Below are 131330 nucleotides of genomic sequence, written 5' to 3' on the forward strand. Positions count from 1 at the left end.
CTGAATAAGGTGTAATGCCGGCTCTTGAATCACAGTGCAAGTACACTGTATTGTTACATGTGTAGGGGGATTTTACTAAATACGTATATACTAAAGTAAAACAATACTTGTTAAAGTTTGGTTGGGCAGGGACGTTACATCATCCCAGCTTGAACAAGGAAATGCCGGGACGAGTTGCATGTTGCTTGTGAGCGGTCTTCGCAGGGGTGCTTGGTGGAGGGACGCTGACAGAACTTGGTGCAGATGCCAGGCATTCTGTCGCAGACTGACAATTTGCCCTTTCCCGCACTGTCCACGTCAGAATTGAGATTTGCTGCCTGTAAGTTAGTGTGTTATCCAGTTACGAGAAAGTCGGAAAGTTGTGAAGGCCTTAAAGCTCCTGATACAGTTTTGAAAACACACATAAATCTTGAGGTATTTCCTAGTTAAATTTTTAACCTGTTCAATATATGTTCACAAGCATTATCTATTTTTTTTTTACAAGTTTTTCTAGTCACCAAATCAAAATTTCTAGTCCCTTCATAAATGTTGCAGAGCTATGTATACTGAACGTTACAGCACATACACCTGGTAGAGGATAAATCTGTAGTTTACTCTAAAATTCTAGTATTTAATTTTTTTTTTTTGCACTTGTAGTATGCTTTAGTGCTAATGCCATTGTCTAAAGGCAAGATTTCATGTTGTTATTTTCTAATTCCATATATGTTGGCAGTATACAATAATGTGAAAAGTCTTTAAGTTGGAATTTATTAACAAGTTTTATACCTTTATTCAAACCTGTTGACCTTAATGTAACCATTGTTATGCCCTCGTGTACTAAGCTGCTTTTTGCTTATTATGACATGTACAACATAAAAAGCTGAACCACACACCCATTCCGTCAAAAAATTTTGTTTGTATTCCTTGAATGTGTGTACAAATTTTACTATCAGAAAATGCTGTATTTGGCTATGTTGTGGGATGGCTGAAAGTTTGTGACGTGTGAGACATTTTGAAGGTTGTCATCTTACAGATGATCAGCAGTAAGGGTGTGCGTCTTGTCGCACATCGCTTGTCACCGATTGGTTTGGCTTCAATTGCAGGTTACGCTCTTGTTTGTAGGTCATGTGCTACCAGGCATAAGGAAGAAATATAATTTCTGAACATTGTGCTGTCTTGAAAAATTAAAGAGATTATAAAAAGTTTTTTTCAATATTAATTCATGTTAACAGGTGTTATCTACGTAGTCAAGTAACAGCCTGGGAGCGTATGTGCCCTGCAACTCTTCATTTTTTTGGAATGGAAATTGTGCCCACCCAAATTGAAATCCTGCAAAACCCAGTGTGAGTCGTGAATTTTTAAAAGCTCCAAGGAATGATCTAGCATCTAGAGAGATTGAACAGTTTAACTGAAAAACTTCTTGCTCTGCCCCCAAACTGAATCACTTATTCCATTTTTGTCTAGTGTTGGGTTAAAAATTTTATTCAAACAAGTGATCACAGGGTAAGACTTCAAAACCATTAACATCCATACCACATGTACTGGCTTTAGTGATATTGCCAAGAGCATGGCCACTCTTTATTGCAAATTCATAATGAAATGTGGTGTTTCTAGCACCAACATTTTTCCCCTCCCAATTAGTATTTCCCATAAGTATTAATGCAATTAATTAAATTTTACTTTGAATTAATTATTAATTTTGAAAATTGTGTGTAGTAATGTTAGTAGCAACTGTTTTCCGTCGTCATGCACTTATGCAGGATATTGAAAATACTGTACATTGATGGATCCATTTGGTTTTTGTGATTGAAGAGTTTTTTTTTATTGAACTTTGACCGAGTTTTTTTGTGCAAGTACGTCTGTAAGGCAATATTTCAGAGGAAGGTATGTACTTCTTGCGCCACAAGAACAAAGATAAGGGTGAAGATGACGAAAAGCTGTACCTCAGAACGATAACAATACAAGTCTAAATTTGGACACTTGTTTTATTGCAGGTATTGCCTTAAAAAGTTCATTTTCTATTGAACCATAACATTGTAACTCACTCTACAATCTTTTCTAAAGCATTTAGCAAGAGTTGTAAGAGTCCAAGTCCAGAGCTTTAGTTGAGCCAGATACCTTGTTTTTCAACTGTGGCTGTTGGAAAAAGTCTTCCATTGTGAAGAAATGAATCTCAAGTTCCAACTTCATGGCCAGACACACATGGGGGGGTTGATGAAAAAAACAGTATCATTGAAAGAGAAGTTTTTTCTACTGTCCTGTAAAGTTGCTTAACTTTGCATATGCTTGTTTGCTGCTGAGATACAGTTAGTAGATACATTACTACTAAAAGTTTTTATGTATCACTTGACAGAATTAATTTCTGCTACTTAGTTATCTATCCATTCTTTTATCTGTCTTGTCTGTTAACATGCTTGGTTCGGACTGTAATTAATACGATGAAAAAAATGCTGGTTGTGCATATTTTGTTTTGTAAATTCCTCACTGTAATTATTATTGAATTATGTTTGGTAATTTTGTATTTGGTTATTGTAAGAGAGATAGGAACTTGCCTTGAAAGCAAACTGGTTTTGTTATACACCTGTAAAGCTATTTATGTGTTGTGCGTGAATTTAAAAACATAAATGTTTGTTTTTGTTTTGGTTTTATGAAATGTTTATTAAGTTTTGAAGTTGTGTTTTTGGAGTGTCATGATAATCACTTACTATAACTTGTGGGAAAAACATTTTAATGTACAAATAATAAAGAATACTTATTGAATTGTGTTGTAACTATTTGTTTAAAAAAACATTTTTTTTTCATCAGGAGCTAACTATAAATTTAGTGAATAGTTTTTACATAGTTACCAAGACACCTAACAAGGGTAATTGTACAACCTAGTGAACTTGTCATGTTCGAAACCCTTTTTTAACCAACTATAAATAATATACCTTTACTCATGTCTAAATTAAAATAATTTACATTATTAATTTCACACAGGTTTCAAATTATGTGAAGACGCAAATTGCCCAAGATCTTGAATGCAAATTACTATGTGAAAGTACGAAGCAAAATTCATGCTAGCAAATTGTCATAGTTTAGTTTGCATTGTCATCTTACTTACAAAATTTTTACTTTAAAACTGTTAAAAACTTACCAAATTCAATTTCAATTCCAAAGTAACATGGTGTTTCATCAGACTTATTGTTAGTTTTAAACATGTAAAATAATATATATTTTTTTTAATGATAACTTCCGTATTATCTGTTCCCTGAAATGAAAATTTAGAAAATGTTGACCTGATTTTTATGTGAAAAGGTATTACACTTGCAAGAAATTTCAGAGAAGCTCTTGCAAGATATCTTGCGGGGTGCTTTAAGTCTATCTTTCATAGTGCAAAACCAGCTTTTAACGCATACTGATTTCCACAAAGTTATTTTGGCAGCGAAATGGAGAATTTAGTTTTATATGTTTTGTAATTTATCAAAACTCCACTGTTTCAAGTCATGGCCAATCAAATTACATACTTTTTAAATGTTTGTTATGCTCAGTTAAAATATATGTATTGATTTCATTTGGTTCCTGGAAAACAGCTTCTGCTTGTTACCAATATATGAATGTTATTGTCAATTGATAATGTAATTACTTTTACAAAATATGGTTTTATGTGTGTACACGGAGACAAGTTGTTAAGCATCACTGCTGCAATAGTATTTTTGATACGTGGGCCGGCAAAATGATCCACAGTTGGTGTAAAGGAAAAAGTTAACAAAAGCTCTGAAATTTTTACTTTTAATTGCTAAAGCTATTTTAGCCCCTCAGTAGAACCAATGCACTGTAAGAATACAGGAAAGCTCTATATCAAATAGCATTATAGCACATGAAAAAAGTTATAATGGTAGAATCTAGTGGATACGAAATACAACTGTGAAACTTAAAATGAGTGTGTAACTCCAGTGTTAAAATATTAATCATTATTGATTTTAAATGCCTATTTGTTTTGAAATGCCATTAACATTAGCATTTCTTTTGTCTTATTTTATTGACATTTTTTAGTACAGTGAAAATCTTTTATCTTGCATTCCCTGATTCGGCAAAGTCTGAAATCTGACAAGATTCTAGCCGCTTGCATTTGAAATCCTATCAGAAATGGGGGAAAAAAGCATAATAAAATCATTCAACTTATTTTCTGCCAGCTAATGATGATTACTTGCAGGAGTTGTGTTGTTGCTACCTGTAATTTGTACACCTCAGTTGGTTAAAATTTAATTTATTTAAAAAATTTGAGTCATGGTGGTTTTATAATGACTATGGTATCACTACTCGTTACGCCACCCGCCTAAAAGGCAAGTCCGCACACAAAAACGTGGCACAATGTGCCACTTTGTTCTACATGCACCTCTTTCTTCCCTTTGCAAATAGATGACTTGGCGGCAGTCTCGCAAGCTTAACTCGCTTATCTCGCCATTCCCTCACACGAGGTTACTCAAGTTGCAGATCATCTCGAAACAAAAATATTCAACCCACAGGAAGTTGGTTGGCTGCAGATCAGTTACGCTTATGTTTTACACCAGAGGTATATTGCATGCACACAACTTTGCCAATTTATATATATATAGAGACACACATGCACACAACACACACACAGATATATATACATATACATACGTACATATAATATTTTCATTAAAAGTATTTTGAAATTTGATACATATTTGATTGCAATTTGCTAATCCATCATGGCTGTGGCTTGAACATGACAGATTAAAGAGCATTTACTGTACTGATGTTAACACACCTTAAGTTACAAGTTGCAACCCATAAAGCTATCCAAAAACCATTCAATACTTACAACATTTTAATTTTCTCAGGTTTATCATACTTTGTGACATCTTTGACAAATTTTCTTTGCAACTGTGTAGACAAGGATGGTAGCTTAGTTCTCTTAAATTACACTACTAATTGTGTTTTTACTTATTCAATTTGGTGCTTTCTTTTAAAAATGAGGAATTCTTACATTACAAGTTAAATAATCTCTCATGGCAATAAAATGTTTCATAACACATCTAACTATGCTGAATTGTTACAACTCTTCAGAAAGGAAATGGATGGATTTTAGAAATGGCCTCAAACGTGTGCTTAAAGATATCATTCGGTTTCAAATGCATTATTTATATAAATATTTAGTGTGATAAAACAATTTTATGTATGTATCTAGCAATGTAGATAATGGTTTCTCTCTGCTCTATATAAATCCCAGAGGCCTGTGGAGTGCTATTCATGAACTTATGCTCATGGAAATGCTATTTAGGTGTGTGATGAATGGATACTTGGAACATGTCTCCCAAATTTAAGCGTATACAAGCTGTAATATCTTTGTCATCTTTGAATATAATATATACCAGTGGTTCTGTAGAGTACCTTGTTTTCATTTCTTCTTCGGGCTGGGATAAAATGCTTCCGTTTGTGGTCATCAGTACAAATTTAGTTTTGGTTCGCTATTTTATAATCCATTACGTAAATGGGTAGGAATACATTCACCGGGAAATGTTTCAGATATTTTTCACAAATGTAATGTTAATTCACGGAAAAATTGTAATATATTTAAAGCATTACAGAAATCTGAGACTGAAACTTATGTAGTGATTAGGTGGTTTTGAGTATGTTCATGCTTAACAAAACTACACATATGTTTGCATTGAAGTTAATTACCATATTAGATATTATGTTAACCCTTTATTTGGGTGCCATTCATATAAGCATATTTGTTGTGTAGGCCTACCATGTTTTTCATTAACTAATCTCAATCTTAACTCCAACATATGCTCACATATTAAATACACCTAAAATATTTAAGATGCTATGGCACATAAACTTAATTATGTATTAGTATATGAGATTTTATAATTGTATAAATCTTGTTAAAAGTATTAAATTTTTTTTAATTTCAAAGTTTGTAAAATGTTTTTAAAAAGTTGTTAACTATGTAACTAAGGCAATTATATCATGAGTTTATTCCACCTGCCAAATTTGATAAAGAAAACTTGTAAAATATTATTAAATGTAATTTTCAACAAATATCACTTGTTGAACATTCTGTTCACTGCAAGCAAGAGAACAACTAAGGTTGTAACACGCAGTGTGTTTAAGTTAACTAACCATTTTAATTCATATGTACGTTATTTTAATTTTTTTTTTTTTAGAGATGTATTCCTGTGATATTTTTTTTACATGATTTGAAAGTACTTTGATGTTCCAACAAAAATATGTGTTGTAACAAACCTCAATAACACAAACCTTGACGTGCTGCATGTCGCACACACCTTTTGACACTGAGCCTTCATCCTAGGTGACGGACCATATCGAATACGTGGCCCCAGGGAGTAAAGAATTGTCTGGAGGCAGCATTTGGTAACATAGGTGAAGTCACTTTTTTAAATACCCTATGTGTGTGTGTGTGTGGGGGGGGGGGGGGGGGTTTGTTCCATCCTAAAAAAATTGGTTGTCTGTAAAGTCGGTTTACGGACGATAGTTTAACGTGACAACGTCATAACAAAACATGGATGAAATTATTGATCCAGAAGAAAAGGAAATATCATATTCGGCCTAAGACTGAGTCGTAATAGGTTTTTGCAACCAAACCATTTAGGCTTACGTCGTTCCAAGTGCTCCCTTCGCTCGCACAGGTCGTTATGTTCCCTCGTCGCCTCACCTGGGTGGGGGGAGTAGTTCGCGGCTTGAGGAGTCCTGCTGCGCTTGGGACGTTTTTGCGGGAAGCGGGCTCCGGGTGACGCGCAGCGATGCGGAACGCGGCAGTCGAGCTTGAGACCTGGACCAGGCAAGTTGTGTGTCGCGCCTCGCAAGTGAACAGTTCTGCCGGGAACTGAGCAGCTCCGCCTGCACCGGGCCACCACCTCTACCGATCCAGCTCCCTGCCAGCCACGTGGCGACGTCACGACCCCGAGGATCTCCGCTCTACCTGTGAACTGGCCCACAGGGTCTAAACTTAGGCTACTTGGCGCCCTCAGCAACGGCAACATCGTAGCAGGGACCGGTAGGGCGACAAATGGCGCCCAGCTAGTGTGGCTACCAAATTTTAGGCAAATCAAAAAAAAAATTCAGCTTGCTAGAGAAGTACAGCGCAAACCAGTGAAAAACGCGGGCGAAAACGGCATAACTCGCAGGGTAGGGACAAAGGACTTCAGGCACGCAGTACTAGACAGACAGGCGCCGGGTAACGGGACCCGCCGGAGAAATAAGGTCACAGCACCCCCCACCCCAGCAGTGCGCAGTCTCCAGGACACCACCCCTCCACCCGCGCGCCAAGCGCGCGCGAGAACGCCCGAGGATCACCTAGGTAACACATTTCACCACCGACCGCGACCGCGCAAACATCCGCGGGGCGAGGACGTGCGGACAAGACCGCTCGGACGATAGCGAAGAGAGCGCCCTCCCGGATCTGTCCACGCCCACCACCGACTCCGCGACCCGTCGTCCGGGTCTGACAGCCGCGAACCACGCCATGTACGCGGGAGCTGACGTTACCATCGCCATGGAGGAGCCCTGCGACCGCTGCGGAAAACCATACACCAACAACAGCTCCGCTGGTGAGCACCCTCATATGTGCTGCACATGTCAGTTTCCGCACTTAAGGGCAGAGAGCAATCTCCGAGCCCCGACAGGCCCTCTGTGCGCCGCGAACAGGTGTCCGGGCCGCCATGACGAAGTAGCACATTGTCAACAGTGTGGGACTATCAGGCACCGCGCATACGCTGACGCACTCGAGTTTGTAAACTTCCGCGACTGACTTTACCTATGTGTCGAGTGCGAAGGACGCGCACGTAGGCGACAGAGTGGCTCCCTGGCCTTAGTGCACCGCCCCCCTAGCGGACCTGTCACACTCCCAGAATTTACAGGCCAAGCCCACGACGACCCGCGGTTATTCCTAAGTGCCTGTGAAGAGAAACTAACCCGGCACAACACAGCGCCCGAAGACTGGACAGAGCGGGTCAGCAGACAGCTGCGTGGGGAAGCGCGCACTTGGTGGTCTCAGGCGTGGGGATACGATGTGGGCTGGGAAGACTTCTCACACCGGTTGGAGGCTCGGTTCAACGATGCGCGCACCCAGAACAAATGTCGCAAGTAACTGTTCAGCCGCGCGCAAGAGAGAGGGGAGAGCGTGGAGGCGTTTGTTTATGGCAAACTCCGGCTTTACCGCCGCCTTTCACTCGGGGGCTGACGACGTGCTCCCTTTCATCGTAGAGTTGGTGTCTCCCGAACTACGCCCATTCTTGTGCGGGGTAGTTTCGCACGGACTAGAAAACTTCCTCGCCCGAGCCAGGAACATAGAATACGATCTGATGGCGCACCGACGTACCAAAAACATCGCGACGCCGCGCCCAACTCCGCAAACTCAGGAGGCGGTTTAACAAGAGGACGCGCAAGCAGTCGTTCCGTACGTAGAACAGCCGCCTCCGAGAGATAACAACCGGCCTTACACTCCGCCCCCGAGGGGGGGGGGGCGGGGGGGAGCATCACAAACCAGCCCGCCCAGCCGGGTTCCGCAACAACCGCGCCGCGAGGAGCGCCACGGTGGACCACAGGGTGCCCAAGACAGTCGCCCGCCTCGCTGTCGCTACTGCCCCACGGCGGAAAACCACTGGCGCAATGTGTGTCCGACACGCGAGGCCATCTGGCAGGCGCGAGGGGGGAAGGCTGTACCTCCGGGAAACTCCGTCTAAGGAGCAGTGACATCGCTGGCCACCGCCCCCCTACCCTTCGTCCAGCCCCGCACACGAGTGCGCCACCACGGCCACCAGGTCGCGGTGACGCCCCACCCAAGCGCACCAAGTTTCAGGACATCGGGGAGCAACGCCTCCCTCCAAGAAGCGACTCCGCTAATCGGGTGTTAGCATCGGCATCGGCGTCACCCCTGCCCGCGTCTGCAGCAGTCGTCCAGCCGCCGTCTCATCCCCCTAGCACTAGTGGGGTCAGCCCGCCTCATCCGTTTGCGGCCCGCCCCAGGTCGCCGGCGAGCGACGCCGCCCACCAGGCATCGCCACTGCCCCCGCCCGCATCTGCAGGGCCCGATGAGGCACCGCCCTGTTCATCAAGGACCACTGGTGACGGCCCGCCTCATCTGTTTGCAGCCCGCCCCAGGTCGCCGGCGAGCGACGTCGCCCACCAAGCATCGGCGCCGCCCCTGCCCGCAGCTGCAGGGCCGAGTCCAAAACCCGCCTGGGCCGAATGGGGCCAGATGCTGCGGAGCTGATACGGATCCCAGTGGAGCTGAATGGGCAGTCCATAGCCGCGCTAGTGGACACCGCAGCCACACACACTTATGTCGCGGCCCACCTCATTCCTGAGGGGGACCTGGTGCCGGAGGTCAACACCATCCAGCTGGCCACTACTGGGACTAGCACGCTAACGACTTGGCGTGCCTAGGTAAGGATTGGCATTAGAGACATTGTGAGTTGCACCAGTGCCCTGGTTGTGCGGGACCTTCACAATAACCTCATCCTGGGGCTACCCTGGCTGGTGCAAGAGGACGCCACTGTTGAGGTTCGCGCAGGGTGGATTCATGTGGGGACCAGGGGCCGCCGAACTGTATATGGGCTGAGACACACCCCACCCCCTTCCTGGGCCGAACCCCCACCTAGCTGATCTCCGCCACAATGTTACCCCTGAGTACCACAGATTGTTAGAGACAGTCCTGGAGCAGCAGACCAACTACGCCGAACCAATGTCACAGAGCATTGCATCCCCACCATCCCTCACATCCCGCCTTACGAGAAACCATTCGGGTTTGGGCCCCGTGAACTACTTGCCATCAGGGAGCAAATCACAGAGATGTTGTGCGATGGTGTCATAGGACCTAGCGAGTCCCCATAAAACTGTAGGATCGTAATGGCAGACAAAAAAGATGGCTCACTTAGGTTCTGTGTTAATTTCAAGCCAATCAATAACCTCACCATCCCTGCACCACCACCCCTCATCAACATCTCAGCGGCCTTCACGGGGTTAGGAGACGCCCGCATCTTTTCGACACTTGACCTGAAGTCGGGGTACTGGCAAGTCCCAGTAAGCCCCAAGGATCGCTTCAAGTCCGCGTTCACGGCGCCCGATGGGCGGCGCTTTCAGTTCTGAGCGATGCTGTTCGGGCTGCAGGATGCCCCCGCGACATTCCAGACCATGATGGTCCGCGTCCTAGACGGGTACATCGGCGAGTTTGCCACCGTGTACCTGGACGACGTGATCATCTGGTCACCGACGTGGGAGGACCATGCCCACCATCTCTCGCTGGTCCTCGAACGGCTCGCCACACACGGACTCACATGCGCGCCACACAAGTGTTACATCGGCGCCCGTGAGCTAGAGTTCTTGGGGCACATTGTCAGCGCCGAAGGCTGCCGCCCCATCCCCGAACAGATAAGCCTCATTGACAGGAAACAGGCGCCCCACACAAGGAAGCAGCTCCAGAAGCTAATGGGGCTGTTAAACTGGTTACGTTCATTCATTCCCAATTTTGCCACAATCACCGCACCCATGACGGACCTTGTCTCCCCGAAAACAAAGTTCCTGTGGACGGAAGCCGCGGATCAATCACTCATCCTAGTGAAGCAACAGTTCGGCGAGTGCCACAACCTGTCACGTCTGGCCCCAGACAAGCCCATCTTTGTCCAGGCGGATGCCAGCCAGGACGGTATGGGAGCGGTTCTCTACCAGGTGGGTGATGATGGGGAGCGGCGGGTAGCAGAGTATGCAAGTGCCAAGTTCGGCCCTGCAGAACGGTGCTATCATGTGAATATGCAGGAGTGTCTCGCGCTGGTGTGGGCCCTCAAATGCTACCGGCACCACCTTGAGGGGAAACCATTCACCCTGCGCACGGATAGTCAGTGTCTGCAGTGGCTGGACTCCGCCCAGGAACGAAAATTGAAGTTCACCCGCTGGGCACTCATGCTCCAGGGCTTCACATTCCATGTCGAACACGTCCCTGGGTGAGAGAACCAGCTGGCAGATGAGCTGTCCCATCACCCAGACCCCAATACCATCTTCCAAGACACTCAAGGGTGGGATGACCTGATGCCACCGTCCCACCAGCCAGCTACCAGTCTAGCAGCATCACCTCCAGCGGCACTCTACGTCATCGGACGAGCGGATCCCACGGTCCAAGCAGAGGCATCGCCCACCCTGGCCACTCTGGCAGATCACGTGAATCTGGCCCAGCAGGATGACCCAGACACGCAGCTCAACCTGGCAGCATGCGTTGAACGCGCCCTCCCACACCAGCTCAACCTGGACGGGGTCCTGCAGAGCAGGGTACCGGGTGACATGGACACCTGGCAGACCTATGTACCCCCCACTGCACGACAGCTGGTGCTGCAGTATTTCCACAACCATGATCTAGCAGGCTACCCGGGAGCAGATCAGACCCAACGGGAGATCAGGAAGCTGTTCCATTGGCCGGGCATAGCACGGGATGTCCGGGAATACGTTCGCAACTGCCAGCTCTGCCAGCAGCGCAAGGCCCGCCGGGCTGATGGGATTGAGCAACAGCGCCCCAGGCGACCGGAGGAACCATTCCACACAGTATCCCTCGATGTCATGGGCCCCTACCCTTCGCACGTCGCGGGGCAAGCGGTTCCTCGTCGTGGTCACGGATGTGTTCACACGTTGGTCGGAGGCATTCGCCGTATCCAACGTACGAACAGGGACAGTAGCAGCCCTACTGGACAATGAGGCCTTCCCCCGTTATGTTTATCCGAGAGTGTTACTGACAGACAACTGGACACAGTTCGCAGGACGGCGGTGGAAGGCTGACTGCCGCAGGTGGGACGTAGAGCACCACACTACACTGACTTACCACCCCAGGGCGAATCCGACAGAACGTCGCAACCAGGACATAAAAATCCAGTTGCGCCTCCATCTGGGGGAAGACCATTCCAAATGGGACCGCCACCTGCCGAAGCTGCTCTATTGCCTGCGGCGGCGGACCAATGTGGTCACGGGCCACACCCCTGCTGAACTGCTTCAAGGGCAGAATCTCGCCCTACCAGGGGAGCTCCGGGTCGCAGAAGCAGCAGGAGTTGTCACCTGTCCCCCTGTCACTGACTTTAGAGAAGAGGCACGGCAACACCAGGCTCGATTCCTAGCCACGCGCACTCCACAATCACCAAATCCACCGATGCCATTGGAGCCCGGGCAAATGGTGTATGCCCGGTGTCACCACTTGTCGTCTAGCAGCAAGCGCTACTGCCCAGGTCTGAGCCCCAAATGGGCCGCCCCTGGGAGGCACTGCGACGTCTAGGGCCAACTTATTACTTGATCCGACTCCCGAACGGTAGGTAGACAAAGATCCACCGGGATGATTTGCGTCTCGTCCCACCCACAGGCGCCCCAACTGTCCCAGCGGGGGACAGGGACAGTGGTAATGACTAGCATACATCCACTGCTCACCCCACGTCCCCAGCTGCTCAACAACCAAGCACTTCTTGTCCCACATCCCCATCAGACCAACACCCAACAACCATTCGTCCCACATCACCATCAGATCAACACTTAACCACTCCTTGTCCCACGTCCCCATCAGCTCAACACCTAACCACCACTCGTACCGCATCCCCATCAGACCAACACCCATCTACCGCTCACCCCGTGCTCCGTTCGAGCGGCGCAACTTTGCGCGAGCTCGAGAACCTAATTGATTGGCTGGACCCAGAGGGATTGTCCGTAGAACTTTACGATTGGGACGACCCAACCCTGCTCAACCCCGTGTCGCATCCGCAGATCACATTCCCTGATGGAATAGACGACGACTCCCGATCCAGTTCACCAGGATGGCCCGGATGGGATCAACCACGCTGGCCATTGGACGAGAGCCATGGCAGTTCAATGTTCAGGATGAACATGGAGGAGCCAGAGCAATCCGAAACCGGACCATCTCAGGAAGGACGTTCATGCAACACGCGGCAAGTCTTGGTGGAACAGGTCTGCGATAACAGCCCCAGGACAACGGCAGTTACACCCAGCGACCTAACGGGAGACAGGGATAAAGTCAAACTGCAACGGGAGAGTCAAGGGGAGTCCAGAATCCTGGGGGGAGCCCAACACGAGGGAAGAGGCGCTCTACCCGAGTCCGTGTAGCCCCACGACACCTGGGGGACTACGAGTAGGAAAACCCACATGAGAAGATCAACCGAGCGCCACACCCCGATGCACCACGCCTTCATGTAATGACCCTCCTCCCTTTGGCTGCCCGGTCCATTCTCCCCATCATTGCCAGCCAAACCCCGAGCACAGAACCCTCCAGATACATTCCGAACATTGGTGGGGAGCAGGCCCCGAGGCAATGCGTGTGACATGGGGCTTCGAGGGGCATAACGGCCTCAGTGAAGGGGGGGCATTTGACGTCGTTCCAAGTGCTTCCTTCGCTCGCACAGGTCGTTATGTTCCCTCGTCGCCTCACCAGGGTGGGGGAAGTAGTTCGCGGCTTGAGGAGTCCTGCTGCGCTTGGGACATTTTTGCGGGAAGCGGGCTCCGGGTGACGCGCAGCGAGGCGGAACGTGGCAGTCGAGCTTGAGACCTGGACCAGGCAAGTTGTGTGTCGCGCCTCGCAAGTGAACAGTTCCGCCGGAAACTGAGCAGCTCTGCCCGCACCGGGCCACCACCTCTACCTATCCAGCTCCTTGCCAGCCACGTGGCGACGTCACGACCCCGAGGATCTCCGCTCTACCTGTGAACTGGCCCACAGCGTCTAAACTTAGTCTAGTTGGCGCCCTCAGCAACAGCAACATCGTAGCAGGGACCGGTAGGGCGACAAGGCATTAAAAATATTATATTTTTTGAGGAAGAAATTTTCTTTAATTTTTCTATCTTTTGAATGATAAAATCTACCTCTGCATACTTTTATGAATAAAATTGAATCAATTTTATTGAATATTCATTATTTTGTATGGATAGAAAGGAGTGAAATGAAAGGTACAATTTAATTAATAAATTTACTTTTATTTGCATTCATTAATTCAAATATATTTATTACTTTTGAAATGTTGCGTGCGCAGTATTTATTTTTACAAATACAAAAAAAAAAAATAAGCAACTGCAGAGATTCGTTCTAATAACCTTTGAATTGGAAGTCAACCATGCTTACCACACGGCCATGAAACCATATTGAGAATAATTTTTTCAGATGGTATGAATTAATAATATTCCATGCACGATATTTGTTTGAATTTCTTTTAACTTGCATATTCTCTGTTGGACTCGAAATATTTACACGCTCGTGGGCTCATAACTATAATACGGTGTGTGATTTAGTTGATCAAATAATAACTCATGACAAATAATTACCAATGTCAAACTAAAGCGTGAAAAGTATCATACTAGCAATAAATATTTAGTTTGACGCCGTCCTCGCTACCTCTGACTATTTAGATGTGATTTTTGCTCGGGTTCGTGATCTCAGGGAAGGTCCGGCCTTGTGGCTAGAGGTAGCGGTTAACGCAGTAGGGCCCCCCGAGCTGTTATGGTCACTCGGGACGCCTGAAGCATAACACAACATTTCTGGAAGATAGTTGGTGAATTTAATACAGCACAGCCCAATACATGGTGCTGCCCGTTCTGGCCGTAACGGTTTGCCCGACGTGACTAGTCACACGCGCAGCTCACTTCCTCAGTGGCGGCTCACGATTTTAATGCGCGTGAGGGGCAGACTTGTACACGTGATGCGATAGTTACAAAAATACACTCTGACATGACGCACGATATCTTGACAAACAATACACTTCACTAATACATAACACTTAATAAACTGGGCTAGTGTCACGTAGGCCCGTGTCTCCGGCGACTCTATGTTGACGTCGTACCGACCATGGCCTTTAAGCCCGTGCTCCGCACCGCCAGTACCGTATCCCGTTTTCGGAGCGCGCCCCTTGCCCAGCCGGATTGAGTCAGGCGAGCGCCTCGGGCGTGACCCCAATAGACAACAAACCAAATTAACAGTCACCGCGGCCACTGGCCTTAATTAAAATGCCCGTGAATGTCGGAATAGGAGAAGTCCCTCTAAAACAATTCACAGTGGGACAACATGGTAGTAAATTTACAGTCGCCAACTTGATGTCACAATTTAAATAATTAAATACATTAAAACTATTGTTAAGCCTTAAGCACCCAATTACCAGGTGCTACATTTTAATTGGGCACCTGGAACATGTTTTAACTGGTAATATAGTAAATGAAATTAATATAAGTTTTTTGACGCCGACTCACAAAGAAGAGAAAGTTTCTCTTCCTTGCGAGGCGGCCATGTCCGGCAGTCTCGAACCACTCCGCGCCGGGAACAGACGTGTGTCCGTGGGCAGCATCCAAGTTTCTTTCATTTTATTACTTTTTATTCTGTACTAAATCTTTAAATTTAAAACCTTTTGTTAATTCACCGCTGCCCACGTCAACTCGGCGCGTATTTTGCGGAGCCGGGCCTATCCCGACCGTGATACCGCGATACGTATCATAGCACAAAACGTACGGTACTGGCCGACTCCAGCGAAAGTGTTTTTACTTAAGGACGCCGTGCATATGCCTGCCGGCTGCACACACGTAAGTGTTTCGCCGAATTTAGGAGCCCGCTCATAGAGCCCCCCCTGCACCCGTTAATGTTCGGCGCTGGCCGTCTCCAGCGAGCATCGACCCGCGTCCCGCGAGACTGCCGCGGTAACCATTAGTGTCGCGTAGTGTTATGTTTTTTTCTGTGTTAATTGTGTAACGGCTAGACGTCGCCAAGTGTTGGTGAGAGTGTTTTGTAGCGGGACTAGATTAAAGGTAATTCTCACCAACTCGTGTACACTAATTTTCCGGAGTCTCCCGTCCTCCCCACGGCCGAGCGGCCTTCACAATCAAGGGAGAGCCATTCAGGGTAGACTCAAGCCGTGTACCTGGCGGGGCACGCGGGGGCAGAGTACCCACGACCCAACACCAACGGCCTAGCATCCCGCTAGCCTGGCGCCTCTCCGGACAACAAGAGCACCACGACGCCCGTAGCGCCCGTCAGGTACCCCCCGGGCCTTTCACATAGGTCGGGTGACGGCAATGTGTCCCAGGGACTGAATCGTTATTATGTTCGACGGCACGCGTCGCCTGCTGGCTGCCCCGTGTGGGCCAAAACTAAGTAGCCTGTAGGCTAAGTTGGGGCCTGAAGCGCCGTCGTAAATTCACGTAAAATTCCCACAGTACTTACGTATGACATAGAACACTCATCTTGGAGCACTGATTTAATTAAGTTAAATACCTCATGGTAGATGGAGACCGACCGCGGAACTGTACGTAAAAGTTTGAAAAGATATTACACTATTGAAAACTACATGTCGGTGAAAGCAAAGGTTGATGGTTCCGCGTTGCGCGCAGGCTGCTGGCCTGTTGGTGCTCTTATCGGACACTCCCTCTGTCGCCGCGCGCGACCCCCCTCCCCTGCCAGCCCTCCCGTGGAAACGTGTGAATTTCGCGGGAAACTGAACCGGCCAGGTTCGGGACAAAACGCACAGTGAGACATAATTTTGACAGGACTGAATTATTAATTAATGAAAAATAATGTTTAATAAAAACCTGGGGAAAAATATAATTAAAATTAATTTGTTGTAGTGCGGCGGAGGGATATGCCACACCCGGCCGGATCCTTCCGCCGGCGCAGCACTCGTTGCATGGTGTTCGCCTCGTCGCACGAACTACACTTTGCTGCGCGCACGAGCGCGTTCGGTGCACACGCTTTTGCGAGATGTTGATGAGGCATAGCGGTCTATGCGACATAGAGGAGCATTGGCGGTCGGCATCAAGTTACACAGCTAAAACAATACTCATACAACACTGTTTAAATATACTGATTTACACTAGTAATTAAAATAATACGTACTTGTAAGAATGCCATTTCCTTGCGAATATACTCCCATGGCGCAGTGCACAACAATAACCTCGAACCAGTACGCCACCACGTGCCCGCCGAGTTCTCTGTACCGTCCACAACATACCAGAGAGATGCCACGCATGCGTAAACACATCCGTAGTGGGACAGCCAGCATTCATCGATTTATTAGACGTCACGTCTACAAGGCATCTGACCATTATGTTGCAACAGCTAACTGAAGGCAAGAACAGGTCCCTGCATCATATAATTGTGCAGACATGTACACCTCTTGTTGCTGCATCTCTCGTTACCAGCGCGACTACACCTGCATCTCCTGTTGCCTGGAGCAACCAGCAACTACCCCTGACACCCCCTCTCCCACCCGGCGGCTGAGTACGCACGGTACTATTCAGCCGCAGAGTTCCTGGAAATACCTGGTAGTTATCAGATTCCTTTCCATCCCCTTCCCTACCCTGGGCCATAAGGGAATGGTATAAAAGTTCTTCCGAAGTCTATTATCAGATAGTGACCAAATATTAGAGAGAGACAGTCGATCTAAAGCTGTGTAAATGAGAGAAGATGCAAATATACTCGCATTACCTATCGAATTTGAGTGTGCGTGTTCGAGCAATTGGGATCCCAGGGGTAAACCTACACACAAACATTTACTACGATATGCAGTTCTGCCCCCTCCAGGGAAGCACCAGATGCCCGTAAGTAAACATAAACTGATGCTGTTCTACTGAGGTGGGGGGAAAGAAGGCTCCTCAGTCGAAGCCTGCCACCTGTGCACACAATGTCACCAGATCATAACCTATTACAGTAGGCCCAATGGGGTCCCATAGGTCTTCGCCCAGGCTCGAAACCCCGCCGCAGCTGAGTGAAGGTGGAATGTGGCAACCCCTAGCTTGCCTGCTGTATTCTTCCCCCCCCCCCCCCAATTCCAGCTTATACCAGCCACAACTCCCTCAGCCATGAAATGACTAGGGGAGTACAAACTCCTAGCACTGGCATCACTATTCTCTCGAGGGCTACCAGAGACCTTCGACAACAAGGCATTCCCTGCTGGACATACCCTCCTCTCCTGAATGGTTAAGACCATTCCCCCAACCTCACCTAGGAATCTTCGCTAGGTCAAGCCGAATCCATCTTTAAACAAGTAATGTTGAGCAAGTTTGAGTATAAGGCACCTCTTTGCACCGAGCATCATGCGACAATTATAGGCGTCCAACCGAGGGAGAGCGGGCAACTGGAGGGATGCATCAATATATGGCTGCCCCCTGAGAAGAAATGTATTTGCTTTTCTTTTATCCAGTTATGAGACTATTCAAAAACTCAGTAGTAGTTCCCAACAAACTAACTAATAAAAGAAAACATTTAAGATGGTCACTGGCCCAGGTCTATCCAATCATACATAATTAACTCAAGTTATGAAAGCCACTCAGGAGTGCCAAGTAGTGGTAAGGAGCAATATTACTAAGAATGCAACATATACTCCAGGCAATTCCAAAGAATGTGCCTGAGGTTGACCTAGGAATCTCGCGAGTGGTACAGGATGGAGTTAGATGAAAGGAGTGTGAGCTACAATCTAGGAAATGCTTTATACCTTCATATGCTGGCCCAGAGAAGAAACTCGTCACTTGCATACTTTGTTTAAAATCATATATGATATGCCTCGAGTGAAAAGAACAGGTTTACATAGATAGGCTGGAGTACAAGTGTGTTCCGTTTAGGAGGCGAAAAGGAGGCGGTCGGACGGAGAGAGCCAGGTCTCCGTGAGGCTAACAACAGAAGGGCGGTGCTCATCAAGATAGCCGACCAACTCGGGCAAACGCGGGACCAGAGAACGGGCATTCCACGTGAGGATGGAGTCACTCATGGCCAGAAGAACGGCGTGAAGCAGGAGCTTTCCCCCCATCAGGCGAAGTGCAAATGTCAGCCACCGCAACAAGGAGAACATCCAACCTCGCCGACCAGGAAGGCGCACGGAGCAGCCGAAGCAGTTGGCCCAGAAGACGCTGGATCCAGGCACAAACATCGAGCCCACATAGAAACTCCAGGACCTCGTGCACGGTGTCAGCAACAGACGCCTCGGCCTCCGACGCAGCGCGCCGACCGGCAGTAGCAGCAGGAGTGCCAGACAGGGCAGCAGCAAAGGAGGTGCCATGGACGCGCAGACGGCTCGCAGAGGAGGCAGGCGGCAGGGCCACCGGGGCACGGCGAGTGGTCACCTCTCGACGCTTCTCCAAGTTGGCCAGCTTCTGGACACGATATGGACACTGCGAGAAGTTGGCAGGGTGGGCCCCCTGACAATTGCAGCAGGTGGCAGAGTCGGTGGTAGGCCAAGGGCAGTCAGGGGCATTGTGCACCCCACCACAGCGGACGCAGCGGGGGTCCTCGTCGCAATTGTGGGTGGTGTAGCTATACTCCTGACAACGGAAGCACCGAACAAGGCGACCGCCGCCGCGGAACGGCTCCACCACAATCCCGACACCGCATAGGTTGGTGAGTTGCAGCGCAGCGTGAAGAGACGAGGTGTTCTGAAGCACAACCTGAAACAACAGCAGCAGTTCCGGAAAAGCCTGACGGGTTTGGAGACGTACCACCGAGGAATGCAAAATCCCTTCTCCGTGAGAGTCTCCGAAATGTCCTTTGTGGGCGTGTCAATGTGGAGGCGGCGAATGATGGCCCTGGCATTGCGTTCATCAGCACAAGTCCTCGAATGGAAGCGGACATCCGTCGCACGGAGGTGCTGCGTTATCTGGAAGTGGTCCTCTCTGATAGGTGGACGTGTTGCTGAAGTGCATGGCTTTCAACTCCGCCGTGAACTTTGAGCGCAGAGCAGCCATGTCCTTGATCGCAGAGAGGGAGAGACCAGCCTTGCAGACAATCAGCGGAGGCTTCCTGGAACGGGCCGAAGAGGGCGCCGCCAACGTCGGAGGCTGATCCTGGGATGGCGTATCACGCGGAGGCACGTGCGAGGGGCCAGCAGCGGCAGCAAAAAGGCAGCTGCCACTACGAGAGGCCCGCAACCGGGGCTGGCGCGACGCGCCACGAGACTGTGCGGAGGCCGGACGCGCGATTTCGGCATCATCGCTGGGGTCCCTGTAGGAGGCACCAGAACGAACAGAAGAGGACAGGAAGGCCCCGGAAGACTTGACCCACTGTTTCGGGCTAGCCCCACGGGTCCACTCGTCGGAGTCTTCGCACCAGGCGGAGGCACCAGCTCACTTCCCTAGGCGTCCCTCGATGACGTCCATCTGGCCAGCAGGCGGCGCAAGCAGTGCGTTCGTGTAAGGGTAAGCCGACGCAGGCGGCGGCGCCGTGACAGCAACTGGCTCAGACAGTGGAGACGGCGGCGGCGGGGCCGAAAAAGACGGCGCCACCGAAGCAGAGCAGCATCGAGAAGTGCAGGCGGGACCACAGCTGGCTTGCGCGACGGCAGTGGCGAAAGAAAAGTCGGAATGGCAGAGGGCACCTTGACCACAGGAAGAGAAAGATCGGGACCAAATAGACCATGAGACTCGGCCAGGTCCGGAGAGGCAACAGAAATCGGGGCCGAAACAGGCAAGAGCTGAGAAACCGGCAGATCCGAATCAGTCGAGGCGGCTCCACTCGCAAAAGGCTGGGCCACACGGGAAGACACCGCAGTGGCGGACATCCACGACAAACACAACTGTCGTGGTGGTCGTGTTGGTGGTCAAGGTGACTGTGGGCGAAGACGCCGCCAGGAAGAATCCTGAGTCGCCATCCGGCACTGCTAAAGAAAGCGCGCCCTCAGACTCATCCAAAGAGGAAGAGGAACCAGCAAGATCGCGTTCAGGAGAATCGCCAGAATCCGGACTCAGTGCGTGATGCAGTGGCGGCACCAAACGAGGTCGAGTGGGGCAGCATCCGTGTCCCGCATCAGAGGCAGAAACAGGGAGAGAAGACACCTCCCGTGAGCGCGATAGTCCGCGGCTGCGGCGCGCGGTCTGGGAGCGCTGCGAGCTTGGCTGAGAGAGTGGTGAATCGTCATCGGAGAGCACCGCAAAGTGGTTGCTAGTGGGCAGCAGAAATGACATCTCCGAGTCAGGGATCGACACAGGTGATGGATCAGCAGGATGTCGTCAGTGGTGTCGATCAGCCATAACGAATTAGCAAAGCGACGGAGAACAGCATACAACAAAAAACAATAGCAGAGAACAGCAAAAAAGTCAAGACAAGAAATACACCACAAGGCAAAGCAGCAAACAACAAAAACACGTCCCACTAAAGGGCAGACAGCAACAAGAACAAAAAGAAAAAATTCAGTTTTACTCACAAAACATAAAACAGCAAAATCGCAAGAAGTACACAAAAACGCCACCAGGTGGCAGACAGAAAGAGAAAGAAACGAAAAAGTTCAGTATTACACACAAAATCGGCAAGTGTAAATAAAACCTCGAGCAGTTCTGAAAGTCGCCACCAGGTGGCAAGACAGCAACCAGAAAGAAGCGAAAATGTTCAGCTCCACAGTTTTACACACTAGAGCGGCAAGTGTACCTCGAGCTAGAGGTGGGTCGAAAATTATCAACCAGATACTTTGGTACTGATACGCGCCTGTATCAGGAACGGCAAACGAGTACACTTGAAAAGTATCAAGTACTTTAGTATCAGTTCAGAATTCGCCTGGAACAACACCACGGCTAATGTGCGCAGAACCCGATCGCAGATGACGGTCACTTGGGCGGAGCTTGTGAAAGGGGAGGGAGCAGGAACGACGAATAAGGGATAAAGAAGGGAAATAATGTAGGGGAGGAAGCGCAGGGGAAGGCGTTGAAGGAGAGGCGCAAAGCAAAATTGTTACGAGTCGTTTGGTTATTGTCCCACATCAAAGTACGCTCAGTGCGCAGTGCGTGCACAGTCTCGTTCAATAATAAAACTTATGAAATTTTAATATTAAAAAGTACATCAATACAAGATATAATATTTATATTTGTGCACCAAACAGCTATGAAAATGCAAATAAATTCTCAGTTGACACTAATAACAGATGTAATCAACATATGGACTTTTTTTTCCGAAAACAATTAGTAACTAGTGTTTTCATACATTAAAAGATTACGATTCTATCAAAAATAAAAAATAAAAAAAACAGATACGTACATTAGTGAGCATACTATATCAATGTTTACGTTTCAAATGTTTCTTCAGATTAGTCGATGATGATTTATAACTCAGTTTTTGTTTACACAAATTACAATTAGCAAACTCATTATTTTCCGTAAAAAAATTCCACACAAATGAAGTCTTTTTCCTGCACCTATCCATTCCTTATTTCACTATAAAGATACTAACTACAAAGCATGACAGCCCGCAACAATGTACATGGTGGTAATTAATACACGGCCAGGACGAACTGCAGTGAATGTTGAACTGATTGATACTGGCTGTATCAAGCGTGCATGAGAGTAACAGAAGTAGAGAATTACCGGGCGTGATAAATAATGTAGAGGTGGGTCGAAAAGTATCAACCTTATACTTTGGCACTGATATGCACCTGTATCAGGAACGGCAAACGAGTACACTTTTAAAGTATCAGGAACTTTAGTATCAGTTCAGAATTCGCCTGGAACAACACCACGGTCAATGTGCGCAGAACCCGATCGCAGATGACGGTCACTTGGGCGGAGCTTGTGAAATGGGAGGGAGCAGGAACGACGAATAAGGGATAAAGAAGGGAAATAATGTAGGGGAGGAAGCGCAGGGGAAGGTGTTGAAGGACAGGCGCAAAGCGAAATTGTTATGAGTCGTTTGGTTATTGTCCCACATTAGGGATGGGAAATATAGTTCTTTGGAAAGAACTAGTTCGTTCGGAACTAGTCACTTCAAAGACTAGTTCTTTAGGAACCGTTCTATTGAACTACATCGGTCGCGGACTGTATCGCGGTTTCCAATGTTTAAACAAAATATTCCATACATGACACCAACACAATCGTTACAGACTTTTTGTTTTATGGGCATTTCTTTTTCTATAAATAAAAGAGGCACACAGTAATCCGATGCTTGTAAACAATATCTCCCATTACAAATGAGCGACTATCATATTGTTTTTCTTTCACACACTTCTTACATTTTTGAATGTGTATTAATTTATTTTCTGCGAGTAAAGTGCTTATTTTCACACGTGTACAAAACAAAATAATAATGGTATAGTGTTTTCTCATCTGTGACAACCTAAGCTGATTTTTTTCGTATTAGGTAAGTTTTATTATGTTTCTTTTAATTTTAGTGTAGTTTTGTAATGTGTGGTCTATGTGTTATTAAAGTTTAATTTCAGATTGTATAGGCTATCTGAAATTTAACGTAATTACACTTATTTACGTGACACGTTTTTTAATGCCAATATGTAATGTAAATGTCTAAAGAATATTAGATAAAAATTTAGAGTTCACGATCGTCAAACGATACATCATTGCGCAAGAAAGAACGAAACGAAAATAATGACCGACAGCCTAACTTACTGTGTGAACTATCTATGTCTTTGAACTAGCTAGTTCATTCCAGTGTGTATATGTACTCCCTTTCTCTTCGGTCTTCGTAGTTCAGATGAGTACTTGGAACGTCTCTGCTTGGAACTGACGAAACGATGGGGAAATTATGGTAAGGGGGGAGATGAGACAAAATAAACAACAAATGTAAAAGAGGGAAGAAAGCAAGAAAGAAAGACGTGGCATATTAGGTGACAGTGGTTGGTGGGCTAGTGACGGGGGGGGGGGGGGGGGGGGTAATCTTTCGCGCATGCGCAGTAAGGACCAAACAGAGTAGGAGAAGAGAAACACGTAAAGAACGAAAGAACGATTGTTTTTGGTAACAGCGAACTAGTCACCTAGTTCGCTCGTCAGAACAGTTCCAAATGAACTGGTAGTTCGCGAACTACCCATCCCTATCCCACATCAAAGTACGCTCAGAGCGCAGTGCGTGCACAGACTCGTTCAATAATAAAACTAATGAAATTTTAATATTAAAAAGTACATTAATACAAGATATAATATTTATATTTGTGCACCTAACAGCTATGAAAATGCAAATAAATTCTCAGTTGACACTAATAACAGATGTAATCAACATTAGGACTTTTTTTTCCGAAAACAATTAGTAACTAGTGTTTTCATACATTAAAAGATTACGATTTTATAAAAAATTAAAAATTAAAAAAAAAAACAGATACGTACATTAGTGAGCATACTATATCAATGTTTACGTTTCAAATGTTTCTTCAGATTAGTCGATGATGATTTATAACTCAGATTTTGTTTAAGGCCCTGTCACACTGTCAAATTTTAGCTTCCAACAACTTCCAATATGTTGGATCCAATATCTTTGAGGGTTGTGACGTCACGTTAAACGTCACTATCGCAGCCATGTTTATTTGAGAGATTGAATGTCTAGAGTTTCCTTCAAATATTTTACGTATAGGACTGGTTCTAAAATATGTTGGATGTTGGATGGGATCAGCCAATCAGAGTTATCTAAAATAAAGCGGCCGCTTTTGTTTCCGTTTCCGAAGTGTAATAGTTTAAATATCAGCAATGGCGAATGGGAAATAAATGCAGTAATTGAATTAATACTATTTTATTTCCTGCTGGAATATGTAATTGTTATTGTATATTTTCCTCCAATTGAATCTGTATGTACGGAAGTGCAGGTTAATATATTTGACTAAAAGAAGTTACTGTAGTTTTGGAATATTATGGTCCTTAAACCAGAAAACATCTTCTATTCAACTTACGATCATTATTTGATTGCTATACCAGTTTTGCTTATGTTCAGGTATTGTTGATACACTAAATTAAAACAGCAAGCATTGCGTACAAAATGTGCCATCAGGAATGAGGTATCAAAACTAGGATATGCATTTCGGAACTTTTACCTACAGATCCAAATTAATAACACCTAAAATAAATTTTAAAATATTTCAATTCAGAGACTTAATGTAACTAACATTATTTTGGCTTACCCAATCAATCTTTCTTATAAGTCATTGTTCTCCTTATTTCACAATAGCTGCTACTCTGTAAGTACCTATTGTCTGGAATTTTCTGGAATGTAGACTCATAATTTCCTGACAATAGATGGTACTGACTCAGCATCTCTGAGTAAGCAAGTAGCTCTGGTGATTTGCAAGAAAGACCTAGAAATATTAAAATTCTGCCTACGTGTTCAATTATTATTATTTAAGTTTTGAAAGTAATACCATTTATCGTGAATGTAAATATTTGTGTAGCAGATCCTTGTCAGTAAGCCTATACTTCCCAGGCTGTACGAAACAAGCATACCTGGTCTAATATCTCGTTAAAAAATTATTTTAAAGAGATAATGTGACTGAGGTGAAGTTAGCTTAAAGGCTCAGGTTGAGGATTGTAACAGTAAATACACTTAATTCAAAATAAAACAAAATTGCCAATTTCTAAACACAGCAAAAATTAACACATTCACTTTAAAGTATAGGAACAATTTTGATGAAATACAAGTGAAAGTGACCATACAACAGCAGCTAGTTGGGTGAGAAAATAAGCGGGAATGAGAAGGGATATGCCTACTTGCAGATTTACATTTAATTATATGTTTTATTCTTACTAAACATACCTTTAAATATTGTTTTTGAAGAGCACTATAAATTGCACTACAAATTTCAGGTAAAATTTTTTAGATGGTGTTGTGTGGAATACTTGTAGAGAACATAAGGGACTTAAATTATTCCCCTGTCGCCAAAAATCTTAATGTAACTGCCAGCCTCTGCTTTGCTGGTATAGACTGGCACAAATGAGTATCCTTCTTTCCAATGCGAGACTCCACAATTGAAAGAAGATCAAAACTTTCAGAATCCATTATTACATAGTTCGGAAATGAATCGGCATCTTCGTATCGAAGTTCATGACAAAAAGGGGTAAAACACCATTTGTTTGCCGGGAAAGTATCCACTGTCTCGTCCACCATCTGCGTTTCCTTTTCTTAGATTTCTCTTCTAGTTTACTGAGACTTGCTACAATTGCAATTACAGCTACAGCTTTTGAAACACTTTGATACTCTTAATGCAGGCATTGCAAACACCTGGAAAACGTAAATTTTAAACTGTGTATGATCACAATATACCTAATTTGGAATATAACCTACTTAAAAAAGCCCGCGTTCCTTGACCCAAAATTTGTTTTTGATTCTAAATACAGTCATTTACAGTTCTCTACAGAATGTTTGGTAAAACGAGCTCACTCAAAGAAAATTGATAGTGTGAAATGACTTCAAATATATTTTACATTGCTCGTCAAATAATATTGAATACAATATATTTGAAGACTTATTTCATCCAAAATCACCCTTCAAATTTTGTTGTCCAATTTATTGGATACAATATATTTGACAGTGTGACAGGGCCTTTACACAAATTACAATTAGCAAACTCATTATTTTCCGTAAAAAAATTCCACACAAATGAAGTCTTTTTCGTGCACTTATCCATTCCTTATTTCACTATAAAGATACTAACTACAAAGCATTACAGCCCGCAACAATGTACATGGTGATACACGGCCAGGACGAACTGCAGTGAATGTTGAACTGATTGATACTGGCTGTATCAGGCGGGCATGAAAGTAACAGAGTTAGAGAATTACCGGGCGTGATAAATAATGTATCAGATTCTCCTTCCGGTCGCACGGTCTGCGTACGCGGAGCTTTGTTGCTTCCTGGGACAGTCTGATTCAGAAGTATCAGAAAGTTGTATCTAGATACATTACTGTATCAGTATCCGGTTGGAACAGATACCGAAAATTGCTGTAACAACCCACCTCTAAAATAATGTAACAGAGACACCGATACCAGTGGCGTAGCGTGGGTGGGGCGGAGGCGGCAGCCCGCGGGGGCGGGTCGCCGGTGAAGCGGGTTGAGATCTGATCTATGATTCATTCATTACATGTGTCAGACACACTATAATGTTACATTTTTATCAAAAATTTTGCGCACCAACTATTTTTTAATATTTATTTAAAAGAAAAACTGCGAAATCACTGACAGAGCTCTTTATAACGTTTGTTTGTTTACATACGAACAGCAACATCGCATCACGCCGCGCCGCCCGGCGCGCGCGAGCCGAGTTGAGCGGCACTCATTATGTTAATTACTCATACAAAATCATTTGTTTCACGCGTCGGCCCGTGTCGATGCCTCTCTTTCGCACTCATTGAATTTAGTACTACGCATTGTACTGTAAAGTTTGACCTTAACCCAGGGCAAACCAAACAACTTCCGCAAGCCGGGACACAGTAAAACTCCTATATTGCCCCGTACCGCGAGCGCAGGTAAACCCAAAAATATATTAAAACCCAAACTAATAGCAGGCTTAAAAAATACTAATAAGGTTGCGAACAGTGAGAGGAGGCAGCAAGTTAAAAAGACACAAAATTTATATGACATTTAATATATATATATATATATATATATATATATATATATATATATATATATATCATAAAATCGTTTCATCACAAATCGGTGCATCCATCATAAAATACATACCCTATTACTACTTATAAAAAATAGCTATATAATAATACTAAAAAAATACTTTAACAATTCCCCCGAAAAATTATAATTTGATCATATACTTCGGAGCTCCGAAAATTAAATATAATTACCAAAAAGGCGTTAAAAATATATAAGAACATAACTCCGATAGACTATCAAACTTGACTATATTGTCGATTGAACAAGAATTGGCTGCTAATATTGATTTTGACAAAGTTATTTCTGACTTCGCTGCTCATAAGGCCCGTAGAATCCGCTTGAAAAACCACTCATCCTATTTTAACTTCAATAAAAGGTACCTCATTGCATGTGAAATTTAATTTTAATTAAGCACCTATAGAATGGGGGCGGCAAAATGGGTTTCCCGCCCCAGGCGCCGAGATGGCACGCTACGCCACTGACCGATACCTTTTTACGCTGGTGATGACGGCACGGAGGATGTGTACCCTGTAACGAGAATGCTGATACGTTGTCGCTTCCTGGGACCACTACTGCTCTGATACCAAAGAATCAGATACTTGTAATTAGGTACATTACTGTATCAGGAAAAGGTTGGGACAGATACCGAAAATTGCTATAACAAACCACCTCTACCTTAAGCAATTCTGATATTCGCTACCAGGTGGCAGACAGCAAAAATACATGGGCGTCGTGAGTAAACAACGCGACCAACCAATCAGGTCAGCTAGTAATTCATTACTATCCTACTCTTTGACGATCATTCTCAATCGCTTACTTCTAGATATATAGCCTCGACTGGAGACAATATACCAAATTAGATTCGATTGATAATGTAGCATCCCATATCTTAATTGTGTACTTTCATTGCTACCAGTATTTGTAAATGGTTAGTAATCTAATTTATACAGTGCAAGCCAAGCTTATATACAAGTTCTTTATGTTATCATTACAGTTAATATTTACATATTTAGCCTTTGCAGCATATTTTATAATATTTCACTGACTGTTCTGATAATACGCTAATTTCTGAATTTTGGGATGCTCCGAACACAAACAGAAACTCACTTCTTCCCTGAGTAATGCTACAATGAATTCCAATTATTTATATTCTGCAGCAGATGCCATCTATTGGCGCCAGGTGCATCACCATCTTACAGAATAACTAGCTTGGGTATAGATATTAGGTAAGATTACCCTGTGGTTTCTGGGGCAGCCATGTTTGTTTCAGGGATGAGCATGCAGTACTCGCACAAGGGGGCCCAGGCCAAATGCAGGACACGACAACGTTTCGGGAGTCTGCTACAACCGGAATTCCAGAACTATCTCTTGTGTTTATAAATCAGTGTGAGGAACAAATCGCAGGATATGGTATTCCACGCATCCACTGGCTCCAACATGGTCAATGCTAGCTGAAGGGGAGCACAGCCACTCGGCGGAATACATATATAATTTTATAACGAATCGGGAGGAATTAAAAACTAGATTTACCTCGAAATATGCAGAAACTGAAATGTAAACAGACTTAAGTCAAACTTTTTATAGCCAGGAAAAGGTCCCACAGGGAGAGGCTGAGGACTTTATACATAGGAAGATGCAGATCTTCAGGATAAAAAATAACCTGAACAGCCACCAGAGGAAATTATTCCATATATATGTGCTTTAACTCATATAGTCGAGCGTACATTCTTACTTATAGCGAAGGATATCATAGAACGAGCAATAGCCTTAGACAGGTACGGGCCTAGTGGCCTCCTTCTGGGAACCTTCCCACCAAAGCAGTCGCTTCAAATGTTGGGCTGACCTCAAAGACCACGGAGCAAGTACGTAATCTGGGACTCACTTTGCAAAACAAGCCTAAGAGATCCTGGTATTGCTATCTTTCATCTCAGTAAAGATTCCCCAAATCATCAGAACACCCAGGGACAGAATCGTTATTACTTGGGGAAATCTAACCTTCAAGAGCCACCAAAGCATCCCTCAAAAGCAGGGAAATTAACAGGCGGGGAGGAGCAGGGGACCCACTAACCCAGTCCAGTAGTTAGAGTCTCCACCATTAGCAGTCAGTGAATAAGAGAAGCATCTTGTATTTTGCCAAGAATTATATTAAAAATTGTAGGGAAGAAGGTAATTGCCCTTCTCAAACCCACAACCACTGCCAACTTCATACAAACACCAACCAAGTACCGAAAAACCTTTAGAATAATCTTGTCGTCTCACTAGCCCTCCCTCGTAGTTCGACACCCAGTTGCTCAGTTGTCCTAGGTAGAGTGGGGTTCGGCCAGTGTGGCCCAGGAGGGTTAAGATAAGACATATAATTATCCACCACCAGTCTGTGACGAACACCCGGTTTATTAATACAGGACCCTGTACATGGGGCTATCCCAGCCCCGCCTGCGACAGTCTATTTTCATGCACTGCAACACGAGTGTTCTTCTCCTGACTGGATACTCGGCATTACTTTCAGGATTGTCTGCACCATATTATATACGCGTTTAGGCCTGTGTAAAACTGCGGATACTCCGATTCGGTACGCCCATACACACACTGAACAATCCTCACGCTACTGGTGCTTTCTAGCACTATGTCATATAGTTCGGAGACATCCGGAAGTGTGGTGCAACACTGACACACTATACTACAAGCTATTATGTACAGACATAAATGCCCCGCAAGATACTATATGTACAACGCAAAAGCAGTCTCGAGGCACAACTCCTCTCGTCATGCGACTGCTTCTCGTGCCCGCCCAGCGACGACTGACTCCTCCGCGCTCCACCGCGGCACGCGGCGGCTCATCCTTCTCCCTCCCTGCATCCCGCGTCGACCCAGCCGTGTCGCAGACGGGTGTGACGTAGTCGCCCAGTAAATAATGATAATAAAACAAAACATAAACACTTCAATGTTAAAATTAAATATGTACAATAAAATAAGGTTAATAAAGAATATTTACAATTTTTTGTCCCACTGTAAATACAGCGTCCATTCTTTCCTAAGAAAGTTCGTCTTCCGCCATTGGTTCTCCTGGCGCGCGAATCTCCCCCCACCCCCCTGCACAAGCCGCACCGCACTACACTGTTCTGCGCACTCGTGACACAGGGTAGGAGAAGGCGTTGGCTTGGCATAATGGGCTGTGAGAGCTGGGTAGACACTTGGGTCGAAGAAAATCTCCAGTCCATCACTGTTAGATTCTTTCTGGCAGATCCAGAAAAGGAAATACAAGTAGATGGAAGCCTTGAGCTACACCTTAGAACAAGAGTATGAGTGTGCCCGACACCCTCATAGTTACTAGAATGATAGAAGGAGGAAATTATGCTCTGCCAGCACTGGATGTTCGAGCAAGATTGTACTTATTTTGTTTATTTACGTACAGAGAAATCCCATTTCGGCAATGCAGCTAGAACGTCATAGCAATGGTTCGAGCAACGGCCACTCGCTAGCCATGGTAGATCCTAGCCGAAAGGCTTTAACATTAGCTAAAACCACTCTAGGCAAAACAACTAGTATAAACCATAAATCAACAATTAGAAAAAATATTCCTCCAACAAATGAAGATAATGGCCAATGATATTGTGCACAAGCCTGGGAAAACCATATCAAGAAAAAAATTAATTATTAACGAGCAGGTGGAAGAGATGAAACAATGGATCACCAAGTCGGCATATTTCTCTTTAAAAGCACGAATCGTGCTAGCCTCCAAAAATAATAATTGTGAGTAACAATTTTGTGTTGACTACCGACCCCTTCACAAATTATAGTTCGTCTCATGTTTAGATAGCAGTACAGAGTAAACAGCGTAAACATTTGCCAGATTGATACTACCTGGGTTGTTAACAGTAATTCTTATATGGTTTATCAGTGTTAATTAATATAAGAAATAAAATGTATTTAAATTTTACTATTTGTTGATTTTTCTAAGATCATGAAATAAAGTCTATTGAAAAAATTATTATAGCCCTTAGATAGTTTATCAGTTTAAAAACTCCATTGAATCTGTAACACATACAAAACACTTAAACTTAAACTTGTAAGAGCAATTAAATTGTCGTCCTGTCATTCTCTGCCATGGTGAAAGGAGTGGTAGGTGGTCAGCAAGGGCGTCAACTAGTCTATTAATGAAACCTGCGGGCCGAGTCGCAGTTACAGTGGGACTTTTCTCCGGGCTTGACATCGCCATGTGGCTGACAGAGAGTAGGGATGAATGGGCAGAAATACTCTGGCTTTTGTAGCCACCAGGTATACTTTGAAAACTACAGAAGTCAGAATGACTACATCTCTGGTATGTCATCTTTTATTGGCATATGTTCACTCCACACATGCTACCCGTGACATGGTCTGTCGTAGACATATGTCCGTAGTTTTAAAGAGCATGGGGCTAATCACGGGGCTGTAATAGAGGTGAATTAATGCGGTAATCAAGAATTTGTGGGTCTTCTGGCCCTAGAGTGGTGCTGATTACAAAGATTCAGTTCTAAAGTTAAGACGTTTTATTTTTTAAAGTAGTATGGTTATGGCCATTTTGTCACCATGTTTAAAGTTAGAGCATTTTTCAAGTTCATTAAGTGAATACGTTTTTTTTAGATGGCGAAAAATTATTTTGATTATGAATACACTGCCTTCATACATATGTATGGAGTATGAATTAATTTATTACTCTGTATTGATAATATTTCAAATGACAAGAGAAAATCGGTGCCGATATCGCTTATTGTGTGTTACAGTGAAATTTAAATTTCGCGGGCGTTCTTCTGGCCAAGCCGCTAGGATCGGTGCAGTTATTTTATTTTTATTTTTAATATAGCTGCAATTGGGTACAAAGTGCCCGGTGGCAAGCATTCTCCCTACTTCCCCCTCACTCGCCTTCTGAACTGGTCCACACTCCCAGCCGCCACACACTCCTCCTCCAGCCTATTCCATTCCCCTACTGTCCTCACGACCATCGCATTTTTTCCCCTTTCTGTTCTCCTCCTCTCTTTGAAAACCTTCCTAGTATTTTCCTTCCTACTTCTAGGCATTCCCATTTTGACTTTGCCCCCCAACTCACCCCATCCTCCCACTCCACTCAGCACCTGGTACATCTTGACCAATCTCTCCTTCTGTCTTCTATCCTTTAAGCTATCCCATCTCATTCATATCATCATCTCTGTGGTACTGCACTCCCCCTTCCCTTCTCTGTCCGTTCTCCTCCACTTGCCCTTCACCCATCTAGCTGCTCTCCTCTGCACCCCCTCCAGCTCCCTCTCAAGAACTGCCGTGTATGGGTCCCACACTGCTGCGGCATACTCCAGCATGGGGCGGACCATAGTTTTATAGGCCTTGTCGCGTATGCTGCTGCTTCCCCCCCTGAGCACTCGTCCCAGCATGCCCAGGGCCTGTCTGCTCTTCTTCACTACCTTGTCTACATGCTCCCCCCACCCCAGGTTACCCTGCAGCACCACCCCTAGATATTTATAGCTGTCGGCCTCACTTATCACGTCTCCCCTCCAGCGATATTCCCTCCTGACAATCTTCCTCTTCCTGGTAAACCTGACCACTTTTGTCTTTCCCACATTTATTTTCATACCATTATTTTACACCCATTCTTCCAGCCTTTCCAGATCCTCCTGTAACCCATTTCTCTCCACATCCATGTAAACTTCGCAGTCGTCTGCAAAAAGCCTAATATTCCCTTGTATCTTCTCTCCTATATCATTCATCATTATGGTAAAGAGAAGTGGGCCAAGCACACTGCCCTGCGGCACCCCTGATGTAACCCTTCCTTCCTCCGATAACTCCTCCTCCACACGTACCCTCTGTGTCCGGTTGCTTATGAAGTCACCAATCCAACCCACCACCCTCCTGTCACTTATAGCTCCCTCCACTTTTTTCATCATTTTTTCGTGAGGAACTTTATCGAATGCTTTTTCAAAATCGATGAAACAGGCATCAATCTGTAGACCATTATCTACCCCCTCCACCAGTTCCTCCAATAGTCCAGCCAGCTGAGTCTCACACGAATATCCCCTTCGAAATCCATGCTGTCTCCTGTCAATCCACTTTCTACCATCCAGCTCCCCTACCACATGCCTGTGCACTAACCTCTCCATCACCTTGCCCACCGCCGACGTGATACTAACAGGTCTATAGCTGGCTGGGTCCTCTTTGCAACCCCTCTTCTTGTATATCGGTACCACCACCGCCTCCTTCCATTCTTGTGGCAACTTGCCCTCCTGCATCGATCTACTGAATAGCAGCTCCAGGTACTTCACCATGGCTTGCCCCCCCAGCTTTATCATCCCATTCCCTATGCCATCCTTACCTATGGCTTTCCTGCTGTCTAACCTTTTCACTACTTTCTCAATTTCTTCCTTCCTGATCTCAAGCCGTTTCTCGTGTCGCCCTGTACTATGCTCAGCATGTTTCCTTTCCCACTGTTTTCCCTTCTCGAACACTGACATGTACTGCATGGCCAACAAGTTTGCCTTTTCCTTGGATCCTGCTGCAATTTCACCTTCCTGATTCCTCAAAATTGGTACCTCTGTCCCTGTGCCCTTCGTGCTTCTAACAAACCTGTATAGCTTTTGCCAGTTGCCTTTTGTCCCCTGTACCATCAGGTCCCCGAGATAGGCCTCCTTCGCCTTCTCTATCTCTCTATTCAGTTGCTTTCCTATTTCTTTCAGCTCCTCTGTTACAGTCTTCTTTCCTTCCTTTTTCCCCAGCGCATATAACAGTCTACCCTTCCTCTTGAGTTTCCGAATTTCCCTTCCATAATAAGGTGGGTCCCCTCCCACATTAATCCTCTTTTTAGGTACGTATTGCTCTTGAGCATCTCCCACCACCTTTTTGAAATCCTTCCACAGTTCCTGCACATCGATGCCTATGCTCCATTGGTCGAATCTCTCTTCCAGAAACTCCTCCACCCTTGTCTGTACTGCCCTCCCATACAACCATATTTGCCTACTGCTGCCATTCATGACCTTCTTGTCCAGGCAAATCTCCACAACGGGAATATTGTGATCGCTTATCCCATCCACCACTTTAGAGTGAGTGGCTAGCTCCTCGGGTCTTACCAGCACTACATCCAATATTGAACCGCCAGCTCCCCCACCCATCCTAGTTTCCTTTACCACCACCTGTTGTAACCCCATGTTCACCAGTTTAGTTGCCCTCCGTTGTCCCAGTGGCCCCACCAGTTCCTTACCACACTGCCATTTGACCCCTGGAAGGTTGAGGTCACCTGCTACAACTACCATGCTGTCCTCCTTCAGCATATCAAGCCTTTTTAGTACCGCCTCCACCTCTGTACCCCCATCACCCGGCGGCCTGTACACCGCAAACAGCTGCATTTTCCTCTTCTTCCCTGAGATCTCCAAGTGAAGTATTTCTTCCTTTTCTCCCATCCAATTTACTTCTGCATCTAACTCCCCCCGAACAAGAACCATTATCCCACCCCCTCTCCTGTTTCTAGCCCTTCTGAAAACTATGTAACTCCCTCTCCTTATTTCGTCATGTAGTTGTCCGTCATGTTAAAAGGCCTGAGTTTCCTTATTCTTCTACTTAAATATTTGGTTAAAATCTAAGGAATATTAGCAGTTGCAATTTTATTCTATGCATGACTTAATTTTTTTAAATTTTACCAGACTTTTTTTATCATTAATATTGAGTAATTATCCAGTAATAAAAATAACATTTAAAGGCAGTTTAAGAGTGGGTAAATAATATTACCGTGACGAAGGAATAAAGCTTTTTCATTTTTATTATTTGTTTTCTCTTTTAAATTTCTTGATATAAAATTAATTTTAAATAATTTAATCAAATTAAAATTGTAAAGTCATTATTTTCAGTCGATATGTATCGCTTACAAATGATAACCTGATTTAATATGAAGGTGCGCATGCGCCGGCGTCGATTCATTTTGTGCTTGGATTTCGGTGGGTTGTTACTGTGTTATGTGTGAAAAGTATTTAATGATTAAATAAAAAAATGTCTGTTTTAATGTTGTTTCGTGTTTTAGGTGAATACCGAGCCCAAGGAAAAGGGATGCGATTAACGTTTAAATAGGACGGATTATCTGAATTACAGTACAGTAAGTTGTCAATGTGTTTGATACAAGTGACACGTCGACTGCATGGTGACGTCCCACACTTGTTACTCTGTGTTCGGAGCACGTTATTGCAATGTTAAATAATTATATGTTGTGAACCAAAAGTATTTTATTTGTAAAAATTGATTGTTGACCTCAAAATTGTTAAATGTCGACAATTATTTGTATTATTTTTAGAGTGTGATCCAATCTTGCTAGTATCCCATCTGGATCCTAATAGGAAATTAAATTGATAAGCTTATCTTACGTTTATTTCATTACATTCTTCCGTAGTAATTTTGTGACTTACTCATAACACAATCATTCATTATAGCATACTTATTAAATAAATTAAATTAGCTGCTTTTATGGTACTTGGTAAATGGTGTACATTGACCTGGCATGAATGGATTTTAACTTGTGATGATTACTGTTGCTTTAAATGTTTATAAACCTATAAGCCCACACTTTTGAAATCAATTGATAAAAATATGGTTAAAGTTTAGTACTCAATACGGTACTTACTATTGGTTGGAAAGAAATTAGGGGGAACGATATGACACCATGAAAGTTGGCCAGTGATTAACTGGAATGAAGGAACGAAGGAAAGTATAGTATGTAATATTGGTAACTGTGAAAGACAGACTAGCTCCATGAAATTAAATATGAATGAAAATGTGAGTTTTGTGCTGATAGTAGTGGTCGTGGTACGATTAGGAGTGAAGTAATTAGTTGAATGGAATATATTTATAAAGTGAGGAAATAAGTAAACAATAAGTATTTAGTAGGTAGTAAGGAAGTTATTGCATATATGTTGTTTTGAGTGTTGTAAAGACAAGAGCAAGGTTGTGTTTATTTATATTTAATTAATATTATGGTAGAGAATGTGTGGTGCAATTGTGGTAGTTACTAGGATATAGAATAAATTAAATTGAGGATTGCAAGGTATTAGTCGGACGTTGTGACTTTTTAGAACGAAAAGAAAAAGAAATCAGAAAACATGGTTTTAAAACACTACACATGTCCCTAAATTTACTCCTAAGGGATGGTTTTATTACTCCTACTAGTTTGTAAAAAATTAAAATTTTATATCTTGCATTACAATACCTATGCTTTTATGCTGCAGCCACAATTCATTATTTATCCACGATAAATAGGAATGTATGTATTCCATATACTTGAGACATTTCTGAGTTAACCCTGCATGGAAGGATTCTTAATAATTAATATGAATTAATATGAATTATTCATATTGGTTTGTGAAAAAATAATAGTTAACAGCTTACCTTACAATACCTATGTATTCATGTAATCGCAGACATTCATTGTTTATGTTTACTAGTGTTTTTTTTTTTATCTGAGGGATACGCAGCACTTTTTGTGATGTGACACACGAGTATGCATGGAGCTCAGATAACGCCCTTCCTGCTATCTTCCTAGCTTATCGAAAGAGAGTTGTTAGTTACTGCTAGTCCTTCAAAGAATGAACACGTGTGGCTACAGTTGCTGTTCATATCTGTGAGATACAGCCCGACTATACATGTAAGTAATATGTATTCTACCTTATGATGTTTTATATATTTTTATATTTTCGTGTAAGAGTTTTATAGTAATGATTTAATGTTTTTTTTTTAAAATTATTTTTAAAATAATTTTCGGCCATTTTATCTCAGAGATACTATGCGAGCATCTTTGTTTTGCTAAATGCACACAATGATTTAACTATTTTTCAACTGTGTTGATTTTCATTATTGCAGATCTAAAATGGCATCAAAGGAAAAAATATACAATTTGAATGACCCCGGACATATAAAAGAAATCCACAGGATTTTATTTGAAGATTCTGACCACAGTGAGAGTGATTCAGACAGTGAAGTTAGCGAAAATAGGACCAAGGAGCACGGACAGATTACACCCTTTGATGTTGAAGAAGACTGTGAAACAGATGCCTCAGAACAAGTCGAAGAAAGAGTAGAAGACTCCACCACAGAACAAAGTGATACAGATTCTAGTGGATATGAAGATGAAGAAGAATATTTTGTCTCTGCTAGGAAAAAAGGTAAGAAAGTTATTGATTCTTTCTCCTGGAAAAAAACTCCGTACACAAGCCAAAGAAAAACTGCTAAACACAATTTTCTCACCAAGCTTCCAGGTGTGACAGGTAAGGCACAGCATGTGAATGGAGTTCTAGAAACCTGGGAGTGTTTGTTCGATGAGGACATAGTAGGCACAATAGTAAAATACACTAACTAGTATATTGACCATATAAAGGATAACTATTCCCGTACTAGAGATGCATTGCCCACAGATGCAACTGAGATAAAGTCTTTTATCAGCCTTCTATACTTGGCAGGCCAATATAAAGCAGATAGGTTGAATCTTGAGGATCTGTGGGACACTGATGGGTTTGGTATTGAAATATTCCGACTTACAATGAGTCTGAAAAGGTTCAGATTTATCTTCCAATGTATCAGATTTGACAACAGAGACACGAGATTAGAAAGAAAACAATCAGATCGGCTAGCACCTATTCGGGATGTGTTTCAACAGTTCGTGTCTAACTGCCAATCATGTTACTCTCTCAGTGCATTTGTTACACTTGATGAAAAACTTGAAGCATTTAGGGGCAAATGCTCATTTATTCAGTACATTCCATCCAAGCCAGCAAAGTATGGCATAAAAATCTTCGCTCTTGTTGACTCGAAGACATACTACACTGCTAATCTGAAAATTTACTCAGGTAAACAGCCAGAAGGGCCATATGAGGTAAGCAATAAGAGCTTGGATGTTGTTGAATGCATGATTGCACCTGTTCACAATTCTGGTCGTAACATTAGAGCTGACAACTGGTTCAGTGACGTAACACTTCTAAAAAAATTAGCAGAAAATCATAAGCTGGCCTTCGTAGGAACACTAAAGAACTGGCAAATCCCTCATGCAATGAGACACACAAAAGAGAGAGAGATTTTCTCAAGTGTTTTTGGCTATCGAAAAGAAGGAACAATTGTTTCATATGTTCCTAAAAACAAAACAAAAAAGAAGAATGTGCTTCTGATTTCAAGCATGCATTTGGATGGAAAAATCGACGAGACAACTGGAGAAAAAAAGAAACCAGAAATGGTTACCTTTTATAACCAGCACAAAGCAGGTGTTGATATTGTGGATAAGATGTGTTCAGCTTATAATATTGCCAGGAATACACGGCGGTGGCCAATGGTTGTCTTCTTTTCGATGCTTAACATCGCTGGAATAAATTCTCAAGTAATATTTTTGGGAAACGGAAATGAAGTTCCGCCTCGTCGACTGTTCCTCAGGCGTCTGGGAAGGGAACTCATTGAAGGACAACTGGTGAAAAGATCAACTCTTAGCTGTTTGCCGCTATTGATTTCAAACAGACTGAAAGAAATATTGGTGACATCTGAACAGTCTAATGCAAGAGACAAGAGCAATCAGAGCAGCACTAGCAAAGAATATGCAACATGGAAGCGTTGCATGACGTGCCAGAGAAGTAAAACAACTCGACTGACGCGATACTCGTGTCAAACCTGCGGCCAGTACCTTTGTCTGCAGCCCTGTGCTTTTGTGTGTCCTGACAGATTTGAACCAAGTGACGTTGAAAATCAAGATAAGTGATTAGTGATAGTAACAGAAGTTATATTGCAGTGCCTTTTCCAAACAGTGTTATACTGTGAGATCAGAATGTCACCAAAATTTTCTAATTTATGTTTCATACACAATACAAACAATTTTTTTTTTCTGTATGTAAAGTCTGTATATATAAGGATATGTATTTCATTAAAATCTGTTTTTTTTTTTCACTGTATCTTTGCTTGTTTTATATTTACTGCTGAGGAAATTTAGATGTTCTTTGACATGAACACAATGTAGTATTTTAATTGTAAATACTAAAAACAGTTACAGGACTAGATCTTCCAAATTGCAGATGCTTCAATAGATATGATTTTTTTTTTGCATTTGAAAAAAAAAAATTAAATTATTTTGCATATATTAATATTCATTATTGAAAACTCAGTCCAGAAATTAGTTTCTGTACAAGATATTTTATCATGTATCTCACAGATACAGTGCGAGCACATTTGTCTAGCAGTAGATGCGAGTAATGGAGTGTTAATGTAGGTGGTGTTGTTATAAAGAAATTCATTTAAATAATGACAGTATTGCAGTTGTAAGGAATTTTTAATGCTTGTATTTCATGTTTTTTTTTTTTTTTTTTTTTAATGAGAATGAATATGAAATTATATTACTAAATGTTTGTTTTGTTACATTGTATTTAAAGTATATGCTATTTTGAGTGATGTAATGAATGAGTCTAATGGGAGCCTAAAATTTGAATTATTAATGTCTTTTATTTTCTGTGAGTAATACGTGCTGTTCATTGAAGTAGCTGACACATTGAATTTTATAGTCTTTCCAGGGAATTCTTTGATTACAGCTGTCGTATATTGTGTTTGTTATGGCTGGTGGTTCATGTACATACAAGTTTATCCCTGGATCCTGAAGGCTTAATCCTGATGGCATGATCCTGTGGTACATGATGCTTGCTGTTTTAGTTAAGTACATTGGAAGATTCTTCACATTAAAGAAACTGCGAAATAAGAAAGAATTATTTTGGTAGGTTGGAATAAAATCTGTTTTATTCAACGTAAGATCATAATTCATTATCATATGACAAAACATTTTATGTACAGGATCTTTTGACATATTAAATTAAAACTGCAAACATAAAGTACCACAGAATCAAGCCAACATGATCAAACGATCAGGATCTTTCGACGTACTGAATTAAAACATCACGCATCATGTACCACAGGATCAAGCTAACAGGATCATGCCATTAGGATTAAGCCTTCAGGATCCAGGGATGAACTTCAATATATGAAATGGAAGAATTAGCTTATATTTAATCCTCCATAGTTGGCTGCAATTATGTTAATCTAACAAAGAGATGCATAAGGATGTCTCGAGTACTTGGAAAACATGTTTTACAATTTTATTTAAGTTTTCTTTCCCAAAGCTGTGACATCTGATCTGGTTTTCACAAACTAGTTGGAATTAAGAAATCATCCCTTAAGGGTAAATTGAGGGATGTGTGTAGTGTGTGAAAACAGTGTGTACTGATTTTTTTTTTCCTTTCTGTTCTAAAAAGCTGCGACATCCGATAATTAAAGCTGTGACATCCGAAAATTTTTGGCATTAATTTAATACACATACATTGACAGTAAATGATTATTCCTACAAAGCCAAGAATGGCAATTTGTTTTGTATGGCTTTTAAATTTTTATTATTTGTAGTTGTTTTTATCTGCATTTTGTGTGCTGTGTTGTGTACGTTTCATTTGCAACGTTTGGAGAAATATTTTCTTTGGTTAGGTGAATCATAAGTTATTAGGTACCGTAAAACGGGGTGAATAGAAACAAATTTGAACTTTGGATTAAAAATTTACTTATTTTTTGTTAGTTGAAAACAAAAAAATAATATACAAAACTCAGGTCTATAGTGCCCCTATCACTGTATGATATTATTAGTAAATATTTTTGTTTCAATAAAATTAAAAAAAATAATAACATGGTGTTTCTAATCACCCCACAGAAAGGGGTGAATAGAAACAATAGTTATAAACCATGGTTGTTTCTTTTTAAACCAAAGTGGGGTGAATAGAAACAATTAAATATATATTTTTCTCTTAGGAAATAAGTAGATAAAATGTTATTTCACAATATAATGGTTTATTACTGTAAAAAGTGAGAAAAATTAACAAAAATGGTGTTGTCACATATGTACAAACAAAACAAAACAAAACTCTCTACCATGACCAATGGGCTGAAGCATTAATAAACTGTTAAATCAGTCAGGTCATCCTCAAAACATAGCATGTCTTTAAAACGAGCACCTGAATTGAGAACTGGTGACGACAGTTTTCGGAAAACATCGTTTTTCGAAACAAAAGATTCTTCTTCAGTCATTGTGAACTTTTTGGTTTGTGGAACTCTTTTTAAAAATGTCCCAACAAAACCATTGTCCATAAGGTAACTAACTTTACAGACATAATATCTAAACGATGTTTTTGTTTTTCCATATATTTTGACCACCATGTAATCACCTTGGCTTATGGAGATACCAGTGTTTTCATCTTGATCAGAAGAATTTGAAGATATCAAAATTAGGTCATCATCGCTGTCCTGCACTGAGTAGGCACAATCATCCTCTGATGATGAATCAAGAAATTTTCTGTTTTTCTTGGCATTTATTTTCATTGGCTTGGCCTGTTTCGATGTACAAGGGCTTGGGTCACTGTGAAGTGAAGTATGGAGGGTTACATTCTCCCCATCCACTTCCTCAAAGTCATCAACGGTAACACTTCTGCCGGGCTGGACCTTTACTTTTGTCCTTTTTTTCTTTGGTTTAGGAGTCTGGTCTTGCCTAAGACTTTGAAGGAGTTCCTTAAAGATCTTGTCAACAGCATTAGTGGATTCTTCAAGGTTTATCATAGCCTGGTTTTGGTCTATTCCAGTACCTGGGAGCATTGACAACACATTATTGCGGTTTAAGGGCACGATCCCGCATTTCCTGAAACCTGCAATAACATTTTTTTCCTTCAAGGAGACACACAACTTTTTCAAAAGCAGAGGAAATTTATCCTTAGGAACTGTTGCCTCATTTCTTCCTGGGCCTTTCTTCCATTCCTCTAATATTTGGCGCCAAGTAGTTTTAAGAGGCCGAAAAAATGCCACGTCCAGCGGCTGTGTTAAGTGTGTTGAATTTGCTGGTAGAAATATAAATCTTATGTCATTATCTTGACACAGCTTAACCGATTCTAATGACAGATGCGAAGATAAATTGTCTCCAATGAGAAATTTCTTCCCGTCTAGCTTTTTCAAATATGGGATAGCAACTGTAAGGACCCAGTCCTCGAAGCAGAACGAATCGAACCAGCCAGATTTCGTCCGATTATATCTTGCATGTTTTGGCCCACCTTCAGTCCAGGTTTGATATAAATGCAAAGCCTTATACACAACATAAGGGGGTAGTATAGTGCCATCTGCAGCGGCAGCAAACATCACAGAAGTTGATGCCTTTGATGAGTTCATGATCCTTTCAGGATATTTAGTTCCCCTCCGTGTGATTATCTTTCGTTTTCCTGGATCGTCCGTAAGGTTCGTCTCGTCATAATTTATTATGTTAGATGGTGGCACATTCTCTATTTCATTTGACAATTCATCAAAGTAACTGTTGATGGTTTCTGGTGTTACACCGGCTCTGGAGCGTTTAATGTTTTGGCACATTCGCACTGCCAATTGATCTTTGTGTCGTCTTATAAATGATACCACAAAATCACGACCGGGAAGATTATTCTTAAATCTTTTTACTTCCTTCCCCCTACTATCCAGAAAGTCCTTTACTAGTAGTCTTAAGGTTGTAGAGTCGATAGGATAGCCCCATTCGCTGCATATTTTCAATCTATCTACAAACAAATTCTCTTCTTCAAAAGACAAGGCAGTTTGTCCACCCTGATGTTTAATGTCGGGGCCTCTTTTTACGTGTCTGTATAGTACACTATAATGAATCCCATGTTTTTCAGCTGCTTTCCGCAGGCTAATGCCAGATTCAATGTCAGAGAGGGCATTTTTTATATGATCAGGGCTGTGTTTTTTGTAACCGCCTCCGACAATGGGTTTGTACTTCCGTGGCATATTTAAACAGCAACTCTGAAACAAGAAATATATTATTTAGGATGGTATATAATAACTAGAGAATGGATAATAGGTGTTTATATAGTATTAATATGGCCTACTAGATTTTTTTTTTTAATTTTGCTGTTGTGGGGTGAATAGAAACAAGAGAATTGTTATGTTTCTATTCACCCCACAAACTTTAAAAACCTAACCTGAAAATTTTGAAAATTCTTGGAGATTATTTTGTCAAAAGTAAAACAATAACCAAACCTTACTTTTTTATAATGATGTTATAGGTAGTATTTACAATGCCAATAAATATCGCATAAAGAATATATGTTTACTTACCAGAGAAGTTCAAAGTAGGTCGGAAAACATCTTTAAAACTTTCAAGAGACACACTAGGGTAAACATCAACCTACAGTGCTGCCACACAATCAAACCATAATTTTCTTGTTAGTCTAAAGTGTTGCCAACACAAAAGCAATAATAGTTCAATTAAAATTCAATATAAATGTATAATATTCAAAGCAATACCATGATTATGAAGTTTTGTTTCTATTCACCCCACTGTTTCTATTCACCCCATTCTACGGTAATGTAAAATGGCTCTTTTTCTGTAGGTTAGTTTTGCAGTTGTTGAAATGAGAAGTGATAAAATCAAAGTGAACGTTTTGGTAAGGTAGGCCAGCTATTATGAAATAAATAAATAAATAAAAAAAAATATATATATGTTTAAATTGCGATGTGGTTGGAATATTGATGAAGTCATCATCAATAAGGCTATGCTGAAGTAATTACGATCTGGACATTCTTGTTACAAGTGTGAGCATGGGTGTTTTAGATGTTTGTTTTGATTAAGATAATTTTTTTTTTGAGAAAACTAAATTAGAGAACAGAATAAGTATATTTTCGTGTATTGTGTATTAGAAGTACTAGAATAGGTAGGCTGAAGTATACCCAATGATACCTGAGAAGTTTAATCGTAGTAAAAAAAATATTTATTATATACAAATGTGATACCGCAAACTATACTAAACCGAATGGGACTGCAGAATAAAATATGAAATCGTAAATATTATATAAATGTTATTTTGTGTTTATTATAGTACCTCTCATTGTTAGATTGCAGTGTGTATTTGAATGGGCATTTACTTTTGTGACGTGACAACGTCTAATAAATCGATAAACACCGGCTGCACGCACGAAAAAGTGTCCCATTACACTGTGTCCCATTACGCTCATTGTACACTTGCGCCGCATCTATCTCTCTTCCACTCGATTGGAACAACCATCGATTTGACTTTTTTGAGGCACATTAAACTTGAAACACTCCCATTCGTTTCCTACTTTTCCTGTCATCGTCCTATCCTTAACAGAATAACACAGATTGGAAGAAGTTAAATAGCAAACCTGTATAAAAGTTATAATTAAAATAATCTCTTCGTTAAAGTAATAAACATATTTGAATTAATGAGTGCAAATAAAAGTAAATTTATCAATTAAATTGTAGATTTCATTTCACTCCTTCTTTGTATCCATACAAAATAGTGTTAATTCAATAAAAATGATTCAATTTTATTCATAAAAGTATGCAATCATTTCATCAATGTTTTTTTTTATGACGTCACGTTAAACTATCGTCCGTAAACCGACTTTACAGACAACCAATTTTTTTCCAATGTACAATATCTGCTGTTAGCGTTATCCTTGTTTCATGCGCTCTGTGCCTGATATATGCAAAGAGCACGAAAGTTTGACACAACTTTATAATTAAAGAAAAATTTTATGCTTAAGAGTAAAATTTGGAATGAAATTTTTGGGAATACATTTTCTTGTTTTCCATCAAAAGCATCATTTGATAATATTCAATGCCTTATAAGAAAATTTATTAGAAAGATGCCATCTTGGTTTCAACCATTTTCTCATAAAAATTTTTTCTTTCAATATTAAAAATTTGTGCTCTGATCAACCATAGTTTTTAATAGTGACAGACTGCTACAAATAGTTTCTCTTTTAAAATAATAATTTATGTTTAAAATTTATATTTTTTCTATACAACTATAATAACTATCAAAAGTTATTATTTTATGGTCTTAAAAAACCCAACTGGTAAACTGAAAAACATACTAAAACTTATCATAATTATGTATAGCATATGAAATAATAATGTTAATGTTAACAAGCTGGGAAATATCAAACTGGCGACAGTGGGTGCCATTTGCTGTATACTGCAATCTTAAGTGTTACCACACTATAGAATGGGTAGGGCTGTAGTATACTTCACTATAACAGGGATGTTAAAATCAAATTGAAAATGAATAATTAAATTATAAAACGTGGTATCGCAAAATATTCTAAACCAGTCTGAATTGTAGTATACAATATGAGCCCGTGCGAAATATATCTTTGGTATTGTGTTCTGTATTTGAATAGGTAGGGTTGTAATGAGAATGTAGATTATGATAGCAGAACGTTGGTTACATAAAGAAACATATTTTGTGCATAACAAGGAATGTGAATTCACCCCGCCCAAAAACCCCATATTCCTGTGCTTGTCCCGTAAGAATGTAGGGGTGGTAATCATGTCAGCACCGCCATATTGGTGATGTCATCAATTTTGTTATGGCATTAGGATCTGTACTACTTCTACTGAAAATGCCCTACAACCCTAAACAGAGAATGAATGAAAGGTCATTTTATGTCATTGTCATCAAGTGTCACAAACTTTTCTTAGCAGATTTATTAGTAATTAACTGTGGATGTGGTATACTTATAAATATCAAGTCCACAAAATTGTTTTTATCAATTAGAAATATTGTTAACTAGGGACTAAAAAAATTATTTAAAATAATACCTCTTGTATAATTCTAAAGGAGAGCCACTTTTCTGAAAAAAAAAAAATATAGGCAACTGTTAGGTATATTAAGTTACCTATATGTTATTCTTAACCCACCATCGGAAATATGTTACAGGATTTTATTGTAGCTAACCTTGAGCCATCCACTTATCACAGATTTTTAATCATACGTAAACCTAACTCAACCACTTGTTTAAATGATAATTCACTATAAAAAGTACATATATATTCTCCCAGAGAATAATTGTAAAACATGCCAGGAAATTAAAAAAATATTATTTTTCGGATTATTTTTCAGATAATGGGGTTTCATTCAGAATTACCACAATTTTATGTTTAAAGTTCTCTAATGTTTAGTAAACCATATTCAGAACTAGGACCTACTGTGCATGAAAGCTCAGGCCTTATCTAAGAATAAAAAATTGGGATAGGCTGTTGTGGGACACTGCTGCGAGTTACATTTTGAATACGTAGGGTAAATGAGAAGTTATGAAAAGTCCGGAGGCATCAATTTCCATGGGCTTATCACTGGAACTCATATCACCGTTAATAGGTAATACCTGCACTATTACTAGACTGAGCGACGTCCTCCATCTTAGTTTTCTTTCTCCCCCTACAGTCTCTTGTCACGCACCAGTTAGTGGCACCTTTTTGGAATTGTCATGGGCTGTTCTTTATTCTAATCATTGTCTCTTACAAACCTGATTGTATAAAGTTGCTATAATCTTTGGCTTAGTCATTACCCAATGCACTTTATGTGCTCTTACACATGAGTTATAAATCGAGTCTGTTTAACTTCAGTTCTGATAGTCTTTTACCTGTTAGGATTAATATATTCTTTCAGAGAGCTGGAAGCGTGTTCTAATATGATGTGTTTTAGTGTTTGTTTTTAATATTGGTAAAATGATTATGTTTGTTGGTAAAAGTCATGTCTCGAGTATTAAAGTTTATCTCTTAATCCTGATGGCATGATCCTTTATATTTTGAGTCTATGGTACCTACATCATGCTTGCTATTTTAATTTAGTATGTCTGAAGGTCCTGGAAGTAACAAAAACTTGTGATGTAACAACGAATTATGATAATAATCTGATTACAAAAAAATTTTTTTTGTTTGATCAACTTAAGATTATTATTTAATTTTATAGGCCTATCACAATTTTTTTTATCTCTTGAATCTTTCGCCGTACTAAATTAAAACAGCAAGCATCATGTATCACTGGATCAATATATACCTACAGGATCATGCCATCAGAATCATGGGATAAACTTGGATCCATGATACGAAACAGTTATCTGTTTGTTATCTTTTTGTGGTGATAATCTGCAGAATTCTATGCCCGTGTGATTTAAACCTTTCTCGCTTCGCCTGGTGAGATTATCTCTAGTGCTAATTAATCGGAAACTTTCGGGTGTTGTATTGTTTGAAAATCTATGTTATTAAAATAGGTTTCTTTTATTATGTATTACTATAAGTAGTCTTAAAAAGAAAGAGTGAGCATGAAGTGCCTTACATTAATTTGTTTCATGTTTGTACAGACACATGTAATTTACTTTGACAAACTTGTGTTAGGCCCTAGGTATAGTCACTTTCAATTTAAAGGACAGGCTGAGGCACAGCAGTAGATTTTAGATGAACATTCAGCACCTGGCGTACAAATATTTTTTAAAACTTTTTTTCTATTCTGTGCATAGCCAAACTGAACAGAAATGGCACAATGTTAGTTTGTTATCTGTCTAAAGGAAACAGAAATGAATTTGACGAAGTAATTTATGGTATTATTATTTAGCACTGCGAATGTGAAAGATCAAGTAGTCTTGAAGTATATTACAGTAGAGTCTTGATTAACAGAGTGAAGGCGGACCACGACAACACAACTATACCTAGTAAAGCTTATTTTTTACGCTGATAAAAGTTCTTATATTTTTATATGTACAGGTTGTCCACATTCTGGAATGTCAGGGAAGTTTGGATAGGCCAGGGAATTGACATTAAATCCTGGAAAAGGATTGGAAATTTCTCAGTATAAATTAATTGAAGGAAAAATGTCACCTACACCCTGACTAAAAGAATTATCTTTTCAAATAGTTTTTTAAGTGCATGGTCAAACACTATAAAATATCATATGCAAAGTTCTTTTAAGTACATTTAAAAAGAGATATAAAAAAGGGGAGAGAGAGCTAGGCCAGCATCGAGGATGGTGGAGGCTAGTTTTTCTCTGAGAAAATGGCATGGTAGGTAAATTCATGGTGGCCACATGTTCTTGAATCCTTGAAAAGTGGGAGTGTGCTTGAATTTTGACATGGGTCCTTGAAATTCTCATCTATATCTATGAAGCTGCTAGAAACTTCTCAGTAGGGAAAACAGGAGTTATGTACCATGGAGTACTTAATTGTGTGCAAATTTCAGATTTTTAGATAACTGCCCACCAGAGATAAGCCTTAAAGTAAGCGAAAATATGAAATAACTAATTTTTACAAGCTTGTAAAAAAAAAAAGTAGCAAAGTCTCACGTTCCAAATAATTTGTGTTTACACTACAATTACACAAGTACTTCCAAAAATATTCTGAAGTCCAACGGATACTGCCTTCAGTCTGAAAAAAAAAATTATAAAAATGCAAGTTTTTGCAATTGTGAGGCAGAAGTTCAACCTTCAAAGTTGGTAAGATTGAGTGTTGTAGAAAGATAGTTTATGATCAGAATTGTAGTATATAATGTGCTTAACACCTCAGATTTTGTTTCATCATGTTATGACCTACCAAAGATAAGATATGGCAATGTAGGTAAAACCTTGTAAATGTAAAAATTGTTGTGCGCCATGGCAACAAAATGACTGCCATAATCAAACCAGTGAGAATAAAACTTTAATTGTGCCAGTTTTAAACTATCAATACATAATGTTAAAAAGGCACAAAATATACCAATAATTTTTTTTGGACCACTGCATATGGATTGGCCCAGTGGAGTTACACCACTCTTGACCTGATCATTACTTTTTGTAATGCTCTGAGTGCTACACTTATTTTTACAGTACACTTCTTTTTGTCACACTGTTAACATCACCTCAGCTTATCTTACTGGCTGAAAAAAAGTTTCACTTCAATAATTTTAATGTTTCAAACATTAATTTTTTTTTATAAAATTGAAGAAATTTCAGAGTGTATAGTGACAGTTGATACAGTATTAATATTTTTTAAATTTAATAATGAAATAAATTAAATAAATATCCTACTTTAATGAATCGTATAAAAATGTTTATTTTCATCAAATTGTAATTGTATTCTTTATTTTTTGCATTATTTCTGTTTTTGTACTAGATATATTATACTACATTATATATATATGTCATGTACTGTATTACTAGATTCTCTATTTGCTTAAAGTTGTTTGTATTATTTAGTATTTCTTGTATTTTTTAGTATTTTTCATTGTGTTTGTCTTATTGTAATTATTGTACCCGTGTTTGTTTGTATTTGTTGTTGTCACTGTTAATATGTGGTACTCATATAATTGTGTGTTGCCCATTTGCGGATGTTTTGCCAGCTATGGTACCGACGGGGGTGGGAGTCCATATATTTGCTGTGACAACCTTGTATTTGTCTGCATGTGTCGTGTCGACCATAAAAGTCTTAAAGACTGTTGGTGGGGATGTTACAATTTTTAAATAAATAAAAAAAATATTAATTTGGAACTATTTTCTGTTGACTGTGAACTGGAGCAAACCTGTGTTGCAGTGTTGCTGTAACGACTTGGCGCGAATCAGGACATCCCGACAATGCAGCAGCCAGTGACGGAGGGGGAAGCCGCCTACGAGCCACCAACCTACACCTACGATGAAGTGTTCCCAGCCCTGCCGGAGTCCGCGACCTCCGCCTCCCCGACGGTGAACCAGCTCGGCCAATGGAACAACAAGATGAGGATTGGGTCCTCCGTGGTCACCCAGGTACCGACTGTGGGGTGTCTACAGGTCACCAGTACTGAAGTACTGGTCACAAAAGTCACAGAATAATCAGTAACTGTGCTGGAAGGCATTAAACAATATTTTTTTAGCACCCTTGTGCTATTTCTTTGCTTCTGTGCGTTTGCGTCACTTCTTGAAGGATTATGATGAACCCAGCATGTCAGCTCCCAATGTTGCAGTTATCATAAAAGTGTGATTACTGTGTTTGTTTTCCCCCCCATAATCTTCGCACGTTTTATGCTAAAATTGAGTTTGAAGATTAAGGGTTTGATTTTTATGTCTTGAAAAAGCATTTTTGTAAAGGTAAAGTTATTCACAGAAACGAAAGCTATTGTGTGGAAAGTAAAGTTTGATTAAAAAGTAGAGCATGTAAAAGCAAGCCAAACAATTTAAATTTATAAGTGATGCAACAAAAACATATTTTGTTCATATTTAAATGTAAAAAAGAGAACCACCCACCTGCGTTGGGGCTCTTCTGCCGCGGTACACCCCATGAGCCCGCTCCTCCAGAAACTTGTAAGCAAGTTGTGTACAAAGGTGTGAGGTAAAGGTGTGCGGTAGAGAGAGAGACATTGTCGAGCCGAGCTGCGGTGGTCAGAAAGAACTTTGAAATGAACGAAGGTGAAATTGATTTGTGGACAGACAATTGAAGTGTTTTAATTTCTCTGAGAGTGTAAATATTAGTAATAAATAAATCTTGTGTTTAATTAATTGGGCTTACCTTTCTGAACTCGTTTCCCCACTCCGTAGAAACGTGTTTGTTTGCTTTTGCTTAAATGACGGCAATCAGTCTGTAAATACTTATTACAAACACACCTATAGGTTTATCGTTACTGTTGGTTCTCATTTCAGTACAGTGGTTTCTAGGTGGTTAAATTTCACTATTCATGTTTGATATCCCCGTTAAAACTATATAGGTGTTTAATAATCTGGTAAAATCACAAATACTGCATGGGTGTGGTCTTGAACGTGCTGGGTTGAAGACCTTTCAATGTATTTCTTTCTGTTTTTTTAGTTTTTGAAAAGGGGACTAGAGTTGTTTGGCACTTTTATGAAGTAATCTGTGATAATAGCATTGGTGTAGTTAGAAAGAAAGTGTTTACTGTGTTTGTAATGTTTGCATCGCCGGGTGGCGCAGGTGTTCAGGGTGCCCGTGGAGGAGCGCAAGTTCGACCACAGCGACAAGTTCGGGGAAGGAGAGTCCCTTCGCACGTGCCTCATGATCATGAAGGACACCGGGGCCCACATCGAGATATCTGCATCCAAGGATCAATCCCTTACTTTCCTGGTGACCGGGAAGCAGAGTGCAGTGCTCGACGCCAGGCGCAAGATCCTCATGCACTTCCAGACGCAGGTGCGCTGGGGCAGTCACAGTGACGACCCCTCGCAGTTCTCGGGAATAAGGTCGTAATAAACATTTTGGACCAACGTCACTCCGAGTCCGTGTTCAGTCATTTTTGGCAAGGAATTTACAAGTTTTCAAACACAAATATCAATTTATTTTGATAGTAGATGTCCTCCGGAAAGGAAAGGCACTCAAGAAGGTACTCAAGAAAAGCATAAACACGGCACAATGCGTGGCACAACTGTGTCTTTTTTTTTTAACCTGCGCTAAGTCAATTTGACACTGTTAAATGTTTTTAATGAAGCTAACCAAACCCCTAACCAGCCATTTTACAATTTTACTATTGTTTAATGTACTTAACATAACCACTCTTTCAATAGTCAATTACTGTTAAATTACTTGTAGTGTCACAATAACCTCTTAGATAATAATTGTCAGGAAGTAAAAAAAAAGAAGCATTTGGAATTTTTATTATAAATTTTCTGGAAAAGTGGTTCTCCTTTAGAATTACTCAGTCTTATTTTGGTAACTTAATTGTCTGCTCAATTTATTTGGGTTACTTACATAATTTCATGTTTTTACTCTCGCTGAAATTTGTAAATGGATAGTAAACCACAAAAAATACATATCACAGTTATTTTGCCCTACCTTGAATAAAATTAAGTTCAATCTTTGTTTATTCATTTGTCTGTTGAATACCTGCAGTTTAAAAAAAGAACTTTGATTAATTTTTAAAAGTGAAGTAGTGTAACAATGAAAAATCAGGGTCAGGGGGTATTGTAATCTGGTCAGGGAAAACCTTGAAAAGTCAAAGAATTTCATTTCATTGTTTGTGTGGCCATCCTGTACTTGGTTGTTAGGTTGCTAATTTTTCAACCAGATATTTACTACACAGCAAACTGTAAAATGTCATGCCATGAGTAACAATTATTATAAAAACTTGCATGACAGTATGTGTAACAGTTTGTGGCTAGTAGATAACTGTAGATATCTGCTCACAAATTTGTGAGGAAACATAAAATGCTAGAAAGCTATAAACAAACATTTATTTAATTAGACCTTAAGTAATAGTAGTGACAAGAAAAGGTGATACAACTGTGTGTGACCCAGAGCCTAAATGACAACATATTTGTCATCCAAGCTTGAGATGGTTGTTATATTTTAGATAGTTCTGTGCCAAAAATGGCTTCAAATCTTTGACTCGGACCCCTTGGTCCTGTTGTAATTGGTGGTATTTTTTCCTTTGTATTTCTACGGTTTCCATGTCTTATTAGTAGGGCCTGGAAAATTTCGGTGTTTTCAGTATGCAAAAAGCGGTACTTTCAAATTAGAAATGCGGTGGTTTAAAGTCGGTATTTTCGTTATGCAATGGAAATTTTACCGGTATTTTAAATGTTGACTAAATTGTGCAGTTTTTGAATATAATAGTTTACATATTTAATAAACAATCCATGTATACTAGGAATAGGCTAATATGCATAATAACAGCCAATTAAATCCAAAACAGTTACACAAAACAGACACGTTGCTATAGATGTTTGCAACTACAAATTTTCTTTTTTTTTTTTTGGCTGCCAATGCCACATGCTTAGCCGACTTCAGGTGTTTGTCAATGAAATCTTTTCTATCCCATGAAACTTTACAGTTGCAAAATTTGCACATCACTGTGCTATTGTCAGTACAATAAAACCCATGTTTCTGATACTGATATGCTCGTATTTAATGGAGTGGAGGAACACGGGGTTGCCACTTGAACAAACCCCAGCGCACAAATGAGAAGAAACTTAGTGTGAACTATACCCCAGATCAATTTTGAGCATCAAAACCATACACGAACACGGCTTATGTAAAAATAAGGTAATTATGCTGAAACACAAGACTTGGGTTAAAGGATACTTTAACCTTGTGTGGATCAAGTAGAAAACATTCGGCTATAAACGAAAGAAATAAGAACAATGCTATCCTGAAATGCTGTGACATGTTTTTGGAGTAGATAATCACAGCGACAGACCGACAGGATGCGCTCCTGCCCTTGCCGTCAGCGATGTTTATTTTGACAGCTCAAGCAATTATCTTTTCCACGTCCCTTCGCAGCGTAAAAAAAAAGAGGAAAAAAACACGCGGACAGTTTCTCACGCAGAAGGTTGAAATAAGGGAGGGAATGTGTTGAATTGTTAGTTGGATGAGGAGGGGGGGGGGAAAATTGTTTTTACATGGTTTGTGGCTCTGGGAGGGATGAGCCTTAGAGAATTAGCAGGGGATGGGAGAGGCAAGCGTCGCGTCACGTATGACGTCAAGCCGCCAGGCGGGTAAGATAACATGACAGCTGAGACGGCTTTTCGTGCGATAGTGGAGGCGCCGAGCTCGTCTAGACACTGCCGCGTGGCCAGTCTAGAGGGGTGGTATCTATTTTTAGACGTCTTTTGTATGCCTGGCTGCTTACAGTACAGCTCTCGCCAAGATAAACTTGAACACATAGAGCCCAACAAAGTGTAACCGACTTGTTTTTCAGCAGATTTTACTCAAATTTTCGACTTTCTCTGCTCAAATTTTTCATGTTTTCTCAAAAAACTGTCGTATAAACGGAATGGACGCATCAGAGGGGGGGTCGCATCGGCGGGATTCTACTGTAATGGTACTTTTCGGGGATATATTCGCAGTGTAATATAGAAATGTTGTGGTTTTCGCGAATGTACTTACTTTTCGCGTTTTCATGCGAAATTCGCGCGAATTTTCGCGAAATTCGCGCGAATTTTCGCAAAATTCGCGATCGCGAAAAATTCCAGGCCCTACTTATTAGGCTTCTGATTTTTTTACACACACACACACACACACAGAGATAATAAAAATTTCACTGAAGTCAAAATTTGATTAGAAAAATATTTGATATTCATGAATATTGTGATATTATATTCTAAATTCTATTCAAATTATTTATAATTTATGTATAAATAATTTGAATAGAATTTAGAATATAATATCACAATATTCATGAATATCAAATATTTTTCTAATCAAATTTTGACTTCAGTGAAATTTTTTTTACACTTCATAGGATTCCAAAAAATATGAAACAAAAATTATAGTAAAATAAAAAAGTGAGTAATATATGTACATGGAACCATTACAAAGAGGTGTAAAATAAAAGAAATAAAATAATACCTTAAACAAATAAATATTAAGTGTTAAATTTGTGTTGTTAATCTGGTTACATACCCAAATTAGAATCTTATTAATTTTAAATCATAATCATTAATTATTTGTTAAAAATAAAACATTGTGTGAATATTGTTGCTACACAAATATAAATTTCTCATAGCCTCGTACTTTTTACTTTTTTTCCAACATTTTTTTTGTGAATGTGTCGGTCATGATGTGGCAACATATAATTTGAAAAAAAAAGTAAACTATTCAATTTGAAATGTTGAATTGAATATCAAATTTTTCAGGAATATGAAATTATTCACTAATTTCAAATATTTTTGGAGTAATTGTAGATCCCCATAGTAATTATTTTTTTAGTATTTGTTAATTTTAAATTGTTTGCAGGCCAGTGTTTCAATACCCATACCTAAGGAGCACCATCGGTTCATCCTGGGCAAGAGCGGGACGAAGCTGAAAGACTTGGAGAAGAACACGGCCACGAAGATCTCTGTGCCGAGCATGGCGGACCCTTCGGACAAGATCACCGTCACGGGCACCAAGGAGGGCATTGAGAAGGCAGTGCACATGATCAAAGTCACCTCTGACGAGCAGGTAAACTAGTGTGGTTTGGCACAAGTCAGTTCACTTCATCAACGTTTTTGGTTTGACAGCCGAAGGTTCTTCAGTCGTTTCTGAGAAACTTATTTCTTTAGAAAACAAAGTTTGTTGTTCTATTTTATGGATTTTTTTTTGTGTGGAATGACAGCTCGATGTTTTACTTGAATCTGTTAAAGTGCACATGTTCATATGAAGAGTGTTATTTGTTTGGCTAGAGTGGATAAATTGGTATGCCACCTGGTGATCTTTATAATTTATTTCTTTTTGAGATGGCAGAATAAGCTCATTAATTAAAACCAGACTTCTAGGTAAATCTTTTGACATAAGGTTTATAATTATAACTTTTTGCAATGTTTTATAATTTTAACAGTTCATTATATTATTTTCATTATTAAGTATGAAATCAGTTTTTTTTTTCCAGATGCATATGTGATAGTTGTGATAAAATATCACATTCTTATTTTGCCCCTTGTGCCGAATACATGCAGTGTATATTTTATTATTTTCACACTTCTGAATCTTGAAAATATATATGAGATGGCAGCCATGCTACAATCTAATAAATTTTTATATATATATATATATATATATATATATATATATATATATATATATATATATATATATATATATATATATACATTATATATATATATATATATATATATATATATATACATTATTTACTACTATGATTTAGTGGAGCCAAATTCTGGAAACAAACTAAATAACATTGTTATTACCTAAAATCTTTTGAGACCAAGATAGAATCTTTTGATTTCTGTCTCCTCCCCCTTGAACTTTTTTTTATATATATATATATAAAAAAGTTCAAGGGGGAGGAGACAGAAATCAAAAGATTCTATCTTGGTCTCAAAAGATTTTAGGTAATAACAATGTTATTTAGTTTGTTTCCAGAATTTGGCTCCACTAAATCATAGTAGTAAATAATGTAATGGAATGCCTGATGTTAATAGTGACTGGCTGCTACAAATAGTTTTCCTCGTGAAGTCATTACTTTTAGCATTTAAATGATATTTGGGGAATGACTATAGCATAATAATGCTGTTAATGCACACACTTCATTGTACTCTTTCTAAAGGTCTTTATGTGTGCTATCTGCTTTAACGGAGGTAAATTTTCAATATCATACCATAAAAACTTATTTTATAAAAACTGTTAAAACCATTATGTCAGCTTTTAGTTTCAATCGCTCCCCTTTCAATCAAGTCATCTTAATTAGTGTTTCTGCTTGTTGCAACAGCATCCTGCTCATGTTCAGGGGATAGGGACAAGATTATATGGTGAACTGGGATAAAACTGAAATAACAACGAAATGCGTGTCAATACACAAATAACACCGAAATGCAAGTTAATGCACCACAAAGCATCAAAATGCAACTGAAATCACTAAAATATCAGCCTTTTTTTAATCAAAAATTCAACTGAAATCACAAAAACTGATTTCTTTTAGTATAAAAAAAACTTTAGGAATGTAACATATTTAGTATGGAGATTTTACCAAATTGATATACTAAATAGATTGAATTAATTTTACTTTTTTTTTAATCTTTGAACAGTTATTATTAACTTGTATTTATTATATCATTGGTATATTTTTCAAACACAATACTTGCAGATTTATTTTTGTTGTTTCGAGTATTTAGAAATGCTTATTACAAATTTGATATCGTAAAAGAAAATCACATGTCGGTCCCAATAAACTCTTAGTTGAATGAAGTATTATGAAACATTTAAGTGTCATATTTGTTTAATAATATGCTATATTTATGAATAAACAGAGTTCATTAAAAAAAATACCGAAATCTTCTGTTTTACAAACTAAATTAACTTTAAAAAAATGAAACCATTAAATCTTGTCCTTATTAATGAAGCTCAATTTGAGTACTGTATACAGGTTTCATCTTTTTAATTTTTATTTTAAGTAAATTATACACGCAGATGTTGGAGATGACGGTGGAAGTAACAGTATTTTTCCCCCCCTTCCAGTCGAAGCAGGCGTACGAGCGTGTGATGGTGCCCAAGATGTACCACCCGTTCATCTGCGGGGCCCACAACGAGCGGCTGAACGCTCTGATCGACGAGACCAGCGTGCGCATCAACGTGCCGCCGCTCTCAGTCATGAAGGACGAGATCACCATCGCCGGCGAGAAGGAAGGGGTTATGAAGGCCAAGGAAACAATACTCAGCATCTATCAGGACATGGTTAGCTGGCACATTTTAGGTGTACAGTAAATTATAGACTCATGTCGTGATCATTCATTCGTAGTTTCCAGAAAAAAAGTTTGTTGGTGAAATTTGTACTAATTTTGACCCAAAACCCTCCTCCCAATCCCAAATATTACACTTTTTATTTTAGTCAGTGTTTTGCAGTGTTTTTTCATACTTAGTCTTTCTACAAAAATATGCACTTGTTGACCAGTCCAGGGAGTGTAGTTTATTTTTTTTTTTCACAGCCCAATTTTATGTTTCTAGAACTAATACCAGTGTCCGACTGAAACACAGTTTCGCAAAATATTCGTCTGCCACGTGTAACCTCTGTAGTGTTTTCCACGCCGGTTCACGTGAGATCTTTGCCTGCATGCAAGCCTTTACATGAAAGTACAGTAGAACCCCGATTTTGCGAACACGGATTTAACGAAAACAGCGATTTAACGTAAAGGTTTTCAGGAACCATTAAAAAAACACCAATTTATTAAATTAATAATATAGATTTCCAAAAAATGAAAGTAAATAGTAATGGAATCTTATTAAAAATTACACTTTGTGGTGTCAATAATAGAATGTAGGTACTATATATTAATATGTGCCTTTGCATCATCTGTCCAAATACGAAAAAATTAAAAAAGTTGTTCAAATTGCTTAAAAACTGCGGGCGCTGTAACTGAATTGCGTAGGTGCGCGCGCCTGGATAGATAGACTGTCCGCGACACATGACGTCATGAAGGGTTTCTTTGTCCGCATCCCCCTCCCCCTCTCTATGCCTGGCTTGACTCACCACGTTATCTTCCAAACACGCCCGCATAGTAACAGTGCTAGCCAATAATCACACGTTTCCAAATATTCCCTTTCCCATCCTCCAGGTTTTTTCAACTTGTGACCACGTCACACCAATACGCCATTATCATTATTCTCTAGAGGTGTAAAAGTAACGAAAAAAAGCGTCCCCGTATGTATTCGTTACTATAACAATTAGTACTTGTTACTATCGTATCACGTTACATTACTCGTTACTTCTGATACCGCATAACATGCTATGTTATGTTGCAGCAACGAATCGAGTCGTATTGCGTACGCGTGCAGTATGATGTCGCGTAAATAATAATAAATAGAATATAAACAATTAACAATATTTGATAATTAACAGTTTTTGTTAACCAAGAAACAATTAAATCTCATTAGAGCGGCTTTTTTATACTATCTATTTTAAGATAAGAACAAAAAAAAACGTGAAAATACGCGATAATAAAAACATATTTCTAATTTGTAAACAATACTTTCTTACGTTGTTTCTTTTCCAATCTCAAACTTTGTCTACACACACAATACCTTTAATAAACAGTAAAAAACTTTGACGACGAATTTCCAAATTATACTTTACTTAATAAACAAACATCGTTCTTTGTAACGCAAATTCATCGAATATGCGCGCGCATGCGTAAAACATACGAAAAATGCGAGTAACGAGATGCAGCCGTGTGTAACGTTTCGTTACTCGTTACTAGATGGCGCACCTGTTACTCGGTACCGAATACATACGGTTTGCTACAGCTTTATTATTCTCAGTAGGAGCTTTGTGCGCGGTGTTTAGTTTGTGGAATACGTTTTTTATAAGTGCTGCGCAGCTCAGCGAACAAAGAGAGTCAGCCGGCGGCTACGCCGCGCCGTAATAGCAGCTGACCGAGTACAATGACCTTTCTCCGCGTACGGCGCGCTATTGACGGAAATTTTCCATTAATTTGCGGCCAATTTTTTTATTTTTTACTGTGACACAATGTGTATGTAGCTCGTATTTGTTATAAACGCTGCAGGTTGCGACTGTATTTTAATACACTTTAACGTATTTCTTACACTTTACATATTTTTAAACTTTTATTTTATGCCTCATTTTTCACGGTTTCTGAAAATCTGTATGTACGACCGAGGTGTACGAACGAACCGGGGGCCGTACGAGCGAGATTAAAAGACGTTGAAGATGTAAAGTTGACGAAGTCTGAGATAGCACGGCAGCACAAGATATCAGCGTCGACCCTGTCTACGATATGGAAACGGTAGGGACGCGATTATGAGTGCGGGGGTCATTGAAAATCGGAAAATCGGATTTAACGAAACATCGATTTAGAGTAAACATTTTCGGTAACCATAGCACTTCGTTAAATCGGGGTTCTACTGTAACTTCATAAGATTTTACTTAGTTTCGAAGTAGAATTTCTCGAAGAAAAGACTGCGTAGGCTTAAGGGCAGAAACGTGAAGTCCGCTGCATTTCCACGCGCGCACACACTTCAACGCCAGCCAGCCCAGTTCTTTTCCTTGCTCCGTCGGTCTGGCGAACTCGCCTTGCACTCATGGTCGGGTGTTCTCCGATGACTTCATCATGGGTGCTCGCAACTTGCTGGTGCTGGAATGGAAACAAAACACCAAGTGGGCAGTGATAATTATATGAACTGTGTTTCCAAAATCAATACATAATGTAGTAGTAAATACAGTAGAACCCTGTTATAATGTTTTTCAAGGGAGCACAAGAAAAAAACATTATAAGCAGGAAAACGTTATAAGCAGGAAATCTCAATTAAGCACTTAACAATGTTCGAGCTTTGTACCAATGGACTCACCAAGCTATGTAAACAACGTTAATGTTAAAACCAAAGATAGTATACTTGATACATGAATTTTCTGAAACAAGCCAACAATTTTTCAACTTTGTCTTGTTCCCTGGTTAAATTTTGTTTGTCTTTAAAGATACACTGCCACATTTTTTGTAAAATTGTCTCACGATTCATGATGACAACAGTAAGAGTGAGAACGTCTACTCCTTCGCCACCTGAAAATATTTAATTTTGGGATTCCTACGTATGAATGAAAAAAAATTATTTGTAAGCAATAGAAAACACTTTTAGTTATGCCCTCGCTCAATGGTTGGCAACTTAAATATCGTAGGACTATGCACGTGCAATTGAATACCCACTGGAATGGCAAGGAAGAGAAGAAACTGACACGTAGGTAACTATGAACATTGTGTACCTTCAGTATATTGCATAAAATTGTATTTTAACAAACTTCATGTATTGTATGGCAGTGATTGTAAACATAAACATACATTAAGCAAACTTTTTATCGTAAGTGTTGGAATAATTTGGTTTGAAAACATTTTTTCCCCATTTATTGAATGTTAGAAAGCAAACATTATAAGCAGGAAATTACACTATTTATGAACATTATATGCAGGAAATAAATACATTGTCCTTATGGGGGTAATATTGGGACTTTAAAAATATGACATTATAAGCAGGAAAACATTATATGCAGGAACATTATAACAGGGTTCTACTGTAGTAACGTTAAATTATTGGTGAATGGTGACATGAGAGTTATGAAGGAAAAAATCTGACGTATTAAACTTCTGAGCTTATCAGTGCTGCATTTTAAAATTTACTTCATTTCCTCTGATATTTTGCTTTGAATCTTTTTCTCGAATATTGAATCCTTCGAATAGTAAGTATTTAAAGATTTTATTGGCCCATTTCTATAAAAAAACATTTAATCACCTATTCTAAATCATTTTTTTTAAACTGCAAAAAATAATCTCTTTAATTTGATATGCCATCTTTTACTTAAGTACATATGTTTAATTTTATTTCAGGAGAAGAAGTGCACCATCGTGTCTGTGGAAGTCCCGAAATCGCAGCACAAGTACGTGATTGGCCCCAGAGGGAACACCATCGCGGAGATCCTGCAGCAGACGGGCGTCAGCGTGGAAATGCCCCCCAACGACACCAGCACGGGAACCATCACCTTGCGGGGCCCCCACGACAAGCTGGGGCTTGGTAAGTCACCGGCTCCGATGGTCTAGTAACAAGTACGTCCGTCCACAGCAGAGTGCAGTACGTAATTTATTTCTAATGTTGATTTTACACATTTCTTCATCCACACGTCTCTGATGCGTTCCCATATAAAATTAGCGTAGAGATTCTTGGTGACTTATGTGAACTGCAGTCCTATATTACATTTATTCAAAGTTGAAAAAACTTATTTCAAATTATAAAGCAGAATTTTTAAATGAAATGCAAACTGATGTTAAAGAATTTGTTCAGTGTGATATGTCTCTGCCTTTTTGTTTATGACTCTATGAATGTTACTATGTTTTATCGCATAATTGTTGCACTATTTATGCTAAAATCAAGTTTGAAAAGTAAGGGTGCATTTCCTTTGGGGTAAAGTTATTCATAAAAACAAAACATTTTGCATGGAAAGTACATTTAATTAAAAAGTAGAGCATACAAAAAAAAAACCAAACAATATTAATTAACATTTTGTGCAACTTGAGACATTTTGTTCAACTTAAAATATTAAAACAAAAATTGTGACCCGAATGTCAGCCAGAACTAACGCATAACTATCGCCCTCGTACGCATTAACCACGAAAGACTGCGGGCTGGCTATCTTTACTTGAAACACAGAGTGCGCACTTTGCATGCAATTAGCAAGCAATCGTTATCGATACTTGACTACATGCGCGATAATTCTTAAATTGCAGTGCCTTTGGATGGGAACTAAATGATTTTGTTTTAGCCCGTTGCGTAATACAAAGGCGTTAAAAACACAAAACATGGTTTCATAATTATTCTACTGCAGCTATGAAGGAAAATGGGTTTTCTCATGGGTGAGTTCGGTACAGGTATCATTTTGGTCTCTAGATACGTAGTTCTATATGCGTGACTTTAAAAAAGTTAACTGTCTATTATTGCATGATGGTGATGTACTGTTAATATGTGTTTTTACACATAAGGGATTTAAATAATTATAAAATTAACAATTGTTGTGATCTCCATTTTTGAAAATCTGAATAACTACTGTGAACCATAAGTTTATTATCTAAATAGAAAAATTTAATGACCAAATTACTACTAGAGCTCTGAATAGTTTTAAGAATTCTGGTGTGAGAGTAATTTCCTAGAGTTGTGACTATTCCATGTAGGAGGGGGAGGGAAAATCTGTAAACAGTATGTTTGATAAGTACAGTAGAATCTCGCCGATGCGTCCATTCCGTTTATACGACCGTTTATTGAAGAACTGTGAAAAATTTGAGCAGAGAAAGTCGAAAATTTGAGTAAAATCGGCTGAAAAACAAGTCTGTTACACTTTGTTGGACGCTATGTGTTCACATTTATCTTGGCGAGCGCTGTACTGTAAGCAGGCATGCATACAAAAGACGGCTAAAAATAGATACCACCCTTCTAGACTGTCCACGCTAGCCAATACCGGTAAAGTGTGCGCATCACCTGATAGCATCTACGCGCGCGTCTATTGCAGTCCCAGTCCCGTGCCGACGTACTAGGTGCTTCAAGTGTGCGTGAGAGATAAGATAAAGAAGGTGAAGAGGGCGAGACCTGCCAGCCAATATATTTGTGGGAGGGGGAGACAGATAAAAGAGAGCGAGCCCTGCAGCAAGCGGAAGTGGTCAAGGTCGACATTTACCGTCACACTCTCGCTAGCTAACGATGCTGCTGGTCGCCCCCCCCCCCCCCCCCCAATCTTTTTCTCGATTTCTCTCTCTTTCTCTCTCTCTCTCTCTCTCACACACACACACACACACACACACACACGCGCTTACCCTACTTCTCGCATTCCTGCACGTCAGCCGGATGGACCAGAGCGGGTCGTTACCACAACGCCGAAATACCACAACGCCGAACGTACAATAACGCCGAATACCATAACGCCGAATTCCAAATTGACCACAACGCCGACGACCCGAAAACTGCTGTGTACCACAACGCCGAATGCCCACAACGCCGAATGACCATAACGCCGAAAAATGTTGCTGCGGGAGTGCCAAATGAGCAAACTGAAAACAACTAAATGAATTTATGTGTGTTTCTCAAAAGTACCTTAACGCCGAAATACCACAACGCCGAATGCCATAACGCCGAATCGGTAATTGACAATAACGCAGAATTCAATGTTGACGATAACGCCGAAATCCAAATTGACCATAACGCCGAATCCATACTTGACCACAACGCCGAATCCGTATTTGACCACAGCGCCGAATCCCTAGCGTGTTGCCTACCAGCCAGGAACCTAAACGCAGTATTTGGAAACTTATTTTCTTTATAACGAAAGCAGCAAAGTTTAGAATCTTATCTGTAGTTGTAAAGTGGCACAATTAATTAAAGTAAGTTATAATTGTCAGTTATTATATGAATTATTAGCGATGATTAGTAGCCCCGGATACTTGGTGAACGGAATAGTTATTTATAAAATCATTCCTCTCGAGCTGTCTCCTCAGTTAATGCTTCGTTATCATTTCATGATAGCATTTAAACTCACTTCCATGTATCATTATTAACCCGCATGCCTAAGTTTCATTGTGCACTGTGGAGGTACATATAACTGAAGTAGCTATTCAAATGCTTGGAAAACATTTAAGTCTTGCAAGATGACTACATAACATAATTATGCATTTTATTAAGGTGGTTTGGACGCAATAATAGTTGTAGTTTTATATTTGTACCAAACAATGTCCAACTTTTAAACATTGATTCCGGTTTTCAATGGTTTCCCGAAAGGATAATGCTGAAATGGCGCGGTTGAGATATTCGGGCGTTTTTAGGGTATTGAAAATTACATTTCATAAATTCCTTACATATCGCAGGGGTTTGTGAATTTTTTCATGTTAAGAATAAATCTTGTTCTAGCCGCAAATGCGTTCTTAAATGCGATATAAATGTGTTTAACAAAAAAAAAAATAAGCATAGTACACCTAATAATTTTTTCTTGAACCATTCGTATTTATGTTAAAGATTTAATGAAAGTATAATTAGCGAACATATTTTGCTGATTTTTTTTATTCCCAGGGGCTTTATCTTGAGCCTAGCATAGATAGAAATTAGTATGATGCAATAAATAATAAATTAAATATTATTTACTTGGATACTGTAAATTGTATGCACCTAATTATAAATTTATCTTATTAAAGCGTAGCGACGAATTAGTGAAATAGCATGTATGTAAACTGATAGAGCTAGAGTTAGGTCCCGTTCGTAAGTTTACTGCGTTCAAGAAAGGTAATTGGTTCGTGCAGGAGCCCAAGAACAAACTATTCTCTATACCGCGAGGGTAAACGTTGCTTTAGAAGAGCCCGCTAGAATGCGTGTAGTGCTCTGCTAGGAGTTGCTTGGCGCGGCCAGTGTGCTAAGGAAGGCGCGCTGTTGTCACTTACTCGTCTGTTCTTTTCCAAGTGAACGAAGAGCGCCGGAAAGTCCAGAACACAAAACGTGACAACTTCGTAGTCGACAGTGTGAATATTTATGTAAACTAAATATATGTATGTTCATTTAGAAAGCGTAGGTCAGATATTCTATTGGGTTTGCCATAAATGTACGTTGCCGTGATGCAGTAGGTACTGTGCGTATAGTGAAAAATCGTTACGTTTTTCTAGTAAGGCCTGTTCTAAAATGCAACGGTAACGGAACAGACGGGATCGAAAACGAAAACGGATCGTTGTTCCGTTCCGTCCGTATTTTTCTCTTTCTACAACTACACAGACCCGTAAGAAAAACAGCCGGTAAATAGCAAGCGTGACGTCACATAAATCTAAGAGTATCAAATTAATTACTTTTTAAATCTTTGTATATGTACGGTAGTATATCTGGAAATATATTAAATAAACATTTGGAAAGGAATTCCGAAATAATGGAAGGCATAAATCTCCTCGTGTTACGTTTAAACATTTCATTTTAAAGTTTTTCTCCAACTTGTCATATATTATTTTACCATGAAAATCAGCAGTTCGTTAAAATTCATCACGACGAAAAACACGCGAACAATCAAATCACAACACTTGTTTCCATTTTGTTTCTGTAAAATAAAAATAAAAAAATAAAAATTTAACAAAAATAAATCAAAACAAATTGAGGGAGGTTATGCTGTCCACCCTGGATAGTCAAGGTCACTGTGCGGAATGAGCGTTTTGTTGTAGGAGTGTGGGGGTGGTGGTGGAGGTTTAAACCAAATATTTTAGAATGACAATATAGGAAACTCGAGACTTTTAACATGATGAAAGCTGGCGACACCCGACAGCAGCGACCCTGGTGGCTTTGCCTAAAGGAACGCCCGCGAAATTAAAATTCCCATGTATTACAATGGGAGATACCAGCACAAATTTTCTCTCGTCTCTTGAAATATTGTTGTTATCGTGAAATGAATTTACGGTCAATATATTTTTACTGAAACAGAGTATTCATATTTCAAAACAGTTACCCAATTTACAGAGCTATATTGATTTTTAAGACCATTAAATATAGTGTTACTGTAAACATAACAGACAACCAAATGACGCAAATCAGACAGTTTTTAATAATGAAACATACTTAACTCTAAACCTGAAATTTTGTAAATCACATCAATACTATAATAAAACAGTAGTTTTTTTTTTCTGTCTGTCTGTCTGTCTGTCTGTTTGTACGCGGTGTTCTACGAAATTACTTTACGAATTTTAATGGGGTTTTCAAGTTAACTTGAGCGTAGCAGTGAAAGAAATATAAGCTTTATTTCATCAAAATCGGCTGAAGGAAAGAAAAGAAATCTTAATTTTATGACATACAATATAATCATTATAAGAAGCCATTAAGTTTTGCTATTGTAAGGAACTAAGTAGAGAGTAAGAAAAAATAAAGATCCTGACAGTTTGTAGTTTCGCATATTTGTTTCAATTTTCAATACCCTTTTTGCAGAAAATCATGTTTCATAGACACATAAATAGTGAGTGTGTGTCATTTCTCTATGCCCACGAGGTCTCGCCGTGTCAATTTTCTCCTTGGGGCGAACCCGTCCGCTTTATTAAATAAACAGCTTTTATCGTTGAATGATTTCATGATTTATTTCTGCTCTCATAAAAAAGATAGTTTTATAGACATTCAATATGGTGTCTCTCTCTCTGAAAATCAATCTATGAATCATTACAAATTTATTTCCTTTATTCATATCAGGATCTTTGTTTGTTGTGGTTGCGTGTTTTTCTGGTAATTGTTACAATATGTAAGGTTGTGTTTGGTTGCAAGTTTGTGTTTTATTATTGTGCGAGTTTTCGGGTTGGTTTCCATCTCTTCAAGCTGCCAGCAAAGATAAGAAATAATAGCTGAAAGGAATGAGTATGTGAAGTAGGTTTCATTGTTTAATATTCACCAAAATTTCACATTATCTATTTTCCAATTCGATACAACCAAAACATTATGTTAAAGTGTTTTATCTTTTGTTTTAAAACTTGAAATCTGCATAGCTGCCGAGTACATGTTGAGAATAACTTCATACGCCTCCTACAACACAATTCAGACAAGGAAATTGATACGAATGACGAAAGAGCAATCAATAGTTGCCTTTGTTCCATTCAATATATTGTGTTTTAGATTGGGGGCAACTCCGTAGTGAATATGGCCTTCCTGTTCCCTAAATTCTACCCGATCAACCACGCTTCAATCGCGAATATGTTGCTGAGACTAGCTACAATACTGCAGCATTGACCACCACAGTAAATGATCAGTGTGGTCGTTTCAATCTAGAACAAATTGATATATTTCAAACAGTCATACGAAGCGTACTTCATAATGAAGCTATTTTTCTTGGACGCCCCCGGTGGTACTGGAAAAACCTTCGTGACAACAGCAATTCTCGCTGAGATCAGGCGAAAAGGTAAGATTGCCCTGGCAGAGGCTTCATCAGGAATTGAAGCTACTTTACTCCCTGGTGGAAAAACAGCTCATGCTATGTTAAAAATTCCAATCGATTTAGACACTAATGAATCACCAACATGTTTGATAACAAGAAATTGTGATATGGCAAAAGTGTTACAAGTTTGCTCGCTAATCGTTTGGGATGAATGCACGATGGCGAATAAAAAAGCAGTTGAAGCTGCGGACAGGACATTACGCGACATTAGGTGCGATGAAAGGCCAATGGGGAATGTCACACTACTCTCTTCTGGAGATTTTCGGCAAACTCTACCAGTTGTAAGTCGAGGGACTATAGCCGATGAATTCAAAGCATTACTGAAGAATTCTTACCTCTGGCCTCGAATAAAAAAACTGCAATTAACAATTAACATGAGAGCACAGTTGGGTGGTAATTTTCATGCGCAAGAATTTTCCGGTGTTCTATTAAAAGTTGGAGTAGGTGCCCTCCCTGAGCAACACGGTCAGGTGACGCTTCCAGAAATACTTGGCAGAGTCTTATCTTCAGAAGACGAACTCATACGTTCGGTATTCGGGGATCTGTCAAACATACAACACCAGGAACATACGTGGTTATGTTGACGTGCCATACTCACTCCAAGAAATGACCAAGCTGCTGCAATCAATGAAAAAATTTTAAACAAATTGAATGGGGCTGAAGTGGTTTACACATCGTTTAACAGCGTCCTTAATCAGGACGATGCCAGTAATTATCCAGTTGAGTTTTTGAGTTCTCTCACTGCAAGTGGTCTTCCTGATCACAAAATTGCTCTCAAAGTCGGTGTTCCAATAATGCTTCTGAAGAACCTTACTCCCCCAAAATTGTGCAATGGAACCCGACTTAAAGTAACTGCTCTACAACGAAATATAATCGAAGCTGAGATTCTTATTGGATGTGGCTCAGGTGAAACTGTTTTCATACCACGCATACCGATCATCCCGAATAACTTCCCTTTCGGGTTCAAGCACACAAAGTTTCCAATAGCAGTTTGTTTCGCGATGACAATAAAAAAGTCTCAGGGTCAGAGCCTTAAGGCAGCTGGTGTCGACTTAAGATCTGATTGTTTTTCCCAGATGTATGTGGCTTGCTCGCGGGTCAGTTATGCAGACAATCTTTACATTCTAGCTCAAGACGGGAAAACAGTAAATGTGGTTTACAAAGAAATTTTATGAAGTGTCTTCCCGACATTACATTTGAAAGTAGAAACATATTTACCCAAAATTTAGGTAGTAACATATTTTTATTGCAAAGACTAAAATAGAGGTGAGAAAAATAATCATTTGTGAACATAAGAAAACTACTACAACTGTATCAACTGTTATGTTATAATGTTAAAAATTTCTAAATGGTGCAAGATAATACAAAATTCCATGCGGAAAAAGTCGTGGGCAGCAGCTACGTATGGTTATAGGTATAGGGCTATGCATGCTGATTTTTCATATGCTGCATGGATGCGAACATGTAAGAATAATCTATCTATCTACTATAGTAAAACAGTAGTTCTTTTTCTGTCTGTCTGTCTGTTTGTACGCGGTGTTCTACACAATTACTATACGAATTTCAATGGGGTCTTGCGTATAACAGTCATTACCTAATCATTTGCCTTCAATGCAGTTACCTTATTTCACGTCCAGCGAAGCGGGCAGGTTCGGCTAGTATTTTATAAATATTCCGTGAAAGTTGAAAAAAAATTCCTCAAGGAACTGCTTAAAGTGAAAAAAACAACTTAAAAATTGAATATGAATTGTCCCGAAAAAAATTAAGTATTTTTAATGTTGCTAATTGAAGTCAACCAAACACTTATAAAATTGAGATTAATTTAATTTATTTAACATAACCAAACACTTAAAACTAATTTACATTATTTTTATGTTGAAAACCAAACATAAAACCTTTGAAATCAGTAATTTAGGTAAACTGCTTGAAATACTACAGTGACAACTAAGTCATTCAGCATGAGTGGAGCGCAAAAATACAAATTTGAGGATATTTAAATTATTTTTTAGGTAATGCTCTGGTTTAAAAATATTCAATAAAAATTTAAAAACAAAATTATATTAAAAATAGATTAAAAAATATTTTAAAACATTGAATGTTGAAATATGTATCATTGTTTCCAATAAGGCACTATCATTTTTAAACAGTGGATTAGGAATATTTGATTTAAACTCTACACAAGTAAACATGGCTATAGCAAATATTGTAGTTCCTATTAAGATATTTGGCTATAGTTTCAGCCTTCGGAAAACTAAAAAACGACTTCTAACAGCTAGATACATCGTAATTATTGCAACCAAACATTGCATAAACTTTTCCAGTCATTATAAATAACTTAAACAGGAGAAAACAAAGAAAAAACATCCATTCAAAATTATCAAAATAACATTGTCTCAAATGCGCTTACAACGTAGGTCCAGGCTAGGCCGCCAGAATGCGCTGCTGAATGTGTCGCCCGTTTTTTGACGACTTTCCTATATTGTCCTAAAATATTTGGTTGAACCATCCTCACACTACCATAACCTGTTTAGGGACTTAAGTGGGGGGGGGGGGGGGCGGGGTGGTACATATCCCACATTGTAAACAAACAACGTCTACTATCAACTACTAAGTACTATAACTACTATTATAAACGTTCATTTTGTAGTGTGTCAACGATGTGAGGGATATAATAGACTATAGATGATGATAATACACACAGATTTACGCAATTACTGAATGCTGGTTGTGATCTGCCATACCACTGGCGCTAAAATACTAAATTCTTCCACGCTTGATAACTTAAAAAAAATTTATTTTCATATTTGAATTATTTTCACCTTGTAAACACCGCTCTTAAAGTGACAATAGATGGTTAACACCACTATGCAAGACTAATTTATATTCAAAGTCATCCACCAATGCCTTGTCATAAGCTTGGAACAGTTTACCGGCATCAGATTAGTCATCCCATACCTGAGGGGATGACACTGACATCACGCAAAATGTTTATTCAGATCTGTATAATTGTGGGTGTGAGTGTACATGAACGTAATAGAATTGTAATTTTTTACATTAGTACTTAGTCTGCCACTTAGGAGTGTTTTTGTGTATTTGTAACATTTATGTAATTGTATCGTTTGAGCATTGATTTTAAAATAACATATCAATAAAAATAAAGTGTATTTTAAATGTGTCCAGTGTAAGGAACGTTAGCGCTTTTAAAGACGTTCATAAATGAGAATGAATGACTGGAATATCAGGTGTAGGAATAGCGATATATATACACATAAGCATAAAAGTGACTGCCTTAGACTTTCTCATGCCAGGTAGGCATGAATACTTATCAGCAGAAGTACGTCATAAGCATAGGGATATTGCCGTTAGGGTCCTGTACAAGCAAAAAAATAATAATATATAGGTATATTCCATATAATAATTAAACTGAAGACTGTTCATGGTAAATTTAACACTTCTGAGCACGTGGTTACTTTTTTCTCTCGATCAATTTGTATCCTTTCACTACTTATTTATGCTAAATATTTATATTTTTCTATTCAGGATAGTCTGTTTTTTTCAAACCAACAAAAATTATATGTCCGAAACCTCCACGAAATATAATATTGGTTGTTGTTATTCAAATAGTAGTGATTTTCAAAGTGTCCACTTTACCGTGAACGGCCTACCTTGAAAATGAATTATGTAACATGTTAGAAAAATATTAAGATATAATCTTATTAGATTATTTCAACATAAATATGTTAAAACTTTCCGCTGTGAAACAGTTCTACGCAGGAATACTAAATATTGCGCAACGATTTAAAGTGGCCGCCTGATAGCGGGTATGTTTTTAATGTTCGAGGCGTGGGAAGGGCGGGAGAGCTAAGAGCGATACAGACACGCGCATCAAGGTCCTAACGACTATATCCGCCAGGCGGTCTTCTGACATGCAGCAACATTGTCGAAGACTCCCCTCTAAGGCAATTTCAGTGGGGATCCTATCATTTTATGACGAAATATTAAATATGAAGGTTTTTTTGCACGTTCCTAAACCATTTTCAAGTCAGTGAAACTTTATTTTCAAACCTAAAATTGACGGTGAAAATAACCACTTTAGCCATTTTCAGCTTCCAAAAGAGGTTATTTATATAGAGGATTGTATAAGCTGGCATCAATGGTCTAGGAACACGTGTAACATATGTTAAGTGGTATTGGTAGCAAGTGCCGAGCACACACGCGGTACACTTGTGTGATACGTGAACTGCTGAAGCTCTGCACAGTATTTATAGTGGCCGGTCTAAACAACATCCTTAAATAATTTCACATAACTGGATATAATAACCCAAAGATATCACATGAATACCAGAAGAACCTCGTATTTTACAAAAAAATTCGAAAACTCAGCAATTATAAAAAAAAGAAGAAATTATTTCGTAATGGGTATATTTCAGCATATTGCCTATCGCATGTAATTTCATTCTGAATAATTTAATATTGGTTTTTACTTATTGTATGCTCATGTAACATGCATATTTTGTCTTTAACAAGCTGTTTTGAGAAAAATATGCAAACTATGCTTACAACTAATGTATACAGAATTAACGATATTTATAATAAACATCAAACTGTGAATTTTTCACACTTGAACGCCTTTAAGGGGCCCGCCTATTGCAACGCCCTTAAGTTCATTTGTATCCAGCTAGTACATTTTCTGAAATAGCACCCTAAACACCCCAGTTTTGGCTATTTAGACGCGACCTAAAAGGTGTTTATATTGCGCATGTTTTCTTGAAAGAAGTGTGTGTTTTTTTTTCGTAGATAAACAGCATAAAGACACTTTACTAAATCTGTAAAAAATTATTCTGACATGCTACAATGCAGTTTAGGCACATGTAGGCGAGCTCCTTAGGGAAATGCCAGTTAGTTTTACAGTGGTTATAATTTTTTTAAATATAAATATAGTAGGCTTATTGGTATTAAAGAATCTCTTCATTATTTCGACAGTATTATACAATTATGTATAGCCTATTTACATTATTTTTATAGCAATGAATCAAATAGTTTTTAAATTTATGCACCTAAAGTATTGTAAATATTGTTATGAAAATAGCCTAAAATGGTATAATACTTTTTTTTTGCAGACAAGTGGTGCACTATTTGCAAAATGCTTACATTTTAAAAAAAACTTTATGTGTAAATTACGAACAACAAACTACTACACTTATTGAGACAAATGTTTTAAGACGCTCGTCCACTCACAGGTTACTTGTGTGAATGAGACACTAAAACGATATACCGCCCTTATCCTCGGTGCCTCCAACTCTTGAGTCGCCCTTCACGCACAAGCAATTTAACGAGCATGCAGCGTTTTCATTGTGCAGCGTGTACCTACGGGACTTTAAGCGGTAACCCTATCATTTTTGTTATAACTACATAAGTCTGAATCAAATAATATATAAGTAACTGCAAGAGTGGAGGTTAGCTACAGCATTAGCCTCCCACCTAGGCGATCCGGGTCCAATTTTCAACGAAAGTTGGCAAATTTTTCGGGATCTCGTGTTTCTCCTGCCCATCATTCCCGGCGCTACTTCATATCTAATTTATTTCCTCAAATCAACTCTAAGGAGCTGACATTTCAAAAGGCCGCCTCCTCTTCTCGAAACCACCTTCAACTTGACCTTGAATTGTAAAAAAAAAAAAAAATATTCTTTCAAAAATATATTTCATTTCGATCAATGTTCCATTTGCCCTATAAAAAATAATAAATTGTTATGTTTTAACTAGGGGAAAGATCAGTACTGATATTGAATGTGCAAAAAGATAAACATGTTGGCTGTATGTTTAGCTTCACAGTTGCAAGAGAGTGCGCTTATCTTACGAATACAGCATTTCAATGCCTGGCAGGTAGGCAACAAGTTACGGTTTCGGCGTTATGGTCATATTAGAATTTCGGCGTTATGGTCATATAATGGTTTCGGCCTTATGGTCATATAATGGTTTCGGCGTTATGGTCATATTGTAGATTCGTTGTTGTGGCATTCGGCGTTATGGTATTTCGGCGTTGTTGTACATTTGAATTCTTTTTCAGTATATTTAGTGACTTTCTTCTGAGTTTGTTTTTGTGGCAATACTGCAATGACATTTTTCGGCGTTAATGTATTTCGGCGTTGTGGTCATTCGACGTTGTGGTACACGGCAGTTTTTGGGTCGTCGGCGTTGTGGTCAATTTGGAATTCGGCGTTATGGTATTCGGCGTTATTGTACGTTCGGCGTTGTGGTATTTCGGCGTTGTGGTGCGTCCCCGACCAGAGCGATAAGCGCCGCCAGACCACCCGTTGTGTCACGGGACGCAACCTTTCAAACACCACACTAATACAGCCTCAAGAGACATAATAAACCTTTAATAAAAAGTTATCATTTCAATACTAAATCGTCTGATTTTTCTACACAAAGACGGCGAAAATGGACACGCTGCACTGTGTTAAATTTTTTTTTTTCTCGGCAATGGGAGCTCCAATATTGCTTTCTAGGGTATAGTTTTTTTCAGGAGACATCATGCTATTTAAATACTGTAATATGAATTTAAAAAGTTGTCTTTTTTACACCATAGACTATTTGAATATGAAATCTATGCGAAAAAGGCGTTTTTTTATGTTTTTTTTTGTTGGGGGGGGGGGGGGGGGATTGGCCCGAATTCTCTATTGCGACCCTTCCGTTTATAAGTCCGTTTTTCCGGGAACCGTGAGGGGTCGCATCAGGGGGATTCTACTGTATTTAGTTAAACTCCTTGAACCATTTCAGCACAATACTATTTCTGGTTTAATATGGTAAAATGTTTGGTCCTGCCATTTTCTCCATAAGGTGTACATTATTATTTCATGTGTAAAATGTTTCCAAAAAATATTGATTTGTGTTCAAAACATAGTATTATGTTTTGTAGCCTAGCAGGGAAAGTATTGTGGAAAAATGTATTTGGTATTAAAGAAAGTGCCCTTAATGCAGAGTAATGATTGTTTGTATAGGAAATTATAGTTAACATCCACTTAATGTTGTTAATTAATGTTTCTTTACTCTAATTACAAGGGTACTAACAGAATAAAATTATTTACTATAGGCATTTCACGACTTGGATTGGTAACATTCAAATCTAAATGCTATGGTAGCAGATCAAATGACACATTTATTACAAATCAGACAAAATCTCTCTACAAAACACTCGTAAAGTCACCTTTTTTTTTAAATTAAAAAAAAGGGAGGGGGCTTGTCCCTGAAAAAGCTGTGTTCCTAATGGTTACAAATATATAGGTATATATTTTTTAAACTACCACGGAATTTCCTGTTTGAAGTCTTTCTCACAGCATCTCACACTTGCCTTCTTTCTTTTAACTGAACAAACTGTCCAACTAAGTGTGGAAAATACAGTATTAACACCTTATTCATATAAAATAAACAGAAACCTTTTTTGTTCACAATATAAATTAGTCACTACATTTAATACACCTAAAAAAAGTAGGCTATTTAAATGGATTTGTAGGAATAAAATTTATTCGAGTATCCTTAACAGTAATTCAACATTCAAATCATTCACAAATGAATAAGTATACATTATTAAACTAGGGAATCATGACTGATTTACAGTTTTTACAGAAATATCAAAACTTTTTTATTTTTGTTTTACAAATGTTCTGCTTCAATCAATGATGCTGTTGTTTTTCATCTTTTCACAGAATAAATCATATTTTTTACTGTGTACGTGTTATTGTAGTCTATGGCTACGCTTCCAAAAAACAAACATTAGGCAGATGGTGAAAAAACATCCATAATATTGTAATTAACCTGTGTTCCTGTAGACTTAGTAGGTACTTAAAAACAAAAAGGCCTAGAAACGTACGGGCCATGGCATACGTCAAGAAGACATGAAAAGTGAACAGAGGCGGAACACATGTAAAATACAAAGAATTTAGGTGTTAACACCCCAAAAGATTGGTGGGTGTTAAGGTGGATCGTAATATATAAAAATATAAATAAAACAATTAAATCTGGTTACTTCTAGATTATTTTAATGGTTAACTTATTTTATTTTGAACAAGCCAGATTTATCATAGTAGGTATGGTAGTTAATACTTTTGGTCACCACTTTAATGACTTACAAACTAGTGACAATAAATATTTTTATCAAAATCCACAGGTTCAGTAAACTCAAAGTTTAGTACATTAAATTATAATAGAATTGAATTTTACTACGCGCAGGCCGGCCGCGGATACTTTGATGATTACTTTACAGATTACATTTATTTTAACGCAAGTTGCACAAACAAGGTTTCAGAGTAATAAAATCAAAAATAAACAATTTTCCATTGTTTGGATTGACAAGTTCTTTTCATTACTATATTTTATACCTTTTTCTTTAAATGGTAGTTGGATAGTTCGCAAATTGTTCGTAGAGAATTTAATACTTTAAGATTTCTTACATTGTGTCTTCCAAACATAGACTTAGCTGCATGTGAAGTGCTGACATCCGAACGGCGTGACGGGGCGGATAGCGGACTAAAGTTGACAGCACGATGCGTGGAATTTAGATGGTCGAAATCAGGAACTCAGTGCGGGTAGATGTGGTTGTCTACCCATCACTGGGGATGGAAAACCCCACAAATTGTGTGGTAGGTAGGTGGTACTATCTATCCATGATGGTAGACGTCCACTAGCGCGGTTGCACGCACTTAATTCGCCAGAAAAACACTAACACTAATATGATATTTAAACTTAAAATTGTAAGGGGATTTTCCCCTGGTCGTCGCGACTACATCCTATATTCTTTGATGTCCGACTTCTCAGTAGGAGAGACGCGGTCGCGATAGAAGCAGCGCGGCAGATGTAGGATGCTCCCTGTACCACAGTAGATTGTCGACTCTCTCTACTTGAGAGAGTCCCTTAGTTCCTGCATGGGCTCAAAACTGAAAAGGGGGAGGGGGGAAGAGAGAAACAGAGTGGGCGGAGCTAAGCGGGCCATGGGAGGAAAAGTACCTTGGGATTGGTCAGGGCTTGTGCCACAAGAAAAATATAAAACTCTCTATGAGCGCCATCTTTAGTTGGGACATGCGCCATGAGATAGCGCACCGAGCGGTGGCGTTGCTGTATGCCGTCTAAGGCAAAGGGGGATTGGAAGGTGGTGCTCCCTGGCGGGAGAAACTGACATGCTTAGTTTCGGTTGTGCTCGAGAGATCGCGCACAAGCCTCGTGCGTGGAGCGAAAGCATAGGCGTGGCTTGTTCCTAAAGGAGAGGAGGGGTTGACGAGGGAAGGGGCATGGTCTTGCCTCGGTCATGGTTCCTGGAAGCATAGCAGAAAACCTAGGAGGGCCAGGGGTGGCGGGGAAGTGCTTGTTTTATGCCGAGACCAGCACATCCGCTTTGCTCGCCAGGGCCTCGAGCCTGGGAAAGCGAGCTAGGCTCGCCTGACGAGGCAGGTACCCCTGCGTGAGAAACAAGGCGGAAGGCACGTCAGGCAGGGAGAGTTATCATGCCTGTTCCTGCATGCCGGCGAGATAAAATTGACTCGGCTAGCCAACGCTGCGTGTAAGCGTCTGCATGTCTCTGCTGAGACGTTGAGACTCTCTAAAACCCACTAGTAAAGTTTTAATATGTATAGCCCTGGGTGGTATAGATGAGAAAATAAATTTTGATGAGGTACTCTAGCTTATGGGAAAGCAAAAATATTTTAATAAACAAAAGTTGAAAAATTGAGCCAATAAATTACTGATTTTCGGCTCAATATAATGACAGTGTTGCAGAAAAAAGGCTCATTAGTGATATTGTAACGGTTTGTCACCAATAAACTTTTTTATAGCGTTTATTCGCTGAGGCTATTTCATTTTAACGATTTTCCATCATCTCTAAATAGGATTTACAATTGCAACTAGTCCTTAGAACTAAAGGGTTATTTACATTGTGCTAATAGACTGTGCTTCAGGTTAGAGTTAAAAAAAATTTTTGTTTAGGTTAATTTATTTCAATGGTTTTTTTTTCCCCCATTTTCAACGAATACCAGCTCTGAACATGGTGTATGAAAAGGCAAATAGCATCCGAGCTGCTGTGGTAAAAGCTCCCAACTGGATACACAAGTACATCATTGGACGAAAGGGTGCAAACATCAAAATGATCACCCAGGATTTGACGAAGGTGAGTTAAAGTGAAGAAACAATTGTTTCGTTTTTAATGTACAGAAAATATTGTGAGCAAAACAAGGTTTTTCAGTTGGTGCTTTTGTATATATTGTAATTTTTTTAGCCATAAGCCATAACATAAGCCTAAAGGTTATTTTAAGATATCTAAAAGATTTTTTACATTTACAGTAAAACCTCCATTAACGAATATTCTATTTAACGAAAAACCCCATGCAACGAAATAAATTTTTGGTCCCGCTGAACCTCCATAAGATCAATGCTGTTTTAACCTCTAAATACCGAATTTTATTTGTTCCGAAATAGTGAAATTCCCTTTACAACGAACTGCAGCTTTTGAAAAACACGCAAAAATAAAGATCTCCTACAAGACATCCACTAATTTTTTTGCATTCACTACTTAAAAATACGTGCGTATAACCTTAAAATAATATGCACCATCGCGGAAGACAATAAATAAATGCATCATGGATAACACACGTTGTGTATACATGCCACACTTTGTTCAAAATGGCGGGTACATTTAGCGCTAGTGGTGGAAACCTCCCGTACCATCGCTCTGGCAAGACGAACAACTAGTATATTTTGCATTTCTATGGTTAAAGATGCGCACACGCAAATATTTTTAACTATGGTGTAGTACAATTTTTTTCAGTTTTCACTGTTGTTTATTTATTTCCACACGTAGTTACGGAAATAAACACGGTACTACTGTAAAATGAATTCGAATCCTAAAAAGCGACGACAGATTGACATTAAAATAAAATTAGAAATTTTAAATGCAGATGATGAAGGTGGAAAATTAAAGTGATATAGATAAACGTTTCAACATCCCGACGTCTACACTTTCGACCATATTATCCAACCGGGAACAGATTGAAAAAAACGCTTCCCTGGTAGGAACAAATCAAAAACGTGTGAAAGTATGTAAAAATTATGATTTGGACAAAATAGTGATTTACTATTTCGACCTTATTAAACATGCCATTAAACAAGTGTATTTTGTATTATATGTACTTTTTCATGTTTAATTCCTCATATTGTATTAAACAGTCAGAAAGACAGTTCTAGCCATTTATGTGAAGCTTTATGATGACTAGAAATATATCGTACAAAACCTCCATTTAACAAACCCCTTTACAACAAACACAACAAATTTTGGTCCCTTGAGATTTGTTAAGTAGAGGTTTCACTGTATTAACAGTTCATTATAAAGTACAATAAACTCCGGTTAATCTAATTTGGGTTATCTTATATCTTAAAAGCCTTCGAAATGGCAAATCCAATGGGTTGTTTTTTAAGGTTGATCCAAGATTTTTTTTAACAATGCAGCCGGCTGACGTCCTTGTGATGAAAAGATGGTGGAACATTGCTGATCAAAAAATGTTGGGAGAGGCGCAGGAAACAAAATGTACTGAGTTTTCATAATAGTAATCCATACAGAGTGTTAATTACATATTGAGTTACTGTATTTCAAAAATGTAATTTTATATTTATAATAAACAAAATAAGCGTGTTCTAGAAAGAGTCACGAATTTGTTCAACATTCAGGACATTAGAGAATTACTTACTGTGATTAGATAAAAATAGTAATAAATGTTTGTGGCTTTAACCAAGATTATTTCTATGCAGAGCGAGTACCCTCCCTTCCAGTGGCGTAGCTAAAGTGACTGGCGCCCCTGGCCAGACTTGGTAATGGCGCCACCTTCATGCATTAAAAGAGAGGGGGGAGGGTTCAGTAACCGCGAAACCGTCGCGGCGGCGCCCCCTCAGCATCTGGGAAAACGTGGAATAGTTAGTAATTATTAAATTTTGGGAGAAATCTAGGAATATTCAGAGGAATAAAATGTTACGTCAGAGTATTTGAATAAAGTTTTTTCATACAAATGCCTGTATTCTAACCCGTTAATTTTTCATTGCATATCGGATTTGGGTTCTCCGAGGGACACCGCCGCGGCTGTACCGTGTGTGGTGTGGTGCGGGCAGGTCCACGTGGAGTTCACGGACAAGGAGGACCACATCAAGATCGAGGGGCCGCCCGAGGAGGTGGAGAAGGCCCAGAGGGACCTGGAGACCATGGCCAACGACCTCGTCAACAAGCTCACCTTCGTGGAGATGACGGTCGACCCCAAGCACTACAAGCACATCATCGGCAAGAGCGGGGCCAACGTCAACCGCATGAAGGAGGAGCTGGGGGTCGTCATCAACCTCTCCGAGACGGACGGCTCCACCGGCAGCAACGTCATCCGCATCGAGGGCAACCGAGCGGGCGTCGAGGCAGCCAAGAAGGTAACCCTGTGACATTGACGAATACAGAGGGGTTCAAGCCCCCTCTGAAAGCATCTGGGCCCACTATTGTTTTAGTGTTTGCCTTGATGTAGCCTAGTCTCAGCTGGGTCAAGCCCCTCCCAAACCAAAATCCTGGATCCGCCACTGCCCTGTGGCATCGTTGAGTGTTCTGCATTGACAAATACAGCGAGAGACTGTGCAGAATTTTCTTAACGGACTTGAAATTTTTCATGTCTTTACCAAAGAATCTGCTTAAAAGTATTCCTTCGTGTCTTTTTTTTTAAATTGAGGAATAAATTGTTTTTTAAATCTTCAAGCAGAGAAATGGGTTTTACTGTATACATTAGTGAAAACATTATTTGAAAAACCAATATTGAAGTTAGAAAATCTGAAACGAAAGCATTTTACTTAGAGATCTTAAGTGTACAAATTTATTTTTAGTTTCTTAAGTAATGGGCTGTCACGTAGCCTTGTCAGTTGCTTAACTGTTGTGCCGAGGGGTCATGCCATTACGTGAAATAGTAAGTGTGGATAATTTCACATCTGGGTGTTGGGGCCATGCCGCAGTTAGTTTTATTCTTTGTAATTTTTTTCTCGTTTCCACCTTTAATTTAAAAATTAGGCCCCATACGTGTGACGTAGGCCTGGTTGGTATGGTGGTCCACCGGGATGTAGTTCCCATTTATTTTGGTACAAGGTTGCAAGGGACATACCGTATTTACTCGTGTATAGCGTGCCCTCGTGTATAGCGTGCACCACGATTTTTGCAACAAATTACAAAGAAAAAAAAACTTTTTTCCCGTAAATAAATTTTACTAACATTTTGTGGTACCTGTTAAGTAATTACGTATGAAACAAATGATAATTTAAATTGATGTGTGGTGATGCGTCAGGAAAATACGTAATCTCTGCTGTGTAGACTGAAGATAATGAAGCGCTGTATCGTCACAACTGGTACGTGGGCGGGAGGGAAGGAGACAGGCAGGAACGGGACGCGGAGGACTAGATGACTCCGGTAGCAGCTGCGACAAGGAAGCGAAGGAAGTGGGAGGGGGAATGGCGACAACATTCTCTCTCTCTCTCTCTCTCTATCTATCTATCTATCTATCTCTATCTATCTCTCTCTATATCGCTCTCTCTATCTCTCTCTCTATCTCTCTCTATCTATCTCTCTCTCTCTCTCTATCTCTCTCTACCTCTCTCTATCTATCTCTCTATATCTCTCTCTATCTCTCTCTATCTCTCTCTATCTCTCTCTTATTTTAGTAGCTGCGCTGGCTTTCTGTAGAGGGGGAGGTCTAAAAATAAACAAGAGACGTGCGAGCTTGCGCGCGCACGTGTGTTTGTGTGTGTGTGTGTGTTGTGAGCGTGTGTGTGCGAGAGACCAGGTTGTGTGCGTGTGTGTGTGTGTGTGAAAGAGAGGCCTTGTTGCTTGTGCGTATGTGTGGGGGCTGGCCAGAAACGTCACCCGTCACCCGGCAGTTAACGACTTCCACTCCTCCTCCCAGCCTCACCCCATCACTTTTTTTTTTTTTTCCGTGTATAGCGCGCATCCTTATTTTTTTCCTTTACTTGAGGGGAAAAAAGGGCGCGCTATACACGAGTATATACGGTAATTTTGTTAAGGCATAGGACCAAGCAGTGATCTGCAAGAATGAGTGAGTGTTGTCTTTTGGTCGAATTGTGTAACGGACATGTATTTTCGATCGGGAGAAGAATAATTACCATAATTCATTTCAAACTCTTTTATTCACATTAAAGCAGTAATAGTTATGAGTAATTTAAAAATGACTCAGTTTAGAGGCAGATCGTGTAATTTTTTAGCTAGGCTCTTTTAGGTAGCTGAGAGCCCATTAAGGAAAATATTACAACGGGAAAAAAAAGTACAAGACAGCTGCAAAGCAATGCATATGGAGATTTAAAAAAAAAAAAAAAAAAAAAAAAAAGTTTAATTCCATGCATTTTTTCTCTACGATGCACCATTTTTGAGTTACTTTTGATGTGAAAACTAAATGTTCTTAAAATTAGAGCCTATTTTTATAGGAATGTGTGTAAAAAAAATAATAGGAAATCACATTTTTCATAGAATCACAAATTGTGTTATGTTTCCAGTGTATCGCGATAACAAATTATTACAATGAAATAATTTGGAAAAAACTTAACATCAATAATAATTTATTGTAAAAGTAGGTTGATAAATAATTCAAGATCAAACAAAATAAGATTTAGTTTTTTTGCCATCTACTTAGTCCATTTTTTTTGTTACAATCTTCATTGAATTTAATACATTAAAAGGTTATTTCTGAGTGATTTGTATTAAGTTATATTTAAAGTTCTTACAGTTTTCATGAATTTATTTACATTTCAGTGCTGTGTGGTGTGTGAACTTGAATGTTGGTGTTAACACATGGTGCATCTGCATGCTGTTTGGTTTTACCGCTGATCACCTTAAAGTGTTGTTCTTGTGTGTTAGCAAACACCGGCATGGGCGTCTCAAGGATATTTTTGGGGGAGGGGGGGGAACTGCAATTGATTTAGTTGTTGAGGAATATCCTTCCCCTGGAAAAAAAAAAGCGGGGGGGTCCGGGGGTCCACCCTCGGGAAAATTTGGGGTTTGAAGGTGCAGCAAAAAGGTGGTTCTTAGGAATTTTTTCTTTCCTAGATACCGTATATACTCGTGTATAGCGCGCCCTTTTTTCCCCTCAAGTAAAGGAAAAAAATAAGGATGCGCGCTATACACGGGAAAAAAAATTTTTGGGGGGGGTAGGCGGGGAGGAGTGGAAGTCGTTAACTGCCGGTGACGGGTGACGTTTCTGGCCAGCCCCCACACATACGCACAAGCAACAAGGCCTCTGTTTCACACACACACACACACGCACACGCGCGCGCGCAAGCTCGCACATCATGGTCTCTTGTTTATTTTTAGACCTCCCCCCTTTACAGAAAGCCAGCTCAGAAGCTAGTAAAAAGAGAGAGAGAGAAAGAGAGAATGTTGTCACCAGTTCCCCCCCCCCCCCCCCCCCGGCAACTTCTTCGCTTCCTCCATTCCTCACCGGTGAGTCATCTAGTTCTCCGCGCCAGCTTAGCAACGTAGCGCGGCACGCCTCCCTCCCTTCCTTCCTTCCACGTACCAGTTGTGACGATATAGCGCTTCATTATCTTCCGTTTAGACAGCAGAGTTTATGTATTTTCCTGACGCATCACCACACATCAATTTAAATAATCAGGTACCACAAAATGTTAGTAAAATTTATTTATGGGGGAAAAAAAAATTTCAATTTTTTTTTTCTTTGGAATTAGTTGCAAAAATCGTGGTGCGCGCTATACACGAGGGCGCGCTATACACGAGTAAATACGGTATTCTAATTATAGTTGGTTGCAATATATAATTTATTTTTTTATAAAAAAATATTTCCAGAGAACTAATTTGTAAAAACACATTGCTTACATTACCACGATTGGACTAAATGCACCATGCGGGTTGTATCACAGAAATCATATTTTTAATATAACTACGAAACTAAATATATTATCGGGGGGGACGTGTCCGGTTGCGACGCCCACGACACAGGTGCAGAGGTGCGTGCACGCAGGGAACTCTGCTTGCAGGAGCTGGAGGACATGGTGTTCAAGCTGGAGAACGAGAAGGAGAAGGACGTGATCATCGACCACCGCTTCTACCGCACCATCATCGGCACGAAGGGGGACAAGGTGCGGGAGATCAGGGAGATGTTCAACCAGGTGCAGATCACGTTCCCGGGGCCGGCGGAGAAGCGCGACGTGGTGAAGGTGCGGGGCCCCAAGGAGGACGTGGACCGCTGCCACAAGCACCTGCTCAAGCTGGCCAAGGAGCTCAGCGAGAGCAGCTTCATGCTGGAGGTGCCCATCTACAAGCAGTTCCACAAGTTCGTCATCGGCAAGGGCGGCGCCAACATACGCAAGGTACGGCCGGTTGGTCGAGGGAGGTGTGTGCTGTTCCGTGACTACGGAAGTTAAAGAATTCACCCGAAAATTGCCCAGCACCGACTTGTGTCTAGGCGGCCATCTTAATTTTTACTCACCCTTTGTTGGACACACAAGCAAGGAGAAAGTTTCGTCCGCATCCAACCAACAACAAAAAGATAAACACTGTTTCATGTCCACGCTCCGAGCACAAACAAATGAGAAATATATACAAATGGTCCTTTTTTAAAGTCACTGAACATCTGCGTTGCATATAATAAAATAAATAAAATGAATTAAAATTACACGAAAAAGCCACCAAAATGAACCCATTTATAACGAAAAAAAGTGCACTTTAATAGAATCAAATTTCAATGATTAAATGCTTGCATTGTAACAAAATAAATCAAAGGAAAGGCCTGATATGTGTGGAAATGTTATCTACTTGAACGTATTAATGTGAAATAACCGAAATTATCAGAAACAAATTTAAATGGAAATGAAATAAATCCACATGTACCGAAATGAGTCGGAAACCTAATATCACATAAAATCACTTTGGTGGGTTTCCTCAGGATATTCTCGTTTACCCCCGTCCGTTCATTATTTACTATTTGAGTCGAAATATCGGGGTTTAGTCATCGATAAATGTGGCAGGTACGCTGCCACTGTGCATGTTTTCGATTCTTGAATGCTGACTAGCACGATTGTGACTATTGATTCATACTCAATTGCAACTTTATCGTTCAGGCGTTTTAATGTTAGTGGCAGAAGAGTGCCCGTGTTAACTGTTGTAATAATTGGTCATAGACGTTTGTTTTATGTTTTTATTTAGGAATGCTTCACGAAGTTAATACATACACCCCAAATAATTGTTTCTCTTCAAGTTTTTTTTAAAAAAAAGTCTGTGTTTTCATTTATCCACAAAATTTTTTCGTCATTGTTTGAGAGATAAATTTTATCACTTGTGTTTTGAAATCCTAAGTATTTATATTCATGTTTTTCATGTTCATGTTTTTACATCATTTGTGTATGTCTAGTTTAAAGTGCTGTAAATTGTGCATTTTTCATCGTGTATGTGAATTTGCAGAAAGCAACCACTGAAAATGATGTTACGTTTAAGATGACTGTTCGGGGAAATAAAATGTAGCTTGGTTGTGTTATGGTTCTTTGACTACAAAACGATTGGTCAGACAAGTACTTGTTAGGCAAAGATTTTTGATGGAAAATAAATTTTTTTTGTGTTTTTGTTTATTAGGTGTTTACTAAACAGGAAAATTTAATAATTGTTAAAGTATTTAAAGAGGGTTGTTTAGGTTAATGGCATAGGAACTTTTTGGCGCTATTTTATTCTGTCGTTTTAGGTGGTAAATCGTGTTAAGCTGTGTCATCTTAAGGCGATTGGTGCATGGAAAATATTACGACAAAACTAATTTAACTGTACATATTTGTTTTTGATGCTTCTTTTTAAGACATAATATACCTAGGATATTTTTAATAAACTTTTTTTAATTGAGTTATGTCATTTTAAATGCATTTATTTTTATTCCAAGCCAGAATTATTTAGAAAACACGTAATTATTTTAAACTTAAGTATAGTTCAAGAAACGAGTGTACGAATAGGTTTCTGCACATATAAAAGTAAGAAGAAAACATTTTCATCGTCAAAATTACAGTTTAATATTGACAATTTCCATTGATCACTGCTGGACTACTTCAGGAGCGATTTAAAGAATAAATTTAAATGAAAGTGAAAACATAATTGGCAGAACACTATTGAGTTATGTATATATTTTCATATCCTTTTGTTTTTGATAAGATCCGACTCAAAACATGCCCTCTGGAGTGACAGTTCTAGTGCTGCGTGTAAAACTCTCGCCGCCGGGAAGAATGTCCCCGCGACGTGGCGCTGAGGGCGGCGCTTGTCGGAACCAGGTAGTCCGGCGGAGCTCCGGCCGGCGGCCGGCGGGCCGCAGCCTGCGGGTGGGGAGGGGGAAGAATGGGGTGTAGAGGGATGACGAGAGAGAAGACCGAAGAAACGGTCTGTCAAGGTCGTGCTCATGGAGCTAATATACAGTAATACATCTGGAGAGGACAAGGGAAGACAAGCAGAGGATGCGAAGTGAAGCCGGGTATCGGCTTCCTACGCTGAAAGAAAATGAAAAAGACCCAAACACGCCTCGCGCGGCCGAAGAATCTTCCAAACTAAACTCGCAACAGCTCCGAAACTATCAAAACAATCAAACTGAAAATTTTACTGGAGTATCTATAAACATTTTTCCCCACGTCGCTTTAATATTTTTTTCGAAACATGAATGCTTTCATTTTTAAAAATTAAATACTTATTTACTGCCAAAATTTTTTGTGATTACGCAGAGTAAACTACATCGAGGAAAAATTTTTGTTTGCAATTGTAAGTGGGGGACACTAGCGTATGAAATAAGGAAGAAGCCTCAAATTTTATTTATATACCCCTTTTGGCGCATTCAACCCCATACTTTTATTTTTACAGAGAGTTGAAGTGGGAATAATGTTTCAGTGGGTAACACTACCGACATATGTCTTCGGAACGCACTTCTTTTTGTTATTATACATCTCAAAATTTATAATTTCATACACAATGTTTATAAAAACGAATTCTTACTTACCTCATTTAATCTATTACAAACCTCTTGTAATATACGTGTATTAGTAGAAGAACAAACGTAACATGCAAACCTTAGGTAAACACTGGTAGAGAATTGTTTGGAATAACTGTAATGCTATGCATATACTGACAATGTAAGAAACTTCCAATTTTATTAATTGTTTGCATAAGAATTAATAATTTTAAAAAAATCATAGAATAGGCCTTTATAGACTGAAAACCTTTCACGTAGTTTCAAGTCGCGTACATAAAAGTTTTTTAATATATATAATTACCAAATATTGTTGAATATATTTAACATTTTTATACATGTTACAACACACATATAATAACAAACTGTAGCATTGCAAAATGGGTCATAAGAATATTAAGAATAAGTTTGAGGTGAAGGATATTTTTTTTTGTTGATATAGAGAACAGTTCAGATATGTTAAAAATTGTTATTAATTACTCTTTTTAAATTTCATGTAAAGTCTTAAAATAATTATTTTCCCGAGATATTTAATTATTAATTTGTGGGTTAACTCCAGCTCATAACTAATTTTGATATATGATTTCATTAATTGTTTTATTTAAGGCAATGGAGAAGATAATTTTACAGGACATAATTTTTAAACTAAAATTTTGACTCTGAATTTCAACTTCAATTGCTAAAATTTGAATATTATATTTAAATTAGTTGGGTAAATTTTGAATTCTATTGAGATTGTAGTGGAATAATTTGAGAACAGTCTGGAAAGCCCAGAAGGAAGAGCGGACAGGCGCGACACACTGGCGCCAGCAAGTTATTTTCCTCGTTGTAAATTCGTTGTTGGGGATTTACGCGTCACGTGGACGCATAGCTTTCGCGACGGTCTGGAAGGTTCTCTGGAGGCTACCACTAGCCAACCAATCAGGGCGAGTCCTGGCGTGGTGTGATGCGCTCGGCCGAAATTCCTTATTTGGGCATGTTGATGAATGCTGTACTGTGATTGGTCGGTTGGACCACGGGGTTGCTTCCCTTGTCTTCACCTATACAAGGGAGGTAATCTCGTCTACCAACTCAGTTGTAGCTCGATTGTTGTCCAGTCCGGTCGCGTCGTCGGCAACTCGCACAATATTATGGAGTTGCACTAAGGGAAAATTTCACGCCTAGGGGCTGGGGCCAGGCCGTAAATTTTAACCTAAAGATTTTTTCGGAATAATGTAACTAGAAATTTAGGCCCTAGGCGTCGGCAACGGCCCAACTTCGCGCGACTTCGGTCAGTGCGCGACCATACCTTGAGTTACATCGCTAACCAAGGGACAGTAATAAATTCTATTTTTTTGTGAGCGACAAGACTCAACGACCATCAACAGAAAAATGTCTGGTATGGTATGTATTTGGACCTCATCCTATCAACATTCAAGGACTTCGAAAAAATTTGTAGAACAAAAACTGTGCAAGTAACAAAGCTTTAGAACTAAATTTGTCTGAATTGTGTTGTCATGTAACTGAAAAAACTATCGTTTCTTTGGTTTGAAATGAAATAAACAAAAAGTAATGCAATAAACTCTTTCATTTCCAATTTAAAACATATTTTGATGTAACTAAAAATTATCTGAATCGACCATCGTAATCATAAATTCTTAAAGAACATTGTTTGTATTGTTACATTTCTATGTGTTAGCCGGGCCGCATGGAATGTAACAAAACCTATATAGTATATAAAAAGACAAACGCCAAATTATAACATTTTGTATTTATTTTCTCTGTGTGAATAAAATAACAGTTCTTAACGTAGTTGCTAATACTGTACTATATTTCTAAAAATAATTATGCAAACCCCTGACATCGTCACCATAACAATGATAAATTTGCAAAATAATTAAGGCACATTTTTTAATGCTACGAAGCACACTCTTAAGAAAAATGTTTTAAACTTATGTTGGGATGTAACTAATATCTTAAAAGCATTCTGAAACCGTTACTTTGAGGGAAACCTTAATATACCGAACACCATACCATCCTTTAATCGAGTACGATTTTCGCTTCTTAAGACCCATTTGTCTTCAAAATGCACTGTACTGTGTAAGTAATAAATCAGTCTTAAAATCAGTTGATTATTTTATCTTCCTATTTCGTATTCTAATTGAAATAAATATCAGATAAGCATGTGTTACTTGTATCACGACATCAAGGTATTATTTATCAGCAATTAATATTTCATTTTATTTTTTTGTTAACTAATGTGCATAGGGCAGTGCACTAGACATCACTACCTGTGTGTAGTGTTGCGTTACACTTTTTAACGCATTAGAGTTTACATAAAATGATAAAATCAAAATTTCGTTTAAAAGTATAAATATCAGCGATCAATTTAATTAATGTCCAGTATAACTCAGTCAGTAAAACATTTGGAAATATGTATAGGACCTGTTAACCTAAATATTTGTTAACAGTTAAACTGAACTAAGATGTGTTAGAGTGGTTTTTTCTCTGTCCGTATATTAGAGGTATGGAACATCAATAAATATAGTTTAAAAAACTAAAGAAACATGCTTTTAAAGATTATCAAACTAAAAAGTTAAAAATAATTTTAAAATTTAATTTATGACAATAGTATATAAGCAATACTAGTATAAATGAGAAAAAAACTTGAGGCGCTTTGTGCCATATTTTTTGTATATTAAGCGCCCCATGCTTTTTTCTCATTTATACTAGTATTGCTTATATACTATTGTCATAAATTAAATTTTAAAATTATTTTTAACTTTTTAGTTTGATAATCTTTAAAAGCATGTTTCTTTAGTTTTTTAAACTATATTTATTTTTAACTTTTTAGTTTGATATTCTTTAAAAGCATGTTTTTTTAGTTTTTTAAACTATATTTATGTATAATTATCATAGGGAAATGAGTTACCGACACTACCTATTACCATCTGAGATAACTATTTGGAGTTGCAACGTCACAAAGAAATGGTAAAGTCTCTCCGAATCATTTACAGTTAGATGTATGGATATAATCTTAGAATTTACCAGAAAAAAAAAACATTTTTTTTTTCCGGCGTGGCCGGGAGTAGAACCCACGATCGCTGATTACGAAAGCTGACGTCTCAGAAGTTGCCTTAGACTGCTCGGCTAACGAACGTGATGAAATTGGTGGGACATTTTACAGTGATGAGCCACTCACTCTTAGTCGAAAGAGTTACAGACGGACAGACAAACAAACATACAGGTGAAGCTAATATAAAGCATGTAATAAAATACGCATCTGTCACCCATTTACTTTAAATACAGAATTATAAACTACATATTGTGAAAACATTCTGCAGCAGTTTTTGCTGAACGGAAAAACACGGATGAGAAGACAGACGAAATGTGTTTGGTAAGTGATTTTTCGTCAAATGAAATGGAACAGGACAGTGCTTATCAGAATGAAATTACAGAACTACTTTTGTGCAAGGAAATGTATTTTACAAAGACATTTCAAGAGAAATCACCTTTAAATGAAATAGATCTTGCTGACATGGAAGAAATAGTCTTAGATTTAGAGGCCAGGTCCCTTTCAAGTGACGAAATTTCTCTTGAAGGGCTGAAATATGTTTCTGGCTATATAGCTCATCGTTTCAGAAATAAATATCCTGACCTTGGCCCTACGGATTTCAATTCGGAGGATGATAGCTGGATACATGTACAATCAAAGGGTAACTTAAAATGTCCCACTAATGAATTTTTGGAATTAATAAAGATCGCTGAAATGTGTTTTGATAATGTTCATGGCAACAATTTGTGCAAAAAAGAGCGGATTTTTGAATCACTGACTAAAATTATTTGCGGAACTACTGAAAATAAATATCCAGAATAAGTTATATACTGTTTTGTCAGGACAAGAACGTATATGCGTATCAAGTATTTGAACATGAAATATTTTAACAAACAAGACCAAAAACGCAAAGAAAGAAATAAGATGAGGAAAACTACCCTCTAAGATTTTTCAGTGTGATAGTGTCCACTTTCCTTCACCATAATATGTATGTTCATAATTTATTTACGATGTTTTTTAGTTACTATATTTAAGAAAAGCATTTATTGTGAATATCGCAGCAATTATGTAGGGCTTAAGGTATTTATTGTATTCCAAATATTGAGTATGCCATTTTTATTGCCTTTATTAAAAATAATATATATGTTAACAATGTAACAAAATTGCGATATTTTTGTATTGCTATTGCAATTTCGTTTCTTGTAAACATTATTGTAGACTTTTTCATATTGAAATTAAATTTGCTATAGGGTTGTTTGTATTTTAATTTTACAGTTATAAGATTTTTTATATGTTGTTTACTGTTTACAAACATTTGAAAAATATTTCCTTAACCATATTTCAATTTCCATGGCAATAGTCTTGTTAGCTTTTCAGGTAACTCTTCTACATGGATGATAAGATGGTGCGACATCTAAAACATATCACACCACCTTTACATAACTATAAAACTAAGAGGTGTTTTCTTTACATAATATTAAAGCACAATGTTTCCTTGTTGCGTAGGTGATTTAGAATTTCCATTTATCTAGAAAAATGGGCTTTCAGAATGTTTTTTAACACACAGTGTTTCGGAAGGTTTTTGAAGAAAAAAATTGATTACACGTTTTATTTTTTTGCAGCTGAATTCGGGCACGTGCATGAAATATAATTAATCCGTAGGAAGCGCAATGGTTTAAAGTATTGATGTTGAAGATTTTAAAAGATTTATTGAAATAGTGTGAGAGAACGAGTGAGTTGAGTGAGAAGATGTGCGCTCTCAGCCACATGACGTGCGCAGTTGCGAACAAATAAATAATCCATTCCGCCTCTCCATGGCGAAGGATGAGTGAAAGAGAAAACCTGTTAACCCCTTCCCCTCCTCCGGCCACGATAGAACCGTATCGGCTGTGTGTTAGAGGGAGAGGGAGATAAAACCTTCGAGGTTCTGTTAATTCCTCCTAGATGGCAGGCCGCAGAGCAACCGCCAGCGACACCCTTCTCGTATGAAGGCCATCTCGCCACTGACGAGCTGGAACTAAGCTCCTGACCTCCCTACATAGTAACAGTCACCCACATAGGCATCTAGACTCTTTAATGATCATATGATACAAAATTCATTGCTTTCGGGCCTGTGACCGTTTTTTACCGTGCACCAATCGCCTTAAACTGTGTCTTCTTCTGATTTTACAGTAAGATTCCATAATTTTTGACAAGCATTCATCATATAAAATGAGTATCACTTTCACAAGCCCAAATTGTGTAAATATGTTGTTTTTTTTACCTTGGCAAATGGTATTAATAGAAGTCAGTTGCGTGGAAAGTTGTTTATTAACTGCATGTTGGCATATAATTAGCAGAGGAGTTGTTTTTCTTATGTGAGTCATGTGTCTTGCAGATCAGGGATGAGACTCAGACCAAGATAGACCTGCCCGCTGAAGGTGAGAAGAGCGATGTGATAACCATCACGGGAAAGAAGGAGAATGTGGAAGAGGCCAAGGAGAGGATCTTGAAGATACAGAATGAACTGGTAAGATTTAAATTTTGTTTTGGAGTAAAGTTGGGCACTGACACATTTATTTTGTTAAGTTACTTACAACAAAAGGAAGAGCGTAAGCTCAAAATTAGATATGGAGGAGTCTGCAGATGTTTGAGTCGAGTCTAGCGGAGTTCAGTATTTATACTTTCAGTTGAGTCCAGACTTGATTATTTTTTAGTTGAGTCAAGCTTGAGTACTGGCAGAATGGGGTTGCATAACCTATCTTACATTTTGAATAGGTAATCAAAGATACGAAGAGACAGTTCAAGATGTATCACTACAGACATGCAATTGTGTTTTTATTTTATGCCATAAATTTTTTTTAATCTGATGGTATTATTTAACTCAGTTATATTGCACTTTATTTTTTTATTTATTTATTTATTTATTTGTATTTGTGACATGCCCACCGACAGCTGAAACACTTTTATGGTGGGCACGAAGAATATAAATTTGGACCTAAATATTAACATCTTTCTTTTCACAATACCAACAGAATACTGACTGAGTGTTCAAACCGAACGGACGTGATAGCGAGAGCGCTCCTGGTTATCTATGTACAAGTTTTATTTTTCCTTCTATTTCTTTGTGCTGCTGTGATTCATTATCATTAACATACACACAAACAACAACACCCCCCCCCCCCCCCCCCCCCCCGGGCAAAAGTGTCCGTGTCCGAACGTAAACAGAAGAGAATCCGACCCTTTTTGTCCCTCTTTTCACTAGCAGACAGGGATGACCATTTCAACTTGAACTAGACCTATAGAAAAATAACACAGGCTCAATATACTTTTAAAACTTATCAAAAAATAAACTACAATGGTTTAAAGTTGTCTTTCAGCACTCAAAAAAAACTTCCTTTGTTCTGTCCACTTGCCCTACCTCTAAAAGCCACAAATTATGATACAGTAGGTCACTGATGAGTCATTTTAAACAAATACACCATTTATTAGGGAGTACTGTATCTTTGGTGCGACTTGAAATTGTGTGGAGGTTAACCTGAAACTGAGAACTGGGAACCAATTTTTAAGATCCGGCACCAAATTGAGTACTGGAAGAAAAGTAGAACCAACACATCTACTTTCAGTCTTACTCTACACTTAGTCTTTAAAAATATGGTATTCTTTATTTTTCCAGAGACCTTATTTGTTCGTAGTTAAATTTGCAACAAATTTTATTCTATGAATTTTCCCTCTACAAAGCACTGTTTTCAAGATACTTAAAGCCAAGAAAATCCTAAAATGATAATTCTTAGTAGGAATTCATATTGAAAATGAAAAAAAAAAAAAAAAAATAAAAAAAAAATTTATATTTCAAATCATTACAAATCACATTTACGAGTTTATCTCAATCATGAGATTTTCAGGTGTCCTGTAATCACAGAAGTAAACAGTAAGGCTAGCGTGTACAAGAGTGAGCGATACCACAATGGCTTGCTACCAGATGCCCAGCTTGCCAGTAGGAAAACATCCTGGCATCATGGAATTGTTATCTGGTGAAGGAGGGAGGAGTGGACAAATGGGGTGGTATCGGCTGTCTTCAGTATTGTGCTCGCTAAGAGAAATGCAGCAGAACACGCTTATGTATATTGCAAATACTGAACTAGGTCGCCATAACCTTGAACTATATAATCAGGTGATCCATCTGAATGACCAAAACATTATATTTTCTCATCTCAAAAAATATTTATAAAAGCTAGGGAGGACAGGGGTCTTGCATTGCCACGTATTAAACTACGATAAAAAAAAATTTTGTTTACATCAAAATCCATTACTTAAATGTACTTGTGTGTGTTGGTTAAAAGACAGTCTAATATAAATCTTTCATTAAAGTTTTTTTTTTGTGTGTGTGTGTGTACAGGCCAATATAGTAACGGAGGAGATAGTGATCCCGCCAAAGTTCTACAACTCACTGATTGGCGCAGGCGGCAAACTGATCCACTCCATCATGGAGGAGTGTGGAGGCGTAGCCATCAAGTTCCCTCCCTCCGATAGTAACAGCGACAAGGTACGTACGGGGCCAGAGCGGTGCTCTTTGCTTTTTGAGAATATTGTTCTTTGTTGTTTGGAGTATGGTAATATGTAAGATGTATCTTTTAAACAAATCCCCTTTAAAAAAATGGACCTAATGGAACCTTGGGCGAAGGGAGAGATGGGGATGGATGTTTTCCTACCCACCACAAGCGGTCCCTCCCTCCCCTGCTGTTCCTCGGTGGGCGTCTATTTGGGTTGACTGCTTCGCAGTTGTCATCGCCGGTGGTTTGGGAGAGGGTTCGTGCGTGTTTGTGTGGGAGGGGGAAGCCAGGAAGTTTGGTCGAGGGCTCCCTCCCCCCCGGGTGATACATCGGAGGCTGTGTCGTTTCGACAGAGTGTTTTGATGGGTGCTCGTGGTGATCAATGAGACTGGTGCGTGCGCGTGGCAGGTGACGGTGCGGGGTCCCAAGGAGGACGTGGAGAAGGCCTGCCAGCAGCTGCTGGAGCTCACCACGGAGCGCCAGCTGTCCAGCTACACCGCGGAGGTGCGGGCCAAGCCCCAGCACCACAAGTTCCTCATCGGCAAGAACGGCCTCAACATCAAGAAGATCCGGGACGCGACGGGCGCCCGCATCGTGTTCCCCACGGACAAGGACGAGGACAAGGAGGCCATCACCATCATCGGCCGGCAGGATGCCGTCGAGAAGGCTCGTGCCGAGCTGGAGGCCACCATCAAGGAGATCGTGAGTAGTTCCCGCTCGTACCACTTTCTGAATGGTTGACTCACCTACCACAAGCATAGCAGCAACTTGATATTATTAGGAGAATTTCAAAGTAATACTACCTATTGAAGCCGCTACCATGATGCGCCTTTCGGAAAATTTTTTTTATATAGTTTTTCATTCCGTGGTCCATAGACCCAAAAACCATCGTCAACTAAAATGTCAACTGTCGCAATTTTTCACAAATCACCTCCAAACTGAACATAAAATCTAGTAGTGCAAAACTTTGGTCGAGTTCGTTAATGGGTGATATCCGTCTAAAGGGGTTGAAATGGGGAAGGTTTTTTGAAAAACAGAAAAATTGTTTGAGTTGTTAAATCACTTGCCATTCACTAAGGCCTCCAGGGTTCAATACCGGGTGGAGTCACAGCAGGATATTTGGCAAGTGGGATACGTGGGAGATGTTGGTTGCTGGTGGATTTTCTCGAGGTACTCTTGTTTCACCCACCCATTCATGCTACGTATGCTTCTGTTCTCATCTCATATGACTTCAATGTCAACAAGAGGTTGAGCATTAACTCTTTTTTTTTCTTTTCTTTATTGTGATGCCGGGAGGTGGCGAACTCTGCAAGGTACAGCGAAACATCAGTTAACTCTGACAACATGATGTGACGTCATCCCAACGACTGAGACCGCCGTGAGAATGGTTGCGAAGGCCTGTGAAATTGTGGTTATGCATGTCTGCCCCGCTGTTGCAGGACAACATAGTGGAGAGCGAGATGGTAGTGGACCCCAAGCATCACAGGCACTTCGTGGCCCGGCGCGGGGAGGTGCTGCACCGCATCTCCGAGGAGTGTGGCGGGGTGATGATCTCCTTCCCCCGCGCCGGCGTCATCAGCGACCACGTCATGCTGAAGGGGGCCAAGGAGTGCATAGAGACTGCCAAGCAGCGCATACAAGAGATTGTTGATGATCTTGTAAGTGCCTGCATTGCCCTTTGTATTGTACTTGTTGTGGATCTAAAACAGCTACGGTAGGCAAATGCAGAATGTTTGGTGTTTGTTCTGAAAACTAAATAATATTTGGTGCAGACAGAGTTAGTCTGGACTTAGACTGTAATGTTAGAAACTGAAATTTTTATAGTTTTAAAATTAATTTTCTGGATTTTTTTTGTATTTACTAAGAATAAATTATTATCACTGCAAAAGTCTTAAACCCACCATTCATGAATTTGCTACTTTTTTTTTTTCCAGGTATATATTAATATCTATCTTTATTTTCTGGACATCTCTTAGTGAAACATACATACTTCAGTGAGTGTTCTGGAATCACTTATTCAGTTGCTGCTGTTTGGTTTCAGGAATCCATGGTTACGATTGAGTGCATCATTCCACAGAAGCATCACAGAACTGTGATGGGTGCGAAGGGTTACAAGGTGCAGGGCATAACCCAGGAGTTTGACGTCCAGGTCAAGTTTCCTGATCGTGATGCGCAAGGTAGCTATCATTGCTTGACACAAAGTTCAAGCTTTTGTGTGAAATACCAGTATTGCTTAAATGGAAATTAGGGATACGGTCCCAAATCTTAGATTCGCCGTAGAATTTCTATCACGATTCAATCATAAATTAAATAATTTCAGTCAAATGGCATTGAGATTATGTTTTGTACAAGAAAACTTCCGATTTGCATGATCACAGCTCAATACAATGGAAATTATATGAAAGTGTGTTGAACACTTAGAAAGCAAAAAATACATTTTTCCATCCTGAAAACTTCTAAGAGTAAAAACCCTGCACTCCTCAAAACATTTATTTAATTTATGCATACTTTAATTAAAATCTTAAGGAATTGATGCAAAATAATAAATAGTAATGTGATTGGACAAAACAGTTTATACAAGGCTTAAAAAGAATTCCCTTATGTTCAATCCTCTCATGAGGATTTTTATTTAAGTTTCAGCCTTCGAGGGCTAATCAACAGCGGAAAAAATTCGATTGAAAAAGTCTGAATGGCACATTCATGGAGATTAGAAGTAATGCTACTATTTTAAAAATATTTTATTATAAAGTTGCAGTGAAGAGGTGAGATTACTTCAACAAAAGTTGTTCAAAACTCAACTGAATACGCAACGATTATCATCGATAAGAATATTTATTCTGCAGATGTAAATTTGAGTTGTCATCAAAGGAAGACCCGTCGGTGGTATAGAAGATTTCAAACTGATACTTAGAAGATTCTACGATGTAGAAAATACATTAATACCACTGAAGGGAATAGTAAATCTGTGTTCAGCTTTTAGCAAATACTACAAGAAGACATAAATTCACGGTGCTGTCCTGGAAGAGATACAACTACGTGGCAAAGATACTGATCAGTTTGAGTGGACCCATAGTCATGAAGGAAGGAGGGTTGTTTGTTGGTGCCAACATCCTGGTGGTTGTTCTGCCCAGATGATTAGGACTTTGGACCTTTACTTGCTGACCATTGGATTTTGGATCAAATAGAAGTCTTCACACTTCCCAAGGCGAAATGCTAGAATGAGAGCTGATTATCACCTTGAGTTACCTTTAAGAATCCAAGTAAGACTGTAATAGTTTGTGACATAATATTTTTTGAAGTTAACTAATTAATTGTTCATTATCATTTTGCATCATTCTCTTTACGTCAAACTACAAAAACGCTGATGGTTTATTCTCTAATAATTGTATTCTTTTATGAAATCCTCAATATTAAAATTTTTCGGAGTGATATATATTTTTTTTTCAGGTGTGCGCCTATTCTAAGATATAAACTATTTTATCATGTTTCACGGAATTATTTACGAAATAAACGATTTACAAAAATTCATTTCTAAAGTTAAAATGTTTCATTGTTTAAAGTGGTATGATCATTGTCCTTTTATCATCATGTTTAAAGTTTAGCTAATGTTTCACGATCTTTAAGACAATATATTTTTTTGGATTACGAAAACTTGTTTTGATTATGAATACACTGTTTTCATAAAAATGTATGGAATATATATTCATTACTCTACGACAACAATATTTCAAACGACGAGAGAAAATCTGTGCCGATATCGCTCATTGTAATACAAGGAAATGTGAATTTCGCGGGCGTTCTTCAGGCCAAGCTGCTAGGATCACTGCAGTCAGGTGTTAAAAAGCCTGAGTTTTCTATATTGTTCTACTGAAATTTTTGCTTCGTTTTAAATTTTGAAATCCAAAATATTGACACTGATTGTTTGTGAATGCTTCAGAGGAGTACCACGGTTTGGAGGAAATGCAGCTAGTGAATGGGGAGTCGGAGGAGCCGGAGCCGGAGCCAGTGAGAATGTGCGATGTGATACGCATCACCGGCAAGAAGGAGAAGTGCGAAGCTGCCAAGCAGGCTTTGCTTGACTTGGTCCCAATCACAGTTGAGGTGAGTTTCCTGTTGCCTAATGTCGAGGATTTGTATTGGTAGTCTCATGGAGAGCGTAATATTTTTACATGTTAACAAATTTTCTTTAAGTTAAAAAAAAATTTGTTTTTAATTACTCAGTTTTTTTTTTTTAATTTTATTGGATTAACATACGTACTGTATTCACCTGAAATTAATGCAATGATTTTTACCAAATTGCTGAAACTAAAAGTGGGTATCACATTTAAATCACAAACTTACAATAAAACCCTCTAATGAACATCACACAATGAAAATTTCTTGCTCTGAATAAGTCTAAATTTTTAAGTACTTTGAGAAATTTCTTAACAGGGATTTACTTAGTGTTTCCACAAAAATGTCTAGAAGTTTTGCAGATAACTTTTAAAAGTTGCAGAATTTCAAAGTTTTCCATGAATTTGGCACTTCACTATATTTTGGGGTCCCTCAATAAGGCAACTAGGTTTTCCAGAGACTATAATATCTATTGTAATTTTTTTTTTTTTACTTAATACATATATTTTTAAAAAGAAGATTAGAGGATAAGTACAAAGCAAAAACATAAAGCCTAATTAACTTGAGTTACAAGTGTTAGATTTTTTAATTTACCAAATTAATTCACTCCATTATTTTTCTTTGAATCATTTTCCTCTAATCTTGAATCTTTTGAATTCTAGGGATTCGAGGATTCAAAGATTCCATCCTTTAATTTTTATGTAATGTAATATACTGAGCTGAACTATGTATTTTTTTTTTGTAGGTGAACGTCCCATTTGATTTCCATCGTTCCATAATTGGACAGAAGGGCCGTGATGTGCGTGAACTGATGGACAGGTATGACGTGCATATCGTTCTGTCGCCCGCTGAGCAGAAGCTGGACATTATCAAGGTAGGAGCTGTGGCTACAGCCTTCTGCTATTGAGTGCATCTGTTGCACAAAGAGATGTGGACTGAAATAATTAGCGGATGTAACATTTGTAAGCAACTATAGTTTGATTGAAAACGAGTCGCGATAGTAACCAACGTCCACTCACCACCATGTTGATTATCAGACTGTCCTCTTCCTGTGTGCAGGTGCACCAACCTACTTCCTGGCCACTCCAAAGTGACCAACCACAATGCCCTGCAGGGCGGGAAGTTTAAAATGTTCAAAGTCTATACACTACACTAAACATGCTCAAACTATATACACAACAAGTCGAAACAGCATCGCTTCTCTGAATACACTCCATAACTAGGGTCATACTGATGTACCACTGTATCTATCAATGTGTGATGTATGTATCGGGTAGTGGTATGGGTGATTCTGATAAAAACAGATCCTGATCCTACCTACAATCCGATATACTATGTTGAACTGATTTGATGTTGCATATTAAAGTGTTGCATGCCTTGCACATCTGTTGATTCTAAGCTGTCTGCCTCTCTTTTCAGTGCCTTTGCCCTCGGCTTCCCTAATATCGTTTAATTTATAATGTAACATGATCTACTGTATTAACGTAAATACAGTAGAACCTTATTTTTACGTTCCCAGGTGATACGAATTCCCTTGGTTCACTTTTTTTTTACTTGTGTCATTTCCCCATTAGTACTAATGCATTTCCTTTCCGCTTTAAAGGAAAGCATTTCTCACAGTTTAAGTTTCAAAAGAACTCCATTTAATAGCAAATCATCAGAAATTTTAGACTGAACAACGATAAAAGTTGAAAGTGAATATATTGTGAAATTAATTTATTATGCGTTACTATGTGTGGTCATGGCAGTTTCATTTACCATCGTAAAGCACCGATTTTTTTTGTACCACAGCCACTGTAAAGCATAAACCTTTGACTTCCAGTTACAAGAACTTGTCCGCTGCCACCGCCACCTGCCTGTCATAAATTCTATTGTCCATCCTATCACCCTATCTTAATAGGTAGAAGTTCTCAACCATCATTTCATGACAGCGTAGGAGTGTGCTGACGGTTATCCGTTAACAGATGTGTCCAACCCGTCTGTACATAACTCCTCCTCGCTGCATTGAGCAGCTGGGGCAGCAAAAAGACTGCAAGATGGTCGCAGGCAATCCTGCTTCCTGTTCAGTTGGCATTATAGGGGTAGCTTTTAGTGTTTGAAGGGGACCAGATTCTGTCATTCATGTTCGATGTTCACAATAAACGGACTTGCACCGAAAGTCGTCTCGAATAGTCTTTCACCGACCGTCACCGTGTGCATGCTCTGGCGGGGGGGAAATCTGCCTCGTTAATACCCCTGGAAGAGGCTCGGTCGTGCCACCCGTGCCACTCCTGGGACTCTTGTGGCGAGGTGGTCACTGAGACCCTGTGACAAGCGTCTCAAACCTCGTCACTCCGTTCTCAACAGTGGGGCAAGTGTATGCGGAGCTGATCTCGGACATTAAGATCATTAATGTTTGTCAGCCATCTTACATAAGTTTCACACAAGAATGAACTACGGTACCTTTAATGTATTTCGCATCAATGTTTCTTGGACTACTGTGAAATGTATATAGAAAAATGTTTCACCTTAAGTTTAAACTTTCAGTTGAGGTAGAAAAATACTTGATATTCGCAAATAAATTTACGTGCTATTTAAAACTGGTTTATAATAAAGGTGAAAGAGAATTTCTAAAGTGTACTTGTGTAGGATTTGTTTCGTGTGGCCGTGTGCTGAGGAGTGTTCCGTGCCGCAGATCTCGGGCACGCCGGCGTGCGTGCAGAGGGCCAAGGAGGCGGTGGAGGAGCGCTGCAAGGAGCTGGAGGCAGACCGGCAGGACCGCGCCCTCAGGTCCTTCGAGCTGGAGGTCGGTGCGCTTGTTTGTGCTTAACATCTGGGGAGGAGTCCACAATGTGACCCCGGTACTTGCTTGCAGCGTTGTGGGAAAACAGGAAATTTCAAATTTGAAATCAGGATGGTCGAAGTGGGACTCGAATCCGGTGTCTCGATTATCCTAAACTATTTTGCTTTTAACTGTTTGTGTTTTTGCCCATGGTTTTTAATATGTTCATAATATAATCATATTAATTGTTTTTAAAAGGTTTTTTTTTTCCCCTACCAAACAAGTCCTTATTTATAGGTTTTTATGAACTTGAGGGCAAATTTTTATGTCAGTCCCAGCAGGTACTGAAAGCATGAAATAATGTGTCATACAGTTTTTGGATTAAGCATTTGTATCCAACCTTCCCTTTTACCTCTTTTATTTGTAGTATATCCTTCATTAAACAATAAAAATTAGGTTTTCCCAAAAACCATGTAAAGCTTGGGTTTCTATGGTTTTGGGAATGTCTTCCCTTGCGGCTTGACTACTTTCAAAATGGTTCATTATGGAACCACAATTGCAGTGAAGGAGGTGTCCAGAAGGAAAGTTGATGGTCGAAACATGTTATCTGGTGTTGTGCATTCTCTATGTGTTAATGCATTTCGATTATACATGACACAGTAGCGTGGATCAAATTGCACGATAGCTTTGTGTGTCCATTCAGCACAGGATTTCTGGAAGCTTGGCTATTAGAGTAGTGCAGTACGTGAATGTCATCGACATGTTAGGCATGTCAATGGGTCTATATAATTTTGGAATTTGGTCCGACATGTCATGTGAGACATCTCGTCGCCAATATGTGGAGACAAACTGTCGGTGTTTTAAAAAATACTTTTTTTTTTCCTTAAAGAGTGGATTAAATATAAGTTGATTTAAATTTTTTTTTAAATGGAACATTGCAGGGTGGTATTGAAAACAACACATGAAAACCCATATGTTGGGATCAAAATTTTGAAACCATTGCTGATAGACCAGACATGATTAATGTTCATCAATCATCAATGATTGACATCAAGATTCAGATATCACAGAGTCCTGTTGGTGACCACCATTGGAATAGCCAATTTGCCACGATGCTAGTTTAATCTGTTCAGTTGATGATTCTTTTAAGTGCTCTGAGTTTTTAGCTGTTTGTGAAAAAAGTAGGCCCAGCAGTGGTATTTGCTACTCTTGTTCAAAGAGTCACCAAGCTTTGAGATATTCAGCATGGAGTGTAGCTTTTCCAATGATCAATCTGCCATCGGAATTAATTTCCTTGATCTGTATAACTAGAGCCAAGATTATATGGTTTTATGCGAAATCGCGAATTTTCACGCGAAATTCATCCCAAACCGCGAAAAATGCGAAATGTTTTCTAACCACAAATAAACACCTCAATATTGATTTAAATCGTTAACTACCGACTATTGGTTGATTGACAAAAATTCCGTATCTGTTTGTAGAAGAAATGGTCGTCATCCAACTGCAGTGTGGTGGTTATTTAATACGTTAATTATTCATCTTAAAAAATTACAATATATCACAAAAATTGACGATTTCACGAACAAAAAAAAGATCGTTATCGGAGTTAGGTTAGGGTTTTTAAAACTCATCTAGCCACTAGAGATCACGCAATATTAACAACTGACGATCGTAAACTAAAATTAACAAGTTAACAAACACAACAACGTGAAAAATCTCAGCGCCTTGTTTGCTGGATCCTTTGAAAAATACACGTGAACAAAAACTGCATTAATTAAATAAATACGTATGAAAATAAAATGAAAGCGAATATTGATATTTAATGATCACTTGATATTTAATGAAATTTCACTGTAACGCAATTTTGTGTGCTTGTTGAATAAGCAGTTTACCGTCAAGCCTTCATTTTCATTTCACACTTCACAGGCGAGAGAGCCAAAATCGTAACATAATCAAAGTTTTCAGATCGCTAATGAAAAAGCACCATATTGCAAGGATTTATTTATTTTACGATCATTAAATATTTTAAATAACGCTTACCTACCCAACCCTTCCGGAAAATAAATAAAAACATTTATTTCACTGACGTGACATAACCTAACCTTTTACTTCGGGTATAAGGCTCTCTCGCCTGTAAAAAGTAGGCTTCCCGCGGTTTATTTTTTCGCTACAACTTCAGTAAATACTAGTTTTTGGTACCTCCGGGCTTTGTTTACAAATGACGTGCATAAATGAAAGCTAAATTTCTTAATCATGCCGAAAAATAAAGCTACTGCGGCATCACGTGCTGACGAGTTTAAGAATGAGGGATTATATGTCAGTGACGGAAAAATACTTTTCTGTAAATATTGTAATTGCCGTTTGGAGCATGAACGTAAGGACACGGTAAACAAGCACATAATTAGCGACAAACATGTAAAAGCTAAACGATCCCCATGCACTTTGAAACGACAGCTTTCTATCCCAGAAGCAGGAGTGGCACAAATATGCGCAAAAAAAACAAAAGGAAGATTTTGTTCTCGAAACTGTTGAAGCCTTTGTAGCTGCAGGTATTCCTCTTGAGAAACTTGACAACAGCAAGTTGACTGCATGGATGCAGAAGCATGTAAGTGGTGCTGGTGATCTTCCAACAGCGGATTGGATGAGGAAAAAGTACATTCCCCTACTTAGAGAGAAAAAAGAAGTGGAAATCAAGCAGCAGCTCTTGGGGCAAGATGTGGTCATACTCGCAGATGAAACCACTGACAAGAGTAATAATTGTGTTTTCAACATCTTGTTTAAAATTCTGAAACCAGGTGCTGAACAAGATGTTATCTTAGGGGCTTCTTGTGTCCTTGATGCAGCAAATGCTGTTTGTTGTTCTCGGGCAGTGATTGATGTATGCTCCAAATATGAAGTCAAGGAAGAAAACATAATTGCGTATGTTACAGATAGTGCCAGGTACATGACAAAATCTGCTGGCACCCTTGAAGGTGTATTTGGTGACCACATGTACCACATACAATGTTGGGCCCATAAAGTAAACATTGTTGGGCAGATCTGGCAAAACAACTTGGAAGAACTGAACCTCTTCGTTTGTAAGGTAAAGATGGCCTTTCTTAACACCAGAAAGAGGAGGCATGCATACCTTCAATTTCTTCTCCAGAAACATGGAGAAAACAAGGCTCTGGTCAAGTTATTCCCCATGCCAGTTGTTACACGTTGGAACACATGGTTTGAATCTGTATCATACCTCGCACTCCATCTGCACGACATTGTGGAATTCTTTGAGCAGCTTAGCGAAGATAACTCTGGTGTTAAATATATCAAGGGACTCCAGAAGGAAGAGTTACAATGTCTTGAGGCCACTCTTACATTTGTGGCTCAAAACTGTAACACCTTTGTAGAGCTAATTAATTTTCTTGAAGGAAAAAAGTATCCTACTGCTCATCAGTTGTGCACAAAATTGAGTAAACTGCAAACTACTCTTGATGTCTTGGCTAAGGGAATATTTCCTGAAAATGTTGAAGACATTTTGGCTGAAATGAAAACTGTCAACTCTGCAGCCCTTAAAGAGCAGTTCTAGAACACAGCTAAACTCAGTCTTATAAAACTGATTGATCTGGTGAACACTGATCCATCTCGTCAACTATTTCTGGGAATCAGCGCTCTAATGAATCCTCAAAATGTAGAAAACATTCGTGTGGAGGAAAAAGAATTCCAGAAACATATTGGGAACCTACCTTTCCTTTGCAAGGTGCAGAAGACCTCTGTAGCAACAGGCTACATAACACTCCAAAACCTGGTTTCCCAAGAGCAGAAGAAACCGCATGTGAACTATATAGACATGGTGGACATACTATGTAAAATGAAAGCGGATTATCCTGAATTTGTAGCTGCTGCTTTAAAGTTAATATGGATACCTGCAACGAATGTGGACTCAGAAAGATCTTTTTCTAAGTATTCTGTAGTTGTAAGTGACAGAAGAAGATCTCTAAAACCAGAGAATGCTGAACTGCTGACAATGGTGGGTTTTCCTGAGCTTAATTATATTGCATTTATAGAACAAAAGTTTAACTGTAGTTTATATTTTAATTAATTTAGACTCTCTCCTGAACTCAGGAACAGTACTTACCTGCATAAGAATACTGAATATTTTAGTTGTTAATTTTTTATGTACTCTCAACATAGTATTGTTTAATATGCATATTTTAAGTCTCTAACCACGAATTATTGAAGCATTTGATCAAGGCAGCTCTGCTAGGTGTGTACATGTTATTACATGTGTTTTAATTTTTTATGACGATAAAGACGAAATCCACAATTCTTAATGACGAAAAGTCCTTTTTCATAACACCTTAAAATCTTGGCTCTATGTATAACTGATGTTTGTGCAGATTGATGTAGACCCAGAGTACCATCCGAAGATCATTGGCAGAAAAGGTGCTGTTATTTCCAAGATACGTGCTGACCACGGAGTTCAGATAACATTCCCCAAGAAAGAGGATGCCAATGATCACACCATCAAAATCACTGGCTATGAGCAGAATGCCATTGCTGCTAAAGAGGATATTTTGAAGATTGTCAATGAACTGGTAAGTAATTGTTGAAAATATAAGTATGTATATCATTCAATTTTTATTTCCTTTATTCTCAGGTGAAATTGAAATGTTTGATACCTTGATTGATGCCCATCAATACTGTTTTTAGAGATGGGCCGAGACTTGAAAACTCAAGTAAAGTTGAGTGAGTATGTTTTGTCTAGAGACGTACGATACAGTAAAATCCAGATAAAACGACACAATTAATGATGATGCACTTGCAAACAACTCGATTGGCAACAAGCGTGCACGATAGCACAACTTACCGCCATGATGGTTCAACAACAACTGTTGCTTCGTTGCCGGAAGCTGCAGGGCTACTCACCTTGGCAGGCAGCCAACTTGAAAAACTTGGCGCTGCTCGCAAGCAGTGCGGGAAGTTCAAATGTTTCAAACACTATACACTAAATTACACACAATATTTACAAGTCCAAACAAAGTAGCTTCATCTTCGAAAGCCGAGTCCATTATACTCGACTTGATGAGACTTGACAATATTTTTTTAATTTTAATTGATGTCATTCAGCTCTGCTGTCCTATGGAGATATCGTTGGTGAGCTCTTTCCATGTACAGTCAAGTCTCATTAATACAAACCCGAGGGGACCAAAAAATTTGCACTTTGTAATAACGAGATTTGTATTAACTATATTTTATGCCTTCGAGAAAAATTACCTAACCAGGTACGTACAGTAAAACCTCCATTAACGAATATTCTATTTAACGAATAACCCCATGCAACGAAATAAAATTTTGGTCAAGCCGATCGCCATAAGATCAATGCTGTTTTAACCTCTAAATACCGAATTTTATTTGTTCCGAAATAGTGAAATTCCCTTTACAACGAACTGCCGCTTTTGAAAAACACGCAAAAATAAACATCTCCTACAAGACATCCACTAATTTTTTTGCAATCACTGCTTAAAAATACGTGCGTATAACCTTAAAATAATAAGCACCATCGTGGAAGGCAATTAACAAACAAAGCATCATGGATAACACACGTCGTGTATACATGCCACACTTTGTTCAAAATGGCGGGTACATTTAGCGCTAGTGGCGGACACCTCTCGTACCATCTCTCTGGCAAGACGAACAGCTAGTATATTTTGCGTTTCTATGGTTAAAGATGCGCACACGCAAATATTTTTAACTATGGTGTAGTACAATTTCCGTTTTTTCAGTTTTCACTGTTATTTATTTCCACACGTAGTTACGAAAATCAACACGTTACTACTGTAAAATGAATTCTAATCCTAAAAAACGGCGACAATTTGACGTCAAAATAAAATTAGAAATTTTAAATGCAGTTGATGAAGGTGGAAAAAAAAGTGATATAGCTAAACGTTTCGACATCCCGGCGTCTACACTTTCTACCATATTATCCAACCGGGAACAGGGGGTTTATTCTAAGTTTCCAGCGTTTTCTATCGGAACATTTCGATATCGATTCCGACATATAGCTCTTTGGCCGTTCGGCAACACACGGTTCCGAACGATCGTAATCGAAAGGTACTGAAATTGCTATTCTAAACGCGGTATCGTTACGAGGCCTAACTATCTCGGCAAAGTTCGGGTTACGATTTCCCCCTTTACAATTTTTCTGGCAGCGAAGATGAGATTTGAAAACTACAACATAACAACAAAAAAACACTTCATATTTCTAACAAATTTATAAATAAAAACACAGAGTTTATAAGACAATATACTTTCCAGATGTTTCAATGTTGATAAAAGTATTTATAAAAATCTTAAGTAATTTTAAAAGTGCTCGAGCAAGCGAAAACATGTTTATTTCTTAAATTATTTTTACGGGATATTTGGTGTGAAATGTTTAGAGTAGTTTGCATGTGGTCAGTCATTGTATTATTGAAATAATGACTGCTCGGCGATCTCGTTTGAGTGAGAGGCAAATTAAAATGTTGGTTTATTTTATGGAGGAGCACCCCGAATTCTTGCGGAGAAAATTTTCATCTAATTTCACGACTGCAACAAAATACACACGCTGAGTTATTGTTGAAATTTTTGATATCTGAAACAGGCAAATACATTATGAATACAGTAGAATCCCGCCGATGCGACCCCACTCTGATGCGTCCATTCCGTTTATACGACCGTTTTTTGAGAAACCATGAAAAATTTGAGCAGAGAAAGTCGAAAATTTGAGTAAAATCGGCTGAAAAACAAGTCTGTTACACTTTGTTGGGGGCTGTGTGTTCACGTTTATCTTGGCGGGAGCTGTACTGTAAGCAGGCAGGCATACAAAAGACGGCTAAAAATAGATACCACCCCTCTAGACTGTCCACGCGGCAGTGTCTAGCCGAGCTCGGCGCCACCACTATCGCACGAAAAGCCGTCTCAGCTGTCACGTTATCTTACCCGCGCGGCGGCTTGACGTCATACGTGACGTGACGCGACGCTTACCTCTCCCATCCCCTGCTAATTCTTCAAGGTTCATCCCTCCCAGAGCCACAGACATTGTAAAAACAACCCCGCCCCCCTTTTTTTTTTTCCATCTAACATTTCAACACATTCCCTCACTTATTTCAACCTTCTGCGTGAGAAACTGTCAGCATCATCCTCCCCTCCCACACCGCGTGCGACAAAAGCCAGGTTGTATAGTCCATTCTCGGTAAAATAAATATTTTTATAGGCTTATACGACTGTCCTTCGCCGTTAATAAATACTTTATATTTTATAAGTTTGTTATTATGATACAATTTGTTTATTAGTCACACAGCAGTTTCTGCTGAAAAATCACTAATACCTCGAATTTTATTGAATAGAAAAATTTATCAGGACCGTAAATAAATATATTTTACTGCATAGTTACTTTTCCATCTGCAATCCGTGTTTTTTTTTCTTTTTTTTTTTACGCTGTGAAGGGACGTGGAAAAGATAATTGCTTGAGCTGTCAAAATAAACATCGCTGACGGCAAGGGCGGGAGCGCATCCTGTCGGTCTGTCGCTGTGATTATCTACTCCAAAAACATGTCACAGCATTTCAGGATAGCATTGTTCTTATATCTTTCGTTTATTGCCGAATGTTTTCTACCTGATCCACACAAGTTCCTTCGCCACGTTTTGAATGAAAATAACAACCAGCCGGCCAGCATAGCCGAATTCGCGTGACGCAAATTCATTTAGCGAGAGTATTTTATGTACTTGGATTTTTTTTTTTTTTGGGGGGGGGGGGGGGGGAAGGAATTGGCCCGAATTCTCTATTGTGACCATTCCGTTTATAAGTCCGTTTTTCCGGGAACCGTGAGGGGTCGCATCAGCGGGATTCTACTGTATGTATTTTGGAAGTTGGGTTATTTTTCAATTTACTTGCATAAAATCTTCGTTATAATATTTTTATTATAGAAATAACGTCTTTACATTCCCACTTAGTTATTATGTATCTGGAGCACTACTTACATTACGTAATTATTGTAACTTAAAGCGGTAACCACGGTAAGGACTCATCCGAAAGAAGGCAAAACTAAAAAAAAAAACGGAATGCATTTCTTTTACTTATATACGTCGTATCAAATCATTCTGTAAAACGGCATTGTGATATGTATATGGTTAGAAGTAGCTTCCATATGAAGAGATACTTTCGTGACTTTAGGGCGTATTCAAGTAGTTGGCCTAACAGTTACTAGATGGCAGGGATTGCGGAAGTGCGAGGCAGTAGCGCGCAGCGGCCGGTAGGACTACTGCAACACTTTAGCGTCCATTACCGTTTCCTGAGTGGTAACAGTAATTACTGAAAATATTTGTACATGTATTATGGATAAATATTTTATACATAATTTGTACAAATATCTTCAGTAATTACTGTTACCACTTGGGAAACGGTAATGGACGCGAAACTTAATTCCGATTAAGTTTTGTAGTAGTCCTTTTAGCCGCAGCGCGTGCTACTGCCTCGCACACCCGCAAGCCCTGCTGCCCTCTCGTGACTGTTAGGTCAACTACTTGAATAGGACCCCAAAAACATACATATTCAATGCTACTGGGAAAAAATTTCCTTTTATAAAATATTAAACACAATTGACTCCTACGTAAAATATCGTAAATATAGATCACGCCCAAAAATGTACTATTTTCGACCATGTATAACTACATTATTTGTGTACACATAAATCCTGCATCCGCCATGATTTCAACTGGCTGCTAATTCCCGATCGGCAAAGGCTTTTCGACAGCAATTGTATACTAGAAACATACCGATCGTTGGCTTCCGAGAATCGAAAGGTTCCTAGTTGATGAAAGTAACTTAGAATACCATATTGTAGAAAGCTTCCGATAATCGTGGAATCACGATCGAGAACTCCTATCCGAGAAACTTAGAATAAACCCCCAGATCGATAACAACGCTTCTCTGGTAGGGACAAATCGAAAACGTGTGAAAGTATGTAAAAAATGATGATTTGGACAAGACACTTTTTGACTGGTTAATGGAGGCTAGGGCATCAAACAACAAAGGCATGCCAGGAAGCACTGGGGATGGGAATTGATAATTTCCAAGCATCAAATGGTTGGCCATTAAACAAGTGTATTCTATTTACTTTTTCATGTTTTATTCCTCATATCGTATTAAACAGTCAGAAAGACAGTTCTAGCCATTTATGTGAAGCTTTATGATGACTAGAAATATATCGTGCGAAACCTCCATTTAACAAACCCCTTTACAACAAACACATCAAATTTTGGTCCCTTGAGATTTGTTAAATAGAGGTTTCACTGTATGTAGCAGAAAAAAAGAACTCGCATAAATATTATGATAAGGGATTTTTTTTTAAAATGTTTTTTCAATGTTGTTCCGATTTTTTAGTATCGTCGACAACGAAGAAAGAGGAAGATTAAATTCTTTCGCGATTTCAGTTTTTGTTTTCTTGCCGCTGTCCTCTTCCTTTATGATTTTAAGCTTTTCCGCTAACGTTAACTCGTTTCGTTTGCGTTTTGTATTCATTGATACGAATAAAAGCAAATCTGCCACGCACAAAGAACAATAATTAGTTATTTGTGCACAGTTTCATAAATCACTGTATGCAACGTAATATAAACAATGGCAGTGACATCATAGACGTACGTATTTCGGTTATGAGAAACCTAAGATGTACATCAAGCTCTGTCACTGCCCGAACATGCCCGAATATTCACCTTCGGCCAACCTCGGGATTTGTTTTGTTTTTGCGCAGGAAAAATTAATTCAAATATTAAAAGTGGTCGGTTAGGTTAGCTACATTTAAAAACTTTAAAACACTATGGACGGTTAGTTAGGTTAGTATAGCTACATTAAAATAAACAGAGAAATATAAATATATATAAATAAACCCGAGGTTGGCCGAAGGTGAATATTCGGGCGTGTTCGGGCAGGGACAGAACTTGATGTACATCTTAGGCTTTCCTTTCGGTTATACCATAAAAAAAGAATACATAACCCAACGAAAAACAATATACGTAGAGGCAGATTGTATTCTGTAGTTCCACATTTTGCCACCAGAGGCGTGAAAATTTTAAATATCGGAAGTGTATTGAGGCACAGAACCAAACATTATGCGTTGCATGTTTACACAAATCAACGCTAGAGGCACGCCCGTGATGTAAATATTTCTTTACTTCAGCTCAAGCGCGAGTATTACTGTTGACGCTTTGTTCATCTCTGATTTTTCTGTTTGTTTATTTTCATTTCTTACAATGGCAAAGGGCGATAAATTTGCTACGTTCCGCAAACATCGTGGGCATTCTGAGAGTAGTAATTAAAATTCGTATTAACCATTATAATTATATGTACAAATACTTCTGTATGGGACGAAAACCAACTTCAAATTACATATTAACCGTATTTCGTATAAAACTAAGTTTGTACCATTTAAAAGCCTATTCTGTTTGCCGGGACCAGAAAATTGCTTCATATAAACGGGAACTTCATATTAAACGGGTTCGTATTAATGAGACTTGACTGTATAGGCGTTTGCAGCCGTCTGGAGGATTGCAGTCACCGAATTCCAGTTCCTGGTGTTCGGTCATAGTTGTAGCATTCTATCCAGTTATAGCTGTACTATTCTATCCAGCTATAGCTCTACTATTCTCATCTGTACGTTGTTCCAGAACTACTTAAATTACATCTTGAAGTGTATGTAAACTATCAGACCAGAATACCATCATCATTACTATAGAACCTTTCTATAGATGACCTTCTTTTAATCATACCCAGGTTTGGTCATAGAAATCATAATTTTAAAATAATTTCAATTATGTGCAGACCTATTCTAAACTTTTTAATTGTTTTTGTTTAAAGCTGCATATATCTGTTACGAATTTACCGTGTTTTCTCGCATAATCGTCGCAGATTTTATTCTAAAATCAAGTTTGAAAAGTAGGGGTGCGACGATTTTGCAGAAAAAAATTTTTTTGTTAGGTAAAGTTATTCATAAAAACAAAACCCGTTCATGGAAAGTACGTTTATTTAAAAAAAGGCGGAGTATACAAGAGCACGCCAAACAATCTATATTAATAATTCCTTAAACAAAAACCTTTCTTCAACATTAAAAACTCTAACGCGAACGCAAGCCACTAGAATCTGACGTGAACTAACGTGTCGTAGTACACACTTGCCACGAAAGAATGCGGGCTATCAAATGTAGTTAACTCGGCACCTGACAGAGAGTGCGCGTTGCATCCAATCGGCGAGATATCGATATTCGACTACGCGCGCGCGCGCGTGCTCTATACGGAAAGCAACATAACCAAACATGAATGATGCGCTGGCTACATTTTTATAAGCGGTACGCCGTGGTAACGCAATCAGATAAAGGAAATACCGTTTAAAAACGTCTATAAAAGAAAATTTACAAGTCAGACAACTTTGTATTTCCGTTTATTAAATAAATAAGTGGTAATGACCGAAATTAAATTTTAGATTACACCTACACCGCGGCGACGCAGACGATCAGATAAAGGAAATAACTTTTAAAAACGTCTTTATAAGAAAATTTACACACCAAACGTCTTATTTTCCCGTTAATTTATTAAGTAAGTGGTAATGACCGAATAAATATTAGATTTCTACTTTAAAATACATTGTTTTATACGGAAAAGATACCTACACGAAGCATTCGGCATCTACTAGCGGGACCAAAAACATCATGCGACGTTTACGCGAGAAGTTTTTTTATCCCAATTTTGACAGCCTAAAATATGGTTGCGACGATTACGCGAGTGCGACGATTCTGCGATAAAACACGGTAGTACTAAAAGTTGATATGAAGTGTTATCCTTAATTATCTAAACCATCAATTCACATTATTATAGTAGTATAATATTATAACAAGTTTAATACGTGATAGTTGTCTTCAAAATTTTTATTTTTATTTTAAAAATTATATTTTTATTTTATAATATTTTTATTTTAAAATAATCTTGGTTCATGTAAACTACTTAAGATAAGTTTTAAATTCTAAGATAAAGAAAAACTGGTAGCTCAAGTATTTGATCTTAATATGTATGTCCTGTGCTTGCTCTAGAATGATATGGCGAAAGAAGAGGTGTTAATTGATGCCCGGGTGCACTCACGGTTGATTGGCACTCGTGGGCGCAGCATTCGCAAGATAATGGAGCAGTTCAGTGTGGACATTCGTTTCCCGCGCAGCACAGACCCCGACCCTAACATGGTCACTATCATTGGAAGTGAAGACAATGTTCTGGATGCTAAAGACCACATCTTGAACCTTGAGGAAGAATATGTAAGCATTGTTCACATCAACCTGTATTCTAACTTTTTTTTTTTGTGTGTTTATTAGGTTTGCTTGGTTATTAATTATTTAGTTATAGTTTGTCGGAAAAGGGAGGGGGATTTTTTTACATATATATAATTTTTTTTATAATATTTATATTTTAACAAAATTTTGTACCTGGTTTTATATAACTGTTATACATATATGTATATATGTGTGAGTATATATATTATTAAGTATATTAAAGGTAACATTAATGGTTATAAAAAGTGAACAATTTAAAATAGAAGTATGCCATTGAAACATTTAGGGATCTTTTTGCAGTGGTTACAAACTGATTATTGCTCACTTGTTTTAAACTTATTAAAATATATCCTTATTTAAGACTGTCCTCCCATCTGAACTTTCTGCTCTTAACTTGTCAGACTTTGAAGTAAAATATGCCTGGTTGTAAAAGGCCCATTCATATATTTAAACTTTGTATGTACACACTAATATTGCACATAATTTTCATCTTCATCATCATCTTCATCTTCGTCATCAACTGCTTTCAGCCGACGGTGGATCAGCTAAGTAAAATGCCTTCATCCTCTCTCCTATACTCCTTTAAGTATCTACGCTTCCCACCTTGGTATTCCTTGGGGGTCTTATTCCTGTGTACTTCAACTCCAGCATTTTCCTAGGCAGTCTCTCTTTTCCCATTGTCTGGACATGGCCATACCATCTCATTCCTGATCCTGTCTCGCCTCATAACTGCCGATATACTCATAATAAAATTATCTGATATTCCCAGCATCTCTCCATGTAACAACCGACGCACTTCCTTTCGTACACCACCTTGCACTAGCGGCTAGCCCGCCCAGATGGAAAGATGACGCCACCAGCAGAAAGTTTCAGAACGTAATCACAGTGTGTACTTTTGAGCCACTATTTCCTGTTAGTTGTGCTTGAAAAGAAAATGCCAAGATAAAAGTTATGCTGCTGCCTACTTACCGAACTCAATACTAGATTTTTTTTTGCACTGCTCGACTCAACATTAAAATATGCTACTTGTGCACCCGTAGTGTAATGGATAATAAATTAATTGTTTCTGTTACCGGAAGTGTTGTGCAGTGTTTGTAATGCCGCTCGCCCTCGCAGCTGCAGGACATATCGGAGATAGAGCTGCGAGAGAGCTACCGCCCCAGCGCGGGGCGCGGAGACGAGGATGCCGGCGGCCCGGGGGCTGGAGTGGGGGGCCCGGGCTTCGTGGTGAAGGGCGGCCCTTGGGAGCAGCGCGCCCCCGACACCGCCAGCACGGCCGAGTTCCCGTCCTTCGGGGGCAGCAGCGAGCCCCCCCGGACCATCCCCGCCGCAGGGGCCTGGGGCCCTCGCCACTAGGCGCGTCTTCCCGCTGTTCCGCTGTTAGTAGCTTCCTGTGGCAACCCTCACATAGTTGTGTAGGCACCAAGAAATGCCATTTTGATGAAATAATTGGTAACATAAAGCGAGCATAATCATTTGAAGCACTTTTAGCCGTGTGCTACCATGGGAAGATATTCATTCAACGAAATGGTTGGCTAGGAAATAGGTAGTGTGTCCGGTCTTGTAATTTTTTGCCGATTTTCCATTTCTGGTGAAAGATTAGCGTGGAAGTAAGTTCATGGGCCTAGAATACAATAGGATAAATTCCGGAAGAAATTATGGAAACGTCACATTAAGTTATTACAATGCTTTAAAAGTTAGCAAAGGGAGTATCAAAACTTCTTGATGTAAACTTGTACATGAACAACTTTTGATCTCGTCACGTCATCGTTCGAGGGGTGTTGGTATCTCCGGCACGACTCCCCTGTCCATCACTGTCTGCTGCATAATGACCCTGGCCTGTTATCTCTGGACTCCGAGATTTGGTATTTGCTGATTGGACATTGAAATAATTCAAAGGTCTTCCCCTCCCCCATTGAAGGTCCATCGTGGCCAGAATCCCCAAAGGGCTCGTGAAAGATGTTCCAGGTATTTTTAGGTTCGAATAGCTTTATTGGAGGACCATTGTGAAATTTTGTCTGATAGTAAAATAAGGTAGTGCCAAATAGTTTTCTTTTTTACACAGTTTTGTTAACATATATTTTTGATTGTTAAATGTAATTATGATCACATGTAGTTTTTGTTGAGGACTAGAAAAAAAAATGTTTTAATTGTTACGAGCAGTGAATATTTCTCTTGGCCTGAAATATTCATTGTCACGTTTAATGTTCGTCTCGGCCTGAAATATCTGGAATGGTTGGAGTCCCCTGTTATTTTCCAGCAAAAATGCAGCTACTTGAAAGTCTGAGTTGTGCATGATATAAATGTTACCATTAGAGTTTCCAGGGCATGATTGTACCATGTCACAGTTGTCGCCCGTGATTTTTTAGTGAAATTTAATCATTGTGCGGGCCGGGACTAAAAACGTAAAGTTGGTGCCTTGACCGCTTATCCAGGTTTCTTAAAGAGTGATTATCGGTCTTTTTTTTATCACTACTGTTATAAGTTTAACTAACTGTCCTTTTGGATGGATATCAAATTAAATACTGTATTTGCCTTAGTGTGATTATTGATGGGGTAATGAAGGTCCTGTAATATTATTTTTTATTAAAGAGATTTAGACGTTTATTTGTTGTTATGTTTATACATATGTTTTTCTTATTGTAAAATTTTTTCATCATACATTTATGGTTCACTGAATCTTAGGCCATATCACTGTACTGACAATTTGTACTTTTTTTGATGAGCAAGTTGTAATAAAAACACTAGCAAAGTGTTTAAGAGGTTATACATGAAAATGAGTTAATAAAGAGGAGAGAAAAAAAAAGGTTGTTTATTTTCTCAGTTTTCTTCCCATTCATGGTAATAATATGGACTTTGGCTGAAACAGTATTTCAGGCTCATTGTGACTGAAATGGGAGTTGATTGCTGTCCACGCACATCAAGATACAGCTATGTGCCTGATGCAGTGACAAGAGAATTACATCCCCCCTCCCCCTCTTGAATCGGCATCTTAACGAAAATCAGGAAATTTCAGATTCTGATATTTCAAAATTTTTTACCGTAAGCTATGAGTTGGCATAAATATCTACACCTTGTCTCATCCTTAGATTGCAGTGTGCATTTAAATGGGAATTTACTTGTATTCTAATGCAAAATTTCTGCCATTTGCTCTGATCTTGTGTTGTTTTTTCTCTGTTGCCAAGTGTAATTCGTATAGTGCAAAACTTTGACACAACTTTGTAATGTAAGGGGTGGGGGGAGGGGGGGGATTTTATGTATCCAAAAAATTGTATTTTTTAAAGTAAAATTTGAAATGAGAAATTTGTAAGTACTTTTTCCTGTTGTATTTCATCAAAAGCATCATCTAATAATATTAATTATTTTATTTCTCAGGAGATGTGATTGAAATACACTTTTTAAAACTTGTGCCATGTTTATATTGAATACTTTCATTAAGGAAAAAATTAATTTTATTCTATGTTACAGCAATTAATCTGAACAGGAGTGAATTGGAACTCATAAATTTCTACAGCAGTTATGGTTAAAATCAGCTTTTTAAGCGAATCAGACTATCTCTAGCAGTGCTGCCAATTATTATAAAGTTTTCTTAATAATTACTGATTTAGATGTCCAATTAAGGAACAACTGTGTGTTATTTATTTATTATGGAAACAGAGAAACACTAGGGATGGGGCGAATCCTGATTTCCTCGAATCCGAATCCTAACTCAAATCCTTGACTGGAATTGCCGAATCTGGAACCCAAACCCGAATCTTTTTAACAGATGATGTCCACATATCTAATGTAAGTGAGATGTATTCTGCTTGCACTAAAAGTCCCTTGACTTTATCACATGTAGTTTGGTACATTTCTGGTATAAGTGTATATAAAGACAAAAAAATTTTCTTGAGAAATTTCAGTTTTAGTACAGATTAGCGGTTAGGATTTTTTCTATAAATAAGCTAGAGGTCTGCGAGCCTAAGAATTTTACTTAGAGCCTAGCTCGAGCTTTTGTGTACAGTTACACTTTTGGGAAATTATTTTTATCTTAAACTTAGTATAATGTTTGAATTAAGTATTAAAATGAAGTGGGCTTATTAATTTTGGGTAACTATTTACAGTGTGTGTTTACATTTTGCACTGCCATAAAAAGAATAACATTTTTTTCCATTGAATCTTACCTGTTTCCTTTGGTTAATTAGTAACTGATATCATCCAACTAACATAACCAAGTATATGTTTGTGTAAATGTAACATATCTTTGGAAAAATTTCATCTATGTCAATTTTTCTGGAGTCCTTACTGAGCTTCAACAAACTTAGCACCAAAAATCATGTTGTTTCAACATTTCCACTTTTCAGCACAATAATTCTGAGAGAGATTGTCACAGAGTATTAAATTCTGTTCTTTCATCTGTCATGCAGAACAATAATTTGTTCTGCACGTTCAGGAGTTAAATTAGCTCTACGATTGGAGATGTAGTGTTTCCAGCAAAAGAGAAGCGTCTCTCGCTGGCAACCTGCTTGGCTGGAATGCTTTAGTAAAATTGCTTAACCTCAAAATTAGTGTCATAAATATCTGTAACTGGTCATTAAAGTTTAATCAATTGAAAGTAATAAAAATAAAAGTATTTTACTTCATTTAATTTACACTTGCAAAAAAACATACACACACCAAACCTACATGGAAATTAAAGTCTTTTTCAATATCCTGAAGTCTGAAATATGTTTACTCATGTCATTAAATGTAGAGCTGAATTGAAGAAGCCGATTTTGCCAATATTTAGTTGAATCGGCATTTCTGCCGACTTCCGATACAGTACGCTCGTTAATTTTCGGCCGATATTACTGAAAAACAAGAGAGACTGCCATAACCTAAAAATCCACGAGTACCATTTTCACTTTTCGTAGTAGTACTGCATTCTTTCAGATCGCATTATTTCTTAGCAACATGTGCCAACCGTACATATCAAAGTTTAACATCCTTTTTTTTCCCCAACAATGTTCTTTAATTTAATATGTCATAAATAAATAATACATTACTATCACGGTAAATATATATCTCAGTTGTTACGGTACCTATAGTGCAAATATGGTAGCTATCATGCTTCTGTAGTAATTATGGTATTCTACAAAGAATGTTCTTTTTATGGTACTTATCTTAAAATAACTATTGGGTTTTTACTGTAGTTATGGTACATCATCCTTATTTCTTAGAGGTGTAAAAGTAACGAAAAAAAGTGTACCCGTATGTATTCGTTTCTATAACAATTAGTACTCGTTACTTTCGTATCGTTACTCGTTACTTCTGATACCGCATAACATGCTATGTTGTGTAACAGCAACGAAACGAGTCGTATTCGTATTTCGTACGCGTACAGTAACACGTCGCGTAAATAATAATAAATCGAATATAAACAATTAAAAATATTTGATAATTAACAGCTTTTGTTAAGCAAGAAACAATTAAATCTCATTAGAACGTGAAAATACGCGATAATAAAAAAACAAAAACATACATATTTCTAATTTGTAAAAAATGCTTTCTTATGTTGTTTCTGTTCCAATCTCAAACTTTTTCTACACACACAATAACTTAAAAAAAAAACAGTAAAAAATTTGGACGACAAATTTCCAAATTATACTTTTCTTAATAAACAAACATAGTTCTTTGTAACGAATAAGCGCGCGCATGCGTAAAACATACGAAAAATGCGAGTAACGAAATGCATTCGTGTGTAACGTTTCGTTACTCGTTACTAGATGCCGCACCCGTTACTCAGTAACGAAAACATACGGTTTGCTACAGCTCTAATATTTCTTCGTATGTTGTTCATTTGTCTTTTCATATTTACGTGGGCCATTATTTGAGACAGGAAGTTTCAGAAAAAATTTTAACGGAAATTATATTGGCGCCACTCCCGCTGCCTGTTTTAGTTTTTAATTAATTATTAGCGTTGTAAAATATCTCAGGGGTTTTAACGGGGGTTCGGCCTCGTGGCTGCAGGCAGGAGCGCGTCTCGTTTCGAAAATTACCTGGGCTGTTCAGGCCACCCAGGACGCCTTATAAATGAATTGTAAACGAGTTACAGGACACTGCACTTTATTCAGTATTGATACACTCATTCGTCCCGACACTGGCCGCGTCCGTTGTCGGACCGCTATGACACGCGTATCTCTATACGTGACGGTTTGCGCGACCAAGATGGATTGCAAAGTTATATCGACAAACTGAAACAGTGGGCACTCGTCCCTGTGAAAGGTTTAGCATGTAAATGAAACTGGTATTGCCCCAACTTAGGCGGGCTGGAAAATACATAGAAAAGTTCCTATGTTCAGGATGGTTCGCAGTCTAGCCTGCAACAAAATATTAACGTTTCAGAAATTACGTGGACACGCCAACTGGAGACGTACACGTAAACGTCTCTTGCAAATGAAAGTTAGTCACTTAAAATACACGTTACACTTTGCACTATAAAAATGGAGAAAGTTACAAGACGAAAGTTAGTCAGTGTTATTCTCAACACTTATTATGGAGGATCTACGACGATAACGATTAATTGGCTAATCAGCCGAAAATTGCATACCACTACTACGCGGTCCTTATAAACTGGACATGGAATTACGTATGAAAATAAAGTTCCCCGATGGGAAGAATTTAATAAATTAAGAGTCGCACGAAATATCGTGCGACTGGGTTGGGGTCGGCGCCGAGTTGATTGAAAGATTTACAAAACTTACACTATTGCTGAAATGTTGAAGAAATGCTAAAGTTGATGACCCGACGTTCGCGGAGCGCCCGACCCCTTCGAGCTCCAGACGGTAACTGAGCGCGAGACCGCCCTGCGGCCTCGCGCCTAACCACGTGAAACGCGGGAAAACCGACCCGGCCAGTTTTGGACTTAAAGACAAGTTACACAATAAATGCTTATAAAACAATTAGACATAATTTCCCTTACATGAATCCTCTTTTAAATTGTTATTAATAAAGTTGTTTTAATTTGACAGAATAATTATATAATTAATTAGGCGCATTGCCACACCCCACCGGGCGCTGACGTCGCTTTCGTGTTCGTTGCGGCGCACTTTCACACACTCGGTGGACATCACGCTCGGGTGTGTTCGGCGCACTTAAGAGTAAGTGTTGTTGTGACATAACGGCCTGTGCAAACCAGAGGGATCACCGGCGGTCGGCGTCAATATCACACATTTAATGGCGTAAATGATGAGACCTCGGGCAATTTAAACGCTTTATACGGAAAAACCTACCATGCGGGACCTCGTAAGCGAGTTTTACTGTATTTTTTTCCCCGTAAATAGTAAAAAACCGAATCCTTTGACGAATCCTATATCAGACCCGCCGAACCTTCGAATCCCTAGGATTCGGCGGATATTGGATTCGGTCGCCCCATCCCTAAGGGCCGGTTGCACCATTGAAGTTCGCTGGTCGATCCGAGATCATACGAGGTAATGAACCAGGATCGACACACAAACGTATTGCACCATTCGAGTTCACCTTCTGACATAGGATTGAGGTGAACCTCTGTTTGAACCACCGAAATTGATGGTTCAGAGCATTTGGATCCGAGATCTTGTGTATTTTTCGTTGGTTTGTTGTGTTTTGAAGTCGTGTTCGCATAGATACTGGTTTGTTTACAATTGATATTTTGATGGGCTACAATAGTTTACAGGAAATTTAGGACGATGTATTTTTAGGTATGCCCGAAGTACGGTAATTGTCATCATAATGTTATTTTAAAAATGATGCCAATTCTTGCCAAGATTCCTCCTTCTGCTTACAAAACACACCATCAGTTCTCTTACACTCTAAAATATCGTCTTTCTTGCAACAAATCGACAAGGATGATGTTTTTTCTTTTTCAGAGAAAAAACCTTTTTTAGGTACTGAAATTTTCTTTTCCATCGACACGTGTACCCGCGTGTACCTTAGTCAACTCACAACCGACCACAAGTATGTAATCAATAAACAAATATGCTTGTATGTAAATATCACGATGCCAACATTTACAGCAAGAACTTCAAACATACTAAAGAAAATTCTCTGTGACTAGACGGAATTCAGTAGCCAATAGAAAACTTGCTTTCGTTTTACAATCGATCTTTACCAACCTAAACTTAGATCGTGAGATCGTATGTCTGAACTCGTAAGTTCACTTTGGTGCAACACATATACACTGGATCTCAGATTCGACTTGAGATCACACTGAAACAAAGATCTTACGAAATTGGATCTGAACAGTTATTGGTGCAACCGGCCCTAAGAAACACACGAGATCTGGATTATCATTCTATAAATATCATTAGCTCATTGAATAAGAAGTTGAACATTTTATAAAGCACCTCAAATTTATATATATATTTTTTATAGTATTCATTTATTGAACGTGCGACCGGAAGGAGAATCTGATACATGAGGAACCATTTCTTAAATATAATTTTTTAAATATTTCATCAGCGAGAGTTAAGTTATCTAATGCAAAGCAAATTGATGCAAGTAGTTCTGGCTGTCATCAAAAGATGTCGCCACGTGTTGCTTGCAGGTAAATTATATCTATTTCATTAATGCGGGATGCGGAATGCTCACTATCGATCGCAAAGGAAGATTGGCTTCGCTAGACTCCAAGGAGAAGGAAGTTCGTCCTTCCTGTTAGTGCTTCTTAGATTTCTCAGAGATTATTATTCGACTGAGTTATGATTTTTTTTTTAATTTCCACCTGATAAAAATATTACAAGTGTTGATTAAGTAGCAGAAGTTCACTAATTAAAGGCAACCTTGAATAAAAATGACATGCCTCATTAAGTAAAAAAATCCTTCATGCAGAGATCAATTTATCATCAGTAACCAGAAGCACTCGGAGAAAACCATCAGATGTCTAGTCGGGAATAATCAGAAGCACCCAGAGAAAACCATCAAAATATTGTCAAGAATAATCAGGAGCACACGGAGAAATCCACCATAATATTGTCAAGAATAATCGGAAGCACTCGGAGAAAACCATCAGATGTCTAGTCAGGAATAATCAGAAGCACCCAGAGAAAACCATCAAAATATTGTCAAGAATAATCAGGAGCACCCGGAGAAAACTACCATAATATTGACAAGAATAATCAGGAGTACACGGAGAAGTCCACCATAATATTGTCAAGAATAAACGGGAGCACACGGAGAAAACCACCATAATATTGACAAGAATAATCGGAAACACACGGAGAAAACAGCCACAAGTTTTCTTTGATATCATAAAATAAAAAAATAAAAAAATTAATAAAAAATTAAAAATAAAAACGAAAAAAATTCAAACATTCTGCTAGCTTGTGAACTTCTCTTTGATGTGCAAAGTTAGAGTTCTAGTACAAGCCAGAATCAGTTTTTAATTTTTTTTTGTTTTTATTTTTAAGTTTTTATTAATTTTTTTTTTTGTATTTTATGATATCAAAGAAAACTTGTGGCGGTTTTCTCCGTGTGCTTCCGATTATTCTTGTCAATATTATGGTGGTTTTCTCCGTGTGCTCCCGTTTATTCTTGACAATATTATGGTGGACTTCTCCGTGTACTCCTGATTATTCTTGTCAATATTATGGTAGTTTACTCCGGGTGCTCCTGATTATTCTTGACAATATTTTGATGGTTTTCTCTGGGTGCTTCTGATTATTCCTGACTAGACATCTGATGGTTTTCTCCGAGTGCTTCTGGTTACTGATGAGAAATTGATCTCTGCATGAAGGATTTTTTTACTTAATGAGGCATGTCATTTTTATTCAAGGTTGCCTTTAATTAGTGAACTTCTGCTACTTAATCAACACTTGTAATATTTTTATCAGGTGGAAATTAAAAAAAAAATCATTACTCAGTCGAATAATAATCTCTGAGAAATCTAAGAAGCACTAACAGGAAGGACGAACTTCCTTCTCCTTGGAGTCTAGCGAAGCCAATCTTCCTTTGCGATCGATAGTGAGCATTCCGCATCCCGCATTAATGAAATAGATATTAATTACCTGCAAGCAACACGTGGCGACATCTTTTGATGACAGCCAGAACTACTTGTATCAATTTGCTTTGCATTAGATAACTTAACTCTCGCTGATGAAATATTTAAAAAATTATATTTAAGAAATGGTTCCAATTGGAGAAAACTGACAGTTTGTATCTAACATTAGTCACAGAAGCTACCATGGATCATGGTTTGTTAACTTCAGCTGAATCGGAAGGAAGCTGCTGTAGATACTGTGGCAAGGATTTTGTCATGAGAAGAATGATTGTGCTAGAAACCCATTACACAACATGTAAAGCTGTAATCATTGTAGCAGGTTGTTAACACGAATTGACAGCTTAAAAAGACATGGTAGAACATGTAAAGTCAAGAATACTTACGGCATAGAGGACACCGATGGATCCCACTAGACTAAAGAAGAGTGATCTGCATTACGACAATAATTTTCCTTGTCCTGAGCGTGATGGTATTAGCTCACCCGATCGTGAGGAAGAACATAAATTGAAGGATGCTAATGGCTTCGGGAAGACTGAAACTAATGGAAGTATCAACACCGTGAAAAGTGAGAATACATTCAAGCCTATATTCAGTAGATCCTCCATTCTTTGTAAAAATGATGATGGACTCCTAAAAAGGAAGCATGAAGACGATGAAGACACTTCGACATCATCGATAGCGAATTCATACGGTAATCTGGGTGAAGAGGATGTCTTCTACAGTGATTGTTACAGTGACTCTGAGGCTGTTGACAAAGGCATAGACTGTGATGAAGCACCTAGAGCTGACAAGATCGAAGAATGTGGCGATGTCCTGAGACCGAAACGATGGAAACGTCGTGTTATAATAAATAAATCTGATAATGCTTATTATGATCACTGGGACGATTGTGATATTAAAAGTATCTACAATAAACAAGCAAGTAAGATGGTGGTAGAAGAGATTGATTACACATCATGGAAAGATCCAAACATATTGGTTGACCGGCTAAGACTTCTACATGGCTCGCTTTGTGCAGGAAACTATCCGTGCATCAAAGAAATATCCTTTATACTTGAAGAACTGAGGAAAGCTGGCTACATACAATAATGGCTTCTTTTACTTGTATTTGTGTAATGTTGAGAAGTAATAAAATATTGAAAGTAAAAATTTAATGTTTTTATTTCTTGTATTCTGATTTCTAACTAAGCCTGTGTGTGTGTTTCCGCTACTGTATGTGTGATCATTACGTTTCCTGTGTGTACTGTGTGTACGTTACGTTTCCTGTGTGTACTGTGTGTACGTTCCGTTTTCTGTGTGTACTGTGTGTACGTTCCGTTTCCTGTGTGTACTGTGTGTACGTTCCGTTTTCTGTGTTTACTGTGTGTACGTTCCATTTCCTGTGTGTACTGTGTGTACATTCCGTTTCCTGTGTGTACTGTGTGTACGTTCCGTTTCCTGTGTGTACTGTGTGTACGTTCCGTTTCCTGTGTGTACTGTGTGTACGATTCGTTTCCTGTGTGTACGTTCCGTTTCCTGTGTGTACTGTGTAATCATTACATTTATTGCGTGTAAATTGCATGTATTGCGCGTACATTGCGTGTTGGAGCCGAGTAGACTTGTATCCTTGTAGCTTCATAGACATGTAGTTTCGTAGCCATGCGGTCTTTTAGTCATGCAGTCTCGCAGCCATGTATAACTCGGAACCAGCTAGATCCTTTTAGACTCGTAGCCTTGTAGCCTCGTAGTCTCTTAGACTCGTAGCATTGTAGCCCAATATCATTGGAGCTGTTGAAAGAAAAGGCAGTTGGAGCATTTGGAGCTGTTGGAGCCATTTGTAGCATTTGGAGCTGTTGGAGCTAAGAAGTAGTCGTTGCACGTCTATGCAGGGCTACATGTTTATAAGATTGCTGGCTTTCGCAAGTGATTCTGTAGTAGGATAGAAATTGTGTAATAAATATTATGTTTGTAAAAGACTTTGTGGTGTTTTATTTCTCGAACCTTACCTTTTTCTGGTACTTTTTTTTAAATTGAAGTAGTTTTGTATCGGCCAGGGATCGAACCAAGGACCTTAGTCGATCTAATCAATCAGTATATAGATTACAAATTTATTTAATGAATTTTGAACTTTTTCCCGAATCTCTAGCATTACAATTACGAATTTCCAATATGGTGGTCTTGATGTCTGATAGGATGATGGTAGTAGAGGATTTAAAGTCTCTTTAAGAATGTTGAACATGGTTTAATGAAATTATTAATTTTTTTTATAAAATTAAACATTATTGCATCAATCGAGGATTGAACCAAGGACTGGAGCGGATCGAATCGATATGTAAGTTAATGAGTGATTTATTTAATGAATTTTGGATATTTTCCCGCTTTTCTAGCTACATTATTACATGATTTCAAGATGGCAGCCAAATTTCAAGATGGCGGGGGCACCTCCGTAATAAATGATTACTGCACTGTAGCAGGTTAGAATAAAATTATCCAGATGGAAATGTACTCTATAATACAAGTACACACACACAAGATGGCGTACTCCAGCAGGTGGTGGCTCCTGGTAGCATGTACTGAACATAAAATGTCGGATCCATGATGGTCGACAAGGACAAAGTCAAATTTCAAGGTCAAATTTCAAGGTCAAGGTCAAAGTTCAAGGTCAAGGTCAAAAATCAAGGTTAGATTTAAAGGTCAAGGTCAAAGTTCAAGGTCAAGGTCAAAGTCAAGGTTAAAGGTGTGGTGGCCATATAATTATACTAACATGGTATCAGCACAATCTAGCAGACGAAAACAAGATGGTGACCTCCAGCGAGTGATTTCAAGATGGCAGCCGTCACGATAAGTGCAACGGTGGTGTTAAGGATTTTTTTATTATTTAATTAGGTTGATTAATTTTTTTAATGATTTTTACATTTTTTCCCGAATCTCTAGCAATAAAATTACGGATTTTCAAGATGGCGGACATGACGTCATGCTCACTGGCGATATATATGCTTTGAAAAAAGTGGTGGGAGTCAGCATGCCAGCAGCCACCACGGGGGAAGGGTCGGTAATCATTTTTATTTTTTTGCCCTCACCAGGTTCGAACCGAGGACTCCGAACTCCGTGTCGTAAATGTTTGTTTTTTATAAATATTTTTATTAAATTTTAATTCTTTAATTTTTTTATAAATTTTAAAATTTTTTTCGTTAAAATTGGATAATAAATAAATTTTTTCAAGATGGTGGCCGTAACGGAAATTGCAACGGTGACGACATAATCCAAGATGGCGGTCACAATCCTAGATGACGTCAGAGGCTTATCGGAGGCTTCAGACATGGATGCTTAAGCCTCTTTTAGGAATTAGTGTTCTTTCTAGGGCAAAATGACTTTTGAGGATTTTCGAAATCCTGATTTTTGAATTGAGGAATTTTTTGAGATTTTTTGGCGGAATTTTTTTTACAGAAATGTAAATTTTGGCGATTTTGGGGAATTTTGGACAATTTTTGCCCAATTTTGGCACATTTTGAAGATCAAAGGTAATGCCCTACTTGTCCCGTTACGCTGTGTCCCGTTACACTCATCCAAGATGGCCGCCGTGACGTCAGAGATGGACGTGACGTCAGAGATGTGGCTCGGCACCTCGCCCTGGACCCTGTTTCAGGACCAGCTATTATATACTACTCACGTAGTTTTACACCACTGCTCAAGAGTATTTAAACATCTATGATTTTGCTTTGGGAAAAATAATGTAGTTGTTTATAGAGGTGTAAAAGTAACTAAAAAAAAGTGTATCCGTATGTATTCGTTACTAAAACAATTAGTACTCGTTACTATCGTATCACGTTAAGGCCTCTTCACAATAGCGCGGCGCGGCGCGATGCGACGCGTAGCGATGTGACATCATTCGATACCAACCAATCAGAGTTAACATCGCTCGCGACGTGAGCACAAGCGACAAGACTGCCTTGCCGCGGCGGGCGACATCGCTGATGACGTAAGAGTAAACAGCCAATCGCAAGCAATAATTCGGAGAATTATAAGAATATCAGTTGTTAGTAAACAAACGATTGAAATAGAAGGCAATAGGTGTCTGGAAAGTGATATTGATGTAAAATAATTTCCTGATGCAAGGTACCTTAAAAAAAAAAAAAATAGCCAAATTCAAAATAATTACAAGAAGTGTCTGTACTTAAAAACTCACAATATCTGCACTAGACACGCAAGTTAGCGAGTTATACCTTAGTGTCATCGACAGTCTTTCTGCTGGGCTCAATGGTAGGCGGTGAGAATTTTTTTGTAACATTGGACCAACAATATGCAAAAACAGATCAAATTCATTAGGAGACATCCTCATGAATACGAAATAGTTGTCACTGTCTCCTAATCGCATTTCTGAGATAATATTATGGTAGTCCCCTTGACCCAATCTATTTGCATTTGTGGGCCTTGTGTGCCTTCTTCTGTTATTATTATCAAGTAATAATAAACACAACACTCTCCGCCTGTGAACATTTACTGCATGGCGATTTCTATTCATGTCTCTTTTCACCGATGCTTAGTTACAGTACACTTGCATATACAATGCCAGACAAAAAAGAGAAAATTTTTAAAATACATCCACAGAGTTTGTTTATATTTACTTATATGTTATCAGATGTTGGCGGCAGTTAGCAGGCTGTTTCAACATGTTTTTTTCGCCAGTCGTATCGCGCCGCGTCGCGCCATTGTGAAGTGTACAGCCAGCGACTTCGCGTTAGATCGCGAGCTATCGCTTCTTCGCGTCGCCAGATCGCGCCGCGCCGCGCTATTGTGAAGAGCGCTTTACTCGTTACTTCTGATACCGCATAACATGCTATGTTATGTTGCAGCAACGAATCGAGTCGTATTGCGTACGCGTACAGTATGACGTCGCGTATATAATAATAAATAGAATATAAAAAAATAATATTTGATAATTAACAGTTTTTGTTTACCAAGAAACAATTAAATCTCATTAAAGCAGCTTTTTAATATTATCTCTTTTAAGATAAGAACAAAAACAAACGTGAAAATACGCGATAATAAAAAACAAAATCATACATATTTCTAATTTGTAAAAAATACTTTCTTACGTTGTTTCTGTTCCAATCTCAAACTTTGTCTACACACACAATACCTTTAATATACAGAAAAAAACTTGGACGACCATTTTAAAATTATACTTTACTTAATAAACATAGTTCTTTGTAACGTAAATTCATCGAATATGCGCGCGCATGCGTGAAACATACGAAAAATGTGAGTACGAAATGCAGCCGTGTGTAACGTTTCGTTACTCGTTACTAGATGGCGCATCCGTTACTTAGTACCGAATACATACGGTTTGCTACAGCTCTAGACAGCAGTATTACATAACCGTGTGTGCATCGGAGTACAAGTTAGGTTTATAATTCTTATGTTTTTCAATCGTAAATCCACCTTTATTACATACCAGAGGTTTTTACCGTACAAGCCTGGTCGTCCTTTGCCATAAACACACAAAAGACCAGTCAAGAGTCCATTGAAATCAAATGAAAACCACAAACTATATACATATTATCAAGTGCATTACTATATAGAACAAATAACAATGATATAAATCTCAACTGAAGCAGAAACACATTGTAGTTCATTATAGCTGATTGGTTTGATCCCTAGAGTGAATGATATGGAAATTTTATTTGAAGGTTCAAATCCCGTCGGGTAGATGAACTTTTACAGTTCACAATATGGAAGTACATGAAAAGGGGTTTTAATAAATGTACGTCAATTATAATTACAACTATCAATGCTTTTATACATGGCAAGCTAAAGTTCAAACTATAGAACAGACTGACGCAATGATTTTCTGGTCCGCATTATGCTGTTGAGAACAGCAGAAGCGATTACCAGTTGAAAATAAACTATCAGTGGCGTAGCGTGGGTGGGGCGGAGGGGGCGGCCCGCCCCGGGCGGCAGCCCGCAGGGGCGGGTCGCCGGTGAAGCGGGTTGAGATCTCATCTATGATTCATTCATTACATGTGTCAGACACACTATAATGTTCCATTTTTATCTACAATTTTGCGCACCAACTATTTTTTGATATTTATTTAAAAGAAAAACTGCGAAATCACTGACATTTGTTTGTTTAGATACGAACGGCAACATCGCATCACGCCGCGCCGCCCGGCGCGCGCGAGCCGAGTTGAGCGGCACTCATTATGTTAATTACTCATACAAAATCTTTTGTTTCACGCGTCGGCCCGTGTCGATGCCTCTCTTTCGCACTCATTGAATTTAGTACTACGCATTGTACTGTAAAGTTTGACCTTAACCCAGGGCAAACCAAACAACTTCCGCAAACCGGGACACAGTAAAACTCCTATATTGCCCCGTACCGCGAGCGCAGGTAAACCCAAAAAAATATTAAAACCCAAACTAATAGCAGGCTTAAAAAATACTAATAAGGTTGCGAACAGTGAGAGGAGGCAGCAAGTTAAAAAGACGTAAAATTTATATGACAACATTTAATAAATATATATATATATATCATAAAATCGTTTCATCACAAATCGACGCATTTATCATAAAATACATACCCTATTACTACTTAAAAATATAGCTATATAATAATACTAAAAAAATACTTTAACAATTTCCCCAAAAAAATTATAATTTGATCATATATTTCGGAGCTCCGAAAATTAAATATAATTACCAAAAAGGCATTAAAAATATATAAGAACATATTAATACAAATACAAATATAGATACGCACCGGGCGTATCACCGCTGTAAATATCAATTAACATAGGCGAAACCTAGCAAAAAATTGACACACCTTAACATGCAAATAAACATACCTAAAATTTAGCAAATTACAAATTATGGGTTTACAAGCCTTCTCAGTTAAGTCATTTTCTAACGGTCGACGCCTTTTTTCTTCTAGGTCTGGCAGGGATTGGGTGAAACACGCTGAACGTAAAATCCCAGTTTCAGTTTTATTAGTTGTTCGCTCAGGGACTTCAACGAAAGGCGGTACCCGAAAACTAACCAAAGAGTGGTTCTACAAACCATTATCTAACGGCGAAAAGGTTCTCCGAACATGGATGGTGTACTCGCCTTTGAAGAAATCCTTGTATTGTTTTTCTTGCAAGCTGTTTGGCAATTCCGGCTCTAACTTAGCATCTGAAGAAGGATTCAACAAATGGTGGAAGCTAAATCCAAGAATAGGAGACCATGAAAATAGCCTGGGCCATGAACAGAGCTTCTTGAAATGGAAGGAGTTGGAAGTTCGCCTGAACTGTAAAGCAACCATCGATCAGAAACAACAAGAAGTTTTCGAAAGTGAGGAGAAGAAGTGGAGGGATGTACTGTACAGGTTGCTGAATATTATCCAGTTCTTAGCCAAACAGAATCTGGCCTTCAGAGGACATCGAGAAGACATTCGAGGAGATGATAGTGTCAATCGCGGGAACTTTCTGGAGTTAGTGCACCTCCTAGCTAAATACGACCCTCTTCTAATGGAACACCTGACAAAGATAAAGCTGGGAGCAAGAGTCTCAGTTTCGTATCTATCTCCAGAAACCCAGAATGAATTTATAAACTTACTGGGACAGCAAGTTCGATCCACCATCATCCGTCGTATTCAAGAAGCTAAATATTATTGCGTAATCTTCGACAGTACACCAGACATCTCCCACAATGACCAAATGAGCCAAGTTCTGCGATACGTACATATCGAAGGAGAAAAAGTCGCCGTGGTAGAATCTTTCATTGACTTCTTCGAACCAAAAGGAAAAATTGCAGAAGATCTCAGCAACGATATAATCGCGAAGATAACATCAGACGGACTGGACATACAGAATCTGAGAGGACAGGCTTATGACAATGCTGCCACAATGTCAGGGATCCACAATGGAGTTCAAGCACGGATTAAAGCACTGAATCCGAAAGCTATATTCGTTGCATGCACAAACCACTCACTTAACTTGGCTGGGGTACACGCTGCTTCTGAATCAGTGGATTCCGTGACGTTTTTTGGAACTCTGGAGAAGCTGTTTGCCTTCTTTTCCGCATCAACTGTTCGATGGAACGCTTTGGTTGCCGTCACAGGTCAAGCAGTAAAACGAGTCACTGAAACGCGCTGGAGCGCTAGACATGTAGCTGTCAAGATGCTTAAAAATAAGTTTGAGGTAGTTCTTGAGGTACTGAAACAATTAACAGATTCATCTCAAACTTCCGAAACAAGATCGGGAGCCAGTCTTCTCCTGACAGCCATGCAGTCATTTAACTTCCTAACTTTTCTTGGCTTTTGGGCTGCAGTGCTACCTGAAGTAGATGACGCACAGATTTACCTGCAGCAACGAGGACTAAGTGCGGATAAGTGTGCTCAGAAACTCTGCGCTTTGAAAACCCTCTTAGTGGAAAGTAGAGACCGTTTCGTGCAAGAAGCAATTGACTTTGCTAAGGCTCTCTGCGAAAAACTCGGAATCGAACTCAAAACGAGAAGAATTCGCAGGAAAAAACGCATGCATGGCGATGAATCTTCTGAAGATGCAGCTTTGTCTCACTAACAGGAAATCCGTCGAGAGATTA

General features: G+C 39.1%; 2 protein-coding genes across 2 annotated transcripts; one reads left to right on the plus strand and one right to left on the minus strand.

Moving 5' to 3' along the window:
• The first annotated feature begins 35201 nt into the window (after window positions 1-35201).
• Window positions 35202-115557, plus strand: LOC134536731 (vigilin). Its single transcript, XM_063376621.1, has 21 exons — window positions 35202-35262; window positions 35346-35417; window positions 49703-49911; window positions 51068-51283; window positions 54824-55030; window positions 57047-57262; window positions 60919-61102; window positions 77030-77160; window positions 79149-79451; window positions 83061-83393; window positions 91423-91554; window positions 93424-93570; window positions 93986-94279; window positions 95017-95235; window positions 95619-95754; window positions 97515-97678; window positions 98436-98564; window positions 100365-100475; window positions 104828-105025; window positions 112547-112765; window positions 113897-115557. Exons 3-21 carry the CDS (start codon window positions 49744-49746, stop codon window positions 114134-114136), a joined length of 3747 nt encoding a protein of 1248 aa, XP_063232691.1. The 5' UTR covers window positions 35202-35262; window positions 35346-35417; window positions 49703-49743; the 3' UTR covers window positions 114137-115557.
• On the minus strand, window positions 40828-43697 carry LOC134536732 (uncharacterized). The gene is made up of 2 exons (XM_063376622.1): window positions 43457-43697; window positions 40828-43141 (listed from the first exon to the last, which is right to left on the minus strand). Exon 2 carries the CDS (start codon window positions 43124-43126, stop codon window positions 41264-41266), a length of 1863 nt encoding a protein of 620 aa, XP_063232692.1. The 5' UTR covers window positions 43127-43141; window positions 43457-43697; the 3' UTR covers window positions 40828-41263.
• Window positions 115558-131330: the final 15773 nt, after the last annotated feature.

This window comes from Bacillus rossius, chromosome 11 (assembly GCF_032445375.1).
Source record: "Bacillus rossius redtenbacheri isolate Brsri chromosome 11, Brsri_v3, whole genome shotgun sequence".
In the NCBI taxonomy this organism is placed as follows: Eukaryota; Metazoa; Arthropoda; class Insecta; order Phasmatodea; family Bacillidae; genus Bacillus; species Bacillus rossius.

Bases quoted from the DNA above. Each gene is read 5' to 3' on its own strand.
- LOC134536732 (XM_063376622.1), bottom strand. From the start codon at position 43,126: ATGCCACGGAAGTACAAACCCATTGTCGGAGGCGGTTACAAAAAACAC.
- LOC134536731 (XM_063376621.1), top strand. From the start codon at position 49,744: ATGCAGCAGCCAGTGACGGAGGGGGAAGCCGCCTACGAGCCACCAACC. The intron at 77,161-79,148 runs GTGAGTTAAAGT...TGGTGCGGGCAG, and splicing joins TCACCCAGGATTTGACGAAG to GTCCACGTGGAGTTCACGGA. The intron at 95,236-95,618 runs GTAAGTGCCTGC...GTTTGGTTTCAG, and splicing joins AAGAGATTGTTGATGATCTT to GAATCCATGGTTACGATTGA.